Raw genomic sequence first — 102,187 nt, 5'->3', positions numbered from 1 at the left:
GTGACTACGGGTAAGAGAAAAAGTGTTTTCCTGCTGTGACCCTTAGGGGATCTGTAGTTTTATGGTTCAGTGTGCACAACAAGGCTTTCCTGTAAACCTCTGAGAGGGCAGCCAAGAGAAAAACAAGACTAAGCATCGACAAGCGTTCTGTAAATACTAATGTCATGTGCTGCTAACATGCACGTGCTGATTTTTTTTAGCAGGTTAAATGTCAAAACAGGTATATGAAAGACAAACCTAGGAGACAGATTTGCCTTCAGAAGTGTTCAACAAGGGGCTGGAAACATTCTTTAAAGATTTCGGTCCATATTAGCATCACACTGCACATCCACGATGTGAATCTCCCGTTCCACCTTATCCCAAAGGTGCGCTATTGGTTTGAGAGCTGGTGACTGTGGAGGCCAGCACAGTAAACTCACTGTGATGTTTAAGAAACCTGTTTGAGATGGCTTGGGTTTTGCGGTGTGGTGTGTTATCCTGCTGGAAGTAGGATAAAAGATAAGTACACTGTGGTCATAAAGGGATGGATATGCTCAGTGACAATATTCAGGAAGGCTGTGGTGATCAAACAATGCTCAGTTCGTCCAAAGTGTGCCAGGAAAATATCCCCCACACCATTACACCACCAGCAGCCTCAACTATTGATAAAGGATGGGATGCCAGTTTCTAAGGCAGACCAGCTGCCTTAGCTTCCCACTATGTCTACATGTATAAATGCACATTAATGAGCAGTTGAACAGACCTACCTAATGATGTGGCCGGTGAGGACGCAATAACATTCAAACTGTGTTTATAAATTAAAATAGTACAAAATGAATATAATACAAGTGAAAACTCATTTAGCTCATTTAGAATGTGAAACCAGAAACACATCTAAAGAAAGTTTGAACAGAGACATCTTTTTCTCTCTTTTTAGCAACACTCTGTAGATGTTAGAGAACTGAGAAAACAACCTGCTGCAACATAGAAAGCAAACAGTTTCCCAATTCTTGCTTGATCCAGGAATGCACCTTGCAAACCAAGCTTCTCTCTTTCTTTTTTTCTAGCAGGAAAGAGGGTTATGTAAAAATGTAGGTTATTCTTAGGAGGATAAACACTGTCTTATTTTAAACTTTGCTGTAGTAAAAGTGTGTTGTTATGTATGTTTCTCCCGTAGAGTTGGGTCTTTTCACTCTGTGAGGATTCATTCTCCACCATGAATGTAGTTTGTAGCACTTCCAGGGCTTCATTTTTCATCCCTATAGAGGTTGCCGCCTGTGTTTACTGTGTTCACCACCTTATAATAACATGACAGCACGTCTATTTCGGCCCTAGCAGGGCCTCCTGTGATTCTGACCCTGTATTTTGGTGATTTAGTCCTTTTTGACTTACTTTTCTGTTTAATGATCAACTCCTGGGTCTTGTTGTGTTTCCTTTCTTTTAAAGATGATAGCAACCTAACCATCTCTTTCAGTTTAATTAGTAATAAAAACATTAATAAAAACCTTTGATTTAACTATTTTTCCTTTCATTTCTTTTTTTCAACTCAAACACCTTTTGTTACTTTTCCAGATCCCTTGGACCTTTTAGTGGAACATAATTAGCAGTAAATATTGAGTCTGACTAGCAAAGATTTGGACAAAATAATATGAATTTTCTCCGTGGTCTTGCCCTTTTACTCCGGCCTGACAGCTCCATATTCAACATCCTTTGTCCTATATATATCCACTATCCCCCCTCATTTATCCAGGCTTGGGACCAGCACTAGGAGTACCCTGGCCTGTTGCCCTCAGTGGTTGGGTTGTCCAAGAGGAAAAGTCAGCGGAATGAAAAAGTCATGAGAATTTACCTGAGGCTTGTGGATATCTGTGCTGAACTTATTGGCAGTCTATTAGAAAAAGCCAAAATGTTGACCTCCTACTGGCTGGAGGAAAATTGAAGGGATTACCAAAGATATCAGGATTCATCCTCTGTGACCTCTGCCAGACGGATGTAAGCGAGTTGATTTCTTGTCTTGTCTTTCTCTTCCCAACCAAACAGCATTTATATGTTGGGTTTTTTTTCTCTACACCACTACAACTAAAATGTTATGTCCAGTTTTGGGTGAAAGGCATCACAAAACACATTATATATTTCTGAAATGCTGTAATATAATAGATTACTGTACAGTTACAACTATCAGATAGTCAACTACAGCTAGTTATCTGGATGATCTGTGGTTAGAGAGAAAGAAAATCATCCATTGTGCCTTTTTCCTGCAAGCAAGCTCCAATGAGCTAATGTCAGGAAGAAGTAGAACACTCTGCATCTTTCCATGAGTGGAGATGTGAACTATACTTTTATTTTTACTGCACCAAAGGGAAATAACATGATGGTAAAGACCAAACTGTATCCAGGACAGAAACATCTATCCAGTGCCGCTGAAATGACATTAGCTCTTTCAAGCATCTGCACAGACAGCATGCTAGCACAAAGCTAGAAGGCAAGAACCCAGAGTGATGTTAAAGCTGAGTGTAAGCCAACCGCAGCCCGGCAGCTTGAGCCTGATCTTCATCATGTAACCAAAGCAGTGATGACATGCAGGCTTGTAATGTTGTAGCCTCTGTTGCTATTCTTGCATGTTTCACTACGTGTTTTAGGTAGTGGCTGCTGTGGGAACTGGTGCAGTGAAGCTGCATCCTCAGCACTGAAGCTAAATAAGAGATGTATAAAGTGTACATTGGTTGTCCCAGGGAGATAGCTGAGGTTCCTGGACATTACTGTAGCCACCACACTCAGACCAGACACTGTCCAGTTATCCAGAAAGTTGAAAGAAGTTAGTCTGTTATGCTGGAGCTGACAGTCCCATGGGAAGACCAGTTAGAGTACAGTAAGCTCAGGAAAGAAAGATGTGGACCTAGTTGCCAGCTGTCAGAGCCAGAGGTGGAAGGTGTGGGTGAGAGGGGTGAAAGGCTTTGCAGGCCAGTCTCTACACTGAGTCATACTGCTGTTGGGGATATGAAGACTCCAAATGAGAAAAACTATCAAAAAATCTTGGAAGCAGCATAGAAGCTGGCTTTGGCTGAAGAAGGGTGATACATATCAGAGGATCCCTGGATACAAGCCGGGGCCTGGCATACCCCGGCTGGGTCATCTGGGAAAGGCTGTCTGTAACAGCTGATAGGCCAGGGTAGATCACTGAAGCTATGTCTAACATGCAACAAAAAGCGTATGCTTGAACAACAAAAATTAAACAAATAAATAAATAAAAATAAATAATGCTGAACTCCAAAAGCATAATCATAATCAAAAAAGCATACAAGCTAGACCTTAGAGAAGAAAGACGCATTAAACATCAGTGATAAAACTGTATACATAATAACATATATTTTCTGTAAAAGTTGACACTAAAGACAACACTGCATCTGTGCCTCATTTTTTTTTTCACATCACCCACAAACATTTCCTGGAGAAACCAATGATGTTCCTACACCAAGCCACAGCTTGGTGTCAAGCTACAGTTACACATACGCCGTCTGACAGCAACTTAGAATTCACTTTTATGAAAACCACAGTTGCAAAATATCTTGATGATCAAAGCTTCATGAGATTTACAGGCAAAGCAAAGGCAACATATATTCATTTAATACTTAATAACAGGTTAATGACAGGCTGAGTGTGTGGTGGCTATCAATGATATATCAAAAAAGTGTGTCCCTATAATGATTGGTTTGTAGACTGAGGTTTGTATTAACTTGTAATTATGTTACCATACATTTCAGGCCACAGAGTAACCAAAAAGTCACGTAATCGGCAGTAATTGCACATGACACATTGCTTAGTTTTTGAGTGATGACCCTAATACTTACTTATGGTTTTTGTCAGGTTTGCCAGCATTTCCTCCGGCATGATCTAGATCACATTTAAAGTCAGAGTAGAGTAATTACCAGTGTCTATGTCTGTTGGTTTTAAAACAGGACTGATTGTGGTGACTGTAAACAGAAACCATCCAGTGACTTCTGACACAGTTTGTAGAACTCCTGACTTTAAGCAAACTCTTTCACATTTATACATGGGCAGGTTACAAACACAGTTCAGCTTTAAAGGTTAAATCTCTGACCAACATTTCATTGTTACTCAAATTGACAGGGTTTCAGGTAATCTGTGCTTTAAGGGTTTCCCCACAGCCCTACACTGTTTCAACATTTTAAAAAATTACTAAAACTCAATTCCTGTTAAGTTGCAAATCTTCCTTCAGCGTGGGAAATAATTATTTGATCCCCTTCTGAATTCATCGTAGTTTCATTTTTGCAGTGAGTCATACATAAAAGTTATAAACTGATTTGTGTGTCACTGAGTGAATTATGTATTTGAACCCCACACTGACTCATTACTTGGTGGAGAAACCCTTGTCAGCAACCACAGCAGTAAAACGCTTCTTGTAGTTGTTCACTAGATTCTCACACGCTCTAAGCTTCAGCTCCCACCACAGATTTTCAAAAACACTAAGGTCTGGAGACTGGCTAAACCACTCCATCACCTTAATGTGCTTCTTCTTTAGCCATTCCTTTGTGGACTTGGTGTGTTTTGGGTTATTGCCCTGCTGAAAGACCCATCCATGACCCCTCTTCAGTGTGTCCTGTAGCTTGACTGTGGGAATATGCCTACAGGGGGATTGCGGATGCTGGATGATTGGGGTGTAGTGTGTTACCAAAAGTGTTCTTGGTGACTGTGGTCCCAGCTGCTTTCAGATCATTATCAAGCTCCTCCTGTGTAGTTTTGGGCTCCATCTTGAGGGCCACTGATTGTCATTTTATGTTTCTTCCATTTCAGAATAATGGTAACTTCTCGCCGAGCTTCTTCCTGGTGGTCTCGTAGAACATTCCAGTCTGTGTGGAGGTCTACAATCTGGTCCCTGATCTGCTTTGACAGCTCTTTGGTCTTGCCCACGGTGGTGGAGCGATTCGAATAAAAGACTGAATCTGTGTACAGGTGTGCTTTACACACACAAGTTGAGTCAGGAGTATCTGAAATTGATCGACTGTAATGTGGCACACAGCCCATCTATAGGAGCCAGAATTCTGATTGTATCGTAGGGGATAAAATACTGATTTCACTCAGTGACATGCAAATCAGTTTATAACTTCATGTTTCGTATTGTGTTGAAATTCTGTCTCTATTGATTAAAATAAAACTACCATAGAAATTAGAGACTGTTCCTTTCAGTTAAAGTGTGTATGCAAGTGTTTTGAGCGTATATATTTTTAAGTATAACTTTCACCCCACCGTACTCAAATATAGCCTCAAACATGCTGTGAAAAAGATGCTTCTCTGTTCTTGTGCAGTGACCAGTATGATACCATTGCACCATATACAATATATGCAAGTAAAATATTGATGAAATAACTGGTATTTCACAGAAAACCACAGATATTTCACATTTAACTCGCAGTACAAAAGTTTTCCTAAAGCCACAGTGGGCAGAACTCTAGAAAAACAATTGAACTTCAGATCAGAAATAGTTGAGAGTCTCTAACTCTCTAACCAACATTTCATTGTGACTCACTGCCAGTGTTTTGAGAAATCTACTTGTGTCTTCTCACAGCCCTACACTGCTTCAGCAGAATGTCACTGAGGTACAGGAACTCATCCGGCCCACGATTTACCAAAAATTCACAGGTTATTGTAATGTGTGAAGTACAAAAGGAAGGTGATAAGGTTTTCTCACTGCTTGGCTGTACTACTAAGACAATTAAACTCCACTGAGAAGTCAGTGAGACTCACAAACAGCCATATCAAGGACAATTTAATCTACTTCACCACCAAATAAAAGTGTTTTAGTCCCAGAGTATTTTTATTATTATTAATATTATTTCATGGCCAATAGTAATTATGGTGTGGAAATCAATGAATATACAAAAGTGCACAAACATTTCTCGGAGAAGCCAATGATAACCTGACACGACAAATGTCACCTTGACCTTCAGCCCAGTTTGGGTGAGACCTGTTAGGTGATCATTGTGTGAGTTTGACTAAATCCTTGCTAATGGTGTAGGAGGAGTGACTCTTGTGAAGTGTGAACAAGTGGACGATGGATTCCTCGGCATGCACGAGCTCATCGGTCCTTCAGCCAGATGGGTGAATAAAAATCCCCAGACTCTTAAATTCCTGTTGTGATATCTCTTAGGTTAAAAATGTTATGAGTGTTTATCTCTGTCTCATCTTTGTGGTTTTAAAGTTTAGGCTCAAAATTAGGCTCAAACACAGTGTGTAAATATGTCATGTGGTTCTATTGGTGTGCAGAGGCAGAGGCGATACGTTGGATCAGACACAGGTGCAAATAAAATGTTAGTGACATAACTGGAATTGTCAGTGAAATGCGGCAGACATTAAAATTCTTTTAGTTTATTAAAGCTGTGAAAAAAAGGATTTTGGCCTCACATGTTATTCAAACCTCCCCTCCCACAACAAAATTTTCTGACAAAATTAACACATTTTGCTAACAATGGCTTCGTTCCTTTCTTTTTTAATTCTTGATATTTCTTGCTTCACATTTTCCAGAAAATGAAAACTGGCCTTGAGAGAGAAGTCTATCTTTTCCTTGGTAAACAGCTTGATGTACAATAAACTGGAAGGTTGCTACAGATTTTTCATCACCAGAAACACATTGCCTAGCTAACTGATGTTAGTGTTCTCTGTGCATTTTTTTTTTTACAGTTTCCCAAATTTATATCTCATTGCAGATAAGAAATGAGTACATTTTCAGTAAGTGATTGTTTGTTCGGAAAGCACAGCCTCCAAATACAAATTAAGCCTCAATTTTTGAGAAATTAGAGAGTGAATCAAAGAGCTAACTGTAATGGATCTTGTTTAATCTCAGAAACAAAGAAAAGCAGCAACAAAAGTCAAACTTTTACAACTACAACTACATTCATAGCACTCATACATGAAACAACATAAATTGTTGCACAGTATCTGCAAATACAGATTGTGTGATTGGCTGACTTTCACCCTGTCTTACTCTTTATTGTGGTCAGTTACACTTATTGAAGTGTTGCAACATGAAACTATAATGCATTGTTATATTATAATTAGAACCACAGTTTAGTGAGTGCTCTTCACCATCCTTTGTTTAACTTTTAATTAAGATGTCAAGGAAGCAAGTCAAAACTTGTGCCTGTTCCACTAACAGACACAAGTCATTTCCTTCTTGTTTTAGTGTTTTACCAGTCAAATCAGGCTTTCTACTAACCATCCAACCATGCAGGAGTGCCGCAAGAATCAGAAAGTGATCTGCAAATGCGTGCACCACTTTGTGTTCCTTGATGCATGAAAGTATGTCATACGATTGTTTTTAATTTATTTTATTTTAGTAAAACACTTAATATACAGGTAATGCTTTGAGTCTAATGTATAATACACGGTCATTTTTACAGCTGGAATATACATATTTCATTCACAGTTCTCCTTCTCCAAGTAAAGACATATTTTACATGTTGATTGATTGCACATTTTTAAACATTATTTTTGTTGTCCAGTGAACCAACTGACTGAAACAGTTTGGGGTGATTTTTGCACCTCTAAATGTGTGTAGAGGCTCGTCCATCCATGGAGCTGGACCTGGACAGGTAACGGCTGGTGGTACGACCTTCATCTCCCATTGCATTCTCCATCTTTGAAAGCAGAGAGCTCTTAAACTTACGCCTGAAGTCGTTGCCCATGAAAACGTACAACACAGGATTGAGGAAACTGTTTGCTGCTGCCAAAGCAGTGCCTGCTTTGAGTCCGATCTTCAAAATGGTGAGGTTGTGGTGGTGGGGGTTCAGCTCAAGTAGGATGAACACGTGGTACGGAAGCCAGCAGATGAAGAACCCAACAATCAGAGCAGTCATCACCTTGAATGGTTTGGTGTTTTTGGCCATCCTGTTGGTTCGAAGCTTGAGGATGATGATAGAGTAGCAGATTGTAATGATGATGAAAGGGATAACAAAGCCAGCGATGAAACGGCTCACTGCGACAAACTTGTGACCGTGTTGGTGTGTGTAACTGTTCAAGCAAATCATCCGACCTAGGTGTTCCTTAACATCCCGAAAAATCATAGAGGGAATGCTAACTGCGATGGCGAGCAACCACGCCATGACAACAGCAACTAATGCCTTTCTAACAGTGCGCTGGTTCTGAGCCCAAACTGGAAACATGACTGAAACACAGCGGTCGACACTGATGAGGACAAGGACGAAGATGCTGCTGAACATGTTGAGGAACATAACTGACGGGATAAACTTGCACAAAAAACTGCCAAAAATCCAATCCTCAGTCACCGTGTAGGCAATGGTGAATGGGATGAGGGAGCAGAACATAAAGTCAGAGAACGCAAGGCTCAGGTACCATATGGTGTTGACTGTTTTCTTCATCTTGAAGCCACAAATCCAGATGACCAAAACATTCCCACAGGTGCCCAGCAGAAAAATGATCACATTAATTACGACTAAAGTCACACAGGAGCCTTCACATGTTGGCTTGTGCTGAAAAATTGGCTCTTCACGTGTAGTGATATTGGAGGAATCATTATAAGTGTAGGACACATTTTCAGGATAGTCATAGTCTAAATCTTCTAAATAATCCATTTCTTCTAAGGGTGAAAATCTGTTTAGAATTTCTGTGAAAACAAACAAACAAACATTTAATTTAAACAAATGTTTCCCATTTTTATTTGAATCTGAATAAACATCTCTGTGTATAACTCCATAAAATTAAGCAACAACAACAACAACATACCTGCAGCAACAACTGTTCTCTGCTGGTGATGATCGTGTCCAGTGCACAGTACCAACTGAGCTGAGATAATGCTTGCAGAGGTATAAGAAACAGCATGTAACCAAAGTCAGCTGACAGGGTGGTTTCTCAACACTTCCATCTCCTAATTTCACTACTGCATTTTGTGGTCTTGCACTTTAATAGCTCTGAGGCATTTGATTGTGTTTTGTGGATGTTTTTCTTCTTCTTTTCTTTTCTTTACTTTTTTTCAACCTAAACAATTTTTTACTTTTTTATATAACAAATTACTGATGACAGACTGATAAGTTCAGTTCGAGCTCAAGCTCCAAAGTATTATTACTTTAACTCTGCGTTTGATTGTAGTCCTAGAAACCGCAGAATTAGGCTGTTATTAGCTATTACATATTATTACCCATATGATCAGTGGGCAAGGTTAAATATTAATATCCTACTTCAGCAAAGGTTATTATTCTCTTCTTCTGGCACGTGAATAACCAAAGTCTTGAATTTACCACACATGTGCTGCCCATTGTGAGTTTTGTGACTTGGCTTTGATGGTTCTGTCTCTGACAGCTGCACGCTTTTGGCCAGATGTGGAAGGGAAGCAAGCCAGAGCACATTGTTTATTTAAGCTTTGGTCAACATGATTTTAATTTGATATTCCAACGCCAACCTCTGATGCAGATGATTCAACTAATGCACACAAAGTGCAGCAGCTGTTGTAAACACACGTCTGTTATCATTTTAATGACTGAATTAGCTCTCAATGGTTGTCCTGCTGCATGGAGCCATAATCACAGAGGCAGACGCAGCCGTTCCTTAACGTTCTGGGTTTCTCCTGACCGCGAGGAAACAGCTGCAAGAAGAAGAAACACAGATGGCAAAGTTACTCAGTGTAGAAATGGTGTGATGAGTGAGGAGGACGGCAGTGCTCTCAGACGTGACTCCTTTTTGCATCACAAACTTCCACTTTTCTACAAGATAATTCACTGATTGGGTCAATCAGGCAGAGAGATGATCCAACCAGAAATGTGAAGGTGGTTTAAACTTTCTAACAAATTGAGGAAACCAATTTGTTTGTCGCTCACAATTTTTGTAACATGAGTTCTTATTTTGCATGACCAAAGCCAGACACTGAAACAAGCTTTTATAGGTTACATATTTGGCTCATAGTGTTATGAGGGCTATATGTAAGCTGTTATATTTATTGATTACTTGTTGTGAATTTATGAATTTAGCACTCACATTATGAAACACACTCATGGTTTATTTACAGTGCTTTTATCTAAAAATAACACACAAACACAGGCCGCCCCTCTTACTTTGCCGTCATGAGATAATATGGTAGATAGCAACAAGTAACAAACTTAGTTTCGGAAATATTATGTGCGGATTGCTTAGCTGACCTCATGATGCATTTCAGCAAAACTACTTTTACTCAGAATGACTCTGCAGGACAGATGTGTTCGTGAAGGAAAGGTTAAAAATAACCACGCACGTATAAACACTAGCACACACAGTAACCACATTTTGCTTTGCTGCACCGTGCATGTGAGAAAACACAGCTTCCTGCCTCATGAAGAGGATGCGTTACGCTTTTATGAAGGACAGGAGATTATAGTTCATACTTTCACTAATCATGCAGATATTTAACTGTTTGGATTTTAAAGGGTCACTTTGATAAGGGTGATAGCATTTAAAGCATTAAAGGAATATCATAAAAACACATGTTAAAAAATTGTCAATAAAGATAATACTGCAGGTTCTGTAGAGTTTGGTGCCATCAGTTCTGCTTTACACAGAAAGGGGAGAGAGAGAGGTTGTTTTTTTCTCTCGAGGGTGTCAAAGCTAAAAATGATGCCGTGCACTGGGTTCAGAACTATGGCACAGTAAAAATGAGGAGGTTGTCCTTCACTAACCTATGCTCATAAAGCATCCTTAGCTGTAGCAAGGCACTGCAATATACATGGCCTTGGTTTGCAAGGTCTCTAGTGGAAGAGTTCACAGATTGGAAATAAGCCATACACAGCAATAATCTATATTACTTTCATTATTAACGTCACAGCTGCCTAAACATAGTCTGGTGCAGGTTATGCCTTGGTATTTGGAATAAATTTTACAGCTGTAAACCCATAAATATGGATTTTTTGTTCAATTTCAGTGTTTTTAATTATTTTGTAATATTAAATATTACTGAACTGTGTTTTAACACTGTTTCTCTCACTTGTTTTTGCTTTTCGAGTTTTCTTTGTGAATCAAATATTCTAAAAAACATCTACAAAATAACATCTTTAGTATTAATTTATATACTGTACAACATAACATTTTACTATCTCCCCGCTGAGATGCTGTTGTTTTACACTGATGAGTTAAAGTGGTAAAAAGTGCCCTCATGCACTCATACATGATGCTTTTTTTTATTACATTTTCTGTGAAAGGCACAGAGATTGCACCTTAGAGCTGATATTTTAAGAATAGGTTTCTATTGAGCAATCGTTGAGTTAACCCTGTGTCATTCTGAGAGGAAATGTAGATGAACAAACTGGTCATGTGTAACTCTGGCATTGAGCCACAAGTGGAATTTTATATCCACAAAATGCGACCACAGCATCACCGAAAATGGAGCAGCTCGTTGCCCAGACTTCTTTTGTGTTTGGCAGACTCCCTGGTTTTGTTGTGGAGCCTGATCGTTCTACTTCAGCTCCCCCTGAAAGCTTGCTGGAGAGTTAATTCAACAACAAAAAGGAGAACAAGCAAGGTTCAACATGTGGGTATGTGTTCCTCTAAAAATAAAAATAAAAAACATCACTGCAATTTCCTAATTCGAGTGAGTCAAGTGATGAACTTAATCACAAATTTAAGGAAATGAAAGTTACTATTTCATATCTTCTGACATCAATACTTAAAAAAACTTCCTTCAATATATCCTGATTGCCATGGTAATACTGATACCAATGAAAATGATTAACTGTATAGATTTCCACAGTGTGTACTCGGGCTGATTTTAAGCTTCAAACACACTTTTTCTTCTTCCAAACCCTTCTCCCCTCTTTACATAGCCGGAGGGTCCTCTGCTGTACAGTGTCAGCTTTCACTCGTGCTTGTGGGCCATCTGAATTGTATTTTGAAGTAACTTGAGTGTTATTACTGCTTTGCTCTCTACTGCTTGAAATCCATTTTACACATTAGAGTCTAGCAGAGATTCACCCGTCACTGGCATAAATCTGCTTACCTTACATTAAAGTGGGATGCATTGTTGAGTCACAGTACTGCAAATAGATGCTGTGGTAAACTGATCTGTAGAACAAAGCATGCCATTAACCTCAGGATGTGATTTTATCAGTTATCAGTTTATCACACAGCACATCCTCGGATACCTGTTAAGCCTATTATTAGAACAGTCTATCAGGCAGGAACTAACCATCATAATGGACACATTTAGAGACTCATCTTCGCCAAATAGTATAGCTGCTGAGAATAGCAAGGCACTGATACAACCTACAACCTGTATGCTGAATAAACATGCGGTTGGACTTAGACGGGCCATTTCCTTCATGCAAACCGCCGATTTGTGTTCAGGTTTACTGAGGTACTGAGGTTATTTGTCCTTGTTTAACTCAGATAGGCTCAGACAATTGCCTCTTGAAGTGAAAAAGGTATCTTGATATCACTGTGACAGAGACTTGGAAAAAGAGATTTGGTTGTTTTGGAGTCCTTAAACATGCCAAATGAGTCATCAGAGATAATCTGAATCACAGAAAGCTTTCTGACATGATAAACCCCTTACCCACATTCCCGGTACACCGAGCAGAGATGAGCAAATGTCAAAGATTTATTTGCATACGTATGTTGGCGCTCTCAGGTCTGACTGGCTGCCCCTGTGGCTCATTAGAGGCCATCATCAACGCAGCTGCAAGTTAAGTAGTCCAGTCAATCACCTGATTAGAGCTCACTCCTGACTGCAGAAGCACTGATTGACTCTTCCTGTAAAGAGGGAGCTTTTGTCTTCCCACTGTTGGGTTTTGGTCTGCGATATTACAGAGCATCTTTTCTTTCAGTGTAAACTACCACAAGGTTTCAGTTGTTGGGAAATGGAACTATATAAACAAAAGCAACCAGAATTTATATCCAGTTACAATGCACTGATTGTTTTTTTGCTTTTTGTTTTATAGGAGCTCAGCGGACACACCCGTCTGTGGTTGTCATTAAAATATCTGCCTGGACTGTTGTGAAATTCAGGTTGTTAAGGTCCCAGTAGGCCTCATGTGTTTTGTTATGTGGGTGTGCAATATTGCTCTCGCCCTCTGACTCTGTGGCTTGCATGAGTCTTGTCTTGACTAACTATTGTATCCCTCCCTCCAACACTCCATGTTAAATTGCACTCTGTTACATTAAAACAGTGCAGAAATATGCAGGGCTCGCTCTAAACGTTTTAGGCTAAGAACTCAGTCATGACTTCGGGACAGAGCCAAAGCTTTGGCAGCACACTTGGAGCAACACCACGCCAATAATGTGTTGGTTATGCCAGCTTCACCCGCTGCACTGCAATTCAAATGAATTATGCTCCTGGCAGCAACTTTCTCGACTTATCAAAATAAGACACGCTTTTTTCGGTTTGAAATAATGATGCAATTTGCAGTAAAATGCCTGCTGGAAACCTTAGTAAATCACAGCTGTATGAGTCATTTAAATAATTTGTGCTCTGAAAAGGAATCTTTGACAAATATACATCCAAAAAGGAAATTCCAAAAATACAGTCTTCAACCACCTCTCATTTCTTTTATATTTTATATATTTTACTAAGAATACACGAAATAGATCCAGTGATTTATTAATACTCCGGCAAACATAAATGGAAATACAGTATATAAGGAAAAAAAGAGTATTTGGTGTGAAATATATTCTTTTTTGTAATTTCTAGTAGTCTTCAGGGATACTTCTTCAGGCCTCTTGAAGGACATTTAAAGCTCATTTTTTATGCTTACTGCTTTTTGTGGTGTAAAGATGATCACACACTGCTTCATGTTGTGAAGCACAAAAGAGAATAACAGGTTAGTAGGATACCAGTCCATAACTTCAGTGAACTGAACATGGATCAACTGAAGCGCCTGTTTCTGGTCCTGTTTCTGGTCCTGTTTCTGGTCTTTTTCTCCCATTTCTTAAGGACATGACTTTCAGACACTATTCATCTGCTGGAGATTGTTTTGTAAGTCATACGCATCTACTTTTGTCCTAATCTTGTCCAGTTTCCCTTTTAGTAAACCCAACAGCAGCGTTTTAATGCAGAGCAAAGGTACTGCACTGTTACAGAGCATTAGTAAATCTGGACCTAGAATAAAACCCACTTGTTACCCATCTGAAAAAATAATAGATTAGTTCTTCTTCCTTTGGACTAATGAAAAACAGATGTTTTGATTATTGTGTCCCTTAAATATTATTTTTAAATATGACACTTGTTTGATCTTTTGTTCAAATGTACTTATTTTATTGTGTGCAGTTGGCTATGATTTTTAAATTGAGTACTGATGGTGATTTAATGTTTCTGGAAGTATTTTGATTTTCATTACATTCAAACTCTTCTATGACTTTTTCTTCATCTTCCTCTTTTTGTCATTTATTTTATAAAGAGGTCTATAAATTAAAATCATATTGAGCACAGAGAAAAGAAGAAGTCATCAAAATCAATCGAGTTCAGCCGTAAACTTCCCGTGACAGTGCATGTAAACTTGTCTTTTTATTATTTAAACTGATGTAATTAGTCCAGACAAGCTAAATCTCATCATACTTTATTGATTTTGGTTTATATAGCTACATCAGTCATGAAAGTGGAAATGATCCAGAGACCTTTAAAATAAACTGAGTTGATGTCAAAAGAACATGCGATTGTTTTTCTTTCCTCTGTGGTTTATGAAGATAAACATCTTCATACATGGAGATCGCCCTCAGGAGGATTACAGCTGGCAGCTTACCAACTGTAGTGTGCACAGATGGACCAACAAGACCCAGAGGTAAATCTTTACATTAAAAGCCTCTTGTTCATTCAGACCAAAAGAAGAACTCACACAGCTGTCTGTCCTTAAGACAAGAGACTATAGAACCTTCAGCACAAACAGAGAAAAAAGCTCAAAATGCATGAAAAGAAAAGCCTGCTTTCACTTTACTGACCTGTTGCTTTGACCTCTTTGTTTTAAGAGAAAAATACACCTTTCAAGCCGAGCTGATGCCATTTGGCAGGTCAGTCTCTGTGTGACCAGAAGTGGACCATCAGACCCATAAACAGCTTCAGGAAAGTGTCATTTTGTATTTCATCACCATATATCCGTTGACAACAGAACATGCTTATGGCAATATAGATGCTGTTTTTTGTTTGTTTTAATCTCTAAATGAAGGACTTTGGGTTATTTTCACTATGGGTCACACTGGAAAATGATCATAACATCAGTATACAGTTTATTTACATCCATAATAATGTCTCATGTACAATTTGGTCCAAAAAAAGTCCTCAACACTGCACTGCTGGGTGCCAGTTTAGTTCACTGGAAGAGCAGGCGGCTATATGCTGTACGGCCCAAGTTTAAGTCTGATCCGTGGCCCTGTCATGCATGTCTTCCCTTCTCTCTCCCCACTTTGCTGTCTAGCTACACTGTCTCTATCCAAAAACAAGGCTAAAAGCCTCCCTTCACAAAAAAAGTGGTGCCTCCTTCATCAACTTTCCTGTTATTTTGGGGGGATTTTTGGTCACCAGTTGGCAATGGTCTGGTAAGCTCTGGTCTGAACAAATGCATATTTGCTGGGTGTTTGCTGGGTGTCTGCTGGCAGTCAAATTAATCACAAACAGGTAAAATAGTAGCAGGTAACTGTGGTCACCAGTAAGCTCTAGGTCTGTGTGACTGAAGCCTTAACCAGCTTGTTAGCTTACAGGGGCAAAGGTGCATCTTTTTGGGCATTACAGCTACAACTAAATTAACCAAAACTGATACGTGGACCAAACTAAAATTTGTAAAGTACTAGATTTGCCCCTCACCACCCCACTCTGTCAGAAATCTTTTGTTTAGCAGATTACAAAGAAATCTGTATGCTGCTCAGTTAGAAACTGTTTTCTTCACAGTAATGATGCTTGTAATCTCTGTGTCACAACATTGTTCTACTCAAATTGTAAGAGTACCTAAGTCACACTATTGTAATCGATATGTGACACAATATAAATTGTTTTCACTAAAGGTCAGCTAAGTAATCATTTGCAAGTTCTAATGCTAAACTTTCTTCAGTTTGCAGCTGGGTTCAAGTCTGTTTGTGCTACGAAGTGTGCAGAAAATGAAGCTCTGGCACTCTGATTCCAAACTGCAGGACTTTAAAATGCGAAGCTGGCGGGAAATGGATGGAAAGGAAGATGCCGCTGGCTGTTTGTTTTTGTTTAATATGATGAAATCAGCCTCCAGATGGGATCCTAGAATGATTACCATATGGGCCCACAGTGATTTATGAAACTCGTTGGCGCTGAATGCCTCAGTAGCTCAGATTCCACCTGCCATCAACACAGACTGATCACTCTGTCATATGCAGGAGGCAGTGATGTACACATTTCTTTGAGATGTCAAAGAGTGTGTTAAAGTGAAATAAACCTACTTTATCTACATGGCAAATGACATGTTTTCACAGATTCTGATGAGTCTAATAACCATGCAAGCAGACACAAGTTAATGAATTTTTGACAAAAGTAGCGATAGATAAACTTTTAATAACAGTTAACAATAAAAGTCATCTGGTTTTATTTTCTGGGGTTCCGAAAAGAAAAGAAATTACAGCCTTCTCTGCAGTGAGCCAACTATCCATATGTGGATTTATTTCTTTATTTATTCCAAGTTTTCTGCAGAGCAAACAATACACAGACAAAAATATTGGGCCAGACCTCTTAACCTTTGTGGTGCAGGTAGTCATACAGTCTGCTTTTACCAACATTTTTGAAAGAATGGGTGATTTTAAAGAACTTACTAAACTTGAGAGAGATGCTGTAATAGGATGCCGCTGATGCAACAGGTCAGTTTGTGAAATGTCTTCCCTTCTAGATGTTCCACAATCACCTGTAACTGGTATTAATGCAACATGGAAGTATTTTGAAACCAGAAATAAGTGTCAGAGTGGGAGTCAAGGACTGCTGAGGTGCATAGTGTGTAAAAGTTTGTTTGCTGGTTCTGTAACTGCGGAGCTCCAAACCTCCTCTAGCCTTAACATCAGCACAAAAACTGTATACTGGGAGCTTCATGGGATAGTTTTCTATGGCTGAGCAGCTCCTCTTTTCTCCCTACGCTGTATATTATACAAATCACCTCAGGGCATTATTTGCAGTTGGATCAAACTCTGACTATACATGAAACACGGTGACAGATCTTGTAAGCGCCAGACATCTGCTTTATATTTTTATTTACGATTGAGTTCATGTTTGTTTTATAATTCATAGATTCATTACATAAGTCATCTTTTCAGGATTAATAAATGTGAAAATATATGTGTTTACATAAAGTAATTTTAAGTCACTGTTTTGGGATTGGAACCTAAAAGGGGGTACCTCTCACTTTAAGTATGTAAGTGCAATAGTAGCATGAAACCCTGTGTGAGAGGGAAGGGGAGGAGCATGGACAGAGAGGTTAGGAGTCTCACGGTTTTCTGACCGTGTGCACAGGTAGTTCTGGATAACTGCTATTTTTTGGAACTTTCATGCTTATTTAGGAAGGAGTTCATTGTTACATCTTCAGTTTGTAATAAATAAACAGTCTTCAAATCATAATGCAACTGGAAGCATTTCTTTTGGAAATCAGGAACACGCGTCAGCCATAGACTCCCTTTTTTGAACTTGGTTTATTGGAAATTACCCTACATTTTAGTCAGAAAACCCTCTTGCTCCTTTTTTGGGAAAAGGAATACTGAAAAGGATCATGTTTAGCAACGAATGGCCGTGCACGGTGGATTGAAGGTAATAGCCTACTTGGAGGAAGAATCACGGTAAGCAGTGAAAACAAGCTTTGCTACTGTGGAAATTTGTCATAATGCATGAGGGTAATGAAGAACTAGTGTGTGGAAAAAGAGAATCAAAAATGACAGAAAAGGCTGTCGAGGAAAAGCTGCACAGGTTGAACCAGTCTAGAAAGGCTAAGCTAGGCCACCTAACTAGCCAAGCTAATCAGCTCGAACGGCTAATGGAAGATGATGCTAACGTGAATGCTGTTAAGCAGAAATTGCATTTAGACTACCAAGATTCATTTGGAGAACTGTGTAAGATAAATGATAGTTTGAGACTATTAATGCATGAAGAAGAATTTGAAAAGGACCAAAGTTCTTGGTATGAACCTAATGCTAGTCCTATTCATGGATTTATGCAACATGTGGAAATGTGGGTTAAAGCAGCTGAGGAGCGCACAGAACAAGCAGATAGTGTGATGCAGACATCCAGTGTTTCTGTGATGTCCGCTGCATTAAGCGCAGGTCAGCCGTTGGGAGCCAAGTGTATACTGCTTCCTCAGTACACCTCAAAGCTGAAATGGAGAGAGCCACATTGCTCGCACAAGCAACAGCTCTCAAACAAAAACAAGAGCTTGAACGACAGGAAGCTGAGTTGAAAGCAAAAAGAGAGCAGCTAGATCTGCAAACTGCTATTGCCGCCTCTGATGCTAAATTAAAGGTATTAGAGAATTTTGAAAATGAGCGCTCGTCACATGTGAGTCCTGCATACCCAACGACTATTGATTCTGGATTCATACCATTACCTGTAAGTCAAACTCCAGTCACCAACACAGAAAATGGATATGGGGAATTCATGCCTTTACAAAATCACACTATTGGTACGCAGCAGTCTAGAGTGGATTTTGCAGCAGATGAGCAAGCAGTTGAAACACTCTGTACTGTCATGACACGTCAGAATAATATAACGGAGCTGATGGTGAAACAACAAAAAATGATGACGTTGCCACCTTTAGACATCCCTACCTTCAGTGGTGATCCTCTAGATTACAATACATTTGTAAGCGCCTTTGAGCACGGAGTAGAGTCTCGCACTGAAAGTCCTAAGGACCGCCTCTACTTCTTAGAGCAGTTCACTAATGGACAGCCGAAAGAGCTAATAAAGAGCTGCCTTCATATGAAGCCAGATGTAGGCTATCACAAGGCTAAACAGCTCCTTAAAGAGCATTTTGGAAATGACTACAAAATTGCTGTAGCCTACATGAACAAGGTCTCAAACTGGGCACCTATCAAGCCAGAAGATGCAGAAGCTTTAAATGCGTTTTCACTCTTTCTGACAGCTTGCTGTAACACCATGGCTGAAGTGAGTTACATGGAGGAACTTGATAATGTCGCAAGCTTGAAAGCCATTGTAGCAAAACTTCCATACAAGTTACGTGAAAGGTGGAGGGAGAACTGTTGTGTGTGGTATGCAAGAGCGAGGCGACAGAAGAGTCAAGTTCAAGGATTTGGTGGAGTTTATTAATAAACAAGGCAAAATTGCACTTCACCCTGTTTTTGGTGACTTAAAGGATAGCACCACTGCTAAACCATTCACCATTAAACAAAACAGTAACAAGGATCAGAAAAGGGTTGTAATGAAGAAGTCATTCACCACAAGTGCCATACCATTGGACAATCAGGAGAAAGACACAAAGCCAATGGAAAACACAAATTATGTGAAACCCACTCCACAGGCATGTCTGTTCTGTAACAGTGGGCACATCATAGACCTGTGTGGTAAGTTTAAGGGCAAGCCACACAACGAAAAGTTGGAATTTTTGAAAGGCAAAGGACTGTGTTTTAGCTGTTTGAAGCAAGGTCACATGAGCAAACTTTGTAAGAAAAAGGTGAGCTGTGAGGTATGTTCTCTTGCTCATCATACATTGTTGCATATCAAGAAAAGGGACACAGATGCTGACACAGAGAAGAAAACTAAGAACAGTGAAAGTCAAACGATCTTAAGTGCCTTTGTCTGTGCAGAGTCTGAGGATTGTGGGCCAACTGGGGCCGGGGAAGATGACTGCACACTTGCAATAGTTCCTGTACAGGTCAAAGCCAAAAAGGGAAGTGTAGTAGTGCAGACTTACGCCCAGGAAGCTCTGCCACATTCTGTACAGAGACATTAATGGACAAATTGAAGATCACTGGAAGGAAAACTGACATACTACTGAAAACTATGAATGAAGAGAAACCTGTCTGTACTCATGTAGTGTCAGGCTTGGAGGTCAGTAGTTTATCTGGTGACGACTTTATTGATCTGCCAGATGTCTTCACACAAAGGACAATACCTGTAGGAAAAGAAAACATACCCCTACAGAAGGATCTCGAAAAGTGGCCTTACCTTAAAGAAGTAAAACTGCCTCGAATTGAGACTGACATTGGATTGCTTATCGGAGCAAATGTAACTAAAGCAATGGAGCCATGGCAGGTTGTAAGCAGTGTAGGTAATGGACCGTATGCTGTAAGAACCAAGCTAGGTTGGACTGTGAATGGACCTTTGAGAGAAACTGGCTGTCATGCAGACAAGAGAAACCCAGCCAAGGCTATTGCAAACCGCATATCAGTGAGCCATTTAGAGAACCTGTGGCTTCAACAGTTCATGGTGGATTTTCCAGAGGATAGGAAAACATGATGAAGTGGAAATGTCAAGAGAGGACCATCAGTTTATGGACATGGTCATGGAATCTGCAAAACTGATGGATGGCCACCATACAATATGTCTACCTCTGAAGAACAGATTGGTCAACATGCCAAATAATCGCTCAGTCGCTGAACAACAAGCACGTAACTTGAGGCTTAAATTTCTCAGGAATGACTGCTTCCGACAAGAGTACACAGACTTCATGGAAGACCTTCTTAAAAAGGGCTATGCAGTACAACTGTCAAATGATGAACTGGCGCACAAAGAAGGAAAAGTGTGGTATATACCCCATCACGCCGTGTACCACCCTGTGAAGCAGAAATTAAGAGTTGTGTTCGACTGTGCAGCATCCTATCAGGGCACATCCCTGAATGATCAACTTCTTCAGGGTCCAGATTTGACCAGCAGTCTCATTGGTGTTGTCATACGATTTAGACAGGAACCTGTTGCAATTATGGCAGACGTTGAAGCAATGTTTCACCAGGTGAAGGTGCCCGACGGTGACACTGACTTACTCAGGTTCCTCTGGTGGACAGGTGGCGACTGCAATCAAGCTTTGACTGAGCACAAGATGACTGTGCATTTGTTTGGGGCCACATGGGGCCACTCACCCAGTTGCGCCAATTTTGCTTTGAGGAAGTGTGCTGAAGACCAGAGTAGGCAGTTCAGAGCTGAAGTTGTTCAAACAGTCTTGCAGAACTTTTACGTTGATGACTGTCTCAAGTCTGTCGCTATGGAGGAGGCAGCTATATCAATGTGTCAAGATCTAATGAAAATCTGTGCCAACGGAGGCTTCCGTCTCAACAAATGGGTGAGCAACCGAAGGAAGGTGCTTGACTCCATCCCAAAGTCTGAACTGGCAGCAGAAATGAAAACCCTGGACCTGGATCATGGCAAACTTCCACTTGAGAGGGCCCTTGGTCTCAATTGGTGTGTTGAGTCAGACACATTCAGATTTAAGATCAACATCAAAGATCGCCCATTCACAAGAAGAGGACTTCTTTCTGTCATTAGATCAGTGTATGACCCATTAGGCATTTTGGCACCAGTGGTCTTGCCAGCAAAGATTATCCTGCAGGAATTGTGCAGATTGAAGATCGGGTGGGATGACGACTTACCTGAGCACATAAAGAGGCGGTGGACTGACTGGTTAACCAGCCTTCCTGCTTTGGAACACTTCTCAGTTGCAAGATGTTTCAAGCCCAAAGATTTTGGAAATGATGTATTTGCACAACTACATCACTTTGCAGACGCAAGTGAGGATGCATATGGCTCAGTCAGCTACCTATTCATGCGTAACACGAGCAATGAGACACAATGTGCATTTATGATGGGCAAGTCCAGCGTGGCACCTCTCAGGCCTCCTACCATACCCCGTCTGGAATTGACTGCTGCTACAGTAGCCATTAGGATGGATAGTGTCCTGAGAAGAGAGCTACAACTGAACCTTGCAGAATCAGTTTTTTGGACAGACAGTACGGTGGTGCTCCAGTATCTCTGGAATGAGACCACGCGTTTTCGTACGTTTGTGGCAAACAGAGTTGCAGCTATCCTGAAAGGCTCTGATGTGGAACAGTGGAAACACATCAGCACAGACAAGAATCCTGCTGACTGCGCCTCAAGAGAGCAAAGAGTAGATGAATTTATGAAGAACAGAACGTGGGTGTCTGGGCCAGATTTTCTTCGCAGTCCAGTAGAGTTTTGGCCTAACACTCCACTAAATTGTTCGGAAATCACTTCTGGTGATCCTGAGATCAAGAGAGCCACAGTAAACAAGATAGAGGTGGAAGAAAATGTTGCTCCATTCAAGATACTGATAAACTACTTCTCATCATGGACAAAGTTGAAAAGAGCAGTGGCGTGGTTCCTGAAACTTAAAGCCAGACTTTGGAGTCTCTGTCAAAAACGTATAGAGCTATGCGTAACCAGTGTGGAGAATAGCTTAGACAATGATCGACAGCTGATGCAAAGTCAGATTGACAGTTTCAGGACAAGCTTTAAGCCTACACAAATTTCACTGGAAGACCTGAATCAAGCAAAGCTCGATATAATCAGATTTTGCCAAAAGGAGAAATTCTCGGAAGAGGTTTCAGCTCTACACAAGGGACAAAGTGTGAAGCGCAATAGCCACTTATACAAACTGAACCCTGTACTACAGGAAGATCTGTTGAGAGTTGGTGGAAGACTGAGCTGGGCAGCTATGCCGGAAATCGCTAAGCAGCCTATTATCTTGTCTAGAGACTTTCACATTTCTGACTTAGTCCTCCAACAGATACATGAAGAAACTGGGCATGGAGGGCGCAATCACATGCTCTCTGAATTGCGACAGAAGTTTTGGATCCCAAGTGCCAACACAGCCATTAGAAAGATCATCGCAAAGTGTGTGACATGTCATCGCTTGCATGGGAGAGTTGGGAAACAACTGATGGCTGATCTTCCACAAGAGCGAGTGTTGCCAGATGATCCACCCTTCACCCGGGTTGGTGTAGACTACGTCGGCCCATTCAAAGTAAGACGTGGAAGAACCATCTTAAAAAGATACGGTGTTATATTCACTTGTTTAGCGGTTCGTGCAGTGCACATAGAGCTGGCCTCATCATTAGACACAGATTCATGCATAAATGCAATCCGGCGCTTTATAGCACGGAGAGGACAAGTGAAGGAGATTCGCTCAGATAATGGGACGAATTTTGTTGCTGCCAATCGTGAACTGAAGGAAGCAATCACTGACTGGAACATTTCACCGTTTCAGCATTGTGGCGCGAATGAGACACGGCGGGTCCAGGGATCATACGTTTGAGCCATTTTATTCACTATTTGTCACACCACAACACACCCCAACCCCTGAGTCCCCGTGTTTTTAACTAGGCGGGCGTGATTAAGGATGCCGTGCAGGTGCGTCCGCCCTCCCTGCACGGCACCGCAGACCACGCCCCACCACAAGCATCTATTTCAACAGCATGGAATTAAGTGGACATTTAACCCTCCCACTGCTTCACATCATGGCGGAGCATGGGAGAGGTTGATAAGATCAATACGAAAAGTGCTGAATTCTACTGTGAGAGAACAAGTTCTGGAAGAAGAATGCCTTCATACAGTCTTATGTGAGGCAGAGTCGATCATCAACAGCCGACCAATCACCAGGGCATCAAGCGACCCAAATGATTTGGAGGCTCTGACACCTAATCATCTTTTGTTGTTGAAAACAAAACCTTCATTGCCTCCAGGATTGTTTGACCAGAATGACCTCTACTCACGACGTAGATGGAAACAGGTGCAATATATGTCCAATCTATTCTGGAAGAGATGGACTAAAGAATACCTACCTCAGCTTCAGGAACGTCAGCGGTGGGCCACAGCATCAAGAAACTTTGCAGAAGGAGATGTCGTTCTTCTTGTGGACGACTGTGCACCACGAAACTCATGGATTATGGGAAAGATCATCAAAACAGTTCTAGACAAGAAGGGTCTCGTTCGCCGAGTCCGGATAAAGACAAAGACTAATGTTTTGGACAGACCCATCACCAAGATTTGTCTGCTTGTGGAATTTGAATGGGCTAGTGGTAAAGACTAAGCCCCTACGATGAGCCATGTGCTAGCAACCTCTGGCTCTTTCCTTCTTTCTCTCTTTCCTTCTTTTCTTTCTTATTCTTTTTCATCTGTTCTTTTGGAAATGGACAGAAACCAGCCTTAATATACTTTGCAAAGCTGATTGGCAAAGTATTGGACAATTCATTTGTCTATAAATAACATTTTGTCATGTGTTTAAACATTGGATATGTCTAAACGTGGTTCATATTAAGTTTGTAAAGTTAAAAAATGTGGTAATTGTTCTAAGGCAATACATTATTAGAACAATTAGGGGCCGGTAATGTAAGCGCCAGACGTCTGCTTTATATTTTTATTTACGATTGAGTTCATGTTTGTATTATAATTCATAGATTCATTACATAAGTCATCTTTTCAGGATTAATAAATGTGAAAATATATGTGTTTACATAAAGTAATTTTAAGTCACTGTTTTGGGATTGGAACCTAAAAGGGGGTACCTCTCACTTTAAGTATGTAAGTGCAATAGTAGCATGAAACCCTGTGTGAGAAGGAAGGGGAGGAGCATGGACAGAGAGGTTAGGAGTCTCACGGTTTTCTGACCGTGTGCACAGGTAGTTCTGGATAACTGCTATTTTTATTTAGGAAGGAGTTCATTGTTACATCTTCAGTTTGTAATAAACAGTCTTCAAATCATAATGCAACTGGAAGCATTTCTTTTGGAAATCAGGAACACACGTCAGCCATAGACTCCCTTTTTTGAACTTGGTTTATTGGAAATTACCCTACAGATCTGATTACTGACTTGTGATAGCAGGGGGCTTTCCTTGGGTGTTACTATTAATGGATTTCAAATGATACACCCATGCTTAAAAACAAAGCCATCCCTACTGGAGCTGTGTAAAGACCTCCACCAAGTGTGTGATTTAGTTTCCCCTGTCACAAAAACATCACCCTGCATTGGAAAATCCTTATAATATCTAGAAAAGCAGCTAAAGGCAAGCACCTTCAGGCGAGGGCACAAAATCAAAGGTTGTCATCCAGTAGGATTGTCTTATATTTAATCAGGTTATAAGGTGCTCTAATTTTATTTTGTACCCATCTGTGTATTACCAAAGTAACCAAAACAAGTCACCAGCCAGTGATTTCTTGGTGGGTGAAGGAAATAATGAGCAGCTCACGGTTCCTGAGTCATCACTGTGTGCATTTGACAGAGCTAGTGGCTCACTCACCCACGCCTCTGAACAACACAGGCCAATGTGGAAGTGCAATAATAAGTGAAATAGCAAGAACTGCCTCAGGGAGGGCCATCGTAATAGCTGTCCCTCAACGGAGACCCAATTATTTTGGTCCCCCGTCTTTCTCGCCAGATCATTCACTCACCTATTGACTCTGCTCAGTTCCTCAAGCTGGTGCAGGACCTGACATGCTGGTACATGAAGCTGGTACATAATGCATGACTGTTATCCAAGGGCATATGTTACCGACGAGCAAACAAATATGACAGTGTTTAACACAATCAAAGATACCAGCAAGACCATCAGTCAGATGCAAAGACAGAAGAAAAATGGTACAGCATTTACACGGCAACATAGCACATTATCTATTTTGTCCAGACATTCATGGAGGGAGCATCTTTGTGAAATTCTTTGTGATTGTAAGAAACAGGACAGGCAGACAAGAATGCAAACTGAATAAATCATGAGCGCTGCTTTAGGCAAAATGTCACAAGGAAGATGCACACACACTCTTCACTATTGTATTTACAACTCAGTTATTCAGTAAAATGAATCATCTACAATTCCCACGGTTACTGTACGGGTACCATGCAAGTTCACTCAGTTAACTCACAGTTTGTGGGGCAGCTTATTCAGAAAGATCATATCAGCAGCAGTATGATAGCAGGAAGTGTTTATAGTATTTGCAGCACAGTTAACAACCACACAGAAGAAAAGGGCTGGGTGGAGCAATAACACCTTAAAGAGGCAACCTTAAATTGTGCAAAATGGTTTTAGTGCATGGGTATTGTCATGTATGAGTGTAGCTGAACTACGAAACACGCTGTACTAAGAAAAAAGCATCAGGGACAGAAAAAGAAATGCAAAGCTAGAAAACGCTACCAATGCATGTAAAATGTTCTCATATATTGTATTTAGAATTGTTGAATGCTGAATATAATGATGACAGTGCAGCTGATTTCTGTACATTATGCGGTTTGCATGTAAATAAGTGAACAATATAAACAGGGAGTCATTGTTGTTATAGTTTTAAAAGTGTCATTATTTGTTTCTTGTCTCCTGTGTGAAACCTCTCCACTAAAACCTCAACAGAGACAAAGGCAAAATATTCGTATGAAGTCGAGGGGTCTGTAAAGCTCATTTTCTGCACATGTTTTAGTCTGAGTTTCTTCATTTCGTGGAGGTGTTCGTGAACATGTTAAGGGCAGCCAAACACAGCTCTCTGTCCTCTATCTTGTCACCTGAGGGGAAAAACAGACACATCCTGACCTCCCAAATCGTCTTGCAGAAGCACTTGTCATTCTGCCACCGAGAGTCGATCCTGCAGTGACATGGGTATTTCGGATGCTGACATCTAAGGGCAGTTGTTGCTCTCAGTGTGGCTCTCCTGCACACTCTCATACATATTGAGACCTCCTCATCCCTGCCTGCTGAACCATCCATACTCCAGAGATTGCAAAGAGCGCCGCCATCGCTCTCCCCCTCTGACTCCCTAACGAGATCCTCTATCTCTGACACCCAGCTCTGTCACCCAGAACAAAGCCTCGCCTCAGACAGAAAAGCAAGCAGACTGACTGCTCCACGGTGGCTGGATGGAGGAGAGTGAACCGTTAGGGGAAGAGGCATAGTGCTTGTGCCAGAGGGATTTATTTCCTGCCCTGACAGGTTGCTTTTTTTCCAGGTGGGCAGATGGATTTTCTACCTCTAGAAGCACAGTTCTAGCCAGTAGCAGAAAGACAGCGTGTTATTTTAATAGTGTATGACAGGTCATCTCTGGAGTATGCTTTAAGTTAACATGTCAGCTGGTGTGAAGATCATGCTGATGCACGTAGCAACCTGTGAATAAACAACATTTGTTTTTTTCTGCACAGAGAATAATGAGAAAGCTTGTAAAAAAAATGCCGCATAGACATTAAACATTAATTAAAACATTGCTATAAGAGATAAAAGCATATGACAGGAATGCATTAAAGATTAGAGATGCCTAACTAATCCCAAAGTGGCACAAGGCTTTTAAGGCAGTTAATAACAGAATTAGCACTCATCAATGATTTTAACTGCAGACTCGTGTGGTTTTTATCTGCTCCCACAGCTGAGAGGGTTAGCTCATGTCAGCATGTGCCAGATGGGCATAAAGCAAGTCCACAATATGACCTGGAGTGCATTCATCTCATGCCATCATTTATCCTTCATCAGTTACTCATTCTGCCATATTTGGCCTGACTTTTGAGCTAAAGGGGAGTCAAGAAAACCATTTTTGTGAACATTTCAGATGGAGAAAGGGCCAATATGTCACCATTTTGATGCCTGTCTGTGTTGTAGCCAGCTGAACTGAATTCAAGAATGGAGGGAGGTACACTGAAGTCGCTTTAGCCTCTACATATTCTTTTAAGTCTTGATTTAAGAAAAAAAAAGATATAGTTGATTCTACTAGTTGCCCCAGCTTTGTGGGGGATCTTTGACTTTGAAGACTGTAAATAGCATCTTACATACTTAGATTTCCAGGAAGCATCAGCATTTCCTGTCACTTAAAGTGTAAAAATAATGAGTGCTACACTCCTTTAATGCACCTTTTCGTGATCATCCTGCGAATGCTCATGTCTGTCAAATGCTGTCAGTTTATAACTGAGATTTTATGTTATTAATTTCTGGTCTCCATGACAAAGTTATTGATGACATCAGCTTTGCATCACTACAGATGTTTAGTTATCATCCAGAGTCAAAGATTACACATTGTTTTCTGAGATTTTGCAGGAATCTGTGTATAGGTAAACTGTGACATGTGAAATCACTGGCCTGCTTCATGTTAACTTTGATTATTCAAGCCAATCTTGTACATCAGTGTATTGTCACACAAGGTGACAACTTATTGTCACACCTTGTGTCTTACTTGTGCTGCTGTCATACCCAGAGATTCACTTCCACTGGTTGAGTCAATAACTGAAAGGAACTCAGAGAAGATTAGTCGCTGCATTCATCAGTAAGGTAAAAAACTCAATCATCCATGCACTAAAACAGAAATACATAAATAATTGAATGACAACAAAAGGCAGACACAGACAGACCAACTTGTAGATGTGACAGTAAAGCAAGTGCCAAGAGTGGCTCCAGAGATAAATGAGAACAACCAGATACAGCTCATTTCACAAACCATTCGGAAACGAAGTGTGTTATCCAATGGAATTATTCCAGAGCTAATGTCTTATTAATTTTAATCCACGGAGAGAAGCAGAGCTCTACTGTCATCACAGAATATATATATATATGAAAGCTGCAGGAAGTCTTCAGGTCTGGAAAGGGAAGGTAATTTCTTTGAATGGCCAATAGGAGGCAACTTATTTGATAATAGAAGAAATCTCTGGGAAAATGACCCATTTATTTTTATTTATACCCTAAATGAATGCATTAGTTATGATCTTGTGACCTCACATGCTCGTTTCATGGTTTATTTAATAAACCAGTAATTTGTTCAATTTGTAAATTATTGTCAGATTTAGAATGAAAACTGAAGACAAAGCAAGGCCAGATAAGAATGTAGCTACAATGACAGTGACAAGCTACTATTACAACGTTTACATACGCTCATCGTGGGCAGGAATGTCATGATCATTTTGGGCTTTAAGTTTTGGAACTGTGTTTTTTCCAGTTTATATATGACTGTACAGCAGACATCTTTAATGCCTTTAAAAAAAAGAACTGGGAGAACAAGTTTGAATTTATTTTGGACTTTTTCTAAAAATATTTTAGAAAAATATATACAAACAGTCACTCATCTTAATAAGTGGTGCTGAAGGTTTGACAATATATCTTACTCTTTAGTGATTGTGATTGACTGAAATTCGTAGTTTCTGTTTGCATAAAAAGGATTTGTTTGACAGTGCTCGTTAGATTAACCAATATATATGCATGCATACATGCATATATGCTGCTGAAACACCCAGTTGTGTCCAGAATCACCATGTCATGACCCAGCAATTCATTTTTGTCCTCTGTGGAGTACATGAGTCATCAAGCATATTTATGCAATCAACAAAAGTCCTGTTGTACTCTCAAGAGGACATCTTGGGCCTTCTTTTTCTATTGCTGCCACATTTATGTGAGTTGGGCTAACAGAGCACAGGGACTTTCTTTTCAAAATGATGAGGATTATTTTTTGCAGATATTATGGTTCTGTTGCTAAACAAAACTTTTATTCAGTTTCCTTTGTAGTGGACAGCAGGATTTACTACCTCACAGTTTCAATCCGTGTCCATACTTGAGCAAGCACAGGGCACAATGAGATAGCAGGGATTTTACTCAAAATTGTGGAAGGAGAGTCGGTGGCTGTCAGGAGATGTGGTGGAGGAAGAACAGACATTAGAGCAGGAAGATGAAAGCACAAAGGAGGATATACCAGCTTTTGAGGTGGTATGTTATAAGATTTTTTTTAATGCAGGGCTCTGAAGTTTTTAGGCAATACAATTTCTAGAAAGGGAAAAAGGAGCCTTTTCACTTGAATTCACACACACGCACAAAAACGCACTTCAGTTTAAAATGTACTTTCTTCTTTTATTCTGTTGATTTCTATAATTAATAATATATATGTTAAAAGTGCATTATCTGCTGTCTTTATCAATTACATTTAAATGAGGCTGGAGTTTTCTTTTTTTGCATGAAACATGAAAACAGGACAACACCAGCAACAAACCACAGAGACAGCTGCTCTTCTGATTACATCAAACAGGAAATAAGCAACCAGGTTTTAGAATAAAAAATGTCAGAGCACACAAACCATCATCTTGGCTCTGAAGGTAGCTTTAAAACTGAAAACATCCTTCAGCACATCAGTGTTCGCGGCATGACTCAGATAACCTATGATCCAAATTTAGTAGTTCCAGGTTATAGCCGATTCAATAAGTCAGGACAGATTCTTTAAGATTGGGCAGTCCATCAAAGTAACAAATGAGCTTGATGTCTCTGACAAGGCCTTCTGGATGGTGAGTCCTCTCATAAGCACAGTGCAACATGCCACATCATTCTGCTGACACCATGGACGGATGATTTCCTTCACAGGCTGCTGTCTTGTACGGCAGCTGAGTAATCAAAATCCCAACACTTCATTACCCTGGTTTACACTATGCTGCTTACCCATAATGTACTTAGGTGACATCATTTTCTCCCAGCTTAGGCTTCTCAAAAGCTGGAAATGTCCTCCTCCAGGCTTTCACCTTCCTGCTCCACTGTCTGGCCCTCTAAGTATTACTCCACTTGCACCGTCCTGAGGAAAATCCTGTCTTCCACCCTCTGTCATGCATCCATTACCTAACAACCCAGGTGTAGTTGAGTGTTAGATGTGGAGAATGGAGAGTGTTTTCCTCATCTAAATGTTTTAATGTTCATAAAAATAAAATTAAAAAATGTCCAGAAATTCACAGAAAAAAGAAACAATATCCATAACATCACTTTATTCTGTAACAAAACAGGACCTGATGTCCATTACCAGGGACAGAAGATAAAAAATAATAATAACTATTCTATTCTACGCCGTAGCATGTTTCTTTCAAAGACAATACTTAAATAATCTAACAATGAAATATAAAAACATTTTTTCTTCTGTGTTTCAGGAAGATATGAGGGTGCGGTGCCTTTTTCTCAGTGAGGTCCGCCCTTCGCTTGTAAGGTCTCATTCCTCAAAACCAAAAAGGCGATGGCCAAAACACCATCTGGGTCTCAAAAAAGGGAGTTGACAAACCACAAGATGTCACCAGTTACGTCGCTGCGCCGGTGTCTGTTAAACCAATATGCAGTTCTGAAGTAAGTGAATATGAAATAAGCAGCTGGTAACTGCAGCCACAGACAAAGTAGCTGAACCCTCAGCAGCATGGTGCTTCTGAGAAGCTCACTTTGAAGTCAGATAACTACAGAAGCTGCTTCACTTAACCCTCGCTGATTGCTGGCAAGGCTGATTGAGGCAGGCTGTGATTTTGGCTCTAGTGATGATTGTGCTCTAGTGCCTTAGATTTTGGCCATGATGCACTATTTGACAATGAGTGAAAAGTGCTCGGAGGGACCTTGTGTGCTTCTCCACAGCCATACTTCACATATTATCGATGGCAGGTTCTTTTGAGCCAAATACCAAAAATACATTTGGTGCAGTTAAAGTTAAGTTTAAAAACAAAAAGGTGGCCCAGCACGTGTATTTGCAACAATCATAGTTCATCACTGGGAGAATACTGATTAAATATTTTCCCAAGTTTTCTATCTTTTGTTCTCCAGTCAGACTCTCAGAGAACGACATGGCGACATAAATACACCCTTTACCACTATACCCTCCTATTTGCATTGAGAAGTCTGCATGAATAACACAGGTAAGGAAATAATGCAGCTCAAGCAAGCTCCATTATCCTCCAAGGCGAAATTGCTGTGGGTCAGAACAACAAAGGCTCTGTGGTGGTAAATGATGTTAGTGTGCAGCTGCAGAAAAGAGTGCAGCGAATTCAAAACCTCAGATTTCAGACGGACCTTAGAATGGTTGCTAATTCATAACCTCCCCTGAGATACCTGTGGTGAGAGTGTGTTGCTGCAGAGTTACAGGCTGTGCGTGAATACCAGCTATTTAGAGCTGATAGCCCGCCATGGCCATCTGCTGAAGATATGCCTAATAGTGTTGGCTTTGGCGTGCAGCCAGAAATATATCCTCAGCACCTCAAGCTGCCCACAGCAGGTGGTAATCTCTCTAAAAGCCATTTTACTATAAACAGAGGATGCACATTAAGCTTTAAAAGAAATATATAAAGCCTAATAGAATGGCAGTGATGTGAAGGACAAAGAGATAAACAGATGAGAAGGATTACTAAAATGTCACTAGAGAAAGAAGCTGAGGATGAGGATGTTACTCTTGGTTTATACGAGCATGGGTTCCTTTTTTGTTATATTCAAAGACTTGGTAGCATGGGCTTTGAATCCTGATCATAGTGATTTTGAGGCCAAGAGGGCTGCTGCAGTCTTTAGAGGATATGCTGGACAGAGACCGAGTTGTTTGCGTAACAGAGCAATGCTGCCCTCATCTGTTTGTTAGGGAGTTTACATTCTGCTGGCAGAAGAAGGGCAAATGGAGGTGAAGTGTGTCTTTTAAATATTGGTTTATTTATTTCCTAGAACCAGTTACTACCAGTTTATGGTCACAGGTGGAGGAATTGAAAGTAGCTTCCTGTTATGACCAGAAGCAGTGCAAAAGCTGGCAGTCGGGTTTGGGATTGAAACGGGCAAATCCAGGCGCTAGACTTAAAAGAAAGAGTGTAATTACCAGAGGAAACTAGATTTACATCTCCTCATGGTGATTGCATTTTGCTTGATATGCCTGCTTATTATGAGAAGACCTGATGAAGTGGGTGCATATGCAGGCATTACAAATTTGGAGTGGAGAATTGTTTTACTTTGGGTTTAGAAGAGCTGCAGCTGTACAAACAGCTGTATCTAAGACGACTACTGCTGTGGGGCCAAGTACACCCTTACTGGCTCCAAAGCAATTTAAGGGATAGGTAACAACCAGGTGCTGCTCATCAAATGCATTTGATTCATTTATCTTCAGCAAGTGTGAGCATAAACACAGAATTTTTGGCAGTTTTATTGCTCTGGAGCATTTAGGTGTGTGTTAACATGATGCTACGATCTTCCCAGGAACATCCGAGCAAATTCATCCCAAATGTCCTTTAGGCAGACGAGACCAAAGAGATGTTTCGCTATGTAGAGAGGTGATGATTTGGGTTTGTTTTGCAGCCACAGCACCTGCATACCTTGAAGCCAAAGTAAAATGTGAGGCCATCAGTCAAACAGCTAAAGCTTGGCTGATACTAAATCACGCAACAGGACAATGATCCCAGGCACAGCAGCAAATATACAAGAGAATGGCTGAAAAAAATAATCAAGATGTTGCAATGGCCCAGACTAGGTGGTTAAGAGAGCTGTGTATAAACGAATACCACAAACCTCAATGAACTGAAGCAGCACTGTGGAGAAGAATGAGACAAATTTCACCCACAACAAAGTGAGAGACTGATGAAGTCAGACAGAAAATGATTACATTGGTTGTTGCTGCTAACAGTGGTTCTACAATCCCATAAATTACAGGGAGTATTTAGTGTTTCACAGGAATGCACCATGATGATGATGATGGTTACAGAGTGCTTTGACAACTTCCTTTTTCACAGGACTGTATGTTGTTTACCCTGACTTGTCGAATCAAAATGATCTTTTGTTGTGTTTATGTCTCCTGATAAAGGCTTCAGTCTCAAACACTGCAAAATTGCATGAATGAATATAACCTGAAATTGACAAAAAAAAAAAAAAAGGTTTCATATTTGAACAGAATGAGCTATATTCAGAGTTTGACAGTGAAATACTTAAACTTACTTACTTAAAAAATTGTTTTTTCTAAATGTGGAAAAATGCTGTGCTCGCCCAGATCCTGCAAACATGATCTGTGAAGTTACTCTGTTTGCACCTGTAGGTAGATTTGGTCTGCATTAGGTGAGTCTTTCACTCTCATTGGCTTTTAAAATGTAAAAAATATTTACATATTAATAGATTCTGGGTCTTCTGAAGAGAGGACGAGGCACCGATAAGGATGGAAGTGAGGTTTTTTTTTTCTTCGATTACAGGTCAAAGCAAAGGAGATTGTATAAGAGAGCAAGATGGCACTAAAATATTAAGGGAGAGATCCACAGTGGTGGTCGAAGTATATACCGGAGGGAGGCGTTTTAAACCCTTATTTTGCAGCAAAGAAATAAACTTTTGTAAAATTTTTATAATCAAATTTGTGTGGAGATTCTAAACATGTAGCTTGAGATCCCACTGAACACAGAAATGAACGCTAATTTATATAATGCTTTCAAATAACTACAAAATAAGTACCCAGTTGTGTTTCAAGATTTCTCTAGAGCAGGGATCTTGAACTCCAGGCCTCGAGGGCCGGTGTCCTGCAGGTTTTAGATCTCATCCTGGGTCAACACACCTGAATCAAATGATTTGTTCATTACCAGGCCTCTGGAGAACTTCAAGACATGTTGAGGAGGTGATTTAGCTGTTTAAATCTGCTGTGTGGGCTCAAGGCCACATCTAAAACCTGCAGGCCCTCAAGGCCTGGAGTTCGAGACCCCTGCTCTAGAGCCTTGATCTTTGGGGGGGGAGGGGCTTTAAATAGTATTTGTTTTTTCTTTTACATGTTTAAAAAATCATTAAAAAAACGTGTGTACATATAAATATTCATAATTTTAAATACCCCATAACTAAAAAATAAATTAGATACCTACTGATTACGTAATGTCGCTCTTCTCCCTGAAAGGTAAAACTCGGGGAAAAGGTTTCCATAACTCAGCCAATCAGGGACGGCTACGAACCGTGAGTTGTATTGCTGTATTTTCACCCAATCGGCTCTGCCCTTCAATACACTTCTGACCAATGATATTCGAGGATGTTCAAACGTCGAGCCCTAAGGAAGTTGGTGATGTGTGTATTATGTATACAGCTGTTCCGACTCTGACAAAAAGCCAGCCGCCGTTTGGTCGTTAAGTTAGCTTAAGGTTTAGATCCTCCGTTTGTAGCTAAAGGTAGCTTGCTTTCTAACTTCCGGGCGTTAAAAGTTGTCTCGTTTAGCTGATCTCTCGTGGCAGCTACCATGCTGCTCGTTTTCCTCTTGTTCGCCACCTTTCGGGTCTCCATGCTGGAGTGAAAATAGATGGGGGGCATTACACCAGAAGATGGAGGATTTAACCAGGGGTCCTCATGGCTGCTGTGAAGGTGTGGAGTTACTACAGCGCCCGTGTCCTAGGAGGATGGGGCCCGCTGCTTTGCATCGCCCTCGGCTCACTGGTGGCTCTCCTGATGCCCATGGTTGGGGTGGAGGATCAGTGCTGTGCCTCCCTGAGGGGCATCGCTCAGCTCCGCTGCCAGCTGTGGGGAAGTTCACAGCAGCATCCAGCTGTGCAGTCCACCAGCCTCACCGTCCCCTTCACTGCTCTTGATCTGCTGCCTCAGAGGCCCAAGCCGACCAAAGGTACACACACGTTGTTTACTGACTGTGGAGGTCAGCTTAGTGCCATATGCAGAACAAGATTAACCATATGTCGAGAAAGAAGGCCCGTGTGAACTCATCTAGGGCTTAATTTAACAAATTTATAGAGAAAACTGCGTGCCCTTTATCGCCTTCAAGCTCTGATCGTATTGGTTTTTCCTGTATGTTGGGATTTCTGAATGACGGCATTGTGAAGATGTCAGCTTGTAATTCTCCAAATCCTCTGCAAGTTGTAGGTATTTTCCACACTGTTGTCTAACTGTGAAGACCAGCGAACTGTTAAGGAAAAAAGGAAGCACATCAACTAAATGTAAAAATAACAAATTTGCGTCTCCAGTGTTTTAAGTTGAATATTAGTTCCCTGAATGATTTCTGAAGTTGTTGAAAATTCTAGTTCATCCAAGTGTAATAACGGGTTTTTTTTTTTATTAATTTATTTATTTATTTATTCATATTTTGTCATGACATGACCTGCTGTTTTAATGCATCTTCATTGCTCACCCTGTCCATCATGTCGTGATTGCAGAGATGGAGCTGGAGGCCAAAGCTGCACTGCAGTTGGCTCAGGAGATGAAGAAACTTGGGAAGAGGGAGAAGGCTCACAAGCTGTTGGTGCATGCACTTAGCATGAACCCAGACTTCGTGGATGCCCTGACGGAGCTGGGGACCATTTTAGAGGAGGAGAAGGATGTCGTCCAGGCAGATCACCTCTACACCAAGGCCCTGGCCATCTCACCGTGCAACGAGAGAGCTCTGGTTAGCCGAGACCGGACCCTTCCCCTGGTGGAAGAGATCGATCAGCGTTACTTCAGCATCATCGACAGTAAAGTGCGCCAGCTTATGTCCATTCCTAAAGGGAACTCTGCATTCCGCCGAGTGATGGAGGAGACCTACTACCACCACATCTACCACACCGTGGCCATCGAAGGCAGCACGCTCACGCTGTCAGAGATTCGTCACATCATTGAGACGCGTTACGCCGTCCCCGGAAAGAGCCTGCAGGAGCAGAACGAGGCGATTGGGGTGGATGCGGCCATGAAGTACATCAACACGACGCTGTTGTCCAGATCAGGAGCCATCACCGTCAACGACATCCTGGAGATCCACCGGCGGGTGCTCGGCTACGTAGACCCCGTGGAGGGAGGGAGGCTGCGCACCAATCAGGTGTTTGTGGGCCACCACATCCCTCCTCACCCTCGGGACCTGCAGAGACACATGCAGGAGCTCGTTCAGTGGCTCAACTCCGACGAGGCGCTGCAGCTTCACCCCGTGGAATACGCTGCACTCGCCCACTATAAACTGGTGTACATACACCCATTTGTTGACGGCAACGGACGGACGTCACGGCTGCTCATGAACCTCGTGCTCATGCAAGCGAGATACCCACCAATTACTATCCGCAAAGAACAACGGGCTGAATACTATGCCGCTCTGGACACAGCCAACGAGGGTGATGTGCGGCCCTTCATCCGCTTTATAGCCAAATGTACAGAAATAACTTTGGACACGTTGTTGATTTCTACGACGGAGCACGCCGTAGGGCTGCCGGGAGCAGGCCAGGACCAGACCTGTTTCGACTGCAAGCAGACCATCCCATTCCACAACTGAGCATAGGGTATGGAGAAAGGAGCATGGCAACACTGGCATGCAAACATAGATGTCATTTCATTTCAAAGCTCCATCATAAAATGTGAATTCCTTTGTCCACATCGTACCCATCATTCCCTCCTCACAGTTTGGATTCTGTGCCTGCTGAATTCATCAGCCTGCTTCAGGAAGGTGAACTGAAATTTGCTTTTTGTTGTGTCAGGTTTGCTTTCCCACACCTAATTTTCCTACGCAATGAAAAGTCGTGTTGTGGGAGAGTTTAGGTGTTTTAGTTCTCCATCATATTACGAGGAGGGAACAAAACAAGATTTCTGTCAGACTTGAATCTTCAGTTTCAACTGCGGATGTGCACGGTGAACATTTAGTTCTTTGACATAAAGATGATGTCTCCAGACACTGTAATGCACTTTCCTGTATTTTCTTATTTATTTTAAAATAAAAGTGGTCTATAATGAGCAAAGTTGGGCATCATTTGTATGACTTTATTAAAACAAGTTTCAGACCAGAAAAGAAGGGAGGGAAAAGAAACATGACATGATTTCATTTGCTATACAGGGACCCCCCCCCCTTCAAAAAAACACAAGGGGTAAAAATAAAAGAAAGTCAAAAAGCACAAAAATAAATACTGAGATTAAACAAACAAAAAATAGCCTTTTATTATTTACCTCTATTCCAAATGTAAAACACTGACTATAGAAATTATACAAACAGCAATGCACATAACATAATACAACCTTTTTAGTATAGACATAAAACAGAAGGTGACTTCTACAACTTCAACTTTTTTTTCTCCTTTTTTTTTTAATTAGGCCACTGCGGTGAGAGCAATACATACAGCTTGTATTACATCTGTTTTGAAAACGTAAGATTTATCACAAACTATGCTGACCTTTTTTTTTTTTTTTTTTTTTTTTAAACGTGTTTACCGAGTACACAAACAGAATTTTATTAATGTGTAAAACAAGACAAGTGGACAGCTGATCGACCCCCTGAAACATGGGATTACTGAAATGGGAACTGCATAGATTCTGACCATCCTCTTTTGTTTTTCCAGAGAGTGACGTCGACTCTAAAGAAAACCAACCCACACTTATAAAAACAGCTCGAGTTTATATTCACACTTTTTTTTTTCAACTTTAGACTAATGAGTGTCTTCTTTCAATATTAAGTGTTACAGTGCTGCAAGTGGCTCTTTTTTACTAAATAATCTGCTGTGGTAATTTTCGCTAAGGGTTAACATCAAATAATCTGAAAGCCAATTAAAAATTCGCCAATGTAGACAAAACTAATGACTGACAATTGTCTTGAAGGACAAAACCTTTCTTCTTTCTGAGTGACAGACTACAGGCTCACGAAGCCCACACGAAGCCAGGTGTTTCCTGCCATCAAAGCACTTCAGAATCACCAGCTTCCTGCTTATGTGCACCCTCTTAAATTTCAGGCAGGTACCCTTCACTCCTCTTTAAACGTGACTGACGTTCTCCACCTGAACAGACGGGCCACGCACGGAAACAAATAAAAATATAAGCAGGGTTACTTAAAACAGATTTGTGAATACTTTAACTCAAGCATCAGCTGTGTGCTGCAGGACAGTAGCTTTCACACTGTCTTAAAAGGTCTTGTTTTTTTGTTGACGGTAGCTTTAGAGGTCTCTATAGCATAATAATACTGGACATTAGTAGTAGACGGTGACTCAGTGATGATGTTACATAAAAAAAAAATGAATCAGCTGTACTATAAGGTCAGGAAATAAAACTATTTCGGCTCCTTAAAAACATCTGGAGAGTGTCTTTTCATCACTAGCACATCCAACATTATGTACACACACCGACTATATTACACCACGTCCAAACTTTTGCATATACCTATTTAAAACAACATTCACAAGTTTGGCTGTTTTGAATATTTAAAAAAAATACTCTCCCATATGCTTCTGTTAAAATCCCTTACACTGCACAACAACAACAACAACATAAGAGAAAAACAAAAAAAGGAAACCTTGCAACAATTTTAGATACAGTATATTTACACACAAATATGATACACTTTTAATAAAACATCCTGGCTGCCATCTTCAAAACACACCCATCAAAAACAATCCGACACACTCTTTGAAAAGGGCTCGTGATGGGCATTTAAGGCAACCTCGCAGAACGGATGGTGAGAGCATGACCGGGATTAAAGGGACATCAGGTAACCGGTTACAAAAAATGAAAAAAAAAATTAATCAAGGACATCCATTGGTAAGGACACAAGATGGCTTTCAGTGTGAAGGCGGTCGTCACGCTCTTGCCTGTCTTCTCACATGTTGAGGAGCATCTTGGCAAAGTCTGAATTTGACAACTGCTTCGGCTCTCCGGCTGCATTTCCTGCTGCGCTGGCTGGCTCTCCGTCCACCGCGCTCCCGTTCTCCACTTTGCCGGCGGGCGCGGATTGTCGGTGCAGGGAACGAGGGAGCATGGAGAGCTGGGTGCGTCCTTTCCCTCTCCTGGAAAAAAGGAAAGGAAAACAGTTGAATTTGTTTCCTGTCTTTATTACCAATATAGATCTGGGAATCAGGGAAGAGCAACTGCAAACATTTTGTGGGAGAAACATTTTGGGAAACTTACGCTCCGTACACCTGGCGAGGCATCGCGTCTCCCGTGGGCCTGCTCGACCCAGGCTTATCTGTCGTGTTTCTGCGAGGAGGGTTGCTTATAGCAACAGAGATTTTGTTGCCCTCCACTTCTATGCCGTCCATTTTCAGCACTGCCTGAGAGGCCTGGGTTTCATCTGCAAACTCAACATATGCCAGACCCTGCAGAGCCACACAGCATAACAGGGTTAACACACCAACAACTTCGCCCTGCGTGTGGGTCGAAGGCAGCGATCACTAGCTCCATCATCTCACTGCTGTGCTCTTTATTCCTCACCTTGGGTTTTCCTGAGCGATACGTGACCAAACGAACTTCTTTGACGGTGCCGTGATTTTTGCAGATTTCCGCCAGCTGCTCCTTAGTGCACGAGAACGGCAGTCCAGAGATGAAAATTTTGTGTTTCTCCATCATCGTATTGTATTTAAACACCTACAAGGACATGAGCGTGAAGATATCATTTTGCACTGCATGCTCCAATCATGTTAGCCAAGCTGGATGAAAAACTACCGGTAATTGAATTGATGAATAGTGCTTCACAATATTTTAGCCCCTAAAATAATAATCTTGGACTGGGTGAAGTGGCATTGATAGCTGTATTAACTGAATATAAATGATGAGGCGTCTAAGTTCAACACAAATGCAGGAACTGAGCCACGCTTACCTTAAAGTCAGGATTTTTGTTTTTGTCAACACAGGGTGACACAAACACGGGCCTGCCCTCCACGTCCCGTCGGTCCAGCTTCAGGGCTTCAGGGACTGACACTGGGGATTCAAACTGTATATAACCGTAGCCTCTGAAGCTTCCTTTACTAGTAAAGATCGGGCGAATCTGCTTGATTGGACCACAGGTCTCAAACAGCGTCCTGAGTTTCGCCTCTGGCTCCTCCAGGGTGTACGCCAGATTGCTGACAAACACGCTGCTGTTGTCATTTCGAAGCTCCGGGTTGTCTTCATTCTGCCTGTGGGCAGATGGAGCTGCTGCTGCTGCTCCTTGTGGGGCTTTTTTAGTAGCAGGCGGAGCAGGCTTATATCCAGGGGGCGTGGCCTTTCCAAAGAGTCCAGTCTCTGTCTCCATGTACTCATCTGTGGGTTGGTCAGCGTTTCCTCGGTGCCTTTTAGGACCTTGTTATGTCACAGAGAAACAAAAAGTTAGAATCACACTTAGTTTCGGTTAAAAAAAAATAATTAGTCCATCAGCTGAGGAGTCTATTTCACCTGCGTCCTCATTCCATTCATCTTGATAATCGTCCTGTTCTGCTTTCCTCTTCTCCCCAGCTCGTGTTCCCTTCTGGACCTTCTTCTGAGCCTTCTTTTCTACCTTGGCTTTCCGCCGCTGCTCAGCTCTCTCGTCCTCTTGCCGAGCCAGGTTGGCTTCTTTCTCAGCTGTCTAACAGATGGTCAGAACATGGTAACATTAGCCAAAGGCAGCCAAACGATACACCTGGCCGGTGCAGTACTGCTGACAAGAGCTCCTACCTTCGCTCGCTGTTCATTAATCCTGTTCAGCCGGGTCTCTGTCTTCTGCACGGCGAAGTCCCAGTCCTCCAGAGAACCTGTAGGTGGGAACGTGTAGTATAAAGCCATACTGTGTCAAATTCTCCCTTTTTTAAAAAAACATAATGATTTATAATGAATTTATAATAATTTTTAGTTTGAGGCTCACCTTCCACTCTCTCAAAGCTGAGCAGGACTTCACATACATGCTCTGGGTAGTCTGAGGTGCACTGAACTGCTCTGTGGAGAGCTTTTCGACAGTGAATCGAGTCCCCATATGACCTGAAGATTAAAAAAAGCAAAAACCATCAAGCACACCCATTTTTTTAGTTAGTTAGAAAGGCATCAGCCACTTAAATTAGTTTTTCCCAGTCAGGCATGTCCTGTCTAACTTGCACACTGAAAATTGTTCTTTTGAATAAAAGTCCAGTTACACTGACATGTACTGCATATGTGTACTGTGAGTGTGCAGTCGACATGTTGACTGTGAAACGATGTGCAGTCAAATACATTTGGACAAATTGATGGTAAATTCACTGCTTTCCATCCAAGAAAAGACTATCCCGTGAATGTATTTATTTATTTTACAGTATTGTCCAAAAGTCTTGAGCCACCTTTCACTTCTTAATATTTTGCTCAGAAATTGAGAAATAAGCCCAGCAATTTAATAAAACAATAAAACAACTTGACAGCCTCACATCCACTGAGACCGTTTCGGATAAGGCTTCAGTAAACAGTAGATGAGCCAGATCTCTCAGGTCTTTGCTCCATTCATTCCTACGTCTTCGTGACATGACTTTCAGATACTGTTCATCTGCTCTGCATAGTTTTTTTTAAGCCCGACACTTTTTCTGTTGTCATCCACTTGTCCAGTTTCATTGTTTTTTTAAGGGCACACATGTTGAGATATGCCAAGTTCTAGCTTGTTGGAAATCACCTTGTTTGTCTGTGCAAAATTACTACTTTGTAACTTTCAAAATGTGTTATATTTGGTTCTTTTCATAGATTGAAATAATGCTTGAAGAACAAAAAGACATTCCTCTGAATATGCTCAGCTAAATAGTCTGGACTGAAAATGAGCGAGAAAGCAGCCAATGTCCAAAGAGTCTTTGAAAGACCTTCAGGAAACCCGGAGACTGCTTTACAAATAACTACAAGAAAGTCTGTCTCCTTGGTAGCAATATATAAAGAAATGAGTGGTGGGCTTGAGACCTTTGCACAACAATGTAGGGTGTATATATTGTATAAAGGACTACTTAGAAGTAAATGAAGAAGAGACAAAGACAAAGTCACAGACTCACAAACCTTTCCAGGTTGTAGTACTCGAGCCACATGTTGGCATACTTGGCGTTTCCTTTTGTCATGATGCTGTCCCACAGTTCTCTGGCCTTCTGCATGTTCTTGCAGTGAAGCGCCTGACAAGGAAAAGGAAATACATCTATATGACAAACACAATAACTACTGTATCCAAGTTGTCAGTGAGAACGCCTTTAACCTCCATCTCATTACAAAGAGGGTAAAGGTGATTTTTACAAGTGATTCTACTGTGACTCAAACATGTCTGTAGGAAACTGTGGAGCTATATTAACTCTTTATTTAAGACCTAATTTAAATAAAGAAGCTTACTTCTTTTGTTACATGATTTGACCTGGCTCATTCTACTGTGCTAACTGATTTACTCGCCACAATTCAACAACACTACTACACACTGCATGCTCCTGAAAACGGTTGTCATAGTAACACCGCTTACCTCTATCCGTGCCCAGATCTGCATGATGATACAAGAAGGATCGCCACTTTCACCAAACCCTATAGTGACAAAGGAAGGTGAATAATGTGAAAACTAAACCAGGACAAGAAGACAGCAAAAACAGATGTCAGTGCCGTCTGCTTACGCTCTTCCACATCGTGTTTCATGTAGTCCAGAGATCGAGAGAAGGCTGCTCGTAATTCCTCTAACTCTTTGCTTGACTCTGCAAAAAAACCACAAGGTAACACATCATCAAATAAATTATTTGAGTTGTGTTTTGCTTTTTTCTGACGTACAAAATGTTCATGACACAAAACCGCTCTCACCTTTACTGAAATCCACGCGTCTCCTCAAGTAGTCGAGGTACGCCTGCCAAATTTCCACGTAATCAGTAGCCTGAATGAAGCCTGCATTTAGTGCCTTCTCAAAGACATCTGCGTGGAAGACAAAAGAGAATAATACACATCAGACGACAACATTTCTCCATAAGGTCGTTAGTATTTTCAATAAATTCAAGGTAGTTTTAAAATGAATGAAAGACAAGCACACGTCTTTCATTATCCTTTATAATGCTAATGATTTAATATCAAGGTAAAATTCGGGTTGTGTTTGGTTTCATCTATTGCCTGTTTTATGACTCTTTATGGGCTACAGTGGTAGACATTAACCATAAAAGCCATAATAAATCAGATTAGGATAGTCAGGTTTTTTTCAGAAAACAAAGAAATAACTATACAGTAAGTTAAAAAAAAAAAATCCCCATCTCACATTGTAAATATGCTGTATTTTTCAGGGAGCAGGCCATATTATGGAGTGGACTAATCTTCCCTTTTTGTCATCACATTTAATATAAATGTGATAAGGACCGGTCTCCCTTAGCAACCTCCAAGAAAAAATAAACACAAATATGCGCAGGCCTATGTGATCTTATAATGATGGAGCCAAGTCCATCGAATCATTTTTTTAAACTCTTACAAACTTGGAAGTCAGGCAAGGTTAAGAAAGGTTACATTTTTCCACATTTCATTAGTCATACAGCTCAATCTTTTTAAACTCAAACATAGTTTGTTTATTCTGTTTTGTGGTTTCATTATTACTAAGTTAATATTCATCCTGTGTTAGTAATTGCTTCCACAAATACTTGTAAATTCTTTTTATAATAAATGAAATAAACAAAATAATCACTTATAATGAGAACAATTATCAGTTGTCTCTAAAACCAATGCACATCCATTCAGAATGAACGCAAATTAAATTCCACTGATAAATCATATCAATCTTTTTCAGTCGTATTTGTTATGAAGAAAAAAAAGGAGTTCAAATAGTTTCAATATTGAAAGCAGCGGGCACTCTTGTGTGAACAGCTTCGAGCTGTGCTCGTGTTCTTACCTGACACGGTCTGATGGTCGGCTCCGTGCCTCTCCAGAGCAAGCAGGTAGCTCTTCCACAGTCCCATGGTCCAGGGGCAGTTCCTGACTGCACGTTCATGAGTGGAGAGAACCAAGTCTTTGAACTTCAGCTGACGATCCTGACGATCACAGAAAGAAAAATAGTTAAAAATGGTTAAAACAGTCTGAAAAAAGAACGAGATGAACAGCAAGGTTTTATACATTAGACGGTGTGTGTGTGTGTGTGTGTGTGTGTGTGTGACCAACAACTCACGAGGTATGTGGTGTATTTGGCCCACATGTCTGGCACCAGGCAGTTCTCTGACAGAGCACGCTCAAAGGTTATCTGGATCCGTGCTGGGTCGCCCTCCTTTAGTTCAAAGTCGATGTAGGCCTGATATTCTGCCAACTTGGGAGTTTCTGCTACCATCTGCAGCAAAACAACAGCAGTGTTCACAAAAACGATCAACATCATTTAAAAACATTACAGAGAACGAATGGACATCATATTTAGCACAGTGCATTACCAGTGCCTCCTCAAACGGTTTGCACTTCTCCATCTGCTGCAAAGCTTTCTTGTACTGATGCATAACCGTCTCAGGGACGCCATGTTCGGACCACTCCTCATATTCTGCGTAGGTGCCTTCCATGTCTACAAAGCAGCAGAGCACAGTTATCACAGATTTTGCAGGAAATGTACTCTTTCAAGTTTGGACAAAAAATGCAAACACCACAAATAATTACACAGTCGATAGTCATTTTTCAGTTTTGCAAAATGTTCTACTTTATCTATTGCTTTACTTAAATTTAGAGATTCAAATGTTTCAGAAACGGCACGGCTCTCCACTCAGAGAAAAACAACACGATACCAAACCATCCGGTTACCTCTCTAGTAAACTAATGAGGAGTGCACTCGTCACTCTGACACGTTAATTTTATCCTAAAAGCCAGCGTCATAATTTTCTTTAAACTGGGTAATTTCTGACATATGGCTCTCGCAACAGGAATCTGTCTCATTTTACAGCAACCAGTCTGGCCAGAAGACACGTCATGCTTACCCATTAAAGGGATGGCCAACTGTCGGCGAAACAGTGTATGGATTCGCTCGAGCTGGGTCTTCAGCATCTCTTGTTCCTCACGGCTGGGAATCCTGCCAGGGGGAGGCTGAGAGGAAAGCCAGCAGAGAACATGGTGTTAAAGCACAAGCCATTCGGTTAAACATGGAAAGAATTCAAGTCAGCAATCCGAACTGAAGAAGTGTTATATTTGACATCATTAACATGGAAATAAAATTATTTACGCTAGCTTTTAATTTCTAAGACAATGGTTGAAACAATATGGCATATGTACACAATCAATACAAAAACACAAACATAGCTTATGTGTGAATGATGAACTCTGTCCTAGTGACGGGAACACAAACCTGCACTGTGGACAGGATGGCGTTCTCAAACTCTCTGTACGCCTCCCACACCATCTGTCCCTTGGTCATGTGAAGCCCCACTGCTGTCACCGCCCTCTCAAAGATGGATCTCACCTTGTCGATTCCGCCTGGTGAGCCCATACCGCCAATCGAGTACTGCGTGTACTCAAGCCAGATATCGGGGCCTGTGTGTGTAAAGTTAAATGTTAGGATCGTGTAATTACTAATCATCAGGCCGGAAGGTGGTGGCGATGGTGTTGCGCACTCACAGATATAGTCTTTAGCAGCTCTCTCAAACAGCTCATATACTTTCTCTCGGTTTGGCTCCTCCTCAGTCAGACGGATTTCATCCTTGAGCCAATCCAGCCAGATCTCTGGGGGATTAAACAAAACAAGGTTTCAGTTGTAAATAATGCAGAGCCGCTTATTCCTCCAACCCCAGAAGCATGTTAGCCGTGCACCGACCTTCAGTGAGAGGGAAAAGCTCACTCATCTTCTGCCTCGCCTTTCGCAGGCGGAAAAGTTCCCCCTCTTGCTTTAGCAGCTTGATAAGATCCACATGGCAGTTGTAGTCGAAAGCGTTGATGGACAGCTGAGGAGTTACACAAAGATGAAGAAGGAATGAGATATGTGACAATGCACTTCAGGAGTTTTGTAGGCACAAAATCATAATTGGTTGGCATGTAAAATCTACTTTAAGCTGTTCTTGCATTCACAAGAGGTCGCCACAGCAGGTAGCTCCACATATTTGATTTGGCCGAATTTTTACCCTTCATGACGCAAACTCTCCCAGGATCGCAACAGGGATCTTTTGATTCTTAGGTGAACACATAAACAGCTACAATTGGTTTGCATGTAGGAAAAGTGTGTTACCTTATTTAACATATCTCTATGAATTTAAAAATATTTTTATGAAGCTTGTTGGCAGGCCAAGATCTCTTTGGTGAAAATACAAATCTGTTATATGCAGAAAAATCCCTGCACCCTGCACACAGTGTATCCTAAACAATCCATGCTTTATTTTATGTGTCTACCTCTAATTTATTACCACCACAAAAGAAAATAAAGTTCACTTATAATTCATCTAATGAACTATGAGAGTTCTCTTTAAAGAGTAATAGCATTGTTGTTGTTGTTCTTTATTATTAACAGCTGCAAGACTACAAACTAAAAAACTAAACTCAATCCTTCATGAGAGCATATGTTTATATTTTGTTGAGTTGTTGGTTGAAAATTCAGGTAGTTTCGTGGCTTGTAGTTTGATCTGTTGGACTTTTGTGCTACATCAGTGAGACTGAATATTTAAAATATATCTCTGTATATAGCACACTACAGTCAGCAGTACCACACACTGATGCTCGCAGAGGGACTCGTGTACAGTCATGCAGTTGGATCTATATTTGAGTGTATTTGTAGGTTGCAGGAGAGCTACACCTACCACACAGTCAACTCAGCGCAACACCAGCGACGCTGCAGAAGCACTCTCCGTACTTAAGACTACAGCAGATTCAATGTTATGTGAAGGGGTCAAACCCACTGATCACGTGACGCCCATTAAAGTTAGCACAGCGTGTACTGTTTTTGTTTGTACTCTACTTTCTTTCTAGCCCACACTAAACGCTGGGATCCCGCCGTAGACTGAGACTGCAACAAAAAAGGCGCGTGTGAATACGAGGCACGCGAACTATTAGCCTCGCACATTAGCAAGGCAGCTAATCACGACAGCTATATAAATGACGTGGTTGTATATTTAGATGTTTTGTTAACGAGAGCTACCAACGCCACGTATATTTTCTGCCTTTACTCTACCATGTCATGACGGAGGAGTTCACAGCTTTAATGCTGCCTACCCGATTGTGGCTGGCCGTGTTTACCACCCATTCATTCTCATTAGCCCCTCGGCTAACGCTGGCTAATTACCTGCTCCTCAAGTCGCTGGATCTCGGCTTCATTTTCTTTCTCGTCCTCCGACGAATCGTCCTCCTCGTCTTCGTCTGAATTTTCCACTCCCATGCCTTCCTCCTCTTCTTCGTCCGATTCCATCTCCCTCTCCTCCATCCCTGCATCTTCCTCCTCCATATCTTGCAACTGCGTTTGCTCTGCGTTGCTTGACGCTGCCATGTTGGAAAGGCTATCTGCCTGGTAACAGCCTGCTAGCAGCCAGCGGGACGATGAGAGGCGGAGCCCGTCAACACGGGTCACCGTCTAACCCCGCCCGTGGCCGCTAGTAGGCGCTCTCTGGTTGTGTAAAACCTTCTTCTCTCATTTATTTGTCAACACAAGTCGTTCGTGCTTCCTCGTGTTCACTCGTTGATTTCCGTTCGCAGTTGGTGCTGGAAACATGGCGAACGTCTGCCTACGAAGCTCCTCGTCCTTGCTGCTGTTTTTCAGCAGGAGGATTTTCAAACCGGACCTGAGCGCTGTCTGCTTGTACCACAAAAAGGTAACCGAGTGAAAATGCGTCCAAACCCTCTGACGTCACCTTACTTAGAAAGAGTTAGCTGACATTTTTTTGTTGTTGTCACTGGTAACACTGCCCTGTCTGTCAGCTGCTACACCAACAGATCAGAGATATATATATTTTCTGATAAGTGTGACCTCTCCCTAAGGTTGTGGACCACTATGAAAACCCGAGAAACGTGGGCTCCCTGGACAAAAACTCCAAAAATGTGGGGACTGGATTGGTGGGTGCACCGGCATGCGGTGATGTTATGAAACTTCAGGTAAGCTGGAAGCCAGCAGCAGAAACCAATGCATTGTCATGTCTTTGAAATTCCGATGTTTGACTCTGTGCTGTTTGCAGATCCAAGTGGATGAAAATGGAAAGATCGTCGATGCAAAGTTCAAAACATTTGGCTGCGGATCGGCCATTGCTTCCAGTTCTCTAGCAACAGAGTGGGTGAAGGGGAAGTCGGTATGTTAAAATACCAAACAAAGTACAGGCAACCAAAAAATGGACCCTAAAAGTGCTGTTTTCTCCGCTTTATTGTAAAGGATCTCATGAATCTGCTTTTGCCCTGCAGGTTGACGATGCTCTGAAGATCAAGAACACAGACATTGCCAAAGAACTCTGCCTTCCTCCAGTCAAGCTTCACTGCTCAAGTAAGTTCACAGTCGTTATTAACACCTCTTAAGACATGGGTGTCAAAATATATATCATATATCAAATATAAAGTCTGGGGGGGCAGAATTGACCCAGCAAAAACTTCAGTCCGGCCCACTGGAAGACTTTGGAAAATGTGAATTGTATTTTCATTTCAAGTTTTGCATCTTTTCCTAATAGAAGGATCTCCACTGTGACCATTCATTCTAAACCAAAGTATTTTAGGTCAGTTAATAAAAAAGACAGCAATTTCTTACCATTTAAGCACAAAGGGTCATGCTGACCGATTTCTTTAATTTAATATGGCAGCATTTCCTAATCGTGTAGAAAACCTGAGAAATATGGTTCAAATTGGGGTTTTTTTTTCTTACATTAAGCTATCTCAGGGATTAAATATGTAGTTAGACAGCTTTACAACAAAAAGGGGAGTTTCCCTGGTCCAGGCCACTTAAGATCAAAATGTGCTGTTAAGTGTCCAAAATGGCTTCAGGACCATGCACACCATTTTTCCCCCCAAACAAATTCTTTCTCTTGCTCTGTTTGAAAGCACATACATTTATGCTTTCAGATCAGGTGTTTCCTGTAATAAATCATATAATTTCAGCCATGGGGATGATAAAATCCAGTACGTTCTAGCGATACTGGATTTTATGAAAATTGTAGCTGTACCTCTAGGTATTGTCTTTGTGATATTTAACAGTGTTATGAGATTACATGTACAATAAGTATATCTCTCAACAGTGTGGGCTCTCTCTGGGTACTCTGGTTTCCTTCCACAGTCCAAACACACGTTACAGTTGTGGTCAGATGTTTACATTCACTCATCATTGGCATGAATCTCATGGTAATTTGGGGCTTTTAATGGTTTCTTTGAACTGTTGTATTTCCGGGGTGGAATGACTGTACAGGATACATCTTTAATGGCTTGATGAGTTCATAGCAGGCTTGAGCCTCAGCAGTTCCTGAACATCTTAACCAGTTTCCTCTCATCTGAGGGTGACAGTTTGGGTCTTCTTCCAGACTTTGACAAAAACACAGTTACCAGACCCCGTGTGTATACTTTTAACCCTGTGTGTGAATCAGAGAAAGTCCAAAATAAATTCAAAAGAACAGTTCAAAGAAATTATTAAAAGTCCCATAATACTATGACAGTCCTCCCCACGATAAGTGTAAACTTCTGACCACATCTATAGGTTAACTGATGATGGTGTGAATAGCTCTGTTTCTATGTCTTAGCCATGCAACAGATTGGCGACCTCTTCATGGTGTAAGCGGTCTCTATGGAAGATAGAATGAATGAATGAATGACTGTATTAATCACACCTACATAATGATTATATGAAATCAAATCACCCAGTTATCATGAACTGAATGCTTTTTGTTTTCCAAATTATGCTCATATTGTCTCTAAAATCTTCTTATTTTTTTTCAGTGCTTGCAGAAGATGCCATAAAAGCAGCACTGTCAGACTACCGGCTAAAGCAACAGGACAAGGAGGAACGTGTTAAAGCCAGCAATTAATGTTTTTATTCACTGACTATAATAATAGATTTATCCTATTGTTGGATAGCGTGCCTCTCCTAGTGCCAGAGCAGTGCAGACGGGTCGCATCACATCGGATCTTGCATCCGTTGGGGAATTCTCCACAGGTGTGGGATCAGTCTCTTGAGTTTAAGCCAAGGGTCCCATATTGTTCAAGTGCCAGATGTTAATAGCGTTTATGGATTCTTTTGCTTTTATCACACAATAAGAAGTGTTTAATTAACAATGAGTTCATGGTGAAGCTTAACACTTTAATACACAGAGCATTAAAGACATCTTTAATGAAGCAGGGATGTGGGTTTGTATTTTTTTATTTTTTTTTGGCTTTGAGGCTCTTTCTGGCTCACTTGTGAGACAATGTAGGTCCCAGAAGAAAGACTTGGTATGAGAATGTCAACAGTTAAAGTTTACATACAAAAAAAAGTTGAGAAAATTTGTATGAGGTGCTTTGCTTACTGTGAATAAACAGATTAAAAGACTTCAGTGTCTGTGTGTGTGTAAATGTCATCCTGCTGATCCTGAATCAGCAGGAGCCACCCTCTGCTGACGCACGAGCACCTTTTTCAGCACGAGCAGCACTGCCAGCATTACGAGAGCCACTAACACACACAGCACAACGAGCAGAGAGACTATCGCTGCAGAGGCCTGCTGAGTGAACGGCTGTGGGACGAGAGTGGGCACGAGTGCATCTCTATGTGTGGAAAGCAAGAACTGTGTCCCCTCAGCAGGGGTTACATTACTCTGAGGGTATCGAGCTGTAATGTTGTCTCTGCACCTCTGTTCCTCCTCAGGGAGAGAAGTAGTAGTCTTTAAATGGAAGGGGCTGACTGACTGACTGTTATTTAGGGATAAACACTCCTCATAGGTAAGAGTCTCTAAAGAGTAGTGCAAGACACGCGTCTTGGGAGAGTCTTGATTACTGTTTAGAGCTTCAGAAAGCAGTCCATTAGTGGTTAGTTTTGATATTTTCTCTGCTGGCTGCGCTGTTAGCATCCTCGCCTGTGCAGAGCTGAGGTCACGTTCGTGTGTAACTTTGTCATTTGGCTTCAAGACACGAGGACAGATGGCCACGACAGAGAGATTCAGAAGCAGACGGTGGGCGAGATGATCAGGCTCTGTGCACACAATGTCTGTGGCCATCTTAAGCCTACCGCTCAGCAGCCAGCGGTACAGATATAGAATGTCACACTCACACACCCACAGGTTGTTGGTGAGGTCCACAGATCTGAGACGTGGCAGGCTGTCGAAGGCGCTCTCTGGGACTGACCGCAGGCAGTTGCTGTTGATCTTCAGGACCTGCAGGTTGACCAGGGCAGACAGTGAGGGCAGGTCCAAGGCAGAGATGCAGTTTTCTGAAAGATCTAAGTGGGTCAGTGATGGTGGAAGACTCATGGGGAGACTGGTAAGCCTGTTCCCCTTCAGCGTCAGGACCTGCAGCTTGTGGAGACCCTGAAGTGCCCCGGGCTGGATGGCACGAATACGGTTGTCTTCTAAGTCCAGGCGAGTGAGGTTTCCCAGTTGCCTCAGGACACCTGAGGTGATGTAAGTAATGCGGTTTTCTTGCAGCTGCAGGGACTCCAGGCTGGGAGGCAGACCACGAGGGAAGCGGGCTAGCAGATTGTGACTGAGGCTGAGCTCCTGGAGGCCGGAGAAGGGCCAGAGCTGGTGGTCCACATTACAGAGCTGGTTTCTGGCCACAGATAGAGCTGAGGTACTGAGAGGAACCGAGCGAGGGAGTGACCTCAGGCCTAGTGACTCACACAGAACCAGAAATCCTGGGCGAGGGCAGCAGCACCCAGTAGGACAGGGAGACACTGCAAGGCAGGCTAGAGGACAGATGCAGAGAGCCAGCAGGACACCACATCTGCACCAAAGCATGACTCACTGCAAGAATAATGCAGGAAAGACGAGCAGTTAGATGAATTTAGAGGATATGGTTCTTCTAAAATTTCTATAAAGGAAGGGGTATAATGTTATAATATGGCTTTATTAAAGGTTAATAAGCAGCTGAAAGATCCCTGGTTTGATCCAGGAAGGACACACAAATCCCACTGGGGTTGCATCAGGAAGTGCATCTGACATAGAAACTCTGCCAAAACAAACACGTGGAGCCACCTGCTGCGGTAATCCCTTGTGAATAAGGAAACAGCCAAAAGCAGCTTTATTAAAGGTTAATGAAGCATTTATTAATACCAGTACTCCACCAGCATACTCTGGTACATATAATGACCTTATGGAAAAAAGCTGCAGAGTGTAAAACCCATTCATGGAATTGCCAAAACTATTTATAAAGCCACTTCTCATGTCTTAAAACCCCATGATAAGGTGAGACTTGTTATAAAGTGATGCCAAAGAGTGAAAGCTGCCTCACTTACCATTCTTCTTTCTGTGTATTATCTGCTCCTCCAAAGAGACAGGCAGGGGTGCTTTCCCATGCTCCCTACGTGATCGACCGTCCCTCTAAAGATAACCGACGTTGCTGATAATTCCAGGCAGATGCTCATCAAAGTTTAATGACAGCCTTAAGGAGCTCCATTACCTGTTCTTGATCATCTTCTCCATCCGAACTGACCAAGAAGTCCTTTTGTTTGTCAGCTGTTTTATGATGAACAAGCTGAAAATACAAAAGACATTCAGAAAAAAATGGTATGAAAAAAAGGATGTTCTAAATATTCTCCTGTTGGAGCCCAGCTAAGGTGACGGTTATTACTGACTTTAGTGAAGATGTGCTACAAGGGAGCAGCGCTGGGTGGTCCCGTGTTTTGCATCTTTCTGGAAGGAAGAGTGAAAGTAAGGGGCTAGCGTTTTCTCGAATTATTTAGCACCTCATTGATAAAAGAGCAGGGAATCTGAGCCTGGTGTAAGGCTCTGTCTGGGCTCACGTTTCAGCCACCACATGGTTACACTTGCTTTTCAGCTGGTGTGCTATCATGTCCTGTTTGATCTTTGGCAGTTTGACCTACATAAGACCTGAAAGGAGTTTTATGTTTGAGGATTAAAAAAAACATTCTTATGAGTTTTCTACATTTTTTAAACAGATTTCAGATGGCATCATGATTTATCCATGTCACACTGGAAATAAGATACATTAAAATACATAACTGAAAGAGTTGCACTGATCATACAGCATCAATATTTCATTATTGCTCAAAATATGGAACAAAGGGGATTTGACTTTTTATCATAATTCTAATGGGAACAAATCAGGGTCCCCAGGATTTGTATAAACAATACATGAGCTCTTGTTTTGTGCCAAAGGGTCCATATGTATCTGGATTACTGCTATTGAAATATTAAACAATTCTGTACAGTTGCCAGCAAAGGACAAAGGGGGCTCTCGTCATCTCCAGGCTCGAGTACCTTCTTCTGCAGTCCTGCGAGGTGATGGTGCCAGCGGCTTCATCCTGGCCAATCAGAAAGCTCTGGCAGTGGGTTTTTGTTTGTTTTTTTTCTTTTGCAGATCAGGGGTTTGAATTGTTAAAAGAGAAAACAGCCTATATCATCACAGAGCAGATATCACAGATCTGGCATTTCGGTAATTACCTTAAAATAGTTACCAGTGATTTCTGTGTGGACGCAGGTCAAAATTACAGATTCCCAAGTGGAACATAATGTGCACGTTGAGATTGTCCTCTTTTTTTTTTTCCGAGACCTTCCTTAACTTTTCTAATTGTAGGTTTCCACAGGGTTGTATCTGTGCTTCATTTGGCGTAGCTTCAGCCATTTACGCTGCTACATTTACAGCACTTAGAGACATCTTTTTCGATAGCTTTATTAAATATATGCAAAACAAAACGGTCTTTTTGTAAACAATTCAAGTGTCAAAAAGAAAGCAACTGTGGTTGAGGTTAGGCAGAAAACTGTATGTCAGCATGACAAAAGCATTGGCACATAATTCAGGCTTAGATTAGATGCTCAAGGTCATTAACTTAACAACAGGACAGAGTAATTTAATCAAATAAAATCAGACAAGAGAGACAAATATGCATCTGTCAAGCCTTTACACGTAAGCTAAACATGCCAACTGTCTATCCTTCTACTCACATTTCAAACTTTTACACTTAAAATAAAACAAGCATAATTTATCGTATACATAAATGCACTAACTATTTAAAAGAAAAACTTAAATATTTGTTTTCTACTGCCTACTTTTTTTTAAATACATTTGCCCATTGAGGGCAGGTCAAAGGTATTAGCCGAATAAATATGTACAGTCATTGTACAAAGAAAGTGTACCCTCTTTCAGTTCAAGACAGTTCAGAACAGCATCTTGTGACATATTACAACATGTCATTGATTTAACAAAGACTAAGCTGAAATGCAGAAGCAGTGTGCGAAAATTAAGTCCACCCTTCCATTATGAAGTAAGGGGGTAACCAACAGCCAGGTACTGCTGATCAAATGCATTTGATTAACTAATCATTGGCAGGTGTGAGCACCTTTATAAAATCAGAGGTTTGTAGGTCTGTGGTATTCAGGTGTGTTGACACAGTGCTGAGGATGAAAGACATCAGCAACAGTCATCAGTGTGGGAAAGGTCATAAGGTCATTTCTAAACGAATTGAACTCCATCACTCTACAGTGAGAAATATAATTCACAAGTGGAAAATGTCCCAGCAAATTCACCACAAGGTCCCCGCCCCCTAAGAGCTACACCTCACACTGTGCAGGCCTCAGTTAGCATGTTAAATGTTAAAGTTCATGACAAAACAATTATCAAAGAAAAGACTTAACACATGTGGCTTATTTGGAGGGGTTGCCAGCAGAGATGCTTAGGTTTAAGTTACATCTGATTAAACCACAAGACCAAAGCAGACATGTGTGGTCACTGTGCACAGCACCATGTTTGGGGAAAACTGAACACAGCATATCAGCACAAACACTTCATAACAACTGTCAAGCACGGTGGTTGCAGCCACTGTGTCCACCATGAACTCCTCTGCATACCAAAGTATTGTTGAGTCTAATGTGAGACCATCTGTATGACAGCTTACGCTTGGCCTAAATTTGGTTATACATCAGGACAATGGTCCCAAACACAACATCAAATCTACAACAGAATGATTCTTTTCTTTTTCAGACAGAGCGTTGCAATGGTTCAGCCAAATTTCAGATCTCAGCTCGATTGTAATGCTGCAGGAAGACCTTTGAAAGAGCTGCGGATAACCAAATACCCGCAAACCTCAATGAACTGAAGCACTGCAGTAAAGAAGAATGGACCAAACTTCCTCCACAACGACGTGTGAGACTCATAAAGTCATTCAGAAAACAATGACTTCAGATTATCGCTGCTAAAGGAGCGTACTTAATGTTTCACACTCTGCTTCTGCATTTTGCGTGAGTTTTAAATTTTAAGACCTGATCGTTCTTTAATATGTCCTGATACGTGAAACCTTAGAACTGAAACACACTGTGATCTCTTTTTACCATGACATGCAGTACACATAGTAGATTTGTGGTAATTTATACAGCCTTTATTCAGATACCTAAAAATAACACAGTTAAAAATGTTTAATTTTGTTTATACGTTTTGGTTTTTAAAATAAAATATGATATCATGTGAAACTTAACAACCCAATGCAAACAAAATGAAGTAAATATAACAGTAAATATAAAGAGAAGGTTTTGCTACTTATCACGTCAAGTTTACTGACATTTCACTTTGACTTATTTACAGCACCGAACATGTTGCTCTAAATGACGGATCCAGATGTTTTCACTCCAGCAGGACATAATGAGGAGATTCCTTTGGGCAGGTATGTGGAATAATACTTTATTTTAGTTCCCTTTGAAAGTGTTATTCACAGGAAAAGAATACTTATTATATAAAGTTTTACTGCCTCGGTAGCACAGTGGTGTTATGTTTTTTTCAGTAATTACAGGAAAAAGAAAAATCATGTGCTTGCCGTGCCGAGTTAAAGTTGTTTTCGGCACATGAAGACAAAGTGGCCGTTAAAAGGGTCTCAATATGCTGCTATCTTGCCTGCTTATCAATCAAACAATTTGAGCTGTACCATTTGTAAACTTTTCAGTAACCAGTGATTCGGGTAATAATCCTCTTCACTGTATATTTAAATCTAGATCTTAGACTTTAATGATGGGTAATTTTTCTTCATGAGGCATGACTTCACTTAAATATAGACCTATTTCCCTCTGTAAGGCTGTTCTAATGAAAACACATTTTGAGGACACATTTTGCCTTTGCCCGTTTCTGATCTTGTTTAAAAAGCGAGAAAAAGCCCACCACTGTGACCTAGTGGTGGCCTTTTTTCAGATGGCAGGTGCAGACTGGCTGACTGGAGCTAGAGCTGGAGCTGGAGCTGGTGCTGGGACTGGAGCTCTGCTGAACCTCCTCCCTGTGCTTCACCTTCTCTTTGTGTTTTGGTTCCTCTCTCCGCTTTTCCACTGCCTCTGTATCTCTGACCTTTCTGACCTCCTGTCGAGGTGATGACCGGACGTCTCTCCCTCTCTCTCCCACCAGCACCTTGGAGGGCATCCGCAGATTCTTTGGGGAGGACATGCTCTGAGTCTGGACCCTCTTGACGTGATCGACGGCGTACGGTTTCTCCTGCAGGTCGCTTGAATCCTTGCGTCCTCCGGCTTTATCGGCCGTATACTTCCTGGGTGGATGAGGTAGGGGCTTATATGCCTCCAGCTTGCGCTTGTGACTCATTGCAGAGGCACAGCAGATGATGAAGACCATGACAATGAGAAGAGAGGTCACCACGATGATGATGAGCATGTTCTCCTGCAGGAAGTCCACTACTCGGGTCAGGACGTAGTCCTTCAGACGGATCATGGTGGTGGTTATGGTGTTGGTGAGAGTGGGACCCCCGGTAGCAGCGGTAACGTGAACAGGCGCGCGGGTGGAGAAAGACACCGGGAAAAGGAGCTCCAGCTCGGCTTCATCTCCGCTGCCGTCCATGGATATGTTGTAGAACAGAGGTGTGGCGTGACACACAGAGCAGCACAGCGAGAGCAGGGTCACACAGGAGACCTGAAACACCAAGTGAGACTTCATCTTCTCTTTGAGTCCTGCAGAAACAACAAGAGGATGCTTTTAATTTCAGGCAGCACATAGACTCGAAGTCACTGAAAGAATAAAGTTGATTGTTAGGTGAAAAGATTTGGGACTGCCTTTCTCAACTTTAATATCTGATCAGAAGGCATGTGGTCCTGTCTTCTGTCAACAGGTTACCCATTGTGTCCAGAATTTGGGTAAGATTTTAGACGTGCACGTTTCTGGTTGTACTGCCTCTGTCTCTGTTGGCAAGTGTTGTGCACACGTGTAGTGCTCTGTGGCTATTTTATTTTTAATCTAACCTTGCATCAGAGCTGAAAACTGAGCAAACAAGCCAGCTTGGCTTCATTCTGATGGATGACAATGTGTCCAACAGCTCCTCTAAAACAGCTCTAAATCTTGTTGGTTTCATCCTCACACATTAGGAAGACATAAAATGTAATAGCTTTAGTTTTAATGTGGTCTGACTGTTTCCCTTAAGACCAGCAGCCTGTTGCAGTGACTCCTGGTTTTCAGGTGCTGGTAGGACAAAAGCCTCACTAACTGTTGCTACTCTTTATCTTAAGCTCCTCACTCACCCTAAATATTTACCATATCACATCTCAAGTGTGACTGATATCCATCTTGACCCGGGTTTTTCATTTGCTGCCTCTCTCTCTCCTGCACCAGATCTATTTTAGCAGACAGCAGAGTAGCCATTACTTACTCGGGGTGGAGACAGTGAGTTTGGAGCTGGAGGCCTTATAATTTGTAAAGCAGAGGGAGGCCACCCATCCACCACACCAAAGCCAGGAGGAAACTGTATTCTAAAGCGAGCACAGAGGCGTGGGAGACCTGCGGCTCTCGCCTCTATATTTACGCTGGGCAGCAGCTGCTGTTCACCAGCCCACAGCAGCACAGTCTCGCTGAGGATATTTCTGCTTCCAGGAAAAGCTGCATTTACACCACGACTGAGTGAATAAACCTCCTAGCTTGCTCAGTGTTACAGTTCTCCATCCTTTTCTTTTTGGCTTCCTCTCACTGAGAAGATTTAACCGAAACCAGTGAGTCTGTTAGCTCTGCAAACCTGTTTAACTCTTTAACCCAGTCTGTAATTACACAGTGCTAAGCTGTAAAGACAAGCTCCCCTTCCCAGTGTGGTCAAACATACAGCATGTACTGTGCTGCACCAGATGGCGGGCTGGGTCTCCATCCTTGAATGTACAGCTCTAGGACGGCCCTGCCCCTTAAGTCCCCATAATTACAGCTAAAATTACATTTCCTGTATTTCACTAGAGGGTCGCCCTTACCTTCAGCTCAAAGCCTTCTAATTTGTGACATTTTAAAGCTTTTATAAACTTAATTACATGAAAAAACTTTGAACGTGCAGAGCCATATTTTACACATATACCTGTCTCACATTCAGCCTGATGACCCAGTGTGCAGCAACTTACTAAACAAATGTTAGACCATCTCAAATATTTCTTGACATACAATTATGGCTACCTGGTACACGGTGCAGATTCAAGGTTAGACATTTAGATCTTTTTTTAAGGAAGTATTCAGAAGAAAATAATCCATAAATAAGTCGTGCATTCAAAACTATAGAAGTATTTAAGAACTGTACCAACGATCCCTTTAACTTTTGCTGCAATATTACTACTATTACAGTTGCATGTTGAGCAGTTTTCCCTTGCAGTGAGTTTATTATAGCACAAGATTATCAGCATAGTTTAATCTGTAGTGATGCATTACAATTGGATTATGTGAAAAGTGTGCAACATTTGAATCTCTGACATAAAATAGTTGAACCGAATGTACTTTTGCACAATCAAAAGTACATTCAGACTTCATTTATTTCTTCATCACTATTTGCCACTCGTGAAACGAATGTATAAAAGTACAACGTATGAAAGGTCAAACATCCTGAAAATATTTGGCTTCTCTTTAACCTTGAACTTAATTTCACTACGAATGTAAAATGTATACTTACAGGATGTGCTAGCCTCGGCTTCTCTTCTGTGCAGCACAAAGCAGTGAGTAAGACTGCAGAAAGAGGGGGGGAAAGGGGGAGACAAGACAAGACGGACAGACGAGAAAGTAAGAGTGGAAGACAGTTTCCGAGGATTCGCCCTCCCTGCTGACTTGTGCTGACTTGTTGTTTTACTGAGCTCTTAAAAGTATCCTCACCTCAAACTCATGTCCAGCCCTCCATCTTCAGGTTCTCCTCCCTCTTTTTCTTTTTCTTTCTGAACTTTCTATCCTCCAAGAGCCTAACTCTTGGTAAGTTCATGTAGCCGGCCATTTGGGACCAGATTTTTTTATCATACATATGTTTTTTTGAGAAACATTTGATCTGAGCATGGTGATACTTCACACTAACAGGACAAAAGATAAACGGGATGCTTTACAAATAGAAACAGTCTTTATTTGCAACGAAAGGCTAATTTGCCACAGTATGTGCTCGTCCATTCACAGTCTGACTGAGAGATACAACTTTAGCCTCAGTGTTTATCTTTAAAACAAATATGTTGCAGTTGGTGCATGTTAGTCCCAAGTTCTTCGGAAAAGGGTATTTCTATTCTTGGTGGGGCGAGTTCCACAACTTTTTTTTGGCCTGCACTGAATACTCTCTAATTACGTTCCTGCTGATTACAGCCTGTCTCTGCAGGGCATACAAGACCAGTACAGGGAGAAAGCACTCTTTTCATCCTGAAACACATGTACAGAGCAAATATATGAACTTAATGGACTTTTAGGAGCACTGGATAACTGTTTAACTTGCAGGGCATTTATTTAAGGGTGCTCGTGTTTCTCGTCTTGTTACCCAGTACTGCGCAAAAGTGTCAATTATAGTTTTTTTTTCTTTCCAGGGAGCCAAACCTTTCTTAAAGTGGTCTTAAGAAATACTTTCTGAAGGCCATTTTCTGGAAATATTTCAGTTTTCTTTGGACATTGGCTGCTTTTTCATTCATTTTCAGTCCAGTTCTTGTACCCGTCCATTTTCACAGGAATGTTTTTCTTTTTTAAGCCACTTAACACTGACCTATGAATCATCCATGCATTGCAAAAAAGGCACCAGTGTTGTGTCTGCACATAACAAACAAAGAACCAACTTCTATATTCAGCCACTTTGGAATAAAGTAGGTGTTATGAGAGGCTGGTAGTAACTATTTCTTTAATCTTTACCATTTTCTACAGATTCAACTAAAGCGTGACAGGCACAAACTAGCATGTTTGCACCAACAAGGTGATTCCCAAAGAACTGTTGGCCAAAACCTGCACACATCTATGTGCTTAAGAAACAGAAGAAAAAAAAATCTAGCAAAGACCTGACACAAGATGTGAGAGAAGATTTTTCCCTTCAGTTAGTCCATCTTAAGGATGGCTCATACCAAATATTGAGTTTCAAGCTTGTTAGAACTGTATGAACTCAGAATTGACTTTTACTTTATTCAAATGATAAAAAAAAAAAAATCACTGCAACTATTTTCCAAGCAACACAAAGAAATGAGAAATAACTCAAGACTTTTGGGAATGCATGTTGACTCTGTGCCAAGAAGAATTAAAGCAGTTCTGAATGTAAAGGGAGGGGGGGGGGGGGGGGTCCAACCCAGTAATACAGTAGTACCTAATAAAGTGTCCAGTGAGTGTTAAGGTGTCATATTCATCATTAATTGGTGTATTTGCTAATTGACAACTGAACAATAAACTCATTTTAAAAATTCTTTATTAATTTTTCTTATAATCAATGGTTTGATATTTGAAGCAAGAATAATGAACAAAAATGCTGAGCAGACCTCCACACGAGGCTTTCATCCTGGTTCGTTTTTCATCAGATTTTCTTTCTTGATAACCTCCGACGCAACAGAGGTTCTGCTTTTCTCATGATGGCAAGGTGCAAGGAACACAAACAGGGGGAATGTTTAAAAATCCACCTCCCACACAAATACCCTCTTCAGCACATCCACAAAACAAAAGAAATGGGGAGGAAAAAAAATACAGATATATGGTCACGTTATTTACACAGCTCTCACTCATTTTCTAGACCTCAATTACAAACATACATCTATCTTTCAACACATTTTTTATTTTTCCACCTACAGTGTCCCTTTGGATCTCTATAAGCTACTACTCCTCAAAACTCAGCTCTCGTGCCAACAGTGCTAACCCAGAGAATGGCAGTCTCATATAAAAGATATGGCAGTATGACCAGTGTCAGCCAAACATGCATCACACTCTAGATTTCCTGTCACTAATATTCTCAGATTATTGATGACTCAGCTAACAGATTCCTGGTTTTACATCATTTTACATTTTAAGCTTGTACCCCAGAGGAAAGTGTCACAGCGTCAGGAGCACAATGTGTTTGACAAACCCTGACAAAGTAATGCTGCCTGGTGAACTTTATTATGGACTGGCAGGACTTCATGATGTCACACAGTACGTAAGAAACTGAGTCCTTTGAATTTTGTACTGAGTATAGCACCTCAAAGTGGGTTTAAACTCCAGGCACCTCGCCTCCATTTATTCCACAAAACTACTCACAGAACAGTCGTCCTACAAAGAAACAAAAATAAAACACTTCCAGGGTCACCTCTATGGCACTTTCAGGTCTTTACAGTGGTAACATTTATTAAAGGCAAACAACAGATTGAACCATTACCCGTCTCAGCTTCCCACAGGGAAACGATCTTTAAAAAAAAACAAAAAAAAAAAAAACAACTCAGGTTGAAAAATATGATCAGTTTTCAAATTTGACTGCACTAAATTGGAGCATCTGAGAAATAGCCAAGATGTGGAAGTGCTAAGAGGGATGTAGAAACAGCTGGAACAAGAAACAGGATTTAATTGAACATTGAAGCAATAACCCAACTACTTACTTCTTCTGAATTAAAAGGAAAACTCTGTAGTGGAAAGTCTACAGTGGCTGATACCTAAAAGGCCAGAGACATAAGGACCCAGATTAGGCCTTTGAGGTCTAGCCAGCTTTAACATCACATGGTTAAAAGCAGTCAAGTAGCTGCGGGATTATTTGATGTCATTTTAGAAAACTTTCTTTTGTGCTTATACAGAAAACACACATGAGATGGCAAAGCAAACAAAAGAGCAGTGACAAAAAAATAAGCCCATTGCACTTGACTACAGTGATGTGCTGAGCAAACCCACGAATAACCAAACAATCGGGTTGGAGTTTTTCCTCGCAGAAAGAATGAAAATGCAAAAGCTCGTCTTTCCATGGGCACCACATAAAGAATCCCAACAACCAAGCAGTGCAACTGAGTCACCGCAGTGAGTGTGTTTTTCCCCTCATACCAAGAATAGCCAATAAGAATTGTGGAATGTGTCACTTTCTTGAATAAGTGCAGAGTGCATGTTAGTAAAGCAAGGTAGAAAGGAATGCATGTTTACTTGGACTATTACGTCCACAGTCGGAATGATGGAAAAGCGACAGGAATGAAAGGAAACAGCAGAGGCGAAGTGTGGATTTCTGCAGCTTCAACAAAGACAGCAAGAATTAGTCACTTAAGGTTGTGTCTGAGTGTTTGGTGTCAGCTGTGGCAACCTGCAATGTATTTTCTTTTAACTACAAATTTGATCTGTCAGTCTCTCTTTCAGAACCATCCAATTAAATGATTTTAATTTCATAGTGCATCACTGATTTTGTTTCTGTACTTTAAAAAAAAATACTGTTAAGGAAGTGTAAACAAAATTCCAGATTTGGCAATGTCTTAATTTTGGAGAAGGGCAAACACCAAACACTGAGGCCTACTTATAAAACATGATGCTATACAATGATAAATTGGGGGGTGGGGGGCTGTTGACATGGTTTTCTTGATTATTATTCTAAAATGCAAAGAATTATGTAAGATCTTTTTAAACAAGTAGACACAATTTAAAAAAAAAAAAAAAAAAGACTGCCACAGAATAAAAGGAATAGTCCTTTGCCACCAAAAAGAAAGTATTTTCTACTAAATCTGCCACATGTTCTTCTTATTCCACCTGTTTTAAACTGAGGGTTGGGAGCTGGCTAAGAAAAAGTTCATCTGGAATGTTGCTAGGGATCTTTGCTAGGCAGACGAAACACTGTCATTGAGATAGGCAGTGAGTGTTCCCGCCCACCCCCACCCCCAGCCAGTGGAGCGTCCTGAATTGTAGCGGGTTGGGCAAAAGGGTCCTTAAATGGCAAGTTTGGACATCTGCTCTTCAAGTTGGACGATTCGCTTTTCTTGACTGCTGATCATGTCCTTGAGGGACTTGATTTCTTTCAAGATCTCCTCCAGCTTGGCTTCAGATTTCTGTGAGAGATACGAGAAACAAAAGTGAGACTTAATGGGCTTTTAACCATCTTTATGAAAATACAGCTACAGTCACTTTTAAAATGAGGTAAACCTAAGGTGGGTCCCTTAGTAGTACGCCGTGAAATCCGTGGGTCAAAGACACTTCCAGGAATTTTAAGCTGGTTTTGCACACACTGAACTTAATGACTGCACCCATGAATAGGGCAGATCATAGAAAATGGATTCACAAGGAGTGAGAGTCTAGTTAAATGCACTCCCTAACAGATTGTGGCAGGCTTAGTTTATTTAAATTCAACTTTTAACTTAAGATAAAAAAAAAAAATCAATTTACTTAAAGAGACAAGTTTCTTTAAAGTTTGATGAATCCATTATTTACTGCTCAAGTTAAAATGTTAATCTTGATCTACACTGACCAAAATTGCTGGTTATTAATTTTCTTTTTTTTTGTCATAATCTAACAGCTTTAAGTCAAGTGTCCTTAAACCAAAAGCTTCATTTCCCCTAGCAAGAATGACCTTAAAGCAGACTACTCTCTGATCTGTGCTACATGTAAGGCCCTTTGGGACAACATCCCAAGCTGTTTCACCCAACATTTTTCTGAGTTTTGTTTTAAATCAAGTGTGGTAGGATCTGGCAGTCTGAGGGTTAACATCTTTCAACACCACCGGAGCCCAGTGGGCTATGATTACAGAGCAGACCTTCACAGAGACACATGGGCTGGGACCAAGGTTGTGTTGTGGGTGAGGTGCTGCTGGACGCCCAGGAGCAGGCGCCCAGAGCAGCAGAAGACCTCTCCCTCTGTGGGTCAGAGTGGGACGAGTAACATTTACAAACCACCTCATCTAAGTTTGGCAGCAATCTGCCATGACTAATAAAAAAAAAAAAGTAACGCTAGGAGTCCCAGACAGCCACCTGCAAGGAGATGAGACAGTGGCATAGCATGACCTACATGCAGGGACCTCAACATATACAGTGTAAGACCGTGAAATAAGGCATCTCAATCTACTGTTTAATCTAATCATGCAAAATAAACAACTGTTAAAAAACAACCTTACTCCTTAACACTACACTTCTGAGACTGAGTGACAACGTACTGTTAAACCGGTTTTAACTGGACAAACTGATGAAAACAATCACTCACAATTGATGGAGCTGGGTGGGAGGACTTGTTGGAAGAGCTCGACTTCTCTGAGTTCTTGGTGACCTTGTTGTCCAACATGTTCTTTTTGACCACTTTGAATTCACGGTTCTTGCCCGGGACGTAGCCATTCTTCAGGGAGATGAGAATGGGGTCTCCATTCTTGCCATCAAACCACTCCTCAGCCTCCAAAGCAGGATCTGGACCGGCTGTGTCTGGGTACAAGTCGTCCTGGAACAGGTCCGACTGATGGGAGAGAATAGAGCAATAAGTTGTGAGGAAAAGAGAACTTGTGAATGTGGTGCTTGTGATTTAAAGAGTAGATTAGAGGTCTAAAAGCTGCTGCAGTAGCATGTTAGGGCGAGGGCTCACCTTTCTAGGCACAGTCATCACAATAGGCTCACACTTTCTTTCATGCAGTTTATAGAACCTGCAACATAAAAAGTCTGGTGTTACTCACAGTTCAATACATCATTACACAATAAAAACAACAGCAGTTTCCTGTGGATTATTGTATCGCGGTTACAGTTTGCCTCCTAGTGGTCAATCAATGAACTCCACATTAGAGATGATGGAATAAAATCAAAACGATTCCTGGTTTCAGAGATGATGATTTAGGACCAGTCTTGGGTTACCTTGCAATTTCACACTTATTGACATCGAGGCCCCTCTTTGGCATGTAGCCCATACCCCTCTGGGGCTCCTTGCTGGCAAAGGTGTTCAGAAAGTGAACATAGGGAGCCTCATCTGTGATTTCAAAGTAACGGATGCTGCTGTCTCCCTATCAGGATATAAACAAGTGTTTTATTTCTAATGTGTGCAAATTTAAATTGAGACATTAAGTTTTGTGTTATAACAATGCTTGATTTGATTATTGGGTGCTTAGAAGGAAACGCACCTTTCCACAGAGGTAAACGACATTGGTGTCTGGGTCATAGAAGGGCAGAAGCACTCCATTGCTGGTGTCCATCTCATTGACAGTCATTGGCTCCTCCAAGTTTTGCTTAAAACAAAAACAGAAGAAAGATTAATTTGAGGCAATACTGTTCAAAAACGTATTAAAACACAGCTTTACATACCAAGTCCATAATGAGGCAAACTGAAGTGCTACAGGTGTGGAAATAGATCTTTAATCAACTCTGAAGCCCTTATAACTCACACAAATTTATCATTACAACAGCAATGATCAGTAACAAACCTTATAGTGATCGGGCGACCCTGAACCCTCCCTTAATCATGCGAATGGGGGATTCCCATGATGCACTGGGCATTTCTTCTTCACCCACTCACATTGTGTTCATACACCACTCTGCAATTCATCATTAGTTATTGTGAAGCAGTGAAGCAGCTTACCGTATTCCAGAGAGCCAGTTGTCTCTCACTCATGCGACTGAAGCCAGTGGTGAGGATGTTTCCATCACTAAGGAAAATGGCCCTCATGGGGCGAGCGCCCTCGTGGGCCTTCTCTTTCTCCTGTGAAATAGAGGTTAATGGTTAGCCCTTGCGAGTCCGTGTTACTGCCTTATCTGCAGTTCATCATGTTTGTTTCTGCTGAGGTCAGAGGTAGGAACACTCATAAATAGGGATGGGTATCGTTTAGGTTTTATCCGATACCGGTGCCAAACCGGTACTTTTGAAACGGTGCCGGTGCTTAAACGGTGCTCAAACCGGTGCTTAAAGAATGGAGAACACAAAATTGGTCCAAAAACCTCTCATGTTTAGCTGTTTTTTGTAAAAAGATAACAATGTTAGCCTTTTCTGCAGCTATAGGGCATATATGGTATCACTCTTGGCTCGAAGCAGTGCTTAAACAATGGAAAAAAAAAAACACAAAATTGGTCCAAAAACCTCTCATGTTTAACTGTTTTCCACTTTTTCTTTTGGTCATTTTAGCCTTTTTGGCCAGGGTGAAGGGAGTATCTGCCATCAAACAAGAAGACAGCCGCATGTAACTACAACGGTGTTCGCTAGTTCACCTTACGTGCATTAATTTAATAACGTGGTTAGCCTACTCAACATAAATTACACACGAACAACATTAAGCTACTCACGCAGAGAAGAACGGCTGCTGCTGCCATCATCATCCGTCATCATTTCTGCTACACTGGCAGGGCTAAGGGCCAGGACTCTACTCTTCGAGTTTTTGGGGGATGTTGCTAACTCCAGGTCCGATAACACGCACCACACCCGCAGTAGATGTGCTCGGTGTGAGGTCTCGCAGCAAGCTATCAAATACGGTGCATTTCTCGGCTTTAAAAAAAACGCTATGCGTCGCCAGGTGTTTCATCAGATTTGAGGTGTTACCTCCTTTGACAGTATCACAGTATCAGCTTAAAGCACTTGTTGCAGGCTGCTGAGTTTGCATCTTTTGCTGCGAAGTACAGCCAGACTTTTGACCGCTTCGTCTTGGGCATTTTTAATCTGTAGCTCTGCTCTAAAAGAACGTACGTACCTGGGCCCGCCTACTATCCTCGGAAACGTAAAATGATTGGCTAGAATTGGCTCAGGAAAAAAAAAAAAAGCACCGAAATAAAGCACCGAAATGTGCGCTGCTTTTCGGTCTGGTTACTACCGTTTATGTCAGAACCGGTGCCATCATGGCACCGGACACCAGTACCCATCCCTACTCATAAACCTGCTTACTGGTGTGATCATTTAATCAGACAACCATCAGGCAGAAGTGAAATAATACGCAGACACAAGTCTGGATGAAGATTTTTGATGTTTTATGAAAGAAAAATTCTGGCATGGGTGATTTTAAATGTGGCATGACTGTATCGGAAATATTCAGCATTTTTGATACTGATGGGATTTTCACCACACCAGCCTCCAAAGTTTCATCAGAGCAGTTTAAACAAAACTCCACTAAGCACAGTTCTGCACTGATTCAATGTGAGCAGCTGAAGATTGGAAAAACATGGTTTGGTGTGATGTTTCTCAGTTTTAGTTCTGCCAAGGAAGGCTCAAGCTTTGGTTATAAACTCCATGAATCTACAAATCCCAGCATGAATCCTTGGCTTTTAGGGACAAGGAAAGATTTTGTATGATTCCAACAGAGCATGTTTGGAATGTACAGAACAGGAGAATCAAAGCATTAAATCAGAAGCTGTCAGAATGACGTAATGCAATCATGTCAACACTGGAGCACAATCTCAAAGGGGGGATTTCAGCATCTTGTCCAATCCACGCCACAAAGAACTGAAACTGCTGTGAGATCAAAGGGAAGCCTGACCCAGCATCAACAGGGATGTCACAATACCAGAAATTTAAGAGGCTGAGGATGATACAAGCAAATACCACTTTAATTCTACAACACTATCAATCAAGTTAATGCATTTCAACATAACGTCTTATTTAACAAAAACAAATAAACAAAAAAAAAACCAAAAAAAAACCCCACTTTCCGACACTTCTTGCATTTTGGTTTTTGGTGGTCTATGTTATATCATTAACCTGATAAACTAACTCAAATGCAATGCTGGCTGCACTCTGGTTGTCTTTTTTCCCCTCCTACATTCACAGCAAAATTTTAATGCATCTGTACTTGTTATTAAACTTTAGGTGCTGTTACTGCCCATTGTCTCAGGTGCTTACAGCAGCCAAGGCACATTGTGTAAATTTTTACAACACCTTGGTAGCAAATTACTGTTTCCCATGACAGTCCTTGGTCTGAATCCAAACTAAAACTGCCTGGTAAGCTTATCCAGTCATAATTCAGACTCACAGCTAACAACAATTTTAAGGGAACAAGGTTACCAAACCGGGGCTTACTAGTCTCTCTACTTCCAAATCAAAAATCCCTGCACCTGAATTCCTATTTACCTTTTAAATACTTCAGATACAATTCAATATAAAAACAGAAAATATAATAATTTATTTGCAAACTACTTACACCAACAATCTCCTGCTTGCGGGGGTCAATGACACGGATGGCCTTGTCCTTGCAGGCAGTGCAGATAAGGCTTCCATTGCGGTTCCAGCACACATTGTAAATGACATCAGGATGCATGTCTTCCAGGTTGATCATGGCCTCACCGGTGCCCACATTCCAGATGATTATCTGGTTATCACAACCTGGTGACAGATGAAGGTAATGGTGAGGTTTGTGTTCAATCTGATCATCAAGTTTTGAAGGCAGCATTGTTTTATAGATTTGGAAACACTGCCAGAGCTCTTACCTGCACTAAGGAGGATGTTTCGTGCTGTTGGATGCCATGTGATGATGCCCACACGCTTGGAGTGGCCCTCCAATATCACCACTGGCTCAGACATGGAAGTGACTAGGCCATTCTCCGGAATCTGCCACACCTGTAAAGAGACCAGGAAGTCAGAAACTGAGAGCAGACAGTGAAAATTCTCTGAAGTATGAAAAAAAAAATTATTCTAAAGGATTTCATGATGATTATGCTGAACCCAGTCTAGCAATTAAAATGATTACTGGATCTAAACTGTAATTACAAAAAGGAACCAGAGGGGGGCAGCAATCGCTAAGAATTCACAGCATGTTCCTTATTGACTGGTACACACAGTTAGACTTAGCAAAATACAGTTACACAGGAAACTCATGAACAATGATGGGAATAACAGCATTACAAGTATCTGCATTACTAACGGCGTTACTTTTCTCAGTAACGAGTAACCTAACTAATTACCATTTCTATTGTTACAACGCTGTTACAGTTACTAACAAGAACATGCGGTGCGGTCGCATTACTATTTTTCAACAAACAGACGGTTGAAGCTCTGTTCAGCTTACAGCATCTTATATCAGTTGCATGGAAGTAGCTGTCTATGTAAGTAATCTGGGCGCTACAGCTTTAAGTAGCTGCGCGCACTCCTGCGGGCGGCAATCACTTTCTGGCAGACGATCACTTTTTGGCACAACACCTGGAGCTAAGGGGGCAAAACAATCACACGAGTGCTGCTGTTATGTAAATAGTTTGAAATGGTGTAAAAGGTAAATGGATGCAAATAACTTTGTCATTTGCAAAATTTGTGCATATGATTTTAAAATTGGCAATTTATATTTGCATTTAAAGTTATGAAATATGATTCAATAAACATGTTTGTGGTTGTTACAGTAAAAATATCACTTTCTACTCGGATTTTATGTTTGTCTGATTTTAGATCAATTGTGTTAATACAGTATGTCAAAATGAAAACATAACTGTAAATTCAGACACGTGAGGTTGTGCTGAAAAGGATGATACCAAACAAGGCAAATAAATAGTTTTTAAAGGTGAAATGTGGAGGGAAAATCAAAAGTAGTGGAAAATGGCCAATTATACCCTGGACCCCAGAGGGTTAAACTTTTTTTTTTTTTTTTTTTAAAGTAATGCAATAGTTACTTTTCAAGTAATTAATTACTTTTAGAATCCTGTAACTCAGTTACTAACTCAGTTAATTTTTTGAAGAAGTAACTAGTAACTATAATTAATTACTTTTTCAAAGTAAATTGCTCAACACTGCTCATGAACACACAATGATACCCTTTATTGATCCCCAAAGGGAAACTCCTTCTCTACATTTAACCCAGTATTATCAGGAGCAGTGGCTAGCCACTGTAGAGCATAGGGAACTAACTCCAGATGTAACCCATTGCCATGGTTTAGGGAACAATGACAAGAGAATTAAGCTAACATGTTTTTGGTCTCAGGAGAAATAACACCGACCAAAGGAAACCCACACAAACCCAGGAAGAACATGGAAACTTCACATGTTCAAAACCAGATGGGTTGAAAGCCGGGACCTTCAGCAGTGCCAAACCCAACTCAAATTTTAAGAGATAGGCAGAAAAATTATTACCCCACCTCAAAACCAACTATTTAAGACTTCAGGATGTCAAGTACTGATTGGTTACTATTCACTAACACTATTTATAACATGATTACGTTGATTCATCTGATCTACTTTGTCATAACACTGCTGCATGAAAAGAATTTGAGGTTAAATTTTTTCCTTACATTCTTTAGTGCTTGGTGCCTGGCACAGGCATCCTGTAAAGGTTGTCCTTTCAGAGGAATAGAATGGGTACGCTTAATGCAGCATTTTAAAAAGAAAATAAAGGCCACTCCAGAACATTTTAACATTAAATTAGCTTCGTTGATGTCCAGTGTGTACTCTGTGATAACAAAATCTATTCCTTAATCTACAATAAACGTTTTATGCCCTGTCTACGTTACGGTCCATCAGCCTGCTGTGTACACCAGCCAGCCCACTCCTACCAAATCTAAACTAAACATCACTGAGAGTCTATTTAGGTTGTGAAATTTACTGTCACATGTTCTATGATATGAAGAGAGGAACCAGCAATAGTTCCTCTCTTCATGGCTCACACTTCTGCAAAAAAACAAACAAATAAATAATGCCTTGATTTAGCATGGGATTAACAGGAAGTCAGGCCTTTCAGGTGAGGAAGTGGCTGCCATCTAAACAGGCTGAAAGCCTATCCCAGCCTATTATATACCAAATAAGGACATATGGAGAAAAGTAAAACAGCAGCCTGAAAAAAGTCAGTGACCTCAGCTCAATAAATAGCTAAATCATTCCCCAGCTCTGATTCCTACAACACATATTTGAGCTTAATCTAATCCAGAGGGTGAGGCCTGCAACCATTCATGAGTAACCGCAGCCTTGCCTTTCGCAATAAGAGCATGTAGCCTCTTGCCTCTTATGATCTAAAGAACGTATGCTCCTGTTGACCCGAGGAGGTTTGAGTTTGGGTATAATGGGTGAGGCGAGCCTTACCATCACGGTGCAGTCCTCTGAGCCGCTGGCAATGACCTGGTCATTGTGGGGGCACCAGTCAATGTCCAACACCGGGCCTGTGTGACCACACACTGTGGGGTAGGATTTATCAATGCGCCCCGTCTGTAAAAACACAGATAAACAACAGAGTAATAAGATTAGTCTTAGTCTAGAGAACATTATCCATGCTGGAGGAGCAAGTGTGTTTTGAAACAGGACAATTACAGGATGATCCTAAATCCTTCCTGCAAAAAGCAGCTCATAGATCACACACAAACTCCAATCTAAAAAAGTACTTTGGATTTAAAAAATAAAATAAATAAAAAATAAACTAGTTAATGACTAATGCAGGCTGAAATGCGTACGTTTGCAGTGAAGGCAGACTACCAGAGCAACTATGAATTTACAAAAAAAACAACCCAAAAAAAACCTCAGACCCAATAAAACAATTTCAATTTTAATTTTTTAATTTGTAGAGTGAGGAAACCCCCCCCCCAAAAAAACCCAAAACAAACGCATTTAAAGGTAACACTTAACAATCCTTGTGTACAGTTAATTACAGTTTGGTGAGAAAATACAAAGAACAAGATTAACTGTGTGGAGTCAGAGACTTCTTTTAATGGAAGAACCAAAAAACAATCCTAGTTCAGCATCACTGAAATCAAATTTAAGATATCAAGTCACATTACAATAAAATAAAATAAAACAATTTAAGCATGAAAAATAAAACTAAACTGCTTAAAGCCAGCCTTGATTTATAACATTTCCATAGACAAAAAAAAAAAAGAAGAAAAAAAAAGAAAGAAGAAGCAAACAAAAAAACACTTTGGTTTTACTGCAATCTGAGTTTGTGTCTAAAACAAACTCTGATTAGATTTAGCTCCTGCTGGACCACCCATAGTAATTAAGGAAAGTTTCTAGTAGTGACGTCAGTAGACCGTAGAAACATGCCAAGAGATTCTTAATTTTACAGTGCAACAATTTGCTTTTAAATAGTAGCCCCAGATCAAACATTACTAAGCTCTTTACATAATCTGCTCACACAATTCTGACTAGAAGGTAACAAATGAATTTCTAATGTATGCACTTGCACATCCTTAAAGTCATACTGCAGATGGATTTCACCTCTAAACCCTATGAGTCCAGAGAGCCAGGTGATCTCTCTGCATGGTGAGGTGACCTATGCTCTAAAGCTTGGGTGACACACCCTAGTCTGCGCTGACTCCCTTGTGCCACTGCAGAGCCATAGAAATGATGTCACCTACTGTGGAAATAGTCCCTCTGCTGCAGACCTATTTAAAGCATCATGGCTCGTATAATACAAGGAGTCCCTCACTGCCCACAGCTATTCTGAATGGCTTGACACGAGCTACTAAATCCAAGAACCGTATATTCTGTAATGAGTCAGTGAGTGCTGGCTGCAAGAGTCAGGACCACTGAGGCATTAAAGTAGACTGCAAATTGTACATTACAGACTTTATAGCCAAACAATTAATGTATTTAAAGCTTTTAAATATAAACATTTTACTTCTGATTTATAGCAAACAGATTTTGTTTTTATAAACTCTAATTATAACCACTATGAACCCTTAAACTCACGCAGCTCATGAGATGGCACTTCAACCTTGCTGTTATTGCATTCTTTTAGTAACATGACTCATTTTAGAGGTCCACATTGATGCAAGTGTCTTCTGGGCCAGTCCAGACCTGCAGTGGCTGCACATCCAAATATGCAAGCATACTTATCACAGTAAGTGTCCCTGTGCTATGTGAAATATACCACGCTTGTACCCATGCTGTGACCTGACACAAAGCTGGGCTGTGACACACACTCCAAGCTTAGTGATCAAAGTCTGGTTTATGTGACAATGATCTGTGTGTGTGTGCGCGGATGCATGTAATAAGAAAGATCACAAGATCGTGCCAGCACCTTACCCTACTGAACACACCTCAAATCCACCCTGAAGCCTAGTGTACAATAAGCTGACTTTGACACTACTGTCAATAGGTTTCTGTGAGCTACCAGCTTATATCACGTAACACTACCATTACATTATGAAAATATACACCTCTCTTTGTTTAGTAACTTACATTCAATTGAACCAGGATGTTTCTGTGCACATAATTTCATCACATGCGAATGTATATTAGCTCGCAGTTAAATGTATTCATGGATAAGACTTCCCAAAGGCAATAGGAACAGGATGTAAAGCAGGAAGGACATGGACTGATGACCAGGTGTTTCAACAGAAACTGCATAAACAAGTTTGGAAAAGAACAAACCGGTCACACAGATAAGATAACCCAACAGTTCAGAGCCATTTGCATTTCACTTATTCTAGTACTATTGTCCATATGTCTGTAGTATCAAGCTGGAAAACAATACACAGTAAATTAGTAATTGTAGCACAATCCCATCATGCTTTTCTTTAAAATGGTAATGTCATATTAAACATAGCCAAAGTTAAACAACAGGATACTTGCAAATAATCCCTGTGAGCCAAAAGACTGCTCTAAACTCTTTTTTAGCATAGCTCTGGTAGCAGTTTGAACAGCAACATCAAGCTACTTTATGTTCTGTTAGTGAGAGGTAGACAATGGGAAGAAAGCGGACTTAAAGGCAGGTGGCCTTACAGGAAGAACAGCCATAAGGGCTTGTTTCAGTGAAAGAATGAACTGAGAGGCTGCATCAAGGCCTAATAAGAGATAAACAATGATTATCTGCACAGGGAATCATGCAAGGCTACTAGAGTAGAGTCCAAAAACAAATATGTAGAGCTAAAAAAAATGAACAAAACTGTTTCAGACCTTCTGGTTTCCTTGTCCTAAGCTACTGAAGTTAATAATAAATGTTGGTCTGATTATTCAAGACCTTGTATGTGATGAGAACGATTTTAAATTTCATTCTGGATTTAACAGGGAGCCAATGAAGAGAAGCCAATATAGGAGAAATATGTTCTCTCCTTCTAGTCCCTGTCAGTATTCTTGCTGCAGCATTTTGAATCAATTGAGTCCTTTTAAAGGATTTTTTTTACAACATCCTGATAATAACTTTACTACAAAGTTCTTTGCATATTATGACTCCTGTGTTCTGCTAAGCAAAAAGAATCAATCCATAAACATGTCGGCCCATTTAGTCTCTGTTGCCCTTTCGCCTCCCGCCTGTGCTAACCGTTTTACAGCCTACGAGTCTCGTCTGATCCTCGCCTTAGTGTGTTTTATGAAGAAACAGATACACACAGACCGAGCACCCCTCTGTGTTTGGGCCATACTGATTTGTTAAGTAGGGCTTAATTTGTACAACACACACTTGAGCATAAATTTGACCCCCTATGCTCTATGAGAGAATTTTGCCTATTTAAAAAAAAAAAATAAAAAAAAATAGCACCTACTCTGCTCAACTCCACTCTACTCAGTTTTTAGTGTTTTCCATTATGTGGTAGTACCTGGTAACAGGTGCGTATTAGCATCTACAGAACTGGGCTTTCAAGCAAGCTGAGTCGAGCTGAAAATATAATGTCAGACTGCAGGCCACTGATTGGCCAAGGAGTGATGTCACTGGATGAATCACGAGAGCGACTCCTTTACAAGAATCAAACAAACACAAAAAGCCATAGGTGCAGATACACATCGCGTCAATGTCATCCATTGTTGTGGTGTGGTGGTTTTAACTACAGATGACATGTTACAGTAAGAAATAGTTCTCAGATGGAACCAGAAGCATGAAAACCAAACTCCAAAAGATTACTCAAAAAGATTAGAACCACCAGTGGATGAAACTGATGTTTATATCTCATCATTTTTCTACTAACAGGATAAGTTAAATCCATACTTTATTGAATCTACTGTGATGTTTGAAGCCCCAATAACACTTCGACTAAACTCCCGAAAACCCAGGCAGGGCAGAAGAAGCCGACAGTTCGACCAGAGCCAGGCGTTCTTCACATTCCACACCTCAGCCTCAAGCAGCTCTGTTATGAGTATGACTAATGAGAGCAAGTGGGCCACTAGGGTGTCAAATGTAACACCCTTTGAGGTGTTAATGGTGTTTGTGTCTGATATACACAATTAGGAATTTCAGGGTCTGCAGAGCGAGCACAAGCGGCTTGCCTCAAGTCTGCAGAAAGTTATGATGGCATGATACACAAGTTCAGGAACGCAGCTGGCATGAAGCAGGGCATCAGTAATTGTGAGCATGGGAAATTAACAAGCACCAGTGGGATTGCCTGTGTATAGCAGTACACCTATTGTGTGCATCTTAAAAGTCTCATATTGTGAAAATGCATTGTTTTGTGGTTTTTTCCCCCACCTGGAGGCATAAAACAAAAGCTGTGAAAATTTTTAATACGTTACTACTTTCATTCCTCCACTACATCTATATGCTCATCCACCTTTAAAAGCCATTTTCAACTTTCCACATTAAACTGCAGCTACTTGCAAATCTTCTGTTATTGGTTGCAAGAGTGAATAGAGATTCCTTAAGACTCAATACAACTATCCATCCACCAATCCTTTCTACTGTGTATACAATTCAGGGTCAGAATACTCTGGGGGGTCACTGGGCAAGAGGTAAGGCACACTATGGACAGGATGCCAGTCTAATCACAGGGCTAACACACATTCATGCTCACATTAACACCTACAGCCAACATAGAATCAAAAACATACTATTCGACTCTTTGGATGGTGGGAGGAAGCAGAAGTAACCTCAGAGCTCACACAGTCACACGGAGTACATACAGACACAACAAAGAAACCCCCCAGATGGTCAGCAGGTTTTTACCGGGAGCACTTCTGCCATGAAGCAACAGCACTAACCACTTTATCATCCCATGGCCTGCTTATTGGTTATTGCAACTGATTCAAATGTTCAAGTCAAGTGTGAACTCTGAAAGCTTGAAAAAAAAAATCAATAGACTGGACACTTTTCTCCACCTACACCATCTATTTCTAAAAATTCTTTTTACAGCCAATTTCCTCATTCCACTCTGCTTCGAGTCCCTGAAACTGCCTGCTTTCTATAGTTTGTAGCTAGCCTTCTGGCTCAGTACTGCATATATGAATGACAACTTTTATACTGGTTAAGCAGATCATCTATTTTACACCATTTCCCTCATGAGAGACAGCAGTGAATTAGAAATTGTGCATTTGAGGTTTTAGAAAACTCTCTGCACTTTATTGCTGTTTTTACAGTAGACAAGGCATGCTTTTTTAAAAAAAAAATTATATCTGCTAACTAGCAGTCCTCTGGCCCTTTCCTGCTGTCATACAGCAGGAACCCAACTCATTTCACGTGGCAGTTGTAAATACTACCCAATACCATATCTCAGCAACAACATAAAGCCTCTGGTTCATTTTGGGTTTGGGCATATGTCAACAGATTATTCAACTTGCAACGTATATTGCCAGTAATCCCCAGCACCTTTGATCAGTAAATAACCCAACCTTTAGGCCCTGTGTATTCAGGCAGGTATAAGACACCTCAGCAGAGGAGTGTACGGTGATAAGGCAACTTGTCCACACCTCGGCAAAAAAAAAAAAAAAGTCAGCATTTTGTGAGGAACAAGAAACTGCACCAGTATAAACCACGCCTACACGAGCAGCAAGCGACTGTGCTCACTGCTGAATACCTAACATGTCCATAACTACACTACAGACATTTGAATCCTTTGAGAGGAATGTCTGAGGCCTAGAAAACAACTGGTTGCATAGCAACAAGTAAGGCTGCAGAAAATAAGGGTGAATCACACCCGATAGATACAAAGCACAACACTGAAACATACACAAAAAAAAGAAGAAAAAAAAATATGCATGAACGAGATTCCCTGAAGGCAAAAGAGGACATTCTTCTCATTCACACAAGGCCTGCACACCACACTTCCTCTCCTTGCTACTCAACATGTGATTCACACATGCACACCACTAACAGGGTCTTGCATGCATGCCGTCCAGTGCTAAGAGCTTCATGGAAATTTCCACTTTTGCAAGTCTCAGCCTATAAAGCTGAGGCGAGGAGCTAAGGTAGAGATAAACAGCTGAGGAGTAAGTAGCAACAGCGGCTCTGTTACACACGGAACATTATCCCAAGATTTACAACCTCCGAATGATAGGCCAGGAACAATGCAAAGCTGGCTGTAAACCAGAGCCGTATTTCACTGAACAGATTAAGCAAGCATACCTGTAGATAGTGTAGAGTTTATTATTAGATATTTTTGCAGCCAGCATCTTTGCAGCATCTTTGGTGACAGACATTACTCAAATGAAAAATCAAAGCTTCCATTATCTTCTAGTACGTCTAAACAGATATTTTACACCCCCTGAGGGATGGACTCTCCTCACGTCTATTATGAGCACAGTACACGCTGTGACAAAGTTCGGCACTTTTGGCTGAAAGCTGCTAAAATAAATTTGGAATATATGTTAAGTTGGTAATGCATTCAGATGTAGATAGATGAGAAATGGCTGCATCTTTTCTTGCAGCAAACTAAATAAATAGCTAAAAAAGATTTCATTTAAGTTTTCTTTAAAGATTTGCTACTTAAAGAAAAAAAAAAAAGAAGCCAGGAGTGATACTGATTATCACATTAAAATATTTAAATAAGGCACTTGGACACAGTGAGTGACTCATTGACAGAAACAACATCTGACTCCAACCCAATTCTCTCATCTTGGCGGCTCTTCATATTTCGGCCTATCCCAGAATTCACATGTGTACTGACACTGCACGAAGCAGCCAATGGCAGGGCAGGGAGGAAATGGTCTTGGAAGCCTGTCAGGCAGGGAGCAGTGAATGACCATATATGGTAAAATCTGCAGTCAGCAGGACTGAGAGGCAGAAGCGGCAAAGGCAGAAGCAAAATGACCAAAGTGTGGGGAAAGACCCTGGATATCATGCACACCCAGTGCATTTTTGCATAAAGACACAGGAAGCAGCTACAAAGGCAGTAAAACCTAGTGAATATTAGACAGAGGAGAAATAACGTGTCACTGTAGAAATGCCCAGGGATTACTAACAGGCACAGGCTCAGCAGAGTGAATGAATGGTACCATTGATTTAAAACCCACACTCCAAATTTGATTTCTGTAAAGTGCTTAGAAAATAAAGGTGTTGCTGGGTAAAAGTGTTTATAGAGCAGGATTTTTTTTATAACACTCCCATCATAGGATGAACAAATCAGATTTCGATTTAAAGGACTATAAATTAAAATCCACAGTAACAATTCACTCATCCTTCGCTCTTCGTTCGTGTTGACCAGAGAGGAGCCATCAGGATTTTTTCTCCCAATTACGAGCTAGCTGCTGTATTCACTTCTACAACTTCCTTCATATGGAAATCAGGGAATAAATTAGCAGGCATCCAGCTAAGAACGAGAAAGGGACAGATTGAAAGCATGAGGGAAGGGAATGACATGTGCAAAGCTAGACATCTGATCCCCTCTCTATAATTCTCATTTTTCTCTCAGGAAGAGGCAACAATACTCGTGGCTGTGCTGAGTCAGGGCGGCCTGCCGCACTAACCCACAACCTAGTGAGTCACAAAAAAGAGCCACCCCCACGAGGTCAGGTCACAGATCTGAATTTTAGGTGATGCTTTTTATATACCCAAAAAAGCAATTTGAGGACAAAAGAAATATAGTTTTTTCCCCCCCATCTGTGGGCTTGCATGACAGTAACAAAGACAGTGCATAGTTACTTATAGCTTAATTACAAAGGGGGGGAAGGTGCATCATCACACTTCTGCTGCACCCCCCCACCCCCACCCCGTAAGTGGAGTAATGACAAAGGGCTGTACTGGGAGTAAGCATTGGGACAAAGGCCCAGAGCAGCTGGCTTCCCGTAGAGACTAGGAGCCACACAGCACAGGCAGATGGGTTAGCCGCACAGATGCACCCTCAAATTAGAAATGCGAAGGGGAGGGAGGTTGAGGACACTGAGGGGATGTGCACCCTTGCAAAAAAGTGGAATGAGACCCAAAAGACTGTAACTCAAGAGTTTTATCCACAAAGCAGAGCTGCATAAATGAGAACACAGAAAAACAGGCTCATTTACACAAAACTTAGTGTAATCCATTTATAACTGAGAAATAGCTTTTTCCATGTTGTCTTTTAGCAATGGCGTTAAGTGTAGAGATCAACTCTTTAATACCAATCCACTGCTCTGCAGTCTAGTCATACAATTTGCAAGAACAGACTTGTCCCACTTTTGAGACCTGCATTGCCAGCTGAGGCTATACTGAGATTTCCAGATGGACCTGCTTTGTCAGAAAAAAAAAATCATTTGAGAATAGTAAGGTCATAAAGACTTGAAATAGAAGTTAAAAGGAAAAAAAATTAATAATTTAAGCTTAAATCTTTATGTTAGTTGTAGGTTCTAATAACTGTCTTTTCCCATTATGGTTATCTGTAAAACTGGTTTGGTGGCACAAATACATGTCAAAGTATCTATAACATGCATACATACAAATCTTAACTAACATAATTCCCCTTTCAGCCCCATGCCCTCAAAGCATGGGCTGCTCTGTGAAGAAAAAACTCACATTTGAAGGACTAGTTTGTCAGGGTTACAAGAAAATACGTGGGAAGATCTGAAAGTCTCAATTGAGGAAACTGCCTAGAGGTTTTCGCTGTACAGAAAGACCTCACTGAAAACCTTTTTTTTTTTTTTTTTAATTCAGCAGTGAAAGTAGACTTTGTTCGGGAGACACACCATTACTGTACTGCGGCATGGCATGAAAAGGGAAGCTCAGTAGCACACAGACACAGAAAGAGGAGGACCCAGGATGAGTGTGAACCGGTTCGAGCTCGCAGCCCAACTCCAGTACAAGCTTCGTATTGAATGAGGTGCTGAGAGGTGTTAAGCTGTGTGATGACAGGCCTAAGGATCCCGTCTCCAGTGCCAGGGCTAGCTCATATGACATGGCAGTGTAGTGGTGTACACTAATTACAGGTCCAGGGTAGATCTGTCAACAGTATTGCAGTGCTTATGTCACTCTATGTCAGGACCTGCTACTTGGCCACTGCCTGACGCTGACAAACAAGCAAGCAGCAATTCACCACTATCAAACATAACAGCAGGCAAGAGGTTTGTGGGACATGCCAGGACATTGGACCTCTGTTGCGCCTTAACTGACCTAATTATGACACAAGGTAAAAACAAAAGGGAGGCATGTACCCTGCTAATTTGTTTACATCCAAAAACTCATCAAATGCCCAGCCCAAAAGGGAGTGACTCCTAACATGGAGGCAAGGATCAGGAGACCATTTGCTCCAGGGTTTGGTGTAGCTTCCATTGTACTTGCATGGCTTGTGTGAAACAACCCACTGTTAAACATTAATCCAAAGGTTTATAGTTCAACTTTACATTCATCTTACTCAAAATATAATCAGGGAGCACTGAAAGCATGTAGTATGATAAAGAATACGATTTTAAAAAAGTGGATGCAACCATGCTTAAACATTCAATTCACTCCATTTGCACACCCCAGCCCAGTCCAAAGGGCGCACAACATATAATAAACTCACCTTGTGCAGAGGGAGGACGAGGAAAGCTCCGCCACCGCTGGCCTCAATAATTATAGCGACAAACTTGGGGTTGACTGCACAAAAGGCGCTGTCCCACGTGACCCTCGAGACCCGGATATCATCGTAGCACTGGTCATTCTTCACCGCCTGGCCGAAGACGTGACGGAATTTGCTCTGCCGTACAACTCGTCTCATATCTGCAGAAAAACAGGCAGAGAGCACATTTATTTAAAGACACACTGTTGCCGTTGTGATGTTGAACCTATTCATTTCAGCAGAGGTTTGCACAAGCCGCAACTGCAATATGCACCAACACAAATGTAGAGTATGTGAACTAGTGAAAGCCTCGAGAGGGTGAGACACCCAGCAAAAACGTTCAGCGCATTTGTGATAACAGACTGAGAACATTAGAGATGTGATAAAAGTCTGAAGTTGTCGCTATGCACAGTCTCCTTGTATCTATTTGGTCTTTAGAAAGAGGAGTTTGTCACATGCATGTTTCAGATTGACAGATTTGTCACCTTTTTTAAATAATGTGAGGAGGCTACAGTGAAATACAATGGTATGATTTCATGGTTTCGCTAATGTCAGGTGAGCACTTCCAAAAAGGTACTGTGGAACAGAAAACAAAATGTGTTTCATGAGATTTTAAAGACTTCAAACTATCTCCAGTAGGTAGCTGTAACCCCCGCCCCGCCTCCTAAATCTTCCATTGTGCCAAACATTAAACATCTGACATACTAACAGCATGTATCTGTGGCACACTTTTAGAAAGAGACACTTCTAAGAGGGAAAAATAGGACATACCCAATCCAAACAAAAACAGACTCTGTGGCTGGTTCAGCTAAAATCTTTACCAAGACAACAATCTGTTGGCAGACAAAGGCACTCTGGAAAACATGCTCATTCAAAAGCTTCAAGTTCCACAGCTCTGCCTACAATAACAAACCACTTCCAAAGATAATGGAAAGCCATCCAACTTCAGAGAAACAACTGAATGAGGTCCAATCTTACCAAAACCTATAGACAGGCAAACACTCTTGGGTGAGTTTCGGACTCTGACTCCTTTATTCTATTTTTTTAATATTGCACATGGGAACAGTTTCAAAGCCTGAATCACCACGACTAAAGCACGGCACAGGATGTGGGACATGTTTTGAAGGTGGTTTTCCACTGTGTGCAGAGAGAGAGAGAGACGGGGAGAGAGGAGGAGAGTGAACGAGCAAGGAGGAAAGAGTGACTATGAGCGAGAAACACTTGTGTGGCATGTTTCCGACAGGACAAGGATCACAACACAAGCAGGAAGTTCGTCCTGTTGAGCAGTGGGAGTGTCCGAACAGCCCAGATCTACCGTAAAACGAGTATAGAATGTCATTAACTAGTTGAATGAATAAGTTATTATAAACCTAAAGAGGCTAATTTGTTCAAATGGAATTACATTTTTAAACTCAAATTGTAATCTTGCTCAAAACAGGGGTTTGGAGGAGTCCTCCCTACATTTATCTGGTTCAGGAGTGCATTGGTGTAGGAAACTCAAACTTGATTACTTCTGGAAAGAGCTGATCAACTACACTGATCTCCTTCAAAGATAACCAAAGGTAATTATTCTGCAACTTCACAAAACCTTATACAATGAGCTGTAATTACGTTTCATGTTTGTCAAAAATGGAGAAGGAAAAAAAATTAAATTAAAAAAAAAATGGAGGGGGGGTGTTTTTCCCAGTAATGCGATCGCAATCTGGGTCAACACTTTACAGGAAAAACTTGTGATAGGCAAGCCTTGTTTGCGTACCTGTACAGCTTTGTTTGTCACATAGCTGCATGTCAGTAGAAACTGAAATCAGATACCTCCCTGGAGGAAAATGTGCTGACGGCACCAAAATATGAGGCAGATTTGCACGCTTTTATTTGCCCAAAGCTCTTTTAATTACAGGTGAATAATTTGATTATTATTTCAACCTTGTCCTTTTTTTATGCATCTCTTCTAACAAATACAAGGAAACCCTTGCACACATTGTGAGGTATTTGCCATATGTGTACACAAGACAGCAACCTGACTCTCAACTAAGTGGTTTCTGTCATATTTCAGCCTGCTTAAAGATCAAAATGACTGGGTGCGCATCAGAAGTTAGTGAGGGTGGTTTGTGCCTATCTGACTACCCTTGGAAAAACCCGGAAATCATTCATATGGTCGTCAAACCCCATCTGTATTGATATATACTGAGGTGTCAAAACTTATCGTCAAGGGTACAGGGGAGGTCATCAAATGTTCTCTTTGTGGAGTTAAAGGAAATATTCTAAAGTCAAACTGACTGTACTTTATTCTGTGCAGAGAGATCAAAAACACATGAGTGGAAATAAACTATGTGCACCATATGAATTAGACAATTCAGACGTGATGGCGTGACTGCTTGAGGTCAGGATATGGTATGAATATTGGAGTGAACAAAGAGTGCACAGCAGGTGTTTAGAGAGGACTTAACCTCACATTTTCTTGCTTTTTTGTGGTGACGGTGATGATTGAGCATGTACACGATCACAAAAATGAATTCATACTTGGGTTTCCTTCATAGAGTTTTTTGGGAGGTGGGCACAAATCAAAACCGGTTTTAGCCAGCACCTAACGAAAAATCATCCACAGTATAACAATATTTTAACCAGTTTTAATAAGTTAATAATAACAGAAATTTATCAAATAGTCAGAAATAACTGACAAAAGCATCGTTTTGGTGTGGTGAGTGACATGTTGCTTTTACTGTACAATCATGCTTACATGCATAGCAAAAACTTAAAAATATCCACTGTGAGCCTGAAAAAAAAATCTTGTAATATCATTTCATTTTAAACAAATTGTCCTCCATACAACATACTGGTGGGCAGCCTGCTTCTGCACAAATCAATGCAACGAAGAAAACCTCTGTCATTTTAACAATCCACTGATGGGTACACGGCATGACTGAGCTCCATTTAGTGACACAGCCAAAACTAAAGCCTCATCCACATAAACAGCAATTTATCCATCAAATCTGCTTTATTTGCACCACCTCAGAGGTGAGATTAGTTTCACTTGCTATTTGGCCAACAGTTATTTCCCTGTGATCACTACAGAATTACACATGCCATGGCCCGTGTTACAAGAACAGACTAGCTGCAGTGTAAGTACAATCCTCACGACACACGCCAACAGTCCCTGCAATGTAGTCTAAAGGCCATTTTGGTATTTGCAGCTGTCTTTGTGGTATGCCAAGGCTTAAGATGTGCAAGATTGTGATGGTTTTAACAGCCATTTCAATGATAGATCAGTACAGGGGCCTAAAGAGTCCCAGACTGTGCAGAGGGAGATGTTGCAACACAACCAGACCAATCGGAAACTCCAAAACATGAGATGCAGCAGTGTATTTGGAGTTTTACCTATGCCTATGCTAACACTGTCAAGGTAAACCACTAAAGTTCGGGAATTACTTAAGCATTGCTGATACAAAGTGAAGCATTAGCTTATGGCTGACTCTTCACCTTAAATGTAAAACTGGTGGACGATTTAAGTGAAGTGAGTTTCTTTTGTTTGAAAACTTGAAGCAAGCCTACCTATCAGGATAATCAGGTGCAGTTAAGTTTTGAAATACCAGAAGACAGAGTCCTTGCCACACTGTCATCAGCAAAACAAGCAGCAGAAAAGCCCCAGTATTGCATTACTGTTGTAATGCCCAGCTACTCAAAAGTGATGTAAATATTTTGAGAAAGTGTTTACACTACAAATGCTTAATAAAACCAGACTGATCCACTGTTTTCTAGATTGGATATGCAACCTTAATCACAAGGGATGGGCTGTGTACACGCTGCAGGTCCGAGCAGACTGGGTGGGGTGGCAGTTGATAATACAACACTGGGTCATGGTAAATAGGCCATGTTGTGTGGTAGTGACGTGTCCCAACAACATTTAATCAGGAAGACGGCACAGTTTCTAAAGAACTTTGAGCCTCCTACACTCACTGCAGACTAGAATTACATTTATTCCAGAAGTATTGCACTTGTATATAAAAAGCAAGACTCTCAGTAGTTTTGGACTACATTCAGACTCAAATTGAAATGCTCCAAACTCCAGACTTTCTCTAGTGATCAATTAATTAACAGTCAGTGGAAGCAACTCTCCAGCTGGGAGCCATTAAACAATATGAAAATAGGAACAAAAGTGTAAGTCCATAATTAGAAGTGTGGCAGCCATTTGTGCTAGTTTGTTACAAGACAATGTGTGTGACAGATAAGTCGCATACTTCATGTACACAATTTATACATCAAGTCTGTTAATCACCAGTTATTTGTTATGTTTTCACTGCTATTATTCCTCTTCAGTTGTTTTGGGGTTTTTTTTTGGCATTTTTACTCAGTTGTTTTGTGTAATGTGTAAAGAGGCACGTAATCCAGTGTCTCTGATCTCACTGAAGGTAAATGTCACCAGGGCCAAGCTCAGGTGTTGACAAGAGGAAGGACAGAAAAGCAGCAGTAGTGTCACAGCTGAACTGAAAAGCAAAAGTTATCCAGCCATGCCATTTATTAAAGTAGAAAATCTGTTATGTCAGGTCGGTTTAGAATGCTGTCATCTGCTTGGTTCTAAATACACATAAAGCAACCATGACCACACGAGTTTTCCTCATTTGGTAGCGCACATGGTACTGAATGTGCTCAAACTCAAAGATTGATCATCTTATTTGCTCAAACTGCAAAAGTTAACATAAAAACAGAGAAGAACAGCTTCTAAATAGTTAAATTGATTACAGCTTCAAACTGCAGATATTCAGTGTTAAGTGGCTCTGGCATGTAAAATCAGCGGGGCGTGTGTGTTCAGGCAGTAAAGGCTTGGCACTGGACTGACAGCTTCAGTCATACGTCAGTGATACAGAGACACTCCCAGGAGAAATGCTGTGTGTATTCAATGATAGCCTCCTGAGAGTTACAGTTCACTGATTCAGCCCCAACTCAAGAAAAAAAATAAAAAAAATAAAAATCTTTTGGGCAAATAAGATGAAAGCAGACCCATGTACCTTATTGCCTCCTGAGCCAGCAGCACTGAGCCTGATGTGCAGAGACAGGAGGAGGGCCCACACCCTGAGGAAATTAACAACACGAGTGGCACCAGTGTGACACAGATTTTAACATTCTTGTTTGTATTCCTCAACTGCACTCACATCTGACACTGTTAAGCAACTGAACAGTATTCCAGTCATGTGTAACCAGTATCAAACAACAGACAATACTACCTTTAGGAACAGCAGAGTTTCTAAAACCAAGGTTTCCCTTTGGGCCAGTGCTAGATTGGACCCTCAGACTGACGGACACTCCACTCTGCCGTGCTGGGCTATTTTGCTGTGCAGAAACGGATTTATCTTCTGCATATATTCTGTCACTCATCAATGACGAGAGCGGGTGACCACTGGCCAAGGAAATATAAATGGCCCCCTTTAATTTGTGTTATAAAACAGTCATCCACTGTGGCAGCACCTCAGTGACAGGAGACATTTCATGCTGCCACAGTCAGTTATGTTCACACATTTCAGTTAAAACATAGGCCACCTCAATCTGTCAACACCCATTTGTATTCCAACCGGTTTCCCATTGACACAACTAACGTACAATGATATTACCAAATATCACTGCACCGTTGTAAAGACAGAGCTGCAGTAAAGAGTCTCTCTGTTATGGTGCTGAAACCCAAATATAACCTCTTGTGAATCAAATCAAAGCAAGTCAAATCAAGAGTAAACAATATATATCAGTTAAAAATCCACTTCCAGGCTCTATATGTTTTTAATCACTGTTTTCAGGGTGCAAAACTGTGCTTGCTGCTTTGTGTTTTAGAGTGTGCTTGCTGCTTGGTGAGTAAGATGTGACATAACATGAAAATCCCAGCCACAAATCAGGATGAGCTGATGTTGGAGAGGGAGGGGCAGCGGAATTAGAGCGGAATTACAGACAGAGCCTAAACGGTCACCAACAGTCATTATGGAAAACTGCTGAATACTATATACTCTTATTAGCTGTATATGAATTACATCAACCTACTTTCTTTTCCATCAGTATGTCAACAGTAGGGCTGGGCCATATCATACCGTTCACGGTAATACTGGTATAATGTTGGGCAACGATAAGAAAATGAAATATCGCGATAGAATATGGGTAAAACGCGCATGCGCAGTGCCTTTGTTTTCATACGCACATGGCGGAAAAAGCATGGCGGCGACGGAGAATGAGAAGGGCGAAAGCGGATCGTTGAATGAAACGGATGAACCAGAATTGGTTTGTAAAAACGCTGCAACTTCAGTGGTATGGAACTGGTTTAGCTTTCGACCCTCAGATACACAACAAAACACTATTTCTGTTAGCGCATGCTAGCGGGCCGTCGTTATTACCGTGTTTTTTGGAAAATACGGCACACTTAAAATCAATCCTTTGATTTTTCTGAAACTCGACAGTGCCCCTTATAATCCCGTGTGACCTCGAAACAATTTTATGTGGTACACAGTGCTCGAAAATCTGTCAAATGTTTTAGTATGACTTTGCTAAGCTATGAAGCCGCACCGCTTGATGGATTGTCGGAGCATTACGGCAATCATAGGCAGGAGCCTCACGGAGTGATACGTACTGTGCTTCAACATAATATTGTGTGTGTATATAACCTCTTTTTAAGTTTTGTGGATATTATACATGGTTATGCTGAGGATATGTCGGCCAATTTCCACTGGAAATGCCTTTTGGATAAACTGTCAGCAAGGAAATTGCATTTGCACTGTTAAATTTTTATATAACTTTAATGCACATAAAAAAAACAGCTGCTTGTTTAAGTGAAAATACATTATTAGTGCAAAAAACCCTCCACAAAAAAAAGTTGTGGAGATGTAAAGTATTTTGTCTAGTGTCAATTATATCGTCAGTTATATCGGTATCGCAAATTTTCAAATGTATATCGTGATAAATATTTTTGGTCATATCGCCCTGCTCTAGTAAACAGGTATAAAGTAGTTAAAGTTTAACTACTTTTATTAGTTCTAAGATCATTTTAAATGAAGTTTAACACCAAACCAGTGACAGCAATATACATCAAAAATGAAAATATACTAATTTCATGTAAAGTTCTTAAATTACCAAATAGTGCCACCTTGTTAAACTCAGCCCAGGTCACTGCTAGCCATCCATGCAGGTTCACACTAATATGGTGGTAATATAGAGAGGAAGATGCATGGGATTGTATTTGTGGTTAAAGGGTATCATATTGTACCTTTAGTAACAGTCACTTCTTTCTCACACTCAAATTCCCTCTCACCACACACACCCACCCGCCAATGTCGCCTCATTGCTCTTCACACACTGGCTGCCTTTTGCCTTTTGTCACCAAGACCGCATGAGACGCCACCTAAATCCCCTTCCTGTAACCAAGGCCACGGACCACTATTGTAATCAGAGTCCAGCTACATTCCAGCAATTTTTAAAACAATGAGATAACGTGCCTAGTTCTTTTTCTCCCCCCACCTCTCTCCGACCCCAATCTGTGCATTCATTCGTAAGCATAGAAAACACTACACAGATAGTGTTTTAAGGAATGCAGCTGTATTCTTTTACAGTTTGTAGACAAAATGAGAAGGACTGAGTGATAAAACTCTAAAAATAAATAAATAATTTACACTTTACACTGGATGCTCTTCCTGACACAACCATCCTCATTTATCTAGGTTCGGGATTGGCACTAGGAATACACTGGCTTAATCCCCCCCCCCCCCCCCCCCCCCCCCCCCCCGAGCCCCTTCATGTTTGCAGTGGTGATGGGCAGGTTGAAAGATGAGGTCAGGTAGTTCACAGATGACACTGATCTGTAGCGAGAGTAGGGAGGAGCTGGAAGAAAGCCTGGAGAGGTGGAAGTATGCTTTGGAGAGAAGAGGAATTAGAGAGCGCAAAAGCAAGACAGAACGTGTGTGAATGACAAGGAGTAGAAGTAGTGAAGATAGATGAGTTTAATCATCAAAAGCAATGGGGAATACACAAGAGGGATGAAGAAGAGAGTGCAGGTAGGGTGGAGACAAGTGTCAGGGGTGATTAGTGACAAAAGAATAGCAACAGGAGTGAAAGGGAAGGTTCACCAGATAATAGCAAGTTCAAAAATCAAAGCTGAGATGTTTTTGACATGTGCAGAGGACGGATGGTGGGTAAATTGGACAAAATATATTGAAGATAGAGTTGCCAGGCAGGAGAAAGGAAGACCACAAAGAAGTCATGGATTTAATGAAGGAGGACATGAAGAGGATTGGTGTAACAGAGGAAGATGATAGGCATGGTATGAGATCAATATGATTCTTGGTGGTGACTCCCTGAAGGACGGAGCTAAAACCAGGAGGAGGAGACAGTTTAAGTGTGACAAAGAAGTCACTGCATACTCTACCTTTTTTCCAGAAAGGCATGTAAATACATGTAGACGCCAGTACAGGGAGTCAAAAATGTTGGATTTAAGTAACCAACCCTCAATGCCTAGTACCTACTGGCCATAAGCAATTCTCTCAGACAGCACATTCCCAGCTATCTGAACAGCTGTCCCATACTTCACTACCAAACCTCGCTGCCCACTTCACTGGAGCAGTACTGTTCTTGAATCTATTAAAAACAATTTTAAAAAATGAAATGATACGGTACCTATCTTTTTGCTTTTTAAGATATTATTTTGTGTTATTTTGCTTGTGTTGTTTTGTAACACGTTTTTGTATGATCAGAATTAAGATTTCTCTCTCTCACACTCACACAAAAAAACCCTTTAAGCCTGAGAAAAATAGCCATTTCATTTATATCATGATATATATATTTACAGATTTATGAAATTACCATGACAAAATTTTTTTTCCATATTGCTCAGCCATAGAAATAAATTAGATTTACGACCCAAGAGCAGCACAGAACTAATTACTAGCTGCGATCACATACCTCAGATCCTATGTTTAATATGGTTAAGAAAAAACTGACACTGGCTGTTTTCCAACTTCCTCGTTTCATAAGAGAAAAAACAGACTCCTTAAAGCCAGACATAAGAAACAAATGTGTCAGAAAACGTCTGCGTGTTCAACGTGAGACTGGCCATGCCTCAGAGTGCTCAAGCTTAGCCCTTCATCCAAACTCTTTATCACTTTCTGCTCTATAAGACTTTAAAGACTAAATCCCAAACTTCTTATCCTACTTAGAAGTCAAGGTTTAACAGGAACCACTTTAAAGTCTTAGAAAATTACTCACAACAGGAAAAACTCTAGTTTGTGTTGGTGTTCGTGTGTAGGATTACATTTATCTGTATGGACATTTTCCTTTTCCCGTGAGACAATCTACATGATAAGCCAAATGAAAAGCAGACAAAAAGTCAAAACCTGCTTATTCCTCAACTCAGAAAAGAAAGTCTGCCGCCTCAGTGTACAAAGCATATTCCTTCCTTCTTCCTGATTAGATACTTCCCCTCCCCCACTGACTAATGCACAAACCACCACTTCATTTCAACAGATGTTGTAAGTGGTGGTGGGAAAGACCAATGGATAAAACAGTATTAGTCTGACTGCACCTGCTTGAACTGCTCATCTACAGTTCATTACAAAACTTAAAGAAGACGACTAACAAAAAGTGGACTGCGGACTTAACGTCATTCTTCAGCACAAGAAAAAAAAATAAACTTTATGCCAAACATATCAGGAGAAAACAGAAAGGGTATTTAGATGTATATGTCTGGCAAACTGACTACTGGCTTGTTTTCATAACATGGTCTTTGTTATGGACGCAACTTGTCTGAGCAATGGGGACTAACACAATTAGCAGCACAGATTTAGCCAGCTGTCCCTTTTCTTATCTACTAGTCCAGTCTAAACAAGCAAATGCACGACTGTACTAAGCAGGTAGTTAATCACATGTATCTGTGCTCAGATTTAAAAAAGAAATTTATACACCATAGATCTTATCTAGGAAAACAAAAACAAACCAATAACACAAATTCAAAACCAGTTGATTTTTTTGTGGGTTGAGCCATTTCATGTTAAAAAAAAAAGTCTGGCGTCAAGTTATCTGATTATGTAGGAATTGAGATAACATCTTGCATAGACAGGACAGAGGCATGTAAGCGAATGGAGTCTTTGATGCAGAGGCCAAATCGATGACTCAATGTTTAGCTTCTTTCCACATGACACTGATGATGTCCAAGCATCTAACATACACATAAGGCGTGTTCAGGCCAAAGAGTCTTGGACTAGTCCACCAACTAGAGGATTTGTTTTTTTGGTTCTTTTTTTTTTTTTTTTTTAATTGGGGGGGGGGTGTAATCTCAATTTGCCCTGCCAATAGGAGCACATGGAGGACGCTGTGTTTGGTGCAGTGTTTTCATGATAAGATAAATTGCAAAAGAGGCCTGCAGTCCATAATCCAATCTAAAAACCAATCTGAAAATTTACTACATAATACTTTGTGGCATGTGCTGGTCCTTGGCCAGGGACAGCTACCAGTAAGTCATACCACGGAAAATATATGCTTCCTATTTCAGTTTCATGATTTTCTCTCTATACCTTTTTGCAGTGCATGGATGCCACAGAAGATGAGATGAAATGGAAACAATGGCTTTTTCTGTTTTTTGTATGACTTGTTGCATTTTAGCTTGTTTATTTTGGTCTTCCTGTGCTGAAAGTAGGTTTGCCTACCCTAATGCAGGCACTAAAAAGACTCCACAAGTGGGATTTTAAAAACCTTGACACTTCCTACTTTCTGCCCTCTGGACAAGCAAAAAAGAAGAACCGTGTAAAGGTTTCTTCAGTCCGAAAGTGCTTATTCTGTATTTCCCTGAAAAGCCACAACTACTTGTGAAAAAAGTAGAAAAAACAAAATCCACCGGATGGGAAGTGCTTGATTTAAAGAAGTCAACGCTAATTAAATAAATGTAACGGACATGCTGGATACCATATTACTTCCATGTAATTCGCAATGTTTAAAATTCACTTGAAAGTTCACCACAGCCCACACGAGAGCGCCTTGCAGCAGCTGATAGGAACAAACACTCCCTCACATCTTATGCTCAGTTTCCCTCTGCTTCCTGACCCACTTCCTCTCTCAGCCCAGCCATAGGAAGGCAGGCTATCCACTTCTCAAGACCGTGTGCTGCAGCGCAACAGGCAGAGGTTGATGTGTAAATGGCCTGTATTTGTATAGCGCTTTACTTAGTCCCTAAGGACCCCAAAGCGCTTTACACTACATTCAGTCATCCACCCATTCACACACTGGTGATGGCAAGCTACAGAATGGCTAACAAGTCTTAACACAGCTGTAGAGCTGTAGTACTGCTGACCTCTGGGTTGCTCTGTCAGCCTTCACCTGCTTTTGTGACCCCAGCATGATTCGCACATGGGGAGAAGGGGGGACCCTTCTTCAACTGCAGAGCTAATTAAACATAGGAGCTGAGTAACCTAGTTCAAGACAGGGGCCAAGTATGTAAGTCATGCTGCCCTTTTGGCACACTAACCACAGTCATTACAATTCAAACTACCCTATTGTCATAAACAAGCAAATGAGCCAGTGGTGGCGCACAGACACAGCGATTACACAAAAGAGTGTTTGGGAATTCATGCAGCCACTAGTGACTCTTTACAGAGACTACTTATGACTGCCAAATGGGAATAAAGGAGACAGCACTGAGTATTTAATTATCTCAATAAAACCTTCAGATTTAGAGTCAACAATTGTAATAAATCATTTCCAATGGTGGTATTGGTTTGATTGCTTTCAGTCACTTTATCAAGTAAAAAAAAACAAAAACAAATAATCTCTAGTTCAGGCATTTGCTTTTCTCTGTTCACTGCACCTGTTTATTGAATATGTACTGGCCATATAATGAAGTCAAAAAGAAAGATCTTGGCTTGAGAAGCAGCATTTGTGAAACGCAGTTATGTCCCTGTCCACCCCCCACGCCACCCCCCAAAAAACACCCTCATTCATTAATGGCAACACCCATTTAATTACATCTGTGGTCCAGTTGTGGGCAGTTTAATTAAGATATTGAGGCAATAAACCGTTTTTGACTGCAAGCCAAACAACACTTGCAGTAATATACAGCTCTCCACGTATTATGAAGCAGAGGCGGTTTGGTGATGGTGGAAGAAGGGGGGACGCAGTAATCTATGCAACTGGGAGGTGCATCCACTTTCATGCTTTGACTCCTTCCCATTTCCCTTCCATAACACTGTGTTAGTGGGTCAGTTCTGAACATAGCAGCATTTGCGTGAATACAATGGACTCGAAGAGGGTAATTTACTGTATGTGCGAATGAAAGACTTAACATTTGGATATTTTTTCGAGCCCATTGTTCAGTTTGAAAGAGACTACAATGATGCCGCCAGTGAATGCCAGGGGGCAGGGCGCGGTTGCACCTCGGCGTATGTGGGTCTACCGTTTGGGAGATAAGTTTTCCTGCCGCACTATGGCTAGCTACCCCACCCCGATCCATAACGTACAAACGGCACATTTCCTCCCTCTAAACCCTCTTAAAGAGCCAAAGGAACAAAGCAGAACAAAAATCATCTTTGTCTATGGGCTAGAAAGTTTTTCAGCAATGTCAGTTAACTGCCGCTAAAGGTTAGTGCTAGCTTTACCGAGAAAAAAAAATGTTCCCATTACACAGACTGTCTCGATTCATTTTAGCTAGCGCATGCACTTTCGTGTCTGGACTGCTGTAGTTGGGTAAGGGGAAAAAACGAAGATCGCCGCAACCAATTTAAGAGAGCGAAGCAGAAAAACGAAATATTCTTAAATAATCTATATCATCTTTAACCTACCTTCTGAGAGGAAAATGCAAGTATCTCCGAAAGCCGAAAGAAAAAGCACAAAACCCAACGCGTATCCCAACTGATTTCTCCTCCCTCTGCCGGAGCCGCTGCTGCGCTGACACGAGCCGCTCTCTCTGTGTGCTCTTTCCCCTCTCCGACACAGGCCCCGCCCCTCCGCTGCTTTGGCGAGCGCTGCGTGGATTACCTTCTTTGAAGGACACAGCCCACAGCCAATCACAAGCATAGACCTCACACCTCCTTTCTTCAGGTTCCCACTTACTGAAAATTACTCCTAAACCGTGTGTTTATGGCAGCTTCATACCATTTTAATCTCTATTGCATGCCGTGATGTCCTCCTGTTATCCATTTACTACATACTGGTTATTATATACATATTTTTCTACAACCATATGTTTAGAAAAGCACAATTTCACTACCCATTTAGATGAACTGCCAAATGCAACTCCTTCATGATTCAGAAGGATTTCATAATATGGCATAAGGCTGAGGCAAAAATAGCTGGATAGTCTGGCTTTATGCATGCACATCCAGGTGTAAGTGAGTGGGGGCAAGCTGGCTGATACTATTAGAAGGATATATACACACACAAGTGCATGTGGCTAAGTTGGCTAACAAAGTTGGATTAAATTTCTTAGGCTTCTTCCAACATCAATAAGCAAAAAGTGTGATTCAGGATGAAGCAATAGCAATACTTGCACAAAATAACTGCTACATACTAGCTTAATAGATACTGAAATTACATTTCACATCTCCATAAGAACACATGTACCCCAAGTGTAAAACAGCACCACGAGATGGCGGTATTTCACAAATCCAGAGATTCCCTACACTAGAAAACAGCCGTGGTCTATCAGGCATCCTTTCCCAACATTTTAGGGCTCATATGCCAGGAAAACTTCAATAAACACTGAAATTGATTCATTTTCCTGCTATCCTGGTATTCCCAGTTAATTTGATGCTGCAGTAAGTGGAGTACTGCACAAAAGTCTTAGTCTTGTTTTAGTTCTGTTTTTTTGTGCAATACTCAGCTGAATCAGTTCCCAGTTCATTCTGCAACAAGAATGATGACCTCTAAAAAATTACCAGGGTAATAAGCAGCCCTGCAACAAATGATGGCTTTAAAAAAAATGTGCACCCGTACACCAAAAAGAAGTGGTGCTGCTTTGAAAGATCTTTGATTTTAGGCTTAGATTTAGCCTCCTTACACTCTGCAAAGTACTATGTGTGTTACAGTGTAGATTTCAAATAACTTACCTTTTCTCATTGATGGCTTCCTCTCGATGGGCTTCTCGGGGGTTTTCTGAGCAGAATCAAAAGCCGCCTTCATCTGTGCCACCTTCACGGACTGGTTCTGCTCATCCGACTTGAGTTCAGCTAGCTTTGGCCGCTCCTGGTGCTGCAGCTTTTCATGCAGCTGAACTGTCTCCTTTATGAGTTCAGAGACGGGCCTTGATCGGGGAGTGCCCAGGGACTTGTTTCTCTCTGAGATAGAGTCATCATCATCGTCTTTGCCAGGTTTTTTAGCAGTTTCTTCTGGAATCTTGTTTTCTGTGTTAAGCGTCATATGAGCATCCTTCCTCATGCTGCCTGAGACTTGGTGAATTTCCTCTGAGGTAACCGTAACACCTGAACTCGAGACTGAGCCAGCATCTGCAGCTAGTGCAACAGTTTTCTTCAGGGACTCTTTTCTCCTGACCAGTCGACTATCTGCCTTTTCAGAGTCAGACAACTGTGGGTTGCTTTTGCTCTCGGCATCACCTCTTATCTTCAGAGGTCTCAGAGTGCTGGTGTCTGTCTTTTGCCCATCATTCTTTGTAGGTGGAGACAGAGAGGAAGGTGCAGATTCCTCGCCACTCACTTCACTTTTTTCATGTGAAACAGCTGATTTTAAGTCATCCGAGCCTACACCTTCAGAGAGGCCCAAGTCTGCTTTTATCTTCACATCCTGCTTGTTTGAAGCATCAGTTGAGTCTATGTCTTCAGCTCTGAAATCATGTGATTTTGGGCATGAGCTCTCAAAACAAAGCAAATCTGAAGCTGCACTGTGAGTAGAGACTGCTTGTTTCACATCCAGGTCTTTACTGGTGTAATCTTTTGTTGCATATTCTGCTTTATGCTTATTGTGTATCCAATCTGCAGAGGAGGACAAAATCCCCTTTATATCGCTTTCTGAAAGATCAATCCAATCACCAGGTGATGCTAATGCTGAACTGTCAAGGACCTCCTTTGCACTTACATCTACAGGAACATCTGAGGTGTCCTTGCAGTCAGTATGAACTTCTTTTATTTTAGAAAGGGATGGTGTTGCCTCCTTTTTATTCCTCTTAAGCAGCTTCTCCAAAATAGAGCTGGGTTCAGTGGAAACTGGATTCATGTCAGCTGTATCCACTTGTGAATAAGCCCTTGCCAACTCTCTTTGGTCATCGGTGGCAGCTTCATGTTTTGTTTTACTTTCTGCGCTCTCCTTTGAAGGTCTACAGTGAATGGTATCACTCACGTCCAATAAAGGCGCTCTCTGAAGGCTGTTTTTCAAAGGATGCTGGGGTTGAGGTGGGGGCGGTTCTTTCCCCTCACTCAAGCGGCCCACTGTTCCCGCGCAAATCTTAATATCCTCATTCTCAACTTTATGCATCATGGTTTCATTCAGATCCTGAAAGTGCAGAGACTCACTTCCTGCATGAGCTCCACATCTGCTGCTCGTCTGCATCATAGATCCCCGTTCAGAGATGTGAAAAGAGCTTGCGTCCTCTGGGTTTTCACTTTGGTTCTCCTCATGTGGTAAGGTTTCCTCTGCCGGATACTCCATCTTGATCTTTTTCTCACTCTTGATCTGACTGAACCGCTTATGAGCTCTTGCAGTTTCCACAGTTTTCAAACTGCTCTTGCAGTCCTTGTCTGTCTCATGTGGAACCAGTGGAGCAGTCCTCCCTCCTCCTCCTTCCTCCTTTCCTGCAACCCCTCCCTGTCTCACCTCTCTTGCAGCAGCAGAACTCTCCCACACATTCATGTGCTCCTTACTAGAAGGTGTTGTTGGCTCTTGATCCTGAAACTCTGGCTTTACCCCGGTGTTACTGCCCTCGTCTTCACATAATTTTTCTCCCTCTATGACATCACCTGCATGACTGCCCACACATTCAGAGTCATGGCTGGGCTTCGTCTCCTCCGATCCTTCACTGAAACCTTGCTCTCCTCCTTCCACTTTGTCTAGATTCTGTCCCATGATGGTCTGTGGAGAAAGGCATGATGTTAATCTCACAACAGTCGACCAAATCCTCCTTCAATCACACACTGAAAACTGAAATAAATAAAAACAGTGAAAATAGAGGAGGAAGTGGGCAGACACTGTGCAGCACATTGCAAACACTCATAGTCACACGGGCCATTTTCATGGAGGTGGTTAATTGCCCACCTTATTACTTTAACTGCAATAGTATAGTCCCTGTTGACTATTTAATGCACTTCCAATGTCTGGGCCAGCTTGACTTTAAGTCAAATTACATTTGCAACATTAAGCAGTGAGCTCTCCTGTGAATTTGAATACTTTGTTTTTCGATCGATCAGTAATCCAGCAAATGTATGAATCAGGGTTTTTTTTTCTTTTTTTTTTTTTTTTTGAGCATCACAGATGATGAACTGTTACTTGCAGTCTGTCTCAAAAGCATGTAATTAGTTCACATTTCTTTAGCTGAATTTAGCAAAAACTTTAAAGATTACATAGTTTATCAGGCACTAAATAATATTTCTCAAAGACCTACTAGCTGAAAACTTGGCATATCTCAGCATGGTGTGCAATGTGTCCTTAAAACATCTGAGGAAACAGCAGATGTGCAGTATCTCAGAGTCATGTCCTCAAAAAATAGAAAAAGAGTCCAGCCCTTTAGTTGATGCATCTACAAGTCATGGTACAACAGTGAGTGTCTACAGCTATCTGTAAGACACGGGTGGAAGCTCTGCCATGGATTGCAGCTGCATTTCAGTCAGTGGTGCTGGATATCTTGTCAAAATTGATGAAATTAAGAACGCAAAAGTATCTTCAGATTTTGATCCACCAAACAATACCATCTGGCATCTTATTGCCAACAGCTTAATTTTTCCATCTTGACAGTTTTACTGGATAGCAGAAAAAAACAAAAAAACAAAAAACACACATTGTGGAAAACTATCAGTCATGGATTGGTCTCCCCAGAGCCCTGACATCAACATTATTAAAGCATGTGAGATTATGTTGACAGAGAACGGAACAAAAAGCAACAGACATCGAAAGAAGAGCTTCAGAGTTCAGGCCGTACTGAAGAATAAAGGTGGTCATAGCAGATATTGACTTTCAAGCTCAATAGAACTGTACAAACACTGTTTTTTGCTTTTTATACTGTGCAGTTCTGCAGATGTTTCAATAAACTGCTCCACCTATTTCCAGTTTTCCCAGAAAAATATAAAGATATGGTGGGTAGCTAGATAATTCAGCACAGTGCTGCATGTTAAATGTAGGTAGATGTGTATATTAATTTAACTGAGGGTCTGTGTTGTATATCAGCAGGCTTCTCCAGAGAAACATTATCCTCCACAGCTGACTGCAGTTATTGCTCTTACAAATATGATGGAGGTGTCATTGCTGCTTATGAAGATAAATGGTCAGAAAATATTACAGCCTTAGCAAGAGGAGGTAAAATGAACTATTATTAAGCAAAGCATAAGGGAGGAAAAAAAAAAAATCACAATTACGCTGAAGAGATAAACCTTTCCATGAGTGTGTCTAATTGTTTAATGGGTTACTACCCACCAAACTGCAGCAGTAAGCAGAGAAAATGGTTAAATACAATGAACAATGATCTGGATACGGAGTCTGTTTCCTGTCTATGGCCTCATCCCCCATCTGTGTGACAACATATGACTGCTCTTGTCTTATCATCTGACAGGCCTGCATGCTGGCCAGAGACATGTTGAAAGGGGCTAATGCTATCACAAGGCAATGGTGGCATAACTCTGTGGAGAAGCTGTGATAATGAAAGAGAGTGCAGATGTGCATGATAGCACACATAAAAGGCAGAAGGAGATGTGAGGACATCAAGTGAAAACAAGTGACACGTCTGCTTTCCTTCACGTCATGCGGCCTAGTCAGGTTGAAGCCAGTGTCGTAGCTCAGTGGAATTCACATTCACCGATTATCCTCCACCTACTCTCTCACTCATTGTAGGGAACCCCTTCCCTTAAGGCATTTCATCCATGCTAACAACAATTCGTGAATTATCCGGTCTCATCCCTCCTGAATGCCCAAAGCCCATCACTTGATCCCCATGTGTTCTGTTGCTCCAGCATACTCAGACATCCAGGAATTCAAAACCAGTGAGGCACAAACCAAAGTTTCAGCATGTGGAAAATACACAACTTACTGTTTCCCTAAGCTTTGATAAGCACAAGAGAGCAACAAGCCTAGCAAATGAAAGCGCTGCTCCCAAAATACACTGGGCGTAATATTAAATATCTTATTATATGTTGCAGCTGACACTTACCAGTTAGACGTTGTAGCCAAGTCGATCGCTCCTCGCTCAGGACTGACAGAGTGCTCTTTGTTGGTTGTTTGGTGATGATTGGTCCTCCCTCAAATAAACCAGCAACAGGAGCCTTATATTACATCCATGTGATGTCACAGCACATTTGACTAATAAGATCAGGGGGCGCTCGGACTAGTAGATTCACTTTTTGCTGTCTTGGAGATGTAAAATTAAATATCTCTAACACTGTTTGGACACACAGTTTATGAAGAACAGAAATATTCGATCAGAAACAGAAATCATCGATCATCACTGTGGGAGGGCAGTCAGCAGCACTGTGTAATTGCAACAATGGATATGTATATTCAATGGCCACTTCATTAGGTATGCCTGTTCAGCGAAAACATCTAACCAGCAAATCACATGGCTTGCAGACATGACATGCTGAAGTTTAAACTGAGCATCAGAATGGGGAAGAAATGTGATTTAAGTGACTTTAGAGGTGATGTGGTTGTTGGTGCCAGAGTTTCAAAAACTCAGTTCTCTGGTTCAAAATGCCTTGTTGATGTCAGAGGTCAGAGGAGACGGTAACTCAAATAACCACTCGTTGCAACCAAAATATAACTTCAACCAGTGGAAGTCCACACCAGGTGTAACTCCTGCCAACTTAGAAGAGGAGACTGAGCCTGCAATTCACACAGGAGCACCAAAATTGGACAACATGCTTCCTGGCCTGATGAGTGTTGATTTCTGCTGTTATGTCGTTGCTAACCATGTCGATTATTTTATGAGCACAGTGGATAACGTGCCATGTGTCACAAAGCTCAAACTGACTTCTTAAACATGACAGTGAGTTCACTGTACTCAAATGGCCTTCACAGTCACCAGATCTTAATCCAGTAGAGCACTTTGGGATGTGATGCAACAGGAGAGTCAATATCAACCAAAATCTCGGAGAAATGTTTCGAGCATCTTGTAGAATTAAGACAACCTGTGGGGGAGGGGCCCACCCTTGTGCTAGCATGGTGTCACTAATAAAGTGGCCAGTTTGTGTATATTTGAAAACAACAGCTTCAGGGGAAATGGCAAATACAAGTAGGTGAGAATAAAGACATAAGACACAAGGCAGACAAGCCCCACTAGCAAATATAGAAAATGACTTAGTTTGTGTTTGCTTCAATATGAATCTGTGTGATCAGGGTGAAACACAGGCCTACTGTAGGACACAGGCAGGACTGTTGCTATTTTACTCATTTCAACCCACTTTTAGGGTGATTACGTTTGCTAATTGTGTTCAAGTCCAACCAATTGAGGCTGTGGATTAAACGTGTAATGCTGTTGGGTTTTTAAACAATTCTCTTTCGGATTTAATTCCAAATCCTTGCATGTATTTATCTTTAATTGTTTACCTTTTGTCCGTGTCTTCTGTGTTTCCTCGCGTCTTCCTCTGTTTGTCGTGTCTTAATTATGGCCGCTTCCCCTTTTAATTTGGTGATTGCTTTTCCTTGTGCGCTTCTTTCCGCCTGCTTTCGAATACATTTCTTGAGTTTGGTTTAGTTTAGTTTTATCCCCCTCCTTCTGCTAGATTAAAAAAAAAGTTGATTCGTGCTTTTACTTGTGTTAACATTTTTTATAATTTAAATATTTTTTTTTTAAAATGGGGGGGGGGGGGGGACAGATCTGAACTTCATTATATCCTCGGACTCTTACCCTAGTGTTACGAGCTTAGCAATTTTTACACCTCTGTCCAGCAGTTAAGAAAAGCAGGATATTTTTTTTAATGTTGTGTCTGGGATAAACAGTGAGCATTTGTATGTCCAGGGGAGTGGGATATTATCTGAAAACAGCTCTGGCCATTTCTTTTGTTTGCGCTTGGTTACTGGAGTAACGTCCCAAACAGGATGTGTCCTCAGATAATAAAACAAAAGTGGAGGTGCTGCAGCCAAGAATTCACCGGCAGACGAAGGGGAAGAGGGGCCCGGCCCACACCCACCGGCTGCTTACTGAAAGCTACTGTGCCGACAGACAGGCAGCCAGTGTTCTTATAAGCCGGTGTGTTTGAGTTTATAAAGGTCACTTTGAATCTAATCTCGAAAAAAGCCAGTCTGTTACTAGTTTAACGCGATGTTTAACTCGAAGTAGGCTTTTTTTTTTGGCAGATTAATGCGCCTGTTTACAACTGTTTATTAGGTTACATCAGGGGACTAGTCATTCATTTCACATCCGTTGAAAAACCAGTCCGAGTAGAAATGGGTTTTATTCACACACACATGATATAAAACTGCAGCTTAGCCACCTCACTTCCTCACCACACGCTATTCTGTGCACAGGAGCAGCATTCATACACACGGTCACGCAGGCCTGGAGAAACAGGAGTCTGTAAATTAACTAACGCACTGATGTCATGCAAACACTGACGGGAAGCCAGATGTTATATAACCTGGCTGTTAGAAAATATTTCCTCTGCCAAAGCGTACAGATGAGGGCACAATCATGATGTAATGTCAGGGCGCACACTCCATCACAGTGGATTCGTGTATTTCGTTATTATGTCTGAATATCTGTGCCGGACAGTTCGAACATTAATGAAGATTATTCCAGCTGTTTGTGTTCACCAAAACATTTCAAAGACTCAAACCTTTTATTTATTATAAGTTCAAAAACTTATTTTTCCATTTGCCATCCATCCACATTGTTTGTAATTCGAAAAAAAAAATAGAGATACTGACTTGGCAAGAAAACGGAAATAATCGCAAAACAATAAAATACAAAAGAAAAAAACCCCATTTTGGTTTTTAAATGCAAAAGAAAGTGGAATAAAAACTTATTCCACAGGTACGTGTTGTTTTGAATCTGTAAATTAAGTTGGATTAAGTTACCATAGCTGATAATCATGTATATTATGGGGCAAAAATGTTATATTTTTCCTCCAAGGAACCACTTTGCTGTATTGTTTTGAAAGTGGTCTTGAGAACAACTTGGTGAAAAATGATTTTCA

At 41.1% G+C, this 102,187-nt stretch overlaps 7 protein-coding genes across 8 annotated transcripts; 2 read left to right on the top strand and 5 right to left on the bottom strand.

Moving 5' to 3' along the window:
- Positions 1-6,383: 6,383 nt before the first annotated feature.
- cmklr1 (chemokine-like receptor 1) lies at positions 6,384-8,813 on the bottom strand. The gene is made up of 2 exons (XM_063489890.1): positions 8,737-8,813; positions 6,384-8,617 (listed from the first exon to the last, which is right to left on the bottom strand). The coding sequence occupies exon 2, from the start codon at positions 8,583-8,585 to the stop codon at positions 7,539-7,541; it is 1,047 nt and encodes a 348-aa protein (XP_063345960.1). The 5' UTR covers positions 8,586-8,617; positions 8,737-8,813; the 3' UTR covers positions 6,384-7,538.
- A 25,800-nt stretch (positions 8,814-34,613) lies between these two features.
- On the top strand, positions 34,614-37,750 carry ficd (FIC domain protein adenylyltransferase). Its single transcript, XM_063488958.1, has 2 exons — positions 34,614-35,194; positions 35,739-37,750. The coding sequence occupies exons 1-2, from the start codon at positions 34,924-34,926 to the stop codon at positions 36,818-36,820; spliced, it is 1,353 nt and encodes a 450-aa protein (XP_063345028.1). The 5' UTR covers positions 34,614-34,923; the 3' UTR covers positions 36,821-37,750.
- Positions 37,751-37,874: 124 nt separating this feature from the next.
- Positions 37,875-47,698, bottom strand: sart3 (spliceosome associated factor 3, U4/U6 recycling protein). Its single transcript, XM_063488957.1, has 19 exons — positions 47,432-47,698; positions 45,977-46,103; positions 45,781-45,885; positions 45,512-45,696; positions 45,147-45,252; positions 44,616-44,740; positions 44,363-44,518; positions 44,090-44,228; positions 43,027-43,134; positions 42,846-42,923; positions 42,701-42,759; positions 42,256-42,365; positions 41,120-41,232; positions 40,933-41,009; positions 40,672-40,843; positions 40,118-40,578; positions 39,733-39,885; positions 39,430-39,617; positions 37,875-39,308 (listed from the first exon to the last, which is right to left on the bottom strand). Exons 1-19 carry the CDS (start codon positions 47,630-47,632, stop codon positions 39,122-39,124), a joined length of 2,850 nt encoding a protein of 949 aa, XP_063345027.1. The 5' UTR covers positions 47,633-47,698; the 3' UTR covers positions 37,875-39,121.
- A 94-nt stretch (positions 47,699-47,792) lies between these two features.
- On the top strand, positions 47,793-50,635 carry iscua (iron-sulfur cluster assembly enzyme a). Its single transcript, XM_063488959.2, has 5 exons — positions 47,793-47,954; positions 48,121-48,234; positions 48,315-48,425; positions 48,535-48,613; positions 50,047-50,635. The coding sequence occupies exons 1-5, from the start codon at positions 47,853-47,855 to the stop codon at positions 50,133-50,135; spliced, it is 495 nt and encodes a 164-aa protein (XP_063345029.1). The 5' UTR covers positions 47,793-47,852; the 3' UTR covers positions 50,136-50,635.
- A 25-nt stretch (positions 50,636-50,660) lies between these two features.
- Positions 50,661-53,559, bottom strand: si:ch211-191d15.2 (leucine-rich repeat and transmembrane domain-containing protein 1). The gene is made up of 3 exons (XM_063488794.1): positions 53,517-53,559; positions 51,917-52,040; positions 50,661-51,870 (listed from the first exon to the last, which is right to left on the bottom strand). The coding sequence occupies exons 1-3, from the start codon at positions 53,557-53,559 to the stop codon at positions 50,661-50,663; spliced, it is 1,377 nt and encodes a 458-aa protein (XP_063344864.1).
- A 2,850-nt stretch (positions 53,560-56,409) lies between these two features.
- Positions 56,410-57,347, bottom strand: tmem119a (transmembrane protein 119a). The gene has a single exon (XM_063490818.1). The coding sequence runs from the start codon at positions 57,175-57,177 to the stop codon at positions 56,410-56,412; it is 768 nt and encodes a 255-aa protein (XP_063346888.1). The 5' UTR covers positions 57,178-57,347.
- Positions 57,348-60,869: 3,522 nt separating this feature from the next.
- Positions 60,870-99,289, bottom strand: LOC134638472 (coronin-1C-A). Of its 2 annotated transcripts, XM_063489113.1 has the most exons (12): positions 99,208-99,289; positions 94,952-96,923; positions 80,865-81,061; positions 71,344-71,466; positions 68,775-68,904; positions 68,489-68,670; positions 65,950-66,069; positions 65,495-65,599; positions 65,232-65,377; positions 64,969-65,026; positions 64,600-64,842; positions 60,870-63,455 (listed from the first exon to the last, which is right to left on the bottom strand). In XM_063489113.1, exons 2-12 carry the CDS (start codon positions 96,915-96,917, stop codon positions 63,336-63,338), a joined length of 3,390 nt encoding a protein of 1,129 aa, XP_063345183.1. In that variant the 5' UTR covers positions 96,918-96,923; positions 99,208-99,289; the 3' UTR covers positions 60,870-63,335. The 2 variants fall into 2 exon arrangements, with proteins under 2 accessions (XP_063345183.1, XP_063345184.1); XM_063489114.1 differs by lacking the exons at positions 94,952-96,923; positions 99,208-99,289 and adding an exon at positions 93,686-93,813.
- Between the last annotated feature and the right edge of the window lie 2,898 nt (positions 99,290-102,187).

Source organism: Pelmatolapia mariae, linkage group LG12 (genome assembly GCF_036321145.2).
Source record: "Pelmatolapia mariae isolate MD_Pm_ZW linkage group LG12, Pm_UMD_F_2, whole genome shotgun sequence".
Classification (NCBI taxonomy): domain Eukaryota; kingdom Metazoa; phylum Chordata; class Actinopteri; order Cichliformes; family Cichlidae; genus Pelmatolapia; species Pelmatolapia mariae.
The sequence above is the reverse complement of the archived record's forward strand: the minus strand, read 5'-3'. Positions and strand labels throughout refer to the sequence as shown.

Excerpts from the sequence above, each read along its gene's own strand:
- ficd (XM_063488958.1), top strand. The coding sequence starts at position 34,924 with ATGGCTGCTGTGAAGGTGTGGAGTTACTACAGCGCCCGTGTCCTAGGA. Across the intron at positions 35,195-35,738 it reads GAGGCCCAAGCCGACCAAAG|AGATGGAGCTGGAGGCCAAA; the intron begins GTACACACACGT and ends TCGTGATTGCAG.
- sart3 (XM_063488957.1), bottom strand. The coding sequence starts at position 47,632 with ATGGCAGCGTCAAGCAACGCAGAGCAAACGCAGTTGCAAGATATGGAG. Across the intron at positions 44,229-44,362 it reads CCAAATACACCACATACCTC|GATCGTCAGCTGAAGTTCAA; the intron begins GTGAGTTGTTGG and ends TGTGATCGTCAG. Across the intron at positions 39,886-40,117 it reads ACAAAAATCCTGACTTTAAG|GTGTTTAAATACAATACGAT; the intron begins GTAAGCGTGGCT and ends ATGTCCTTGTAG.
- cmklr1 (XM_063489890.1), bottom strand. The coding sequence starts at position 8,585 with ATGGATTATTTAGAAGATTTAGACTATGACTATCCTGAAAATGTGTCC.
- si:ch211-191d15.2 (XM_063488794.1), bottom strand. The coding sequence starts at position 53,559 with ATGAAGCCGCTGGCACCATCACCTCGCAGGACTGCAGAAGAAG. Across the intron at positions 52,041-53,516 it reads TCGCAGGACTGCAGAAGAAG|TGAGTCATGCTTTGGTGCAG; the intron begins GTACTCGAGCCT and ends TTATTCTTGCAG. Across the intron at positions 51,871-51,916 it reads CCCAGGATTTCTGGTTCTGT|TACCTCAGCTCTATCTGTGG; the intron begins GTGAGTCACTAG and ends GGTTCCTCTCAG.
- LOC134638472 (XM_063489113.1), bottom strand. The coding sequence starts at position 96,917 with ATGGGACAGAATCTAGACAAAGTGGAAGGAGGAGAGCAAGGTTTCAGT. Across the intron at positions 68,905-71,343 it reads CAGAGGACTGCACCGTGATG|GTGTGGCAGATTCCGGAGAA; the intron begins GTAAGGCTCGCC and ends GTCTCTTTACAG. Across the intron at positions 66,070-68,488 it reads GCAAGCAGGAGATTGTTGGT|GAGAAAGAGAAGGCCCACGA; the intron begins GTAAGTAGTTTG and ends TCTATTTCACAG.
- tmem119a (XM_063490818.1), bottom strand. The coding sequence starts at position 57,177 with ATGAAGTCTCACTTGGTGTTTCAGGTCTCCTGTGTGACCCTGCTCTCG.
- iscua (XM_063488959.2), top strand. The coding sequence starts at position 47,853 with ATGGCGAACGTCTGCCTACGAAGCTCCTCGTCCTTGCTGCTGTTTTTC. Across the intron at positions 48,235-48,314 it reads GTGATGTTATGAAACTTCAG|ATCCAAGTGGATGAAAATGG; the intron begins GTAAGCTGGAAG and ends TGCTGTTTGCAG. Across the intron at positions 48,426-48,534 it reads AGTGGGTGAAGGGGAAGTCG|GTTGACGATGCTCTGAAGAT; the intron begins GTATGTTAAAAT and ends TTTGCCCTGCAG.